Below are 125,000 nucleotides of genomic sequence, written 5' to 3'. Positions count from 1 at the left end.
GATCGTAATAGATCTCTCAATATCCTCTCACCAGGCGAAAACATGAAAATTAAAGGACAATTCACCCTAAAAGAATATTTGATTTAAGGAAGATGATACAAATTACACAAGCAAAACACTGAAAATTTCATCAAAATCGGATGTAAAATAAGAATCTTTACATTCTTGTAAGTTTCGCTTAATTTAAAAAATTAGTTATCTGCACGTCTTGGGTCCCGCAACAAAAAGGCTAGCGGTTGATCGTATGCTTGATTTTCACGATTGATTGTACACTGTACATGTGTAGTAAATGAAATCAATCTTACAAAAATGTTCTACGATCAATTGCCAAACTTTGTCTCTCTGGATCCTGGTCTGTATGCAAATAAGGGGACTAATAAATCACACACTATTTTCTTTTATATTGTTTTATTTAAAATATGAAAAATTCTAAATGTTCCCTCATTGTCTTGTGAGACAACGTTTAATTTCTCCCTGAACAAGTTAAATTACCATTGTTTATACTCATTATGGTTTAGTCAAATTTGTCATTACTGACAAATTTAACAGAATTGGAAAATTGTATGATTCAAACAATAAAAAAAAGAAATTGTAAGTGCAGGACATCATCTCCTCTTTCATTTGCATGTCACTGAGTTGTTAATATACCTGCTATGTAAGAGAAACATTATAATGGCATAAATTTCTTATTTTCCATTCGATTTTGATGAATTTGTTAGCTGATGGCCTTGTTCTTTAAGTTTCCTGTTTGCGCATGTTGAGAGAATATTGAGATTAATCACGATCATCATGATCATGGAACAGTCCCAATGTAACAAGACAAATTTGATCGCTTTGTAAATGCCAAACATCTCATGATGTCTAATACGCCGACCATGTGAAGATTCTTTAAATGGGAATTCGCTGTTATAAACTCTGGACATATATGACATCGGCCTATTATGCCCCGAAATTATCATAAGATTTCCAGCGTTTATTTTTGTTTCTATGATGATTCATTTCTGGAATTGGTACTGCTTTGATATATTAGCTAATATTAACAGCATACATTTTATATCAAATCTGGACCTGTCTAATGCCGACTAATGTCATGGTAAGGACGAACTTAGAATTGGTTAATGTCCAGCTTTTTGATCAAATTGATGTGATAGCTAAGGTTAGCCTTATTTTTGTCTAGCATTTTGCCTTGTCATTATGGGCAATTTGATAAGTGTTTAAGAATTTGGTTTAAATAAACAATGCAGATCTAAGCCTAGGCTAAGGCCTATATAAGGGTACAGTAAATTGAGGATGTTGATTCATTTGTGGCGACGTTCCGGGGGGGGGGTGGGGTCAGTCAAATGTATTGCTGTACACATGCGTGACGAAATTGTTTCCAAACACCCTCTAAACGAGTTTTTCTCCGTGTGCAAAAGAACCCCTAAACAAGTTTTGTTTGCGGGCTTCATTTACACGTTACAAGTTGTCGGCAGAATATGACCCCTACATACGTTTTGTTTACTTGCTAAAAATAGCCGCTTTTCCGTTCCCCAGGCCCGTTCCCAGGGTCGTTGCTTACAATAAACCAGTTCGTAGTTACTTCAGAGACAATTTTAGTAAGATGACCTTTCATTTCTTTCATTATGATAGGCAGATTTCAAAGCAAGATATTACGTAAGCTTGCCTTACATAGCAGGAGGAAAAAATTGAATAGACAAGGTGACTAGAATAGCACACAAATGAACACTCTATGAAGGTATTTGTTGCATTCCTTTTTGAATCATAGCATGTTGCACAATGTACTTGGCAAACTGTGAAATACCAGTCGTTCGTGGACGCATTGTTTTTTTTTGTGGATGTACATAAAAAACACATTTCAAAAGAATATGTGCATAATCAAGACTTCAAAGTTGGTGCTTATCTCATTAGATTTTAAACCACCATGTCACTTGAGTACAAATGACCTTCCTCTGATCATGCGCGGAAAGGAACTACGAACTGGCTTATTGGGAAGGATCTGAACAATTTTCAGAAATGAGAAAGAAAAGGTCAAGGGAAAGGCTTTAGGTAAAGCGTCCCCTAAACACGTTAGGCCAGTCTTAAAAAGAGTTGTGAAACATACCCTAAATACCTTTGACCACGCGATTGACCATTGGTCAGTCTTTCAAAGCTACTCCTTTTTTTAAATCGGTCTTCCGATACCATTAACGAGTGCACGCGCGACCGCGCTCAAAAAAAAAAAACCACCCCTTAAACGCGTTTTTAGGTCACGCATGTGTACAACCATACTTTTGACTGCCCCCCCCCCCCGCTAAGTCTACGCGCATGCGTACTCCTATTCCGAAGACGCAAGTCATGAATACTCATATTTGGGTCCGGAACTGTAGTGGGGAGAAATAGTTTTGAGCTCAGCGAACGCAGTTCCGAAATTGCACAGCGTTTTGTATGCCCATGTCATACCTAAAATTGCTCAAAAACGTGATTCCGTGTACAAAGTCATTACATTTTTTTCAACAAAAATTTAAGCAATATTCGCATATTTTGAGTGCACTTCTCCACCCATCGTGTGTAGAATGTTTACGTTGCGGTTTCGAACTTCGCGCAAAACATTTCTTCCCCACTGAGAGCGTTCCATAGCAATAAGGCCACTTTTCATGAAGTGGTTTTGAAAACCATATTCGACTGAGTCAAATGCAAAACAATCGTAAAAAATGGTTTCCTGAACCGATTTGTAGCAAACATGTTAAACTAGTTTCCAGTAATCTAGTTTGCGGTAAACTATTTTTTGTTTTTCTTACAGACACAATTACTTCTTAGGTTTCCATGTAGCCCTTCCCTTTTTTGGCTGCTATGCTTCAAGCATATATTTGCTTATGTAGTTTGCCTCTGCATTTTACTCATTATATATATTATTTATATATTGTATTCATGTCTTTCTCCAGCCACTACATATTAGATTGTGACTTGGTTATATACTTTATGCTATATTATGATTTATGTCACAAGCATTGTAAATTTGTTTTGTATAATTCCAATAAATGCAGAAAATAATGCAAAAAAAAAATAATAATTTAAGGGTGGTAATAAAGACGGTGTCTGGTTTTAAAAAGCTTAATAAAAACAATTCTGCTTGACTATTGATAAATTTCTCCAAAAATTCTAGGACTAAGGGATTAAAATGGAAAAGGATTTTTTTTTTACATTTGAAATATCGACTCTCAGACAGACCGCGCCATGTGCAGAGGGTACTTAAAAGAAGGGAATATACATGTATCAAATGAGGGTGTGGTGTTTTGTAACTAAGATACTGCCATTTGGAACAGTATAGCTCTTGTATAAAGCCTATGAGGATCACAAAACTATAGTCAACGCGTTAGTTAAAAATTGATCGACCCACATTTGCATTTGACATTTTGCATAATGGGACCACAAACTGCAATCATTCACATCTCAGGCAAACGTCTTTGCTTACATTTTTTTTTCTTCTGCAAATTTACTCAATATTGTATGAGCGGGAATAATAAAGGGAAAGTTCGAGTTCTCAATCAAAGCATCAGTTCACAAATTATACGATTGATAACATCTACTTGAACTTCAACCAATGTCAATATTTTAGCTGATGTCCAAATCAGAAAGAGGGTGACTATAGTATTTCTAACACGAATACCTGTTTAACCTTTTTCCAGCTTTTACGTGTTTTACCTCCTTCAGCCCTACATGTTCATCCCTCTAAGCCTTTGTTGAATCATGTGTAAACGGCTTGTATTTTTTTTATCTTGTTCACCATTTTATTCTTACTTTAAAAATATAGATTTGGAAATTTAAGGTATTTTTTCAAGGCTTTCCCATATTCTTTATCAGACTTAATAACCTGCCAACTTAAGTCGCGTTGCAATGAATACCCGCTGCATTTTTAGATGCATCTCTAAATGACATGGTAATTTTGATGACAATTAGTCAGGTTTGATCGCAGAAATAGGGCGATCCCACGCTTAAAAAAAAATCAGCCATTTTTGCAACATTTTCCAGCCTGTTGTCCAAATGAACGAAGAACTTAAGTTTGATTTGTAGTAATATTAAAGTACATGTACTACTGGGAAGACATGCAAACAACTGACAACCAACAATAGTAAGTTGTCCATAGGTGAATTAGAGGTTAAAATGATGCCTGTCGCACGGGACATATGCGCGTCCCGTACGACACACAACGTTTTCACCTATGATTAGCCCATGATCAATTCATTTGTGTGTTGGTCATTAGTTTTTCACATTAATACCCACTATAGCTTTATCATTGAAATAATAGAATATTTAACAAGCATTCGGCTTGTATAAGAAAACCCAAGATTTTTTGATCGCTTAAGTATAATTTAAAGAAGAAAAATAGATAGCATGCAAACTCAGCTTATCAAAAATCGCATTCTTTTCATCATTTCATTATTTTTTTCTACATATCTGGCATAATTTCAAATGCAGCGTAATCATGTGCAACGTTTAGAGGAAAAGGCACATTAAAGGGGAAGTTCACCCTGACAAATAGTTTTTTTATTAAAATAGCAGAAAGAAATAATAAAGAATATTGCCGAATGTTTGAGGAAAAAACATCAAAGAATTAAAAAGTTATTAGAATTTCATTTATTTGATTTGTGACGTAATATGCGAGCAGCATTCCTACATAACGAATGGTAAAAAAATAATGAAATCTCATTTTCTCATAAATTGAAAATGTTTTTTACTGTACCTTTTGTACATCAATGTACAAATCATTTCACACCCGATCATGAATAGAAAGCAAAATTAAGTCATCAGGAACCATACAAAATTTGAAATTCATTCATTTTATATTACTTAACATATGGGGCAGCTGCTCGTTTATGACGTCACAAATCCAAAACTTTGAATTCTATCAACTTTCTTAATCTTTAAAGGATTTTCCTCAAACCTTCGGCAATATCTTTTATTTTTTCTGCTATTTATACAACAAACTTTTCTTCAGGGTGAACTTCCCCTTTAAGCTTTTAACGTTGGAACATGTTTAGATATATCCGTTTTGTTAAAATCCTACTGTTCTTAATTCTTTTTAATTATTATTATTATTTTTTTTTATTTATTTATTTTTTTTTTGGGGGGGGGATTGGGTTTAAACCTGATATATATGGAATTTATTAATATATTATTCCCTGGTGGAGCCAGGGGAAAGGGCATATCTTGCTCGTGCCCCCCACCCTTCGGGGGCTAGAACATTTTTTTTTTAAATGTAAATATAACATTTTTAACCAGGTATGCCCCCTTCCTCCCTTGAAAGTGTGAACCCCTTTTTTTGCTTGTCATTTTTTTGCGGACGAAATGACCTTAACTCTTAGGTGGAAAACTTCTCTCAGTTTTGCTCGTCAAATTTTCATCGAGAAAATGTGCCCTCCCCGCCCCCCCCCCCCCCCCCTCTGGAAAATCCAGGATCCGAATTGTGAATTGTGAGAATGCATTATGTAAAGTCGCACAATATCTACCATTATTCTACAGTAACAAAGGCATTTGACGGTCTTTATCCGATGTCTTATATATTAAGAAATGTTATCAATTGTGTCTGGTTACACGAACTGGAGCTTTAAAGTTGAAAAGAAAAAAAGAAAAAATCTCAGTTTGGAGGAAGCATTTAAGACTTTTGGAATGAAAACCACATTCACGATTCGCTAAAAACTTCTTCAACTCATCTTGGTTAAGAAACGAAATGTAAGGATTTATTAACCATCATCATACTACAGAGTTGTATTTAGTGCATGAAATATGTAAGACATAGCACAGTTATTGACACTGTTAATATTAATGAATACATTTACATGAAAATAAAAAAAAGCAAATTCAGATGAATCTGATTTTTCATACATCAAAGTAATGAAACTGAGAAACCTTTTTAGATTTTATACATATGATGTTAATTGGATCTCATTTTTTTGTAAACAAATCGTATAAGTATCAAAAGTGCATGTACCATACAAACATCAGGTACTTTATAAATAAGACGTATGAGGATTTTTTTTCACATGACATGTAGTCAAGTGAACGATAAAAACTTATATCCTTAATTTTTTTGATTATTTCTTTTGTCAGAAACAAAAATGTTTATATACAACTCAAATATTATACCCCAAAGACTATCATACTGCCATATATTAGATCTAAATTTATTATTTCTCTTTGCATGCAGTGAATATCATATATATACATAATTTAATTTTTTAGAAATATATGGAAAAAGTAGAAGAAATGGGGGATTTAAATTAGGAGAATACATTTTAGACTTCAGGAATGAAAACACGGTGATTAGTCAAGAAGTTCTTCAACCCTTCTTAGAACAGAAACGACATTGAATACCATCATATTACAGTGTAGTATTAAGTACAAAAAAATATGTAAAGAAGATAGCTCAGTTATTCACACCATTAACATGAATACATAAATGAATTACAAAAAATCCTGTATTAAAGTAGGAAAACCTACACAACTTCTGTTATTATATACTATGTTAGTTGGAGCTCATTTTTTGAAAAATATTTTATGAATATCAAGAGTAACAAGTATCATAAAAACATCGCCTACATGCACTGTGAAAAATAAAGTGCTAATTTGGCACTTACAGTGCTTGTATAGTGACTGCACTACGAATGCTGAGTTTCTAGTTCAAATTTAAATGAGAAAATCAGCACTCGTAGTACAGTCACGATGCAAGGACTTTAAGTGCTAAAGTAGCATTTCGTTCTTTACAGTGTAATGTTAAAAAAAAAAAAAAACACATAAAATACATTCGATTAAATGATAAATACTGACATCTTTCACTTTTTATTACGTCTTTTGTCAGAAAAATAATATTTATATACAACGTAAGAATTTATACTAAAGATCATATTGCATCATACTATATTTTCCCTGCGTTAACTTTAAATGCGCTATTTCTCTTTGTCTATGATGTATGTACGTGCACACATAATTCAATTAATTGGAAATTTCAGGAAAATGAATTGATGTATTACCGATTTGTACGATACTGCTATATATATATATATATGTGTGTGTGTGTGTGTGTATATATACATATATATATATATACATACATACATACATATTTCTGCAGTTGACCTCAAATCAACTGACCTAAAGTCGTGTTCGTGAACTTAGTGCTTTCCGACCTCGGAGAGTATATACCCTAGCTTTTATATATATATATATATATATATATATATATATATATATATATATGTATATATATATGTGTGTGTGTCTATGTGTGTGTGTGTGTGTTATCATTGCATACATTTTGAAACAAACTTGTCATGTCAAGTGAATGAAGTTTGTTGATAAATTCAAATTCGATTTCAACACCTGGCTGATACATAAAACGGGTCTCAGTTCTGTCCCCGTGGGGCCACTTCCATTGACGAGTGGATACCATGCGCGACCATGGGGTCTCGAAAAGCACCCTAGACACGTATTTTCCATATTCTGAAAATGCACCCCTTAACACGTATGGCGTAGGAAACCTTACCCTTAACAAGTATTGGAAACAATACGATACTCTTGGCAAATATTCCCTGAAATGAACCCCTAAAAAAGTACAGGAATGTTTTATTGTTATATCACGGGTCCTAATTCTGTCGTCGGTTTTACCTTTGCACATCATTTGGTTTAGTACGACCCCACTTTCCACTTCTCGCGAAAATCTGACTCTAAACATGTAGTGTTGCATGGGACAAAAAGGACATTTCCTTTATCAAACATTTTAATTTTGTTTTAACATCCCCGCAAATTTGACCCTAAACACGTAACTTTCCAAACAATTATAGATACCCTTTTTTCATTATTTTTGCGTTTTTGACACCCTTTTCACGTTACTTACGTAACGTGCCTTATCTTGAAAAAGACATCCTTTTCACGTGATTTTTTTTTTGTTGCGCATGGTATCCACTTGTCAATGTAAGTGCCCCCGGGGTTCTGTTATGTGTAACGTAAGTAATCAAGTCCCTTGAACAACTAAAATTATTAAAGGGGTAAGAAATACATGAGCTTCTTACATTGTTTTCATAACGGACGTTCGGAAATGCACATTCATTTGCACTATGACATCACAAACGAGGTTCTATGACTCGATCGGTCCACTCCAAAACTAAATTCTATTGAACAACATTATATTTTTCTTGTAGCATGAGAAAATTGGTAATTTCTATTTAAAAATATGTATATAGTTTAAATGCGTCAAAGATACAATAATATTGGCGTCTCCTGCCATATTTATTCATGCTAAGGAAACGCTCATTTCTGGAATGCATATTTTACGTGCATATTTGCCTAAAAGACTGTGTTTCTTCAGCGAGTGGCAGGGAAATATCGTTCATTATCAACCATACCATCATAGGGGGCGATACTCGTATCAGTCGGAAAGGTAGATAAGTTTTAAAAGTCCTTGTAAGATGCCTTCCGCCCGGGCATTGGGGCGTGCGCCTGTAATCCAATCTATGTGGGGAAGTTAAAAATTGATGTGGAGGTTCAAGGTTCGGGCCCTGGTCACGTCTTTCGAATGGTGACGTTAAAGGTCGGTCCCAGACGTAAATAATCATATCTGACTGATACACGTCTGACGAAATTAAAATACACACACACACACGCCTTCCGTCTGGAGCACCCGTCACTATCGCCAGTTTTGTCCGTACAACTCGTTTTCCACCATTTCAGTTTTCTTGACCTGCGCATAGTTTGGAATTGACCCTGATGAAGCACTTCCGGGTTGCTCATGTGAGACATAGTGTCCATTTATTTGTCCACTTCCTGTTGCATCTTCTCTAATGCCAGCATAGTCTACTTCCTCTACTATCCCAGGAGACTCAAGCTCGCTCATGTAGTAAGTGTTTTTCTCCGCTTTCATGTCTGGTTCGCCGCTCAGGATAAGAGCCCCGCTAGCTTTCGCACGATTTGATTTCCTGGTGTCGTAAGAGAGAGATAATGCATGATGAAAAGTATGACATTGACTGCGCTAGTTGTTTTGTTTTCATAACTTATCCAGCCAGTCATAAAACCATGATGAATATTGGCTTCCATACAATTTAAATAGGTAAAAAATGTACATTTAACTTTCTGTGGTAAAGATTGACTTTGAGTCCTGCAACAGTATTTGAGTTTCGATAATGGAATTGTGAAGGCGTATAATAATTGTTATAATGATGGTAAATCACATATGGAATTGTGTACAACGATCTATATGAACTAAGAGTACTTTTGGAACATTTGTCCCTTTTGAATTAACAAATACAAATACATGGATTCATATGCAGAAATGTGATTTTTAAGTTCTTCTTCTTCGTTGTTCTTCCCCCGGTATTAGATGATCAGCGGCAATCCGCAGGTTGGTTGTTGAGTTGAAGTAATTCCTCTAAGCGAATATTGCAATATTGAACTTAACCTAGTTGAATGGAAAATCACTAAATCGTTCTTAGTATTTCAGTATTTCAGCAATATTGGATTATTATAATACATACAACTGACACATTATAATACATACAAATGTACATGTGCATATAATTTAGAGCATCTTTTTGAAATTAAAGTAACGTTAAAATTGAAATTGAAATTGGAAGTGTTACTAATATTGGAAATTAAAATGGAATCGGAATTAAAGTCAGTAATATCTGTGAAATAAATAAATACCATTTCAACAGCATCAACTTTCCATACATTTAGTGCGTTGTGATAACTTCTGTTGTAAGTACGTACAAGTAGAATATGTTAAGGTTACGTCATCTCTATAATTCATGAAAAATATTCCCATAAGATCATAACAGATGACATTTTTTTTTCAGAGATAAGGGGAATCTGATTGAATAAAAATAAGCGGGTTTTATTATCCAAGTTTCTTTACCTTTTCTTGGTTAACGCAACAGCCAATATCAGCAGGATGATGGCGATGACTGCTGCTGAAACACCTCCAACAATTGCACCTTGGGAACAAGAAGAAACACCAGAGAACATACGAGAGAGATACAGGTGATAACAATAAATTGTAATATCGAATTTATTGATACTGACATACATTTTTTTTGTATACCATCACTTCACAGGTTTAGACGAAAACAAAATTTGAGGAATTAGTTGAGCTTACACTCCCATTTACAACCTTTTTGGGTGCGGCGGGCTCCCACAAAAGCCCAGCATCTTTACATTTGCAACGTTACATTTAATAATAGCAGTTTTCGGAACTAAAGTGGCGACCCTGGGTGAATATACTGCTATCATTATTATCATTATTATTATCATTATCATTATCATTAATATTATTATTAACGGAAACTTTGTGATACAGCAAAGCAGAATAGAAGTCAAGATTGAGGGTAATACAATAATCTATCAAATCATCGAATGTACATGTACTTACCGATATTTGGCTGCGGGTCCTCATTAGATGGTTCGGTGGTGATTTCCCCTGTCAAAAGTGAATTAATCAAAGGGGAGAAGTTAACAAAAATTATGCGCTTTTACCATCGAATTGACGAATTAATGAGAGTAATGGTAGTATCTTACATTCACTCATATGTTCTTGAATCCTATAAAAAATAAAAATGTTATGTATATTAAAGAGACGATGGAATTAAAAATGACCTACCCACAATGCACAATAATAAGTCTTGAACCCTTTATATTTCCTTAATTGCTGAAATACGATTTAGCATGCTTGTTTGAGTCAAATCTCAAATATTATATTCGTATTTTAAAACCTCTTTTACTAAATCAATTTCAGTTTTACCCTTTTCAGTAGGTGCAGTAGAAGATTCTGGAGTTGAAGAAATCTTGTCAGTTTTTGGAGATGAAGCTGGATAATCTGTAAAGAAATATTGTTACAAAACTGATGAGCCCTTAATTGAAATGAATTCATAGGTCACTGAATAGGTGATTGAATTCATAGCACAACATAGACTAATCTCCATGACAAAATTCATTTTATATTTACCCTTTGAGGTAGGTGCAGTAGAGGAGTCTGGAAGTGAAGACATCTTGTCAGTCTCAGAAGACGTGGTCGGCGAATCGGTCTTGGGATCTGTAAAGTAGTGTTCTCATTATATTAATTCACGTGCACTTAATTGCCTTTCATCCAATATGCCTTATTTATTAAAGACTCTATCTAATTAAAAACGAGTTTGAAATGATTATCCATGCCTAATTCATTTTTAGAAGACGTGGTAAAAGAATTGGAATGGGATCGGTAAAGATGAATTGTTATGATTTTAATATACGCGTACTCATTTATCTTTTTTTTCCATACAATGTATTTTTTAAATGATCATATGAAAATATATCACAATTAAAAGTAATCGATCCTAGATCCATTTTATGTTTACCCTCTGCGGTAGGTGCAGTAGAGGCATCAGGAGGGGAAGAATCTCGTCAGTTTTAGAAGACGGGGTCGGCGGACTGGTCTTGGGATCTGTAAATTAGCAGCAGTCGTATTAGTAGTAGTTGTACTATTATTTTGATTCATGTGCAATCAATATATTACCAGATAAAATATACTTCTTAAAAGAATATTTCATATCACAACTAAACGTAGCCCTCATGTTAAGCGTTGCAGATAAAATGGGGGGATATTGGAATAGCGTATATTTTCACAGTTTCCTCCAATCTAACACACGATAAACTCAAAACCAATAGACAAATGCCTAAGAAAAATAATGTAAAGAATATATGAGACACCAAGTATCCAACCCCCTCTAGTCTAAACCCTTAATCACTCTATTTCATGCTTACCTTCCGAGGTGTAAGTTGTAACAGCTTCCATAGTTGAGGAAACTGTTGTTGAATCTGAAATTTGTGACGTCATATCTGCAACAAAACATATACATATAATTCCAAACGTATTGCAAAGTAAACTTCGGAATAAATTTAGTGATACTGAGATATTCATGCAACGTTTAAATGAATAAATAAATAAATAATAAATAAATAAATAATATTAGTTCTTGTCTAGCGCACAGCACAGTATGACCAACGGTTCTATACGCTTTTAAAGGACTTGTATATTAAGTTATGAAGTCAGATGGCAAGTCTTGCATGACGCAGTATTGGATTAATTGGGGTTCTTGGTATTAGTCATGGTTCCTTTTGCCACTGTAAATACACGAGAATCACAACACAGTCAACACCAAAGCCGCTATAACATAAAAAAAAACATTTCCAATACTTGATAAAATGGTAATAGTACACTAACGAATCGGGGGTGTTATGAACTTTTTACTAACACATTTGGGTTGTCTCACATCCAGAAGTCCGAAAGTAGAATCACAACAACTATTTCACAACAAATAACTAAACAATATTAATAATAAACAAATATATAAATGGTACCTTAGTGGATGAATGTGTATTTTTCTAATAGTAGCTGACTGTTTTGTCATGTTGTTGAAACTAAATAGGACCCCTTTCTGTTCAATAATTCGCATTTATCTCGACCGTAACATTCCGTCTTTACATTACATGAATTCGTCTAATGGTTGTGTATTGTGTAATGCTTAGCCGATTATTATACGCGGACATATTTATAAACTTACCATTAGAGGGTGAAGTAGTATAATCACCGAAAGTCGGTGAAGCCTCGTCTGTTTTAAGAGAAGTTGCCAAGGCATCGGTTGTGGTCTTAGTTGGTACCGCCATCACAACTGCAAGTGAGTGTGAAGATGTGGTTTCATATTCATTACATGTACGATGTATTTTAAAATTTGTGCATAAAAAAAGGTTTAAAAACAACAATACAAAGAAAACAAATAAAAACAAATGCGATGAAACGAAAAATGATATGCAATTACGTAGTCCTACGGTGGTTTAGAACCTTGTAGAGCAAATTGTCCAATGTGTTAATATTCGCATCAAATTGAAACATTCCTAACAGATTGCAGACGGACAATAACAATCGTAAAAGACGTTAGACACACACACGCAGTACTTAAAAATAGACACATCGCCCTCATGCGCGCGCACACTCACTTTACATAAATGTAAAATAAAGCAGTCGCAGCAAACTGTTATCACATGAGAAAGTTTACTGGTACATTAGTTTAAACCTGTCTTTGCAATATCTTGAAGTCGATAATTCTGATAGTCGCTAACACACAAAAGCATACGTGGGACAGTGTATTAATATTGCTTCGATAAATACCCGAAATTTAATGGAATTCTGTGCATATTTTGCTCATTTTCCATTTTCTCCCACAGCCATTTGGCCCTTTTTTAATTCATACATGCAAACTCTTGGACAGAAATTCAATTGGATTGTTTTCGAACCCATTTTGAGATAGTTACTTACCAAAACTGGTATTTATCTTTAAACATATACTTACGAGTGCAGGTGAAATTCGGACTACTCCACGTTCCATCTACCTGGCAGTAACTGACAGGAGAGGCATCGGGTACGTAGCCCGTGGAGCAAGTATAGACAGCTACCCCTCGATACGCGTAGGAGGAAACCGTCACGTTCGCTGCGTTTTGCACTTCGATAGTCGAATTTGGGCAAGTAACGGCTGAAAATGCAAGAAAGAAATCAATATAGATAATGGACCCCTCAGAAGAACAGCCGTTAGGCTGAAGAGGGCTATCCAGCCCATGTGTTGGAAAATGAATAAATAAAAAAAAAATGTGAAAAAATAGACATGAGCAAACAAACTTTTGTAATTCTACCCTTTACTTATCACCTTAGAAAGTTCATATTTTAAGTTTAGTTGAACATCCAAATTACTTTGACTTCCTCCCCGGGAGGTGCGTATGTTTACTATTCAGATAATGTAGACAGGATTCCAATATGAATAAATGCACACAGATCTTTTAAAAAAGATAATTTCAATATACCTGTGTATGCTACCGATGAATCATGTTTTTCTATTCACATCATTACTGCCATGTCTGTTTATTTCTGGATGATTTCCATTTAAATCATTGATGATATACAGAGTGAGTCAGAAAAAATGTCCCACTTTTGTAAAGTTGATTTTTTTAAAATATGAATATTTAATCATTAGTTTCATGATATGTCTTGATAGAGGTATCCTCCAAGTACATTCAGGTACCATTTTCATTTGATCCCGTGCACGCATGACTGAACATTGTAAATTTTCATTGTTAACCAACAAAAGACATAAGCAACATATTTGTTTTATGTGCACTTAATGATGATGATGAAGATCAAGATGATGACAATGAGGATGATGATGATGATGATGGTGGTAGTGAATGTGTTTTAAGGGGAAAGATTGTCGGGAATTGCCACTTAAACATTCAGCGATCTTGCTAAAAATCAATGCTTAATCAGAAAAGAGAAAATTATGAACCAGTTATTACCATGTGTGTTGTGTGTGTTGATGTGTGGGTGTGTGTGTGTGAGCATGCCAGTCTGTCTGTCTGACTGTCTAAAGCACTGTTTTATTCATCACCCAGTAACTTGGCGCAAGTGAGATCTGACAGTCTTCTAAAGATTGTCCGATGTTCAGTCATGCGTGCACGGGATCAAATGAAAATGGTACCTGAATGTACTTGGAGGATACCTCTATCAAGACATATCATGAAACTAATGATTAAATATTCATATTTTAAACAATTCAACTTTACAAAAGTGGGACATTTTTTTCTGATTCACTCTGTATTTCATACGTGTACCAAAGCTCCCATTAAACCTAGCGCTCATTGGGAAATAAACAATTAACACACATCACAAATTCGTACCAACCCTGTGACACGCTATCCTCCTCGTCATTCAGACCCCTAGATTCATCTTAAAACTTGTCCTCGCTATGTATCGTTAATCTGAACATTCTCTTAATTTTGTGTTAAATACCCCCTTTCAAACCTCGAAGTTAATACATTACTAGCCTCCCAATTACTCAAACGCACGCACCACATTGCTACATAGACCCTCAAACGCACATAACCTTATTCGCTTTACATTGTTTACATTGTTTACATGTACCATAGAGTTTACCTTCGGCTCCATGACATTTGCTCGGGCGACTATTGCTCCGCTGTAAATTCCACACCCTAATCGAATGACCAACTTCAACCCTGGGTTTAGCACTATGCCCTACCCCAATCTTAACCCGAAAACCTAATACCATGGTCACATTTGTTCTACGGCGAGTCGAAAACAGCCGTTTTAACATTTTTGTACCAGCTTAATATAGGTGGTTTGAATAAAAATGAATAAAACGGCTGTTTTCGACTCGCCGTACGACCACCGTAGAGCAAATGTGACCAAGGTATAACATAAAACCCCATCGCAATCCTTATCTTAACACACATCTAAGACAAAATTAAGCCCAGAGTCACAGGAGCAAATGTGTCACCTTACCTTCACACACCGGTCTTTCTGAATCCCATCTGCCATTGAGCATGCATGTAGCTAAGATGTCACCCTTTACCTCGTAACCAGGGTCACACTCGTAGTCCACGGTAGCTCCGTCTAGGAATGAGGTGGTATCCGATGGCGACCTGGATCCGTGGAGCGGCTCCCCAGGATCCCCACACTTTGGCAAACCTTCAAGAGGCAGTGCATATCAGGAGGGAAATTTCTTTTAAGGCTTAAGTCCTCCAACCACAAAATGTAAAAGAGAAAGTTCACCTTGATAATAAGTATATTGTAAAAAATAGCCGAACAAAAGCAAAAGATGTTGACGAAAGTATGAGAAAAATCCCTCATTGATTTGAAAGGTTTCTAAAATTTGATTATTTGATTTGTGATGCCCACAGAATTCTTAGATAGTGAATGATAAATAAATCAATTAAATATTATTTTGGAGGAACCCTACACTTACTCAAACGCGAAAACATCAGTCATCACTTTTTTTTTATTTTCGAGCCATTCAATGACAAAACAACCTTGGTCGAAAATCGGTGAATCAAAATAGCAGTGTCGTCTTACGTCGGCGTACATTATAAACAATTCACGCTTATCTTGGCTAAATGCTCTAGAGATGTCCCATTAGAGAAGGTAAGCCACCGTTAAACAGGACCCAATAACAATCGGGTATTCCGTGTTGGCTCTCGGTAGTTCCGGTTAGATACTTGCACTGGGATGTACGGAAACTGCACATTTCCGTACATCCCAGTGCAAGTAATCCGTATTTAATACGGGAATGGTAGAAATATATCAATTTACCCGGGGGGGGGGGGGGAGGGGGTGGTAAAGTAGGCATAATTTCGCAATTCTCCAAATGAATGAGCTGTGAATTTCAGTGACATGATAAAAATAAATTCCAAATTGTTACGTTTATGCTTTGGGTATTATATTAACCAGTACTTATAGGTACTCAAAATCGACAATAATCAGTGAACATAGTACCCATTTCCATTTCATTACAAAAAAATATCAATTTAAACATGCACAATATTCCGTACTAAATGAAAAGATTGCATAGACATGTATTTACCAAACTGGCAGAGCGAAGGTCTTAGGCTGATACAGTTTTCGTCGTTCCATTTGAGGTCGGTAGAATTCGAAAGCTCAATGCAATCTTCCTGATTATCGATGTTGTTAGGCTCACCACTGGCCCACTGGAATGTTAAAATCCTGGTGTCTGTGCAAAAAAAGAAATATATATATATACAGTGTGAGTCAGAAAAATTGTTACACTTTTTAAATTAAGTATTAAGAAAATATGGGATTCAGAGAGATTCTAGCATGTAAGGATAGAGTATTCCTTTGTTACTTGGTAAAACTTGTTTCAGTGTTGTTGTTTAATATGGTTAAGTGCACAACAGCCATAGTTTGAAAAAGAAGTGCAAAAACCCATTTGCGCCAAGTCAGTTGATAACATGTACCTGCTGAAACAGAGGCAAAAGCATTCACACAAACAATGAGCGTAAAGTTTGCATATGTTTATTAATCAAGAAAAATAAACAAGAGAACCAGTAAATTAATACATTATCCTAACTTAAAAGTTCCTTTTCAATGTCATTTCGGCCACAAGAAAGCTTCCCACCTTCAATCTTCCACATGGTTTCCATTTCTCTTGATACACTTCTGAGCTCGATGGAGCATTGCTGCCATGGCCCTGCGAAGTGTCTAAAACAAAATCAGTCGACAAATGAAGAAGAAGCATTTTATGTGATTGAAGTCAAAGTGTACAGCACCCCACCTGTAGATCTGGATGACTTGCAGCAGCGCATCATCAGAGCAACATGTGGAAGATTGAACATGTTGAAGGCGGGAAGCTTTATCCAAGTTGTGGCCAAAATGACAATGAAAAAGAACTTTTCAGTGAAGATGATTTATTGATTTACTGGTTTACTGGTTTTACTGGTTTATTTTTTCTTAATTAATAACCATACGCATAAACTTAACGCTTATTGTTTGTGTGAATGCTTTGGTCTCTGTTTCAGCGGGTACAGATAATCACCTGACTTGGCGCAAATGGGTTTTGACACAAACAATGCCTGTTGTGCACTCAACCATAACAACAACACTGAAACAAATTTACCAAGTGCCAAATGAATATGTACTCTATACATACATGGTAAAAATTTTCTCTGAATCCCACATTTTCTTGAAAAATACTTAATTTAAAAAATGGAACATTTTTCTGACTCGCACTGTATTTTTTTCTTCTCATTTTGGATATTCTAATCTTGTATACATACATTTTAACAAGTTCAACATTTGATAAACCCTATACGAAATGCTTCAGCGGCCACCATTTCTGACTAAGATAGGACAAAAGACGTGAATTATCCAGTATGACATCGAGTGGATTGATAAACATAATTCAAACAAAAAACAACACAAAGATGGGAGTAAGGCTTAAAAGCAAATGTTAACGAGGCAGTTAACGAATCGCCAGATGATCGATACAGGTTTCTGCCCCCTGTTACACCCACAAATGTAATAATCGCCCACAAATGTAATAACGCCCACAAATGTAATAACACTTTACCCACAAATGTAATAACGCCCACAAATGTAATAACACTTTACCCACAAATGTAATAACGCCCACAAATGTAATAACACTTTACCCACAAATGTAATAACGCCCACAAATGTAATAACACTTTACCCACAAATGTAATAATGCACTTTACCCACAAATGTAATAATGACTTTACCTACAAATGTAATAAATTTGAAGTGATTTTTGGCGAATTCGTTCTAAACTAATATCCTATAGTAATGCGTTCATATAGCACAAAAGTTCAAAGTCTTTTTTCCAGACCCGGTTAATGAAATATTACAGTACAAGTCCAAGTCTTTTTCCAGACCCGGTTTTTCAAAATTATAATATACGTCCAAAGTCTTTTTACCGGATCCGGTTGTTTCAAAATTATAATATACGTCCAAAGTCTTTTTTCCAGACCCGGTTAATTCAAAAATTATAATGCAAGTCCAAAGTCTTTTTTTTTCAGACCCGGTCGTTTCAAAAGTTATAATATACGTCGGTGAGGGGTAAAGACAACACTCTAAGCCAAGCATTTTAAGTGGGTTTAATTTTGAAGATTGGTCTCAGCTGTCAATTTTTTTTCAATATTTCTTTATCTTTTGAATAACCGGGTCCAGACGAAAGACTAAGCATAATACTCGTATTATTCCACAAGAATAAGAATTTGAGTCTTTTGTTTTTAGGATTGCTTAAATCATTTTTAAATCACCGGGTCTGGAATAAAGACAACGCTCTAAACGTGTGCTTTTCTACATGCATGGTCTTAATTTGGAGGATTGTTGGTTCTTAGATTCGTTGTTGGGGGTTGAGTTTTATTGATTTTTTATTCCTGAAATAATTATGTCTGGAGGAAAGTCGATCTTCGATAATCGGTCTTCATGTTGTTCCACAGTAATTAGATTATTGGATATTCGTTTTAGAATATTTGTAAAAACTATTTTATTTTTCAAATAGTAACCAAGTCTGGAGAAAGGATGTCTGCTTTACCCACGCGTTATTACAATGTCTTGTAGGGGTAGTAGTATTATTTTTAAAAAAGACATATTTTTACTGGGTGAAACTTTGGAAATTTGGTCTTAGATTCGAAGTTTTTCAGTTACTTTTTTTTAATAGCCGGGTCTGGAGGAAAGAGTACGTTTTAAACCTCGTGTTATTCCACGAGAATAAGAATATAAGGTCTTATGTTAGAAGATTTTTTTTTCGTAACTGTTTTAGGTCTGGAATAAAGACAACACTCTAAACCTCTTTTAAAACAGGTTCTTAGGTTGAAGGTTTGTTTGGTCTTAAACTTTGATTTTTTTTTATTCTTACTATTAGCGTTTTTAAGAAAAAAATGGTCGGGCTGAAAGACTACGCTATATATCCAGCATTAATAAGATTATGGGGTCTTTATACTGTTTTTAAACTGTTATTCATAATGTTTAAATAACAGGTAACCGTGTCTGGAGAAAAGACTACGCTTGATTCTCAATTTACTCTTAGTGCATATATTCACAATATACACCGTATAAGTTGAAACAACAACAAAGACATTTATTCCACCAGTTTTAATTATCTGGGTCTGGAGAAAAGACTAAGCTCGATTCCCATTTTTTTTCCACAGGAATATCATTATCGTATCTTAGTTTTGACTTATATTATAAATTTTGAAATAACTGGGTCAGGAAAAAGACTTTGCACTTATTAAAATTCTTGAAACAACCGGGTCTGGAAAAAAGACTTTGGGTTTATATTATAATTTTTTAAACAACCGGGTCTGGAAAAAAGACTTTCGATTTATATCACAATTTTTTAAACAACCGGGTCTGGAAAAAAAGACTTTGGACTTTTATTATATTTTTTTAAACAACCGGGTCTGGAAAAAAGACTTGGGATTTATATTATAATTTTTGAAACAACCGGGTCTGGAAAAAAGACTTTGGATTTATATCACAATTTTTTAAACAACCGGGTCTGGAAAAAAGACTTTGGATTTATATTATAATTTTTGAAACAACCGGGTCTGGAAGAAAGACTTTGGACTTGTTCTTTGATGTTTTATTAACCCGGTCTAAAAAAAAGACTTTGCACTTTTGTGCTATATGATTACTATAGGAATTTAGTTTAGAACGGATTCGCCAAAAATCCCTTAAAATTTATAACATTTGTGGGTAAAGTCATTATTACATTTGTGGGCGATCAAAAATTATTACATTTGTGGGTAAAGTGTTATTACATTTGTGGGCGTTATTACATTTGTGGGTAAAGTGTTATTACATTTGTGGGCGTTATTACATTTGTGGGTGCAACACCCCCCCCCCCACAAAAAAAAACAATTCGTATTTGTTGAATCTTTAATATTCAAGTTCACCTCACAAATTTGTGATTCAAATCGAAAGAGAGAGAAAAAAAACGCATAACGCTGAACATTTCAAAATCGGATGAAATTACGCACATTCCAATATGCACATGAGAGATCAATGATGTCCCTCACTCATTATTTCTCTTGTATTTCATTCCTTGAATTATACAATGTTGAGATTTTTTTTAAGTTCAAAATAAGGACCAAGTTGATTTAAACATAAACTGCTATGGTAATTCCATATGTTCATAGTTAGGGGGCTAGGAGAGTTTATTCAGCTGATCGGGTACATAAGGTTTGATGGTCCCAAGATGTTGGCATGATATCAGTGGTCAAGAAAATGTGGTGCTGCCGGGTCATTTCCTGTACGGAAAGCCCAGAAGACTTCATTTTTGTCGACCATCTTGGATTTTTCATGAAAATCAATTATCTTCATATTTTTGCACAAACATGGGAAAATGTTAAATAAAATACGTATTTTACATTGATTTAGACAGTAGAAATCGTTGCAAGGGTTTTCTGGACACAGGCGCGCCGGAACACTTTATTTTATGTTTTATTTTTTTTTGGGGGGGGATCCCGAAGGGGGCATAATATTTTTGACAGCGTGAAAAACCGAAGCGATCGAGCGGGAGAGGGTGCGGGACCCCCCACGGTAAGGATTTTGTGTAAAAATGGAGTAAAAAAGTTGCGTTTCGAAGATCTCAGCTAAAAAAAAATTAGTTGCTTGAGAATTAGACACAGAATTCATTACAAAAGACTGCTCATAATTTTTGAGAACCTATGAAATCTACGGGCAAAACAATCGCTTCAGAATGTGGTTTTCATGTCTGATCAATTAAATTACGTATAACACTTATATTGACTCAAAATACATGAAATGACATTTTTCATGCAATATCCTTTCAGAAACATTTATGTATGTACATTTACATACACAGACGAGTGCATTAAGCAGAAGATGCGTAACAACAGAAACAAAAAAATTCTAATGAATGTCTTTTCAAATTTAAAATGGCATACTGCTCTTACGTGGCAGACGTCAATAAGCCCTTAAATCCCCATTCTATGCAAATCATTTCTGACATCAGCATTAGTGATTATCAATGCATGGGCAATACGTTTCATATATTGTAACTTGAGGAAAAACATATATGAGTTGTCTAACAATTTAAAACTTTCCTGAAAATCATTAAAGTTTAAAACATTACTCGATTTATGTGTTTCCTTCTGCATGTTTTGTATGGCTGGGAAGCACTTTTGGATGACCCCTTCAAAATATTTTTTCTCTACATATTTTCTGGTGAAAATGTGACCATAACTAAGAAATTATGAATATCAAATTCCAGGAAATATTCATTTGTAAATAATCATTAATCAATAATCATTAATTTTACTTTTTCGGAAGAAGTAAAATTGGCGAGAAATTGGAAGATTGAGAGTAGGTCCTAGAGTAATATATGATGACGAGTTTTGTCACACGTGTATCAATCAGAAAATATTATATACGTCTGGGACCGACCTTTAACGTCACCATCCGAAAGACGTGACCAGGGCTCAAACCTCGAACCTCTGCATCAATTTGTAACTTCCCCAAAGCTTGGATTACAGGCGCACGCCACAACGCCCAGCTATGACATAGGTTCCATGTATTGCTCAAGTAAACCCCTATTCCACAGAGATCAAGACCACTGAAAGACCTTTGAAAGACCATGAACTTGGTTGATCTTTCAAAGGTCTCTCAATGAACCTACAAGGGTCTTTGAGGTCTTACACGAGTCCTGACCGATCTTTCAGTGGTCTTCATTTTCTCCAAAACTTTTTGAATCCGTGCATAATAGTCTTACAACGGTCTTACAGGAAAATGGTCTTTCAGTGGTCTCTCAGCAGTCTGTCGCTGAACTTTCAAAGGTCTTCTTTCCATGATCTTCCGGCAGTCTCTGAAGATTTTTGCGGAGATCACTGTAAGACTCATGAGAGACCATTGAAAGATCATTCAAAGATCACTGAAAGACCAGGCAAAGTGCATTAAAAGAATTCTGAAAGATCACTTGTTGTATAAAAGATCTCCGAAAAACAATTGAAAGATTTATAGGACTAGTCTAAGACCAATAAGACAAGAAATATCCATCATTCTTTCAGAGTTCTTTGAGGGGTCTTTCTGAGCCATTCAACAGAAATGAAAAATTTCAGTGATCTTGAAGACCGCTGTAAGACTTCACAAATTTTAAATCTTTCAGTGGTCTTTCAACGGTCTCCGTTCTGTGGAGATATCGGGTCCGGTTTGAGCGTTTCTGGGCGACCGTGCGTTTGTTAGCCGACACAGCCAGCATGCATTGGTTAACTACTTTCAATTTGCCATTCGGTTTTAGTCTGAAAGTATCAATTAAAAGGTTAAACATTATCACACTGTAATAAGATGGAAAAGGGGCTTATCAAAGGTATGTTTCACAGAGGGACATGTTCGCCCAAAGACACGAGGCTTATGTAATTGCCCCGTCAGGAGCGAAAATCTTTCATTTTTGACAATGAAAATGGCAATTTTTAGGAAGGAAAGTGCCTTCATCGTTTACTTTGGTCCTTAGATAATTCATCATTTTTCTTCTTTTAGGGGGGGGGCACATTAGTGGGGGGGGGGGGGAGCAAAATTTAAAATTTCGTTTTGTCTAAAAAAAAATATTTGGGGGGGGGGTAAGTGCCCCCCCCCCCCACTTCCGGCGCCGTTGTCTGGACAGTCCGTTTAATATATATTTTTTTCAATATAAGAATTTATGCCAAAATTCACATGTTTTTAGGCAAAAAAATGCATTTGCATTGACATCTTATTGCTTTATCAGTAATATCAACAATCAATGCAGAATATCAGCATTCAATACGAATGCTTCATATGCTTCAAGACAGGATAAATGTCTTAATTTGCTGAGATATAGGGAAAATACCTTACAATGTATTCCCCGATATTGGATAAAAAGCAACCTCTGTCACTAGTCACACAAGTGATACCGACTTCAATGCATTCGCTAGCTTGCCTTTAAGAGTACATAGACTCAATCGGTCTTGCGTCGCCTTTGTTGGTGTGACTAGTACAAAGCCTACCCTCTAAGGGGCTGCCCAAATCACCCAACCCCCTTTGTATAGAAGTGATGAGGCTCAGTGGATAAGTCTCCGGACTGTGAACGAAAAGGTCCGGGGTTCAAATCCCATCACAGCACTAGCGTCATTTGGCAAGGCGTTTATCTCCATTTGCCACTCTCGACCCAGGTGTAGTAAATGGGTACCCGGTAGGAAGGAATTCATTGAATGCTTGATGCGCCCGATCAGGGTAGCCGTGCTAAAACCGGGGTAATAGTGTGGAGCGCTTAGAAACATTTGTATTAAGCGCTATTAAAAAATTGCATATTATTATTATTGTATATTTTGCCCATGACTTGGAAAATTCGTCATTTTGGAGCCACATTGATGGAAAAGGTGTTTCTACTATGTAATGAAACCACTTTTATTTTTTGAAACCACTTAAAACAAAAGAGTACTTTCTTTTAACTGTCACATATTATGAAAAGTTTATAGGAAACCCTGTCTATTTGGAGCCCCCATTGAGGCTAAAGGGTGTTTCTACTAAAAAGCAACCGATTTTCATTGCCTTTATCCGCTTGGAGACAAGATAGTATCATTCTGGTAGGGCAAGGCCTACCCCCGCCAAGGGCTACTGCAATTACCCAATCATTTTCCGTATTTTACCTTGTTTATTAGATAATCTGCGAATGTGGAGCCCACGTTGGAGCACAAAGATGTCTCTCCTAAATAGCAAAACACTCTCCTTGTCTTAAAACAACTTGGACGCAATAAAGTTGTATTTTTTCTTGGGGGGAGGGTGGGAGTGTCATATTATCGCAATATCAGGGAATGCATTTGGAGGTATTTTCCCTATATATAAGCAAGTAAAAACATTAATACTGTCATAAGGCATATCAATGTTTTCGTTAAGATATTCTCTTTCGTGTTGAATGCTGATATTTTTCATCGATTGTTGATGTTAATGATAAAACAGAAAAATATCAATGCACATGCAAATTTTGCCTAAAAACATGGAAATTTTGGCATAAATTCTTACATTTTTTCAAAAAAATATTAACCGAGCTGTCCGGAAAACGCTTGCCATCGATTTCTACTGTCTAAATCAATGTGAAATGCGTATCTATTCAATATTTTTCCATTGATTATGCAGAAATGTGAAAATAATTGATTTTCATGAAAAATCCAAGATGGCCGACAAAAATGGGGCCTTCTGTGCCTTCCGTACAGGTTATGACCCAGCAGCAACACATTTTCTCGACCACTGAAATCATGCCAACATCTTTGGACCATCAAACCTTATATACCCGATCAGCTGAATAAACTCCCCCAGCCCCCGGACTATCAGGGAGGAATAAAAGTTTGATTCACATGGCAATGAGGAGAAAATGAGAATTTGTCACATTTCATGTTATTTTATGCAACAGAAATAGTGAGCGATTGTCTTCATCACTTTATGATGAGTCACAACCCTTTTCTTTAATGTTATTTGGCCGCATGTATTCTTAATTTTGGTCTGTCATTATGGGAATGCATTTCATATTTTAATGCATCCGTTAAAATCATTTTTGGGATAACATAGATAGTTTGATGGTAAACTTACTGTCTTCCCAGTACCACGATCTTGGATCCCCATCTTCATAGCCACCTATCCACCACTGCTTATCTCCGAAAGTGTTTATCGCCATCTCCGATATGAAATCTTGAGTGCTCCTGTCCAATATTTCAGCCAGGTACCCACCCTTATCTTCGCAGCTTTGAGCCGCATCTTCCCACGAAGATTGGTTGTCGAAAAAATGAAAGCAGTGTTTGCGGTACAGAACTTTGTGAACTTGTGGATCTGTTGAATTTCCAGAGCATTCAGAACTACCTATGGGAAGATTGGGATAATAGAAAAAATGGTATTCCAGAAAATTTTATTTATTTCAAGCTCAAAAGACATTCCGACTTTCGAGTACATTAGAAGACATTCCAGGGCCTACCTTAAGCATGATAAAACGAAAAATTGCGTGATACACAATTATGAATACTCACAAAAACATCATTTCTGTTTTGCATCCTCATGATATTTTTGGAAGGATAAATACCAAAACACTTCAAATGAACTTTTATCATGCGATGATACGAAATGTCAGGACACAAAAAGTCGTCAAACCAAACAAAAAATATTCCCGAGCACCTCAAATTCTAGCGATTGCTTGAAAAAAAAAATGCGAGTCCTTTATACCGACTAATAATGTTGTAAACTAAGCATATGAAGAAAGCAAAAACGACACCGCTTCATGATTATTAACGCAAGCTCCTGACTTAATAGCCTTATTATGCCGACAAACTAATGGCGAGATTAGTTATCTTGACAAGTTGTCTTACAAATATGTATATGTCGACATGGCGAGATATGTTATCTTGCGGACATTACGCAACGTATGAGTCTTTGTGACTGTTGCGTTGAAAAAAGAATATTAATAAAAGCATATGTAACTTGGGATTAATCCTGTATTTTGTTACAATTTTCGTATTATAGGTTTTCCCGGTAAATCTAAAAACTATCAAAATATATTTTGCCATTAACCACCGCCCTTTTACAAGTGAAAAAAAAATCATTTTGAATGACGATTCCTGTGAAAAAAGGGCAAATGACGCTTTTTAAAACGTGTAAAACCAAACTAAAACATGATAGGAATCACAAACGCTAATCACAAACACGAATTCAAATTCTACTCCGGAGGTGAATTCCAGTTGAGTTTTACTAGAATTACGATACGAATTTTGCTCGTGAAAGGCTTGCCCTTCAAAACAGCTTTTGAGGGAGGAGCTCATGTGACCTTTTAACATGTTTAAACGCTTACGTATAATACAATTGTCATGCACTCATCGTAGTTTATATTTGCGATGCAGTGCTTTGATTGACAAGCCATCAGGACATATACCTTTTTTCAACCGGGAATTCGAATTCAAATCACAATTTTCGAGTGAGCGTGAAAAAGGTCCGATTATTCTAAAGACAATTTGCAATCATCGTTACAATAATCATCAAAATGATTCCAAATTCACGCGTGAAAAGACCCCAGGTCTAGTCTTCCAAAATACGGTTCCTATATTATTGTACAGAGTGCAGTAATAAAGGAATCTATCTAGAGATGTGCTGATGACGACGATCGATGGTTTTGAGAAAACGTCTCCATTCGCAGATGTCGCTCTTACCATAGTAGCAAACTTGAATTATGCACACAAACCGCAGATCGAATGTCCGCGTTCTCGAGAAGTCAACATTTTCTCATGTCATGCACCTTGCCTTGCGTTGGTAGACAGATTTTTTTTGTTTTACGACGGGGCTAAAAGTCTCAACAAGCGTCTGTTTTGTCCGTTTCAATCGTTGGATGCAAAGTGCCTTGTGCTGCACCGTGTAGTTATACAATATGGCGCTTGTGTGATGTCTTAAATGGCTTCATGGCTTTGGAAAAGTTTTGCACGTCATACCACTGATGGGTTTCATATGATAATAGAGATCATGGGAAACTGACATATCTCGTGCGCAAGAGATTTGAGGAAACAGCAAAATATTACAATTAATGAGAACATTTAGAAGAAATTTAGAGGTGATCTGTCAACATGAAAGACTATCTGAAAAATATATTTCTAGTGAACCTGTGATATGACTCACTAAATTGGCAAATGTATCCCTTCCCAATGAAATTGGTGCAGGTTTCGTCATTCCAGTCGTTTTGGAAGTCTTTTTCCCGGATCTCAATGCATTGCTCATTGGCGCCTGGCTCTCCGTCATTCCAAAACAGTCGAGCTATGAATCTACCATCTAAAGATATTGCATTAATATAATATAGGAATGAAATATAATCTTATTCAAATTGATACAAAATACGGCAAAATAATTAATATTCTGCATCTAAAATTAAAACATGATAAGTCAGGAATTACAGCATCAACTTTTTCGCATTATTGAGATTATCCTCATCATGTCATGTGACCTTTGTTATCGTATTATCCGAAAATGATAAATATGCATACATCGTAGACAATGTTTGTAATGCAATGGGCCTGAAAAACCAACTGCTTAGGGAATTATAATAAAGGAAAAGACCGACTTGTTGCAAACGAATAAAACAAAACAAAACATGAAAATATTGGTGAAGGTAAAAAAATCGATTTAAGATTTAAAAAATATTAGACAGTTATTGATTTGTGACCTCATAAACAAGCAAATTTCATGTAATGTAGAATTTATAAATTCTATTTTTAATGGTTTTCTGATGAATTATTTTGTTTATTTTTTCATTCATATTTCAGCTGCTCGTACATTTCAACCGTTGCAAACGGAATAATTCAATTTCGACTATTTTGTTTTATTCTTTGATTGATTTTCTTCAAACTTTTGCCTAGATTCTTCAATCATATTCTGTTACTGTTATTACAAACTTGTTGTGAAGGTGATCTTCTCTTAAAATAATCTTTTCGCAAAGGAGATGAGGGTATCAATGTTTTCTCGACCTACATTTGCACAGTCAGTTACCCTGAGCTAAAATTTGGAGGGATTGCAGGAGAAAAGTTTTCTTATCCAATGACTCTTTGCTTTAAGATCATGTCTCTCCGCCATTTGATGACGCACTGCGACATCACAGACATGAAAGATGTCTGTTCATGGGGAAATGATCAACTCCTACCTGACTACAGCCGTTTGCAGTGGTTATGGCGGTTCATATGTCGAGGACAAGATTGTGAAGAAGTGGACGTGTGTGTCTACGGTGTGTCCTCATTTTCGGCAAGGGGTAGGTTGAAAGAATAAAAAAGACTCGTCTTACGCTCTCTCTAAATCCTACTCGACAGGGAATATTAGTCTTTTTTGTAAAGTTATCCTCAGGAAGAGACTCCTTTCATTCCCTTTAGCATGGTATAAAAAGAAATATCATTATGCAGTGTTGTTCAAACTTGTAACTCGATTTTATCAATAAAATGAATTCTAGTGAGGCAAACAAAAGATGTTATATAATTACCACTCCTCCACTTCCAGCTCCTCCCTGCCTTTCCACCGATCCAGCACTGTTCATTGAGACTCATTAAATTTGTTGTGAGAAAATGTTGTGTTTCATTATCCTTAACAAGAGCCAGGAAGCCTCCTTCAATTTCGCAGTTACTCTTTGCGTCAAACCATGATCTTCCATCAGAAGCTACTTCAAAGCATGCATTTCTCTCCGGAAAAGACATTTGACTATTACTGCAATTGACTTTGTAGAGAGGAGATGGGTGCAACAATACAAACGAAATATGTGTAATGACAATAATAAAGACAAACGTTGGAAACAAATGAATCTAACGCAGTAGGACAGATACCGGAATATTCAAGCACTACAGTGCGTCCCCCCAAAACCACACACTTTCGAAATAGCTGCCAAATAAAAAAAAGTGTAGCACTTCGGGGGAAAGACTTATAGATATGGAAAGCCAATAAAGTTAACTTTGCAATGACTAAAAAAAATGAAAACTATTCATGCTTGAGCAAGCACTGCCCACAGAAACAAAGGGCATGAAAATTTGAATGGGCCAGAATTAGCCTTCCTATTTCTTTCATTTTGTTTGTTTGGTACTTGCTAAGTTGAGGGTAATTTGGTGAATTAGGCAGCTTGTCAAAAGTCCATGCACCGTTCTATAGCGTTCTTACTGCATCCGGGTTTTCCCTTCGGCTTTCCCGCTCAACGTTCCCTTCTCTTCAAAGGAACGGCCGCCATCAAAGGCCCATTGATGCCACCGTTCTTTTGTTCGTCTTTCCTGCAAGTCTTAATTTCTGTCGAAAGACCGAAGAATCTATTCTAAATAGCTCCCTCTACGACCAAAAAATGCGCGCCTTCATATTGACTGTCGGATCGGAGAGTTCGAGTCTCTGTTCTGAACTGTGGTTCGCATCTATCATGTCTGTAATGGAAGTTCTGGTGCATTCATAAAAGCCACGGTAGCTTAATAAAAAATCACGCACGTTTCATAAATCGTTATTGATCTTTCGAATTTGCTGCAATAACCATGAAAACCTCTTTTTTTGCAATTGGAAGAGAGTCAATTCATGATATTTTAGGTGGGAAAATAAGATTCCACACATTTTCGTTTCGTAGGCCCAAGCCATTCGTAGGATTCAAGTCAATTTGTAATATTCATTATTACTCGCATCTGAAACAAGTGTCGGGAGCCCCCCTCCCCCCTTCCCAAAATAAAAAACAGAAGGAAATAGAATGATAAAATAAATATGACCGGAACAGCTTAACACTATTACGCGTAACTTGATCAAAGATTTATTAGAAAATGTTTTTGATAGTTTGTTCAATTTTTGGACGGGCAACCATTTCTCCGGGATAACATATTGTCTCTTAATTTTTTATCTCCTTGTTTTAAAGAAGCGGGACCAAAAAGCGAAAAGGAGAAGAAAACTAAGAAGTCATAGTGGAAAAAATCAAGGGGAAACAGAAATATGGAGAAAAACAGTTGAAATAGAAAAAAAAAACAGAAAATTTGAGAGGGGAAGAAATTTAGGATCGAGAATCAACGGGAGAGGGAGGACAAAATAATATGGAAATGGATAAAGACTGAAAATAAGGGGAAAGGAGTAGAGAGAGATGGTGGACGATGGGGAGGGGGGGGGGATAAAGGGGAAGGGAAAGAGTGAAAGGGGAACAGATGGGAAGACATGCAGTGGCCATGCTGAAACGGTTCTTTATTCTTTATTCATTCAGGTAACAAGAAGAGAATGAAGAAAAATGAAGCCTAAAAGCTCGGAGTTGAATTGGCCGCAACTTTAATTTGATTGCGAACCCCTTCTAGCAATATTTCATGAAAAATAAACAGAGCAAAATAAGTGAATAAAAAGGAAGGAAAATGGGTAAAAAGAAATTGAGAGAAAACAATAGAAATAACTACTAAGATTTAAGAAAAAAATAGAAAGAGAAAGGGAAAATCGTGTACCGAAAAAATATAGTTATCGAGTTGCTAACGTAGGAACCTAAAACACTTATACCACATCAGTAATTATAAGGATAGGAAAGAACGAAAGATAACAAAAGAAACATGATTATAGATATAGAAGCGGGCCTATTTGCGGCGACGGAAAAAATGGATTAAAGATTCAAAGATAAGGAAAGAAGAATTAATGCAAGGAAACATGACAAGGGGAAGGAATAAAGAAATGAGGAGGTGAAAAGATTAATAAGAAAGACAGGTGACAGAAATGAGGAGGGGTAATTGCAAAAAGGAAACCCTTTCTTCTGCAGATCGCTTCCCTAGCTCTGCCATTGCATGCCCATGAGTTCTTGTACCGGCTATGATACCGTTCCGCCCGATTGGCATGGCTGTGGGGAACCAACCCGTCGATTTCATTTCACTCGAAACAGAAGACCATGCCGTAGCCACCAGTACAGTTTTTACAGATAGCGTTTCGCCAATTGAAAAGGTGTTCTCCAGTTGAGCGATTCCATGACCCTCGACATCATTATGCGATTGTCTTAAAAACGACTGTCGTCGATTAATATTCATATTTTCTTGTTGTTTGACCAAATGCGTGCGCATCCCGATTTCTGCCTCTGCATCGAAATCAATATTCACAAGAGAGCAGAGTTGTGTTTTCGCAGAGGCCGGGATCAGGTGGGGGGGGGGGGGCGATTTTTTTTTCTCCAAAATTCATGACTTGCGTCTTTGGAATGAGAGTACGCAAGCGCGTGGACTGGACATTTAAAAATTGTGGTCGTCCATTTCGAAAATTGCATGCCGTGAATGAATTAGCATCCTCAAATTTCCGGTACCCTTCGATCACTTGGGGATTCAGGGGGAGGGGTTAGCCGCCCTTTGAGGCACGTTTGTAATGTAAAATGTCGCCCCCCGGGCCCCCTTGAAAGCAAAACCTCCCCCCCCCCCTGTCATGGATATCCGCCCCTGACCTCTAGACATTATGCTGTGTAGACTCAGTTCTTAGTTGAATTTACATTTACATAGGTCCCGCCCCCCCCCCCCCATTGGCAGAGCAAAAAAAAAGGGAAACAGAGGGAAAGGAAAAGAATTGAAAAGAGAGGAGAAAAAAGAAGGGGAAACATAGGAGGAAGGCGATTGAATAAGATGAGGGGAAGACTTGGAAAATAACTTAAATAATCATTACGCCACTGGGAATACAAATTCAAAGAAATAAACAAAAATCATTTTGAACGGCCGAACGGGGAAATATGGGTTAAAAAAATATTCACCCCCCCCCCCATTGGCGGAGGCTGGATCCACCCCTGATTTAGATTTACATTTTATTCACCTTATCGATCCCCTCTCGGGGTATGAGAGTACAACATATAAACATCATAATTATAGTAGACTAAAGTATAACTTCATATAAGTTATTCTTTAGTCTGATACTTGGTTTAACGTATAAACGTAATGTTCGGAATTGAAGATAAATACAAATTGTGGTAACGATCTGAAAATCAAGTTCGATCAGATTCAAATGAAATTTATAAATGAAAAATATTTGCCAAATAGCCCTGTGAAAGAAAATCGTAAAAGTGCTGAGAAATATGACGATAGAAGCACGGAATTCCATCAAATGTCCGGTAATTTTCGAGGCAATATTATAATACACTGTTCCACGTGGGCTTTTCTGATTTAGTGATCATCAGAATCATCGATATTGAGCGGCGATTTCATTATTCTACAAAGATAAGTGTATATTAATGTACTAGATCTAGATTTATGATGAATATTTCGTATCGAAATCGTCAAGTAATCATATTTGAAATTGCGTCTGATACTTTGTGCTATACATGGTCTATGCATGACCTCCCATAGTTATTGATATCGTCATCACCGCTGTTACTATCGCAATCATCTTCATTTCTCTATTATAAGTATTATCTTCGTTAACATTCCTATTATTTCATTACAATTTTATCTTCATAAATCGATGGGGTGGAAAAAGGAGGGAAAGACTTACCAAGGAGAAGCAGACCTACATGTAGAATGGGGGAGCAGTAAAAAGGGATGAGAATAATGAGAGATAGGAAGGATATAGAGAGGAAAAAGGAAGATAAAGAAAAAGATGCAAGAACACGAAAAGAGAGAATGAGGACAAGAAGAATATGAAAAAGAAGAATAACGAAGGAAAAGTAGTAGGAGACGTATAAGAAGGGCAGGTGGGCAGAATAACAAGAGAGGAGACGGAGAAAAGGGAGAGAAAGGAAAATGAAGGAGCAACAGAAAAGGATGAGGTGGAGAAAGAGAATGATGAAAGACGACAAAGTATATGAAGACGAAAGAAGGAGCAAGAGAAGTAGATGAAGAAGGGGGCGAAGGATGAGAACAAGAAAAATAATTAGGTGGAAAAGAAGAATAACGACGGAGAAACAGAAGAAATAGAAGGGGGTGGGAAGAAGAAGAGACTAATGCGCAAGAGCAGGGGAAAAGGATGATCAATAATTGAATCAAGAAATTTATGAGTCTTCTCATGTCATTTGAGAGCAATAACGTTCATTTCTTTCTATTAGTCTACAGTCAATAAACCAACCTTCCCTCTATTGAACTCAATTCAACTTTACATTCCACATTCTTTCTACTCTCAATCTTCACGGACAAGGGCAGCTCTTTATAAAGTCCACTCTTTTCATTCAACAACACCTTCATATTTCCATAGGTCAATTCAACATTTTCATTACACAATTTTAAATCAGTATACCATTTTTGTTAATCAATCGGCTTTATTTTCTCTTCAATCTTGTGAAATACGGAATATTACAGACATGTATTGCACCATTACAAAATCAACACAAGTTGAACATTTTGATTATGATCAAGAAATTGCAAAATAAGTGAATGAATAATAAATAATTAAACTGCACCACCAAGAAAGAATAACACCTGCTTTTTCATTAAAAATACCATCAATAGCAATGAAATTGAGATAACAGCAGCTTATCAACAGTGCAGTCGGTGATCATTGGATTTTTTCAGATGTCATGAATCAAGCACCATTTCTCAATGATGTTCTATTTTAGAAATAAGCTTTTGAGCACCAAACGAGCAGACCTAGATCGTGAAGTCTGTCCCGATAGATGGTTTACAGGGAAAAAATACGGATACCTTTTGGTTGGTCGCCAAATCGCTGGACAAAAAAAAAGAATGAAAAGTGCTAAATTTTCCAATAAAACACATTTGATTTCATACCTATCACATCACAATCATTTTAGGGCCCGAATACAGTAATAGGGAAAGGAAAGGTGACATGAACTTTTCTGACCGAGATTTACCAATATAATTATTAAATGAAAACTTTAAATCATAAAGAAGGAATATCAGCGGAAAAGCTGCAGTTTTTGAAAAAATAAGAATAAATTAAATAGGAGGCTTACAAGAAGCATAAATTTTGTTTGAATCTTATATCATCAAAAAGTATGTTTCTTGGTATTATCCATTGAATGTGTGACTTTCGTAACTTTCAGTATTTTCATTTATTATAATCATCAAGGCTACCACATTCACTACCACCGCCACCATAGATGGAATGTAATTATTATTTATATTCGATAGTACACTTACTGGCCTAAAAGCAAAATCAATAGGGTCATGATATAGTCTTCTCCATCAAGAGAATTGAACATTATTGACCTTTCATGATTGCTTGGCATCGATACTCATCGAAGTGTTCTTATTTTTTGCCCCAGGCCTATTATCATGAAAAAGCAAGATCACCCACCCGTATAGTAGAGAATCATTGACAATAGCACGCGCTCAGCGGGTTCACCACAGAAAACAATGGGATAGACACTCACAGACTTTAATTCCCCATATCGGCTGTCGTGATTATTGTCGTAATTTCAATAGATGAACCTACTTCAAAAGACCGTTGGCTCGCCCGATTGGGAATCTTTTGTAATAGTATAGTGTATGCAGTAACTACCGTCCCGACTTCTTTTGTGCTATTTAAAAGATTTTCACCATCATCGAGTAGCGATTAGCGTATAAAATCGCATAAATTATCTCACATAACGGATCTATATGCATGTTCATGAATACCAGCATCACCATAATCATTACCACTATCTTTCAAATATTTGTAAATATAAAATTGATACTGGAGAATGATTGGAAATCGATAGTGAATGAATGATGATGGTGACGATGATGATGATAATCATAACTTTGAAGTGATATTAACGGACATGATATTTCGAATAATAATATCAGTGATAATGTTGATGATTAAATATTAACAAATGAAGATGATTTGTATATTATGCGGCAATGAACCATCAGACGCGTTTTTCCTTTATCATGTTTGTTATAAAATGGTTGTCATAATCATGATCCTGAAATACATAGATTATATTTAGATTAAAAAGAGAGAGAATGGATGGCCATCTAATTTTGGAAAAGTTTTTTTAGGTTGTCAAGTCCGATGCAGTGTAAAAAATTATTGCATATCGAGATCGATGCTATTTTTATATCAACGACATCATCCCCCAGAGTCTATCAAGTTATGAGTTTGTGTGCATTTTTAGCAAAATTGACATTTGTAATACGAGACTATTCTAATTTTAGAGTGCTTGAACTGCATGCTATTCGTGCTACGTATGTTTTGAATTCATCGGCTATTTCGATTTCTGGATGTATGTTACCATGCAGTTAAAGCGGTGTACGCCTGAATTTGATTGTCATATTAACTTTATAATAACGTCGACATATAAAACAGAATTCATCAGGTTCTTTATCATTACACCAATGATATGAACTTATGCACATAATTTATGCCTACGTCTTTTGCTTGATAGAACACCCCCCCCCCCCCCTCCATTAGAGCGAGAACAATATTGTGCTCTCTCATTAATAGTGATTTCGATAAGGAGATCGGGAAACGCACGCCATTAATAGTAATTTACATTATTTGTATACCACTTACGAGTGAAGAACAAAATATGTATCTAAACGCTAAGGAAAAATTAGAGAGAAGGAATTTCACCAAAAATTAAATTAGTTGCACAGTTCACAGTAGGCTGTAAACAATAGAGAGGCTTCACATGCGGCGGGAAAAGCTATTTACCCCCCCCCCCAAAAAAAAGGTTTTAACTGGATTTGAATTTCTCTCTTGAATCTCCTTGTTTAATACTTCCTGGTAGATTTTTCCAGAGTTGGATCCACGGGGGGGGGAGGGGCCCGCCCCCTCCCTCTATTGGCGGAGCAAAACAGGGGGAAAGAAAGACAAAAAAAGAAAAGGGAAATGAGAGGAGGGAAAAAAAATAGGAGGAAAACTGTTGAATTAGTCATAATTTGCACTATTGTTCGGCTAAACAGCTTTACTAATAAATATAGGTTTCTTTTTTCGACTCGCCGTATGGCCGCCGTAGAGCAAATGTGACCGAGGCATTACCATTTCATATACGTTTATTGATATTTTTGCATATTTAAATATGCAAGCTATACAGAATGCAGCTATATATACGATTAAGAGGTGAAGTACAAAGTTGGAAGGGAAACTATAGGCCAAAGAGGCTTTCATATTACTAACTTTACATCGGTAAATCATGATTACCTTAGACCAGGGATTCTCAAATGGTGGCGCGCGCGCCACTTGTGGCGCACCGAGCCTTGTGGAGTGGCGCATGGGAGCCGGTATAAAAAAATATATAAATAAGGAAAAATTGGGGAGAAAAAATGTATCTACCAGTAACCTGGAAATAAGGATTTGGTAATCATTTTGATACAAAGAGAAAACAAAAACTCTAGACTTGACACTTTATTGCTAATTGATTCCTCAAATTTTGTCAAATTTAGCACTCGATAACCCCTTATTATGGAGGATCGATGGTGTTCTCCTTTTTATTTCTTCTACTGTATACAAAGTTTATGTGCCACACAAGTGATTTGAAACCCCCTTTTGTAGGATTTCTATTTCAACGGCGAGACATTTTGCATTTCCAGAGTGTACGTTTTGGTTAAGAGTTAAACATCAAATAATATGATATTCAAAGAACATCCTGATCATAAAATATTATGAATTTGGGACATAACAAGCAGAAACTTTTTTTCCGGAGCCGATTAAAATCCGAAATTGTAAAAGTAAAATACATGTATGCTCAGATTTATTGCCTGCCGTGATTGCATGCATGCACTCAACGGAGACCATTGATAGCCGACCACTGAAAGACTTAAAATTGGTGAGGTCTTACAGCGTGTTCAGAATTTCTGAAATTTGTCATCTCTGTGGAATGGCTCAGAAAGTCCTCTCAAAGAACTCTGAAAGACTGATGGATATTTCTTGTCTTACTGGTCGTATAGACTAGTCCTATAGAGATCTTTCAATGGTCTTTCAGAGATCTTTTATACAACAAGTGATCTTTCAGAATTCTTTCCATGGACTTTGCCTGGTCCTTCGGTCTTTCAATGATCTTTCAATGATCTCTCATGAGTCGTACAGTGATCGCCGCAAAAATCTTGAGATACTGTCGAAAGATTATTGAAAGACTATGAAGACCTTTGAGAGTTCATTGAACGACCGCTGAAAGACCGCTGAAAGACCATTTTCCTGTAAGACCGTTATAAGACTGATTTGAACCGTTTCAAAAGTTTTTGGAGCACATCAAGACCACGAAGATCACTGATAGATTGGTCAGGACTTGTGTAAGACCTCAAAGACCATTGTAGGTTCATTGAGAGACCTCTGAAAGATCAACCAGAATTTGTGGTCTTTCAAAGTTCTTTCAGCGGTCTTGTTCTCTGTGGAATGGGGGTTTAACACGAACTGAATGAATGATACCGCACGTGAGTTGTAGAGAGAGGGGCAGTTTGGGGCGTTATAGTGCAGTGCAACGCCTAATTTTCAGCCCTTGCAAAATCGGGGAACGTAACTTCAGCCACTGGCCTACAGATGGGGTGGGGATTGGGGCCCACAAGTGTTTCACGACCAAGAAAAAAAAAGGAGAAAAGGAAAGGGAAAGTGTGGAACACTGTATTTTTTTTTTTTTGCTTCAGCTGCCATACCAAGCCCCCTCTTTTTTTTATTTTACTCATTATGCCACTTGCTTCAGCCAGTAGATCTGGTGCAGAACAATCTGATCTAGTGGTATCATTGCTATGTTGTGAAAAAGTCACTGGTCATTTTTCTTTTAATATTAATATTGTGTTATTTGTTGGCATTTGTATTTCTTCTGTTGATATTAAAAAATGATTATAGACCTTCTGGGCAATTTAAAAGGCCTCATATTCCAAAACTTCTGGGGGCTTTGCCCCCTCGACCCCCACCAGGGGCCTCTGGACCCCCCCTTCGCTGATACACTGCTGGTCTGCGTAATTGATAGTGGAGCACTACAGATTCTCAACAAGAAATGTGGCGCTTCAAAAAAAGTAATTGAGAATGGCTGCCTTAGACACTGGGAATCTAATTTGCAATATTTGACGCACTCACATTGCAGATTAATTCCGATATTTGATAGGAAGAATAAATCAATGGCAATATACACGTATTGTACAAGTCAAACGTGAAGGTTAAAAAAAAAATAGGTGAAGAAAAAATTTAGGAAAATTCACAGGAAGAAATGAAGTTGGATGAAAAAAAAGGAACCATCAGAATTAAGTTGACAAAATTGAATATTGTAAGTAGAACAGGAAAATTGAAAGAAATAATTAAGCCCCCCCCAGCGGACTGGCTTGAAGGGGGATCACCATGCATAAAATCATGGTACTTGTGGAGGCCTCGGCCCCAGACCCCTTTGGTTCTGTGGCTCCTGGATGGTAATCAAGAACACTAGGTCACAGAACACTCTAGATCACAGGGGAAATTTATATAAGAGAATAAAGACTGATCCCATGTAAAAAGATAGTATAGATTTTCCTGTCCAATATCATGTCGGAGTCATATTAATGATATTTCATTTATTTGTCTTGCACGGCATCCGTATTATGTGTGAATATATAAGTTTCTAGAATTTAAATGTTTAAACAAATGCTGTGGCGTACCTAGGATTTTCCACAGGGGGGGGGGGGCAAAATCGCCAAAAAAGACCTCAACAGGATATAAAGGACATTTCACAGCAAAAACAAATTGACAAGTAAAAAGAAAAGGGGTCTTCAATTTCTCGCCGGGGGGGGGGGGTAGTCTGCCCCCCCGTAGGTACGCTAGTGAACATACGTATAGTAAGAGAAAAATTGATGTGCACTTTGGCTAAATTAAACATAGGCCTATGTTAAGCTCAAATCTGGATTTCAACGATGTCCTTAGTTTTCAGCCTTTTTTCCACAAAAAACGTTTGCATTTTATGTATTATTATTATTTTGTTTGTCTCAGTAGCGTTTCAATGTATTGATTTAAATGCCATCATTTTTGGACCCAGGTATGATTTATATTGCATGTTTTGCGAGGGTTATTGCATTCGTTTACAAAGATGTTAAGGACAATTCCATATTTTTCCTTTTCACCCGACAATGCTGACTGTGCGGGCTCAGTGTGATGAAAAAAAAAAGAATCTTACCGGCGCCTGAACACTTACTTTCAGAAATTCAATATCTTAACGGCATGTTCTTCAAAATAAAACAACATGCTCGTGCTAAAGGGCTAAATCTTAAATGTTCTATTAAAGAAATGAAATCTATATCTAATTGAACTTTGTCATATACTGAAACCCGAAACGAAAAATTATAAAAAAAAAATTGTGTCCCACTGGACTACGCACACCGATACAAAGACACAACGATATTCGGATCAGTGACTAGAGATCGGGCTTTTAATAGTTTGCATAAAACTCCGATATCGTGGACATAGAGGGCGCTCATGCAGAAACATCTTATCGGAAAGCCAACCGGGTGCAACCGTGAGTGTCAAAAGAAAAGATAAAAGTGCACGCTTCCGTTTTCGCTGCAAAAGGGCACGATGCCGTCTTGAATGGCAAGAGCACTGACCCGTAGGATAGAAAAATGGACAATGGAACGTTGAGCGGGTTCGCCGCAGAATATAAAGGTAAAAACGCACACACACCTTTGACAAGCCGCCTTAAAGATTAGCTGTGATCAGTTTATTGTTTGTGAAAATTTAATGCGTTATTACATTGAAATCTAATGCATGAGGGATCATCAATTGCAATTTTTAGTGCATCATTTTGTCCTTATAATGTGGATCTCAACAATGTGTTCATGAACAATCAGGAGAAGAGGGGTAAGATAGAACTGAAGTGGGTGAAGTACGTCAATGGGATCAGGGTCAACAGAACATTAAGAACATTATTGCATTGACGCCCAACGGCGACAATGCATTGTTCTTGTTCCATATTCCTATTCCGTAATCTTCTTCTTCTTCTTCTTCTTCTTCTTCCACCAAAATCCCATTTGTTTAACACATGGTTTTGTTAGCTCTACTCTGGCTCCGTCCTTCATCCAAATTCAACCAAATTTGGTAGACGTGTTGCCCAGCATCCCTAGTTGTGCCTCTCGTCTTCCATTTTCCAAAATCACTCATGCATGACCATCCAGGCGCCATTTTGTCAATTTCAAGTCCATTTGCATACCATTCTTCATTCTTTCATATCTCGGTTATCCTGCATGCTAAAGACTTCTAACAAATTGCTATAGATATTCCAAGAGTTGCTCCGTCATCTGCGACGTATAACTTGACCTTCAAAATGCCATCTTCATGCCTTAAATTCAAATCCGAAATAGCCTTCCTTCAAAAACTTCATATTTATTAAAATGTAAAGTCAAAAAATCGTAAAATGGCCATAATTTTCTTGTTTTTATTCGTTTCGAGCTCATATATTCAGGAGTTGATTACAGTACCGTATCATACATACTACTCAGTTTTCACGCATCACTGATTTTTCGTCATTGAAATAGCGCCCTCTAAAGTTTCAAAAACACTTACCTTTGAATGCTCCTCATTGCGTCATGCATGGCCAAACCCGTACCCTTTCTTGGATTTAGGGTCTTCAAGATATGCCCTTTCATGCCATTTAAAAAATATATACCTTACAACTGACGAAATATCTCAAAAATGCTCCCGAAAATCAGCAAAATACCCCAAAAGGCACTTTAATGCCAGCACAACTTCAACTTGCTCTTATTTCCTTATTATTGAAGCTTATTCTTTCTAACTTGGCAGATCTGAGTATTGACATATACTTCAACAGTTCGTTAATGTTTTGTAACAGAAACTAAGAAATTGCTGACGTCAGCTTCAAATTATTGTGCAAAACCTTCATTTTTAATGTCTTTCTTTATATGGCATTTACTTCCGGTCTATTGCCTGCGCACAAATAAAAGTGGTATCAATGTCACCGCATTGGAATACTCTTTCCAGTGATACCAAATACGACATAGGTTACAACAGAAAATTTCAAGATAAGTCAATCTGAACACATGGTATACTGCTCACTATGTACACATTATCAACAACAGAATTGTACACAGTGTCTATTGCATCGGTTTCGCGCAAAAACGAACTGAACGTACTATGGCACGCCATTTGTCCAATAAGGCGATAAACTCAGTTTATGCATGCACATCGTTCTGATATGTACTTAACACTGGGTTACGTTGATGAATTGTCAGCGAATTTGTATGCTTATTTCTATTACTCTCTCTGCGTCTTTCTCTCTCTCTCGTTCTTCAGCGGCCACTTGGTCTAAAAATGGACCAAATTTGTTTGACTCAAGAATGTAATCTGCAAAAATCCAATTTGATTAACATGTAATTTTTGTTAGTCCTCTCCTGCCTCCGTTTCTCATCCAAATTCATTCTGATTTGGTAGACATACTGTCCATAATTCGGGACCATAACCTTTAGAAATAGCGCCTTCTATTGAAAAGTCTTGAAATAGTTAAATTGCCATAACTTCCTTGTTTGAATTTTTTTGGTCTCATGTTTTCAGGGTTTGCCAATTGTATCATTTCACATACTCAAACTGTGTTTTACGCATCAGTGATCATTCCTTTAAGAAAAAGCGCCCTCTAATATTTTGAGAATGTATATCATCCAGAGTTTTCTCTTGATCTCCTCCTGTTTCTTGCCCTGTATTAAGTCAGAGGCGTCAATGCATGCACATCGTTCTGAAACGATTGCAGTTCTAGTTCTGCTCTGGACTTCACGCGAACGTGACAATAGCCCTCAGTCTCTCAACAATAGGTGAGGACGGAACAGAGGGAGGGGGCGAGGGCTGAATGTTCTGTTTACCCTTATTCCATCAACCTACTTCTCCCACTTAAGTCATATCTCACCCCTATTTTCCCGACTCCCATGAACCCATTGCTGAGATCTTCATGATAAAGATGATCTGTAATGAAAATCATAAGATCAGTATGCTCGAGCATACTGATCTTATGATCTTATGATTTTCATTACAGATCGAGCATACTGATCTTAAACAAATAAGAGTAATGCCGAAAATTTGTTAAACAAATTATAATTTCCTCCTCTAAAAAGCCTCTCAATCTATTGTCCACGGCGGACGGCATTTGAATATTAATGAGTCAGAAAGAAGAGGATCGAGGATATTTGAATTCCAGTTCATCGTGGCTTAGCCGTGAACCAGAATAGCCTGGTGGATGAGTCGCTGCCCGGAAACCAGTAGATGGCAGGTTCGAATCCCACTGGTTCCATTTTTTCTGACTTAGAATCTTCTGATTTTCATTACAGATCGAGCATACTGATCTTAAACAAATAGGAGTAATGCCGAAAATTTGTTAAACAAATTACAAGTCATTATGTTTCGCTTACGTAGTTTAGCGCGTTATAATGAATATTATCATTGATTTTTATTTCTATAATTATAATCATCAAGTCATAATCGCTTACTTGAACAATATGGTTCCACATTGGACCAAGAACTATTTAAAAGGCAGGTGCTGGTTAGGTCTGTGTCATTCGAGTAGTAGTTTGCATTGCAGGCATATTGGATTATATCGCCCGGTGAGTAGAATTGTTTCTGAGTCCCTTGTTCAATCAGCCCATTTGCCGGAATTTGAGGACTTGGGCACATGATAGCTACAATTGACACATGGGAAATAAGATACGTTATACCTAAATACATCAAAACCATTAACAAAAAAAATACTTTCCATAAGGCAATATCTTCTCAACAGTATAGTCCCGGAACATTCAACTCAATCGTAATATAATCATAATAAATCATACATTAAATACACAATTGATTGAATAAGTAATCGAGCGAAGAAATTAGAATGTAATATACACTATAAAATTTAAAAAGAGAATGCATCAATAAAGGGTGGTCATAAAATGCACCAAATGAAATTGTCTAGATCACCACCCTTGATCATAATTATAATAATATTCATAGTACAGCTACTTGCAAGTAACTGCACTATGAAAAACAAAGTAAAACACACGGAAAGAAATGCAAAGTCCACAAAAGCCCAACACAGAACAAGCAGACAAATTAACATAAGGCTACATAAGTTTACCTCAATCAAAACTCCTATTTTCGATATTTAATTCCCCAGCAATATTAAAAAAAATAAATATTAAAAAGTTTGAATTGTACACAGTTACAAAAATGAAAATGCTACATGTTCAAAGAGGAATAAAATGTCATATCTGGTTGTATTATGATTTAGTCAAATAAATCAATACTAGAAAATGTAAAACTTCATGAAATACCAATAAAATGGTGAGCTAGTAACTTGATCAGTTTTCACAGTGGCACACTTAAAGATACCGTTTGTGCCAATGAAAAAATAAAAAAACTCGTCAAAAATCTATAATCACTGTCTGCATCCAATAATTATTGATCTTTATGAAGCCCTGAATACCCCCTAAAAGTCACAAACTGTCAAAGAAGAAAACCATTTTGGTGGAAACAAATAATACAATTTTTTTATTGAACATCATTGCCCATTAATTTCTTTTAAATTTTCATGATTTTTATTTTCGAAAACACTCGTTTGAGTGTTTTGTTTATGTGCGGACGTTAATGTTCTAGCAGCGATTTATTTGTGAACATGCGCGAAGAAATAAATATATTTACTTTCAACCCCGCATTTTTCATTATCATTAATATTTTATCAGGCATTAAAAAGTAGTGGCTTGCAAAGAAATTAAACATGGCAACATAGAAAAAACATACTAAATATTCATATTTAGAGTAAAATCCGAGTTGCCTTGGAACGGAAAATGTTAGTAAAATAGGGTAGTTTATAATGTAGCCGTATTCATATTATTTATTCGCTCTTATAGGAGCATATCTTAATGATGACATCTCATACACTTATTCGTAAAGGTAAGAGTATATGGATCGAAGTGGAGGATAAAAGTACCCTTCCATGTAATGTACTTTCAAATAGAGCAGGTTTCTCACGCTGTTCTAATGTAATACAAAGACCATTAGTCAGGACTATGGACCTAGTGGGCCGAGAGAGCCCAATAGCCTTGCCTTCTTCAGAATATGAAATGAAAATTGTTACCTGTGCAATTAGGTTCGTCACCCAGCCATTCCCCATCTTCTGTGCAAACCCAAACAATTGCATCAGCATCACCATCCAATGTAAATCCATCATTGCACGTCCATGTTATGTAAGAATTTACTGGGAATGAGTCTCCACCGGTTAGGTCGGGGCTTGAGGTACAGTTGGTACAGGTAGCGTTTGGCGAAAGGCATTCTGAATTTACACCAGCTACGATGAAACATTAAGTAAGGATGTAAGCATGGTTATAATTGAAAACAAAAAAACGTTTCCAAGTAAGACTTGAGTTAGCAAAAACTATTCATCACTACCATGAGTTATTACCAAATATGCATGTAGTTCTAAAAATATAAATTATAGACATTGCCATGTTGATTATTGTGAACATAAAACGATAAAAAAATATATCAATAGCGAAAAAGGTTAAACACATTAAAGTTAGTACTTAATATAATAATAAAGTTAGATTTAAAAACTAATAGTTTAATTGCTCTTTTTTGACGCAACACTAATTATTATTGATGTTTATTACAGGTTTTGTAAAATATTACTATTCTTCTTTTTAATCATCGTTATTATTATATTTTTCATTATCATCACTTTTTTTATTTAAACAAGTGCACACCTAGTTGCCAAAAGTGCGTATAGCATTTCCATTTACACGTTTTATTTGAATGTAGGATAATATAGCATTGTCGATTAAATTCCTTGCTTACGGGCATAGGTGCCGCGGCCGGAGATCGAACCCCAGACTTTCTACGTATAGCCAGACACCGTAGAACAGTCGGCCACGGCACCTTCATTTTTTTTTTTTTTTTTTTTTTTTTTTAAACAAGTACACACCTAGTTACAAATAATGCGTGAAGCATTTCCATTTATTTGAATGCAGGATAAAAGAGCACAGGTGTCGTAGCCGGGGATCGAACCCCGGACTTTCCATGTATAGCCAGGCGCCTTAGACCACTCGGCCACGGCACCCCGGATGTATTGATGTATTATCGATATTATCGTTTAAGATGAAAACAATTGTATTAATTATTATCATCGTTATAAAAAAAGTATCAAGATTATTATATTCATACTATTATCATTAACATTAACATTTGTTTAGTTGATATTATAATTTTTTTTAAAAAACAAGTACACACCTAGTTACAAATAATGCGTGAAGCATTTCCATTTATTTGAATGCAGGATAAAAGAGCACAGGTGTCGTAGCCGGGGATCGAACCCCGGACTTTCCATGTATAGCCAGGCGCCTTAGACCACTCGGCCACGGCACCCCGGATGTATTGATGTATTATCGATATTATCGTTTAAGATGAAAACAATAGTATTAATTATTATCATCGTTATAAAAAAATATTAAGATAATTATCATTAATACTATTATCATTAACATTAACATTTGTTTAGTTGATATTATAATTGATATCTGTATTATTATTATTATTATTTATTCAATATCAGTATCAATTCTGTCATGGATTTTTAAAGATTATGTCTATTCAATTACAGTGATAAAAATTAGAATTTTATACCTACCGAAGGTAAGTGCGCCGGCAACAATCACAAGGAGGAGTTCCATGCCTCTATCCATATTTCCGTCCTACTAATGACCTTGGGAGCTGGCATTATCCAATATATGAGCTGGTCATCAAGGAAAAAAACTGGATCTGTTATTAGTCTCATAAAAAGTATTAATAGCATCATACACTTACAAATTATTAAATACTAAAGGACTTTGCTCTTCGCGCAACCTTTTCAAAACATCAGTACCACGCAATCTTCTGGTCTCGATCATCGTCTTAATACATGACCAAAGAGGAAGAGGGAGAGAGATAAATAGAAAAGAATGTGTGTTTGTGTGTATATATATAGAGAGAGAGGGGGGAGAGAAAGGGAGAGAGAAAAGCAGGGGCAGCGAACCTGGGGTGCCAGGAAGCACCGTGCCCCGACTTTTTGAAGCACTGAAAAAGTGTCCATTTTATGCAATAAAACTGTCCCCCACTAACCTGTACTGTGCCCCTTACACCTGAAAATGACCCGTTGTGTGTGCAAGCAAATGACCCCATGCCTTCTCGTTAGTGCCCTTTCTCGTATCAGTGCCCTTTTTTACTAAAGTAAAATGCCCCTGACCGATATGTTCGGTACCCCTTCAACCTGAGAAGGACCCGTTTTATGCGTTGACGAGTGCCCCTTTGAAACAAGACAACAGTATTCCCATTTTTGTTACTATTCTTTTGAAGTGGGAAAATGTAACCCCCGTCACACTAGAGGAGGAATGATCCGGAATGCCGTCGGAATGAAAATTCTTGGTACATTCCTGGATATTCGAAGCGCATTCTAAAAATTTTGACTGCATTCTGAGTGCATTCCAGACATTTGGGTCCATTCTTATGACCGGCCCGAATGTTTTTCTCATGTTCAAAACTTTCGAAGTGCATTCGACATGGAGAAATATCAAACGACATTCTTAGTGCATTCTAATTGCATTCCTAAATATTTTTACGACATTCTAAGAGCATTCGAGGCATTCCGATCGCATTCATGAGAGAATCGAATCGCATAAAAGCACGGCTAGCTGTTGCTGCAACGTCAGTCAGCACTGAGGAGCATTGAATTCATCGAACGACATTTTTAGAAATTTAGATCAATTCGAAATTCCCTCCCGAATGGCTCGAATTTTGAAAAATTTTCATTCCGGCTGGTTCTGCTTGATTCCTGCTGATTCCGAATAAGTGTGACGGGGGTAGAATGATCCTATGGGCCTTCAGTTTTATGAAACATGTGAGTGGGGTAGATAAAAAGTTGCGTACTTAAAACAAATAATAAAATCACAACCACAAAAGAAGAGAAGGTTGAATTATGTAATTTTTTTCTAAAAATTGTATCAAAATCTATCACAAAAAATTGAATTTCGTTATAAAAGTGTCAACAGTTTTCCTCGCTCGCAGCTTCTTATAGATTTTACGTGATACGACATATCGAGCCACCTTAGGGGGGGGGGGCTCATTACACATCTGTAGAAAAGTTATTCTTTCTTTGTTATGAAATAGTTCCTGTTTCGAAAGAAGATATGTTTTTTTATCTGCCCCCTTCCACTTTGAACGTCGCTTCGCCGCCCCTGAAGAGAGGAAGAAAAAAAGATCAGATGCTCTATATTTACCAATTTACTCATTTAAAATAGGTCGAGGAATTTGTAAACACGAAATAAAAGATGAATAATTCACTGGTCCAATGGTTAATCACCCTGAACTTGCTTTACAAGTACTAACTTTGAATAAATTAAAACTTTATACAATGTTTGCGCAGCTTTTTATGTGCGAGCGAAGATAGGCGGATTTGTTTGTTGTGTACAATAAAATTCTATTTTGACACAAGGAAACAGGCATATCTAATTATTTGTTGAATTCGATTTATCCTGACATACACATGGCCGATGGACTAGTACAATAAATACGTAGTCTTTTTTATTATATCGTTCAAAGATTACATAAACTTAGAAAAAAAAACTAACGCAAATGTTCGTTCACAGTTTAAGCAAGCCATCACAACAAGCAAACATCAAATGTTATGATCTTGTCCTTGCTATTTCTATAACTGTTTTAACAATCGTTGTTTGCATAATCAGGTCTATCTAACAACTTTAAACAGAACGCACACAATATGTGTTTAAGTGATTGGTTAACTTTGGTTTGACTTTTAACAAATCTGAGCTAGAAGGTCACACTTGTCACCTGTGTCTGTGATATGTTAGAAAAATGAAGCCCAGAAAAAAAGAACGCGTTCGAAAATAATCATTTAGTGCTTCAAACATTGAAACATAAAGTGACCGGAAACACCATCTTAATTCTACCCCATACACTTATGTGTACTATTTCGGCGTCTATAAGATGCCTATTTCCAAAATCGGGGTTAGCCTTGTAGTTTTAGCTTTTCATTCTCAATTATGGATGTTTTCAGGTTTTATTAGTTCTAATACATGCACTTGAACACATGTTTCATCTTTGTTTGAATTTTTTTTTTAAATCGACTGCTTACAAAGTTAAACAATAAGTTTAATACAAGTCGTGAAACGATCGAAGAAAACCATCAGTCTAAAACATCGACTATGATAATTAAAATTCCTTAAAATAATATATGTATGTGCATCTGTTTTATTTATGTTTTTATAAAGAATCAGATCAAATTACAATATTCATAGTTATTCAGTTATTCAAACCACATTTCCAAGGTAAAAGGTAAGAACAAACGGGGGGGGGGGGGGCAGAAAATAGGATTACAACAAATCTGTTTTTAGCAGTACCTATGTAAACTTTTTAAGCCAGGGTTTATATACATAAATTATCTTAGCTATACAGCAAATCAAATCGGTCGTATGAAGGATCGTCGATGTTACACTCTGCACACTACAGCATGTATAAAAGATCAGACTTAATACTCAATAACCAGATACATGCTTTAATAAGGACTATAAGGATGGCATTTAAAGTATAATGAACAGACTACATATCAACAATGAGCTATTAAAAGTAGAATTGATATTCAAAAGGCCAGGAATGACTCTGAAGTCTGAACGTACTTATATAAACATGTACATGTATATATAAGTATATATATATACACACACACACACCCTCACACACACACATATATATATATATGTATATATATATATATATATATATATATATATGTGTGTGTGTGTGTGTGTGTATATACATATACGTATGCGTTAATGTACATACATACACATATGCATATAGTGTCCTAATTCATGTGGAAATTAGTTTTTAACTTTCTATTTTGCATAATACAGAGGCAACTAATTTTTTTTTTTTTGGGGGGGGATTAAATCGTATTCCGTTTCCTTGTGTTTTGGACAAAAAGTTTAAATTTTGTTATAGATCGTGTGTTATTTAGAAATTTACACACATATATATAAAACATTTTAATAATAGGAACAGATAAGATATAAATCAATCAGTGCATGTACCCAATATTTTATCAAAGTTAGACAAGTTGTAACTTGTGTTATGTTTTTCACGTATTTATACACTCAGCAAATATTGCCATAGTGGCGTTGTTACGATACTGCAACAAATAACAATGAAATTTTGTTTTAGATTTGATTTCCCTTTTTTCATTACCATGATTACAGGAAATAGATCACGTACTTAAACAAAAGAAACCAAACATTGATATTGCATTTATCTCTTAAAGTATCAGATGTATACTCAAAGATTATGATATAAATCCAATAAAATCTATGTCGGTTGGCGAAGATGCCTTAACTGAAAGTTCACAATGATGGCGATGATGAAACAGATGTTGAAACACGATAAATAACATTAGTCACTGTAACAGTTTGACATGTCCGTGAAGATGATGTTTATAATGATTACGGTCAATTTCAGCATTCTTTGGATTGAAAAACGTTCATTAAAACAGGTTGATGATTTCGATGAGAACTGAGAATTCCCCTCTCAAAGTAACTGCTTCATTAATGGCATGCACATAATGTAATTCCACAGAATATAAATGTTGTATCCTAGTCGGAAATAAACTACATGTTTGCTCTGACACAAAGTATGGTGTGAAACTCTGAGTTCTAATCTGATGTGATGATCTCCTTGAAGAAACTGCCAGCTTATATATGAATTATTTACTTTTCTTGAAGCTTTTAGTATTGTGTACAAAAAGAACATTCTGCCAATTTCTAGAGCAGTCTAATTTTTGCCATTAGCAGTCTATTGTCTTTGGACATTCCAAAAATAACAAAGATTGCTCAAAGATTACAATTATTCTATATAACAGCGTAATTTTTCCACATTCGCAAAATATGTTAATTATTGTTTTTCTCCTTTTATTGCAAAGGGTGCAATTTGGAGAATCCCTCCTCTTGATCTTAAAAAGTCATTCAATAATACTCCAAAAAAATTACAGATTGAATTTTTTCCTCATTCAAAATCAAGGGAAAGATTAAATCTATCACTCCAATATTCCTGACTCTTCTCCGGTGTAACATTTACATTTATAATATAAGCATCATAAACTAGGCAATTTCTTTAAAGATAACATTTTAGTAATGAGCATGTTATGAACATCCACAATTTCAAGAATATGTTTGACTAAAAAAATGAATTTGATTATATTCTGTATAGAAATATCAAAGTTTAAGATCAATTCTTCAAATAATTTGTGTTTAGGGAAATGTGGATTAAGTAGATCAAATACCATACAAATCATTTCATTTTTCCAAACTTCAAAATAAAAATACCGTTTAGAATTTGAAGAAATGTTTCTATTGAACCACAAAGACTGAACCCCAATTGAACCGCAATTCTGAATATTTACATTGCAGAATGTATATTATGGCATGTTGTCTGTATCTATACCAAGTGCGCAATTAATCGGCTTATGTCGAAAGGTGGGTGCTGTCGCGTTAGGGTGCGTCAACGCGAACGCGAAGATTCGTCCAAAGCCCCCCCCCCCCCCCCGGTTTGGCCGAAAGGGTGCGTCGGGAGCGCCACGTCGCGTCGCATTCACTGGAACGTAAAAGTGTAAAATATAGTAAGGTAGGGTCTGAAGAGTTAAACGTTGTGAATGCTGACCCGACATCAATTTTGGCCTTGCCCTTCCAGGACACATCTGCCGTAAGTTTTATAATTTGGGGGACACCAAATATCTCCAGGTATACGAATGTTTTCCTTTGTAATAAATACTTATCTGCAAAGTATAAAGTTGAAGGTAAGTTACTTTTTTTATTTGAAAGAACCTTGAAATCAGTCATAATTTTTACATGTATCAATATTACACCATAAAACATTTCCACCGAAAAATCCTCATGCAGCATGCCGTCATTGTTTTTTTTTTACCTTAACCCTTCGCATGCGGGCCCGCGAAACCGGATACCTCTCCCTGCGGCGGAGCCGTTTTTGTACATTGCTGGTATTTGGATTTGTGGCGGTGTTTTCCTAATCTATTGCTAATTGCGCCAAACTGAAGTATTTTCAGGAATTTTAGTAAATGCAAAGACGAAAGATCAGACATTTTTCTTTCTAGAACTAAAGGTCTCGCTTCTCAAATCAACAGAATAGTTAAGAAATTTACGAGGAAAAGGTCGTGTTATTTTGTCAAATCTCCATTTTTTCCCAAGTCAATAGGCACTGTGTACAAAAATGCGTAAGGGCAATCAGCACGCGCGGACAAGTCGGGTTCGATCGATAACGCTTTGTTGTCTGCTCAGTGCTTTTGTCACGCTACTCATGAATGGTCTCTTTACCACCTTGCATTCATTTGCAAAGTGTATAATTACGACGATAATCCGTTTTGGGTGAAATCACATCATACCAAATACCTTTATTTTCCCGAATGAATAAAAAAGGATGAATATATTTCCTTGCAAGTACGATGATGATGCTGCGCAACGAAAGTCCGAAACTATATTGTGATTTTTGGCTTCTGGGCTTCAAGACGGTGGCCTCAATGTTTCATTAAAAATCGCCCTTGGTTTCTTCTTTTCATAAATTACAGTTTGTAATAAAAAATAATTTTGTTCCTGAAGATTGCATATGTATACCAGTGTTCGATTTGTTTTCCTGTTGCAATTTCAAAGAGCGGAGGGGGTAAATGTGACTCAAATCTGAAATCATAACTCCCAGCGCTCTCCTCGTCCATGTCGTCTCGTTCTACGTTTCATTTTTCTATCTCCCTTTTCCCTCCAAAATAACAATGCTACCGATTACTGTTCGCCACAATGGGAGAAAGTAAATTAATATTATCTATTAAAATTGTAGCATAAACTTGTAGTTCATCGTTAGTTTTAGCGTTTGAACTTATTATGTTTTTGTCGAATTTTCAGTGAAAAAAATTTCACATGGGAGAGAAAGAGAGAATGAGGTGAAGAGCTTCCAAAACCTAACATTGACAAATTCATTCTATAAATTGACGTGAATTACAAATTGAGGTGGGGGACTAGTATTTTATATATTTCTTTATAAGTAAATATTTATGCAATAGCAAAGGTGCACATTATGGTTTACATTATACCTTTTTGGTCTATTTCCTCTTTTTTCCCTTCCATCCTTTTTGTCGTTTTATCATTCTCCTATACATATATCTCGATTTGCATTTTCTATTCTTTTTTTAATCTCACTTGCATCTTCTTCCATCCCTATGGGTATAATCACCCAGGGGAAATTATATTTTTTTGTGAAGAAAGCACTGTCATGCTCAAGAAAATGTTCTTGGCATGTCTGAAGCGCCTGCATGTTTTAAATAACTTAGAATGTTTGTGCCATATGATGATTTATGTTCCTATGCAAATTTCACATATCACTCGTCTTTTTTGTTTGTTCAGCTTTCTTATAAATATTTGTATTTATTTATTCATTATTATTAAACACACCATTTCGTCCGAACCGGGGGGGGGGGGGGGCTTTAGACGAATCTTCGCGTTCGCGTTGACGCACCCTAACGCGACAGCACCCACCCTTTCGAAAAAAGACCAAATAATCTGCTTTTTGCGAATTGCCTAAAGAGGCACTTCGGAGAGCAAAGTTTCCGAAGAATGGATATGTTCTTATGAATTATTTTTTTTTCAATTATAGTTCTACATGTATATCCTTTCAAACAGATTTGTGGTTATCATCCAGTAAACTATGCATGTACATCTTGACCTTTACTCTCTGTTTTATATAGTTTACTCTCTGTTTTATATAAGATAATCATTGAAAAATGATATTTATAGCCATGATTTGAAATATTTTTGCTTATACATGTATGACTTCACTTTATCAGTTTATTTCTGTTATCTTCGGTCTAGAAATTCCTTTTCATATGACGTTTCGTAATGACTCCCTCTTAAAGGAGCATTCTGGGCAGAAAAAATAAAAGAGAGAGAGAGAGAGTAAAAGTCATTGGGGAAACAATTTGAATATGTCATCAAAGTGAGCTAACAGAAAGAAGTTGTCCAAATAGTTGCTAGCAATATTTGAGAGCATAGTCATTGTCTCCAGGCTTCATTAGCGGTGCATTGTCGTATATGTATGTTTATATATATATATATATATATATATATATATGATGAAATGTATACATATATATATATAAATATATATGTATATGTATATATATATATATATGTATATACATATATATGTATATATATATATATATATATATATATATATATATATATATATATATATATATATATATATATATATGTATATATATTCATATTTCTTTTTTGCGGTTACTGAAAATTAAAAATCACAATTTTGTTACTCTTTATTTTATTGTGCTGCCTGAAAAAAATATCAATTTTGCAATTTATTCGTTACATTTTAGTCTAAGAAATAAATCCGACTAATCAATCAATCTAAGAGAAACCAAGTGGCATTATCGCATGAATCACAGCAATTACCAACATTGGCACCATCATCACCAGCGCCACTATTACAGTCACTCACAACACTCGAATTAGATCCACATACCGCCATCAACACCGTCAAAATAATATTTTCTACATACATAGCCATGAGATTTATTAGGCCTACCTCCAGATATCCTACGCCCAGGCACCTGCAGATCCTATTTTGTTATTTTCGTTTTTTTGTTATTATCAGAAGAGACAAGAATTGATATACCGGTGGCGTCTAGGACATTTGTCAGCACCATATCCCTCAACTTCTTCTAAGCGAGCAAGATTTATGCACATTCAATGAACCTAGATTGAATTCCATGTACAGACTAAAGATATTCCAATATTTTGAGCCAGTAGCCCCTTTACACCAATTCACATTTCATGTAGCATGCATGGGCCTGCATGCGTATCAAAATCTCAATGTCTGCAAACAAGATTAGCTTGTTCAAGGGTTATTGTTATGTAATATCAGATAGGTCTATCCAGAAACTTCGATTTTTTTTATCGAAAGATGGAAACTTCGAGGGATTTCCCCAAATGTATGTCGATGACCTGATATACATTTTTATTCTGACCCTAAGAAGATGCTTTAATTTTCATATGTATTTTTATTATTTTTTTGCAGCTTTGGCGATTGCTGACGACAGCCTAGTTTGCAACGGAAAAGGTAATGTACCTGGGAAAACACCAACTCTATCACAAAAAAAAATTGCAGTTATGAAAGACCGATTGACTTTTTTCTGCAGTGCGTAGCACTGGTTCACCAAGATGACCTTCAGAGCTATTTTTCTTTTTGTTTCGACAAGAATTTATATGAACGTACATTGTTAGCAATAACATTTAGATATGACGACGGACCTTGAAAGAACTAATTTATGTATTCATACACACATAAACTATTCTATATGTTTGCATATGTGTATACTTACTTAAACATGCTAATATAAATACATTTAGATGGGATATATAAAACATATCTACAACGCAGTTTCTAGGTTGAAATCATCCACAGGAAACAATCTTAGGCCGTATTTTACATGTTACAAGAACATTCATACATAATTGTAGTTTGGTTTGAATAATTGTGAAAATGCTAGGATTCATAAATTTCAAGTTCTGTCGTGTTTATACATTTGGTTTTTCTTCATAAATTTTTCAACATGTGGTTATAGAATATTATCATTTATGGAATAGGCTTAATAGCATATGTTCTAGTCTCACCCCTTACAATGAAAAAATAATGTGATACAACGATTCATAAACTTAAAAAAGACCTTTGTAGATCTTGTTGGTAATTTACGTAAAATGTATACCTAACAACAGAACTGCAAATATTAGCCTGCCCTTTGAACAGTTAACCTCCGCGTAATTGCTACTATTAAAACCAATTTGTAAAGATATAAACTTTAAATCGAGTGTTATGAGAACAATGATCACTGACCACTGACGGAGAGTGCACAATGGCAATCTGTTCTATTAGTGGGTATAAATGGAATGGCTGGGGGTAGGAGTCACGTTTAATTACTACGCTCTAAAAATATTGGATAAAACTGCTTCATGCGGGTAATTATGTGTCCACAAAACATTGGGCATTTCTCTTGGACAGTTTTCAATTCATTAATTTTGTTGACAATTTTTCCCACGGTAAAATAATTGCTGCTTATTTTGGTTTTTATATTCAATAAATGACAACATACTTCCCGCATTGGGGAAAATACTGCCCCAATAGGTTGGACACATAATCACCCTCATGTTGGTAATTTCTTTTTAACTTAATATTTGTTAAACTGTATATTCACACCATTGATTTGTTTCCTAATGAAAGCAACAAGGAAATAGTTTTGTATATAAGGACAATTCGTATTCCATTTATTTTCAATGACGCAATTTCCGTGTTCAATAAAATGTTTCAATTTAACGATGTGGCGATGACAGTGATTATTTATAATTGATGAATTAAACAAAAATATAAATCCGAATCGTTTCGAATAATGCAATTTGCGCAACAACAATGCTTTATGGCATGTTCAATAACGCACCAACACCATGCTGGAGGAATGTTATTATCGCATTCATTCGAAGTTCCGAAGGTTCGTTAGTCCGGAAATGAAGTGAGGTTCGTAATTCCGAAGGTTCGTTAGTCCGGAAATGAAGTGAGGTTCGTAATTCCGAAGGTTCGTTAATCCGAAAAAGAAATGAGGTTCGTAATTCCGAAGGTTCGTTAGTCCGAAAACTAAATGATTAACTAACATTTCGTTTTCGGACTCACGAGCCTTCGGAACAACGAACCTTACTTCGTTTACGGATTATCGAACCTCCGGAATAACGAACCCTATTATGTTTTCGGATTAACAAACATCGAGGTATAAGGATTTTACGTGTTCCGGAATTACGAACCTTCAGAATTACGAATTACTTTTTAAGAACAAATGCCTTAGTTATACCTTGGTACGAGATGTCAAAATGCAAGTTAATAGCCTAGATATACCGCAATCACCTTTAGTAGAATACCACAAGTTTCCTGAAGTAAATGAAACTCACAAGTGGAGAATCAATTGATACCATCCACAAACATTGTGACCTGGCAAATATGTGTTTAAGACGTATGATTGATCAATGTATACATCTTAACATGGGTATGACCATACATCCGTTGAGGCAACAGACATTTTGGATAACCTACAATGATGATAAAACAGGTTTTGCTTATTTTACATAATAATTGTCAAAAAAAGCAAGCGCAAAAAATGATTTTTTTTTGGCGTAAGCGAACTTTATAGAAAGAGTATCGTTTCAAACATTGCGCTTGCCTTTGTGTCAAAATGAAAATACGCGCAATCTTTATTCATAGTCAAATTGGACACATGCATGACTGCGAAGAGGAATTGAAATGCAAGAATAAAGAAAGTCGTACATGTATTTCAACTCATTTTTTCTTTTGAAAAATAACCATGATATCACAACGAGAACCTATCATCAATAGCAAAACTACAATTTTCATTTGAAAATATAACTGACTTCAAAACGCTTCCATGTTATTTTCTCCAATGGTTTAAAAACCGGGAAAATATGCTCTTGAGATTACTTATTCTTATCATTCCAAGCTGCACGAATCACTGAATATCATTGTATGTTATGCATAATCAAATAAATCAAATCAAATTGGATCAAATAAAAGAAAATCAACTCCATTACCGAGTTGTTCTTCACACTATATCAGAATCTCTTTATGTTCGGGTAATTCCCATAGTAACTCAGCAAAGCAGCATTCCGCTGCATGGGCGCCAGGCTGGTATTATAATCAATTACTTAATTATGAAACTATTCAGTCTCATGGCTTCGCTGACCGTACTAGTCGACAAAATCAAGCCGTAAAAGATGGCCTACCGACATAGTCATTTTTCCTTACATATAGTAGAACAATTACATTATATCAAGGAAAGAGTTCGTGAAAGCAAACTTCGCCACTACCATGACTATCGGTTACATCACTGTATTGATGCCGAATTACCATCAGCTTTCCCCAAAATATTCACAATTGAGAGGTATAAAATTAGGAATGCTCTTTTTGTTTAATTGGGAGGTTCCAACGTAAAGTATGGTGGTGATTCAATATCTTCAAATTTCCCGTCGACATTTTCTCGACTGCTATCGTCCTTTTTTGTCTGTAGGGACATCCCTGCAAGAGGGACATCTGTTCTAATATTTAAGACTCCGTGTGCTCTTATTGGGTCAGTATCATCAGAAGGGTTCAGGCAGAAATAATATGGATTCGGGTGAGCTGCTGACTCAGATGAAGCACTGGCTTTCCTTTTGATTTTGTCATTGACTTGTTGGATCAGGTCTCCTGCCATTACTGAAGGTTGATAAAGATCGTTGAACAATAAGGTAGCATCATCAACCTTATCATATGTCGACATTCTTTCTTCCCCATTTTGTTTGATAACGTTCGATGTAGGTGTATTTGCGATGTGAGTTTTACTTGACCTACCACACTCAACAAAATCGCTTCCGGATGGGCGATAAAGATCATTGAAAATCATGTTTTTGTCATCCACTTCGTTGTAGGTTGTATCAGTGTTGATGTTTGCCATTGCATCAGCCTCTGATGAATTGCTTTTGGGAGCAGCATCTATTCTTGGACGAGGAGATTGTTGCTTTGTAGATTGGTCAACATCCTTGTTTGAGTTGATTTCCGTGTAATCAAGTTCCTCATACTCGTTCTCCCCGAGACTCCCTTGCTTGCGTAGGACACCCATGTCGATTGATGGCCTAGGGGTTTCCAGGGTTTCATACACATTACTGTTCGTGTCTACAGAGCTACGGTGTGATTCCAAAGCAGATCGAAGTTGGTCAAACTCACCGCCCTCCCTTCCACCCACATCCCCCGAAGACAGATCATTTCCACTCCCCTGGTTGCAATCCCTGCCATGTGACAAACTCATGTAAGGTAGCTGTTGGGTACTCCGTAAGGAAGCATACCCTTCGTCATCGACAGGTACAAGAAGCGTAGTACTGTTAGCAGTATTCGAGCGCCCTCTCGGGTCAGTTGATTCTGTATCTGCCCTCGGACGTCCTGTAACACCATCTCCAAGTGCCATGTATCGTGATTCGTGTGTTTCAATTGTTTCCATGCTACCCACGTTCAGAGTAGTGTACGCATCGTTGCTAATTCCGATCGTGACGTCTGTATTCGGGTTAAAGGCCACCTTATACTCATTGCCAATGGAATCATAGACAGGCGCATCAAGGGATCGTGTCTTAGACGAGTTCTTCACATGTCTCCTCCTAGAACCATTAAACAAAATAATCAAAGATAGATTTTACCAGTACTCTCATGAAAGAAAAGATATCGATGCTATCTCAAACATACCTTGCAATTTCGTAATACTGCCACTCTTATCCAGCTGATAATCGTCACCTATGCCTTTCCGTTTGTCCGAACGCACATATATATCTTACTAATATCCAGCCTTAACCCTACCAAACTATTTCAATATATGCATTGACTGTCTTGCATATACAGACCTAAGCATTGGACGTTATGATCTTTATGAAATTTACATAATAAAATGATAATTGATATTTATACAACCCTTTACAAAAATAGGTTTATAAAAGCTATTACATGAATAGAAAAACGAAATTGCATTAAAATATGTATTAATAAATAAACGATTTTACAAAGTAAAATATATTCAAATTAACAATAATAGTAATCAAATAATTAATTAATGCAATCTTACCTCCAAATAACCATAGATATGACAATTGCAATCACAATGATGAATGCAGTAAGACCTATTCCGATAGGCATCATCATATCTATAAATTAAAGAAAACGAGAAAACAATCTCTGTTATAGTTAGGACAATTCTACTCAAACTATTGTATATAACCTTTCCTTGAAAATTAATGGAAATGATAAGAAGCTTCGTCTCTGTATTTATCAGGTATTCTAAGAAAAAAGTAATAACTTAAAATGCCAAGCATATTTAGCAATGTTAAGTCTATAACGCCTTTTCAGCTGTGCACTATGCGCATTTCTAGTCTGAAATGTGAAAAGTTGCACTTATAATGATGCTGAATTAATAATCTATTGAATTACCATTTCTTAAAAAAACGAACTTGTCACAAAGAGCCATGAGCTTGTTTGGAAGAAGGATTTAAAAATAAAGGTTTTTCATTGGAAATGACACTCTGCAGGGAGGATAAAGTATGTTCACATCGAAAGAAAGGAAACTGTTTGTCAACTTTCACTAAATGCGAGGTTTCAAATGCAACAAAGAGGGGTTTCACACACTCTCATTTTGCGTCATTTGAATGCTTAAATGCGATGTCTAAATCACGAATTGTATTGAAGTTATATAGAATCATCTTCCGTTCACACGGCTCAAGAGGATTCGGCAATGCTGCACCTTTACGTGTCGCACCGATAAGAAGAGGTGTGGCTGGTTTTAGGTACCTGCCAATCACGCGTGCATCGCTAAAATTTGCCAACAGAGCAGATTGACTTTTCCGCGGAAGTGTTTGAAAGGTCACCATGAGCTCCATCCCAAGAATTACGTTTTGGAGGTTAATGCATACACACGGCTCTTTCGCTCCGTCATTCTTGAATAGCGTTACTGGAATACACCTCGGTACCATCAATCGAATTGCGCATTTCAGATTACGCTATTTTGCAATCACACGCTCAAACTGCGTCATTCGAGTGACGCACTCGAATGATCATTCGAATAAGGCCAAATGCGAGTGTGTGAATAACCTCATAGATATGCAATCATGATCTGAAAGGTGTGATCGGAATACGAGCCGCATTCTTAATAAGAACAAGGGAATGACGAACTGGATGGAGTTTTAACAGAGAATGTTTGATATTGTGAAACTTACCCATGTCAAGGACAGCGGAGTAAACAGGTGGGTGTGCCGTACTGGCAAGCGGCGATGTATTCCCTGGAATGAAAAGTGACAATAAAACTGGTCAAATCTCCATAATGAACATTTTCGTCAAAATCAAAGACGATTAAAATGCAAACATAGCATGGAAAATAATATTTTGTTAACTATTTAATGCCCCAACTTGGTCCTTGATTTAACGTGATGGTTACTAACAATGTAAAATCCTTTCGATTGCTATTTATGCAATTTCTTGTTGATTGCCGTACGTGGATTTTTTTTTCCGGGGAGTGGGGGAGGGGGCCGAATTTCCTTGAAATTACGCTTTCGCATTAAAATTGAAGGATTCCCCGCAGACGTTGCTATATTGTGTTGTTATTTTCATTAAAAATGCGGGGTTTTCACAACTTCTGGGAGAACCCCACCCCCGCTGTGTACGTATGTCCAGGTAATGTATTATACCCAATTTAGCAAACGAGTGAGGGGGTGCACAAATGGGGGAAGTACCTTCAGTTGAGACTACAGGGAGCACTGTTGTAGACTGGACGCGAAACTCTGATTGATTTCTTAGATAAGACGTCGATGATATTAGCGAACCGGTAGTCAGTCGAGTCGTACCGTCATCAGGGGCTTGTGTGGTTGCATCTGTGGTAGGTGTGGTAGTTGTTGGAGGCACTGTGACTTCTGGCAAGACAAAATAAAATGAGAAAATGTCTCATAATTCTGATATAGGCCCTGACTATCGTATTCCTGCCACATAAAATGTTAAAACTTGTGTGTGTGAGGGTGTGTGCGTGTGCGTACTTTGGTTAGATAACATTGACCTGTAATGACATCTGTATTTAAGCCTGCATATGTTTTTTTATACTTGCAATTACTTATACACCTATTTTTTGTTTTAATATCATTTAAGCTAATCCAATTCCACGGAGACATGTAGGACAATTTGATTAATATTACGTTATTATTTCCCTTTGTCTTTTACAACCTTACATAATATTTAAAACTTCTTTTATTTTCACTTCGAGCATTTATTAGCAATTGAGGGATCATGTATTTTGAATTTCGGCATACCATTGCACTGAAAATCCGGCCGACTCCAAGTTGAGTTTGCTTGACAGTGCGATATCGGGTTTCCTGAGGGGACCAGTCCCTGGTTGCATGTATAAAGAGTAGTTCCTCGGAAAGAATATGAACGGATCGCCTGCATTGCGTTGTGCACGGCGTGGGGATTATTTCCACAAGATGTTGCTGCAGTTGGGGAAGAGACATATGTAGTTTAATTAAGTGATGGAGGGGTATGAGAAAAAGAGAGACTCCGTGAAAGGCGGGGGCGGTTGAGGGGGTAGAGTGGGAGGGTGTATAGAAGCAAAGGGACAAAACTTGTATGCCTTAGGGCTGTTTATCTGTTCAAATGCACATTCACTAATAGAATCTGTGACACATTCTGCGATACATTTAGTTATTTTATATGTTTAAATTTGAATACACTCTCCTTTATCAAAAGGCACATGCATGCAGTGCAAAGGTTGACAATGATTATCACTGCAAAGCATTTCCCTTCGCGAAGAGTTTGATACAAATCACTTTTCAGGAACCAAAAAAAAAATGACTTGACCGTGCGGTGCTCCAGTAGGCCTGTGTTCAGTAACTGAAGTTACTTTGTTTAAAGATAAATTCCAGTTTTGGTAACGATCTCAAAATGACTTTCTACATAATGTAATATAATGACCACCCAAGTGTCTGTATGAATTACAATATATGTGCCAAATGATTCTGGAAGAAATTGTGTAATTGCTGAGAAATAAGCAAAATAAGTGCGGATTCGGTCACTTCCGTCGGGTCTTCATTCCAGCAATAATAATACACTGTCCCACGTGTGCCTATCTGTGTTGGTGATCTTCAGTGTGAACATTTTTCAACGTAGATTTCAAGATTTCACAAAGTTCAGTTTATGTTACTGTACCAGATCTAGATCCTCGATGATATACTGACAATTAAGCCTGGTGTTACAGACTTTCTCATGAAATCAGTATTTACTGCAACTACTGGCATCTCTCTTTAAGGTCCGACAACGGCAAGCGTACATAGAATTTTCATATAACTAAAATGTGTAATTGGCTGGATTGATAGCAATATTGAAATAGGATCAATCTTGAATCTCAGTGGTGTAATGCATTTCCTTAGTTCTGTGTTTCACAGCCAAGGATCGACCGTAGACATTGAATCTGCACGCTCTTACCTGTACATGATGGTTTGGCGTTATCCCATTCCCCATTTGGCTGGCAGGTGATCTCAGAGTTTCCGAGTAAATCGTATCCAGGATCGCAGTAGAAGCGCATGACAGCGCCATCCAGGTAGGTAGACCTGTCTCCGGGGCTTCTTGTTCCATGTGCTGGAGCTCCAGGATCTCCACAAGCAGCAATTCCTGTGTTAAGGTAAGAATGGCAAGAAATGGGTGGGGATGCTGCGTGAACATGATGAATCTAGAGCTCGATGAAAAGGTCCGATCGAAAAAGATGGATACCGATACACGTGCTATCTCACTAAGACCCATTGGCCTGTAACCATAACAAAATAAATGACAAAATCATCTACATGTTTTACAGTACACCGTGTAATCTGTTTTGTGTAATAGTCCACCCAATAATTTCCAATAACATACCAATTTGGCACATAGCCTGTCGTTTCGAATTGCAATTAGCATCATTCCAGTCGTGTTCCATATCACTGTTAACCTCAACGCACTTATGTGAAGGGTTGTTCGGTTGATTACTGTCCCATGACATGAAAGTAGCCCGTGTATCTGGAAAAAGAAAAAAAAACGCACCCTTGAAGATGTTTGCTGAAATAATATTTTTTAGACAGCCATATGTTTCTTAAATGTGCAATGATACAGTGGTCATGCGTATAATATGAAGATTTTTATTTCAAAAGATAAATCCACTTTTGACATTTTTTCTGTAAATATATTTTTTCACCATTTTCCCTTATCCACGGCTGTTTTATTTTGATATTTATGATAGTTCTATGGTCTTAGTTTACATGTAATTGAATCATGTTTTTTAAATTTCGAGCATTTGTTATAATTTTTTAAGAATTTACTAAAAATTATATTTTTTATTAAATTGCTGCTCTTTAAACAAAACCTTAGTGGAATGTCAGTTTTTTTGGCAAATTCGAGCATGCCTAATATTGGAAATTGAACACGAAACACGTAAATATTACTAGCAGAATACATTTCACGTCTTTTCTTACGTTTCTTGATTAGAAAATACAAACAGAAAAAATAATGTATATTTTTCATCTTATCTAAAAACGGTGACTTTTTATATCTAATTATGAAATGAGCTAAATGAAAAACAAGAAATAAAAATAGTAAAATTGTGTCATTTTGATCAAAATTGACACTGATGGTGTGACCTTGTTTCCCCAACATGTACCTAAATATAAATGCATTACTTCATGAAAAAAGCGAAATCCATCTTACATAACCACATAGTAATTTTACCTCCTTTTGGAATAGAACAATAAAATAAAACTGTTTTGCATTTAGCTTCTTTTGGAATACAATTCAAGTGTGCAATTATTTTTTTTACAAATCTTCTACCCACAAAAAATCAAATGCCTACGGTGCATTAGATTCCCACGTCTAAGATACATAGGCCTATATCAAGAAATCGATTTTTGTAAAAAATGGATTTAACTCTTTTGGGAATCAAGCTCTTCATATACATAGAGCATAACAATGAAAGAAATTTACCCAATTATGATGAGGTGTTGAAAATTGCCGAAATTATTATAACATATCACTTTTTATTGATAATCTTAAATAACGCTGTCAGTTTCTTCTTTTATACATATATGTATAAACATTAAGCCAGAGTAAAAAAAAGTTACCTCAGATATTGATGACTAAATTACTTACTATCCACCCAAAACCATGCTCTATCAGTCGCAGAAACATCATCGTACCCTCCTATCCACCAGTCACCTACAGCTCCCTCTACGTTCGCCGCTTCGTTGGCCAAAACGTATTGCAGGCTCTCATCAGTGACTTTTACCAAGGAGCCTCCTTCTGAGCTACAAGAAGTCTTCGCAGCAGACCAAGTTGCTTTAGAATTGCTAAACCAGTAGCATTTCCGACGTTCATCGAGTAAACGAGCAGCATGCTCAGAACTTCTCCCGGTACAACTCCCATCTGAAATGCAATACGCTTACTGTTAATGACTTGATGTAAAAAAAAGTAAGCCTAATCTTCATCAGGTCTATAATAAATGGTCACTTTTGATTCACAATAAGTTTTTTGAAATGCCATCATTACTTTGAAAGAAATATCTTGGAACTGTTTCATTAAATTTGGTCATGAGATTACAGCGCAAGTACTATGATTGCATTAATACGCTACTGCGCTTAAAAGTTCATATCTTATTATAACCCCGGCTGTAGTCCAGTTATCATTTAGGCGCTAAAGGATTCAAAAAAAATCCTACCGGGTACTCATTCACCTCACCTGGGTAGAGTGCAGCAAAATATTGGTAAAGTTCTTGCGGAGGAAAACACGGCATGACAGGATTCGAACACATGTCCCCTTGGATGAAAGGCGAGAGTCTTAACCACTAGACCACGACGCCCAAATAGGGTCAACGAACTTTAATTATGACGTGAGTATTTTTTTTTTCAATATGATCATAACTTTTATTTATGAAGAATCACCATACGTTTGTAAATTAAGACTGTTAGCACACTAAATAACTACTCAGTATATTCACGCAACAATAATTCCATACCAAGTATCAAAATAGTTTCTTTTCCTTTTCAATACAATGAAGCCTCTTTACACAAGCGCAGTACTATTCTAACTTGATGACAAAGTGAGATCATCCCTTGAATAGCATACATTCAACTGTTCAACAATGGGAGACCACACTCTTAGGGGGTGTTGCAGGAAAATATTGCAATCAATTGCAAATATTCTGTTACATTTTACAGTTGATTGATAGCTTTTAACTTTAGCAAATCGGATTACACTCCTTGTTTCACGGAGCAGAATAGCAATCAATCGCAAATTTGCAATTAATTGCACGGCATATCCTTGATTTCGGGAATGAAAATAGACTTGCAATTGACCACAAGTTTCTTGCAACGACCTTGGTCAGGTCGCTTCCTCTGCAATAGCCATAGCTTACCGTATTGACAGATGAAACGACGACTACTGCTACACGGAGTATCCACCCACTGATAGCTTGCCGAAGAACTCAAAGAAATACAATTGGTTCCAGAAACTTCACTAGGACGATCATCGGCCCAGAATAAGCGATAGATGCTCGAATCACCTAAAGGGTACAAATTAGATCAATTAGAGCTTTTTTTAGTGTTGGTTCTTACTATAAGCAACAAATAAAAATGAAAATAAAGAGTAGACCTTGATTCGGGAGTTTCTTATAGTCATATCTTAACTTGAATAGGATCTGCAAAACTAACCTGATATAGCTGATTCCATTAGCTTCTGCCTTCCTTTTACATGTACGTGTTGAAGTGTATTACAATTCCCCCTTCTGTATTTTTTATATTATCGAACACATACATCTCCAATCAATTGTGAAATCTAAACCCACTTTTGTGCAATTATTTTTTTATAAATGTTTTGGAAGATAGAAATGAAAAGATATTCTTTTCTCATACACCTTTCTGACATTTTCCCCTTTTATTACCCACCGGTGCCAACGTTGGACCACTTCCAATTTCGACCCTCCTTGAGACCTATCCAGAGGTAGGTTGATAAATCGATACCATACGCCTTTGGCTGATTAAGAAGTCGCCGAACGTCCTCTTGCATTGTTTGCGTTTTAATCAAAGCCAGCTCACCTGAATCAGTTGAATAAAACATGATATTAATTTGGACTGGAAAACATTTTATTTTTAGTTGGCAACAGAAAAATGGCATCTAATTTTTTACAGAATATGGATTTGGCATTGCACTGCATGTGAATAAAGAAAATTCCTTGCTGTTAACATGTCGTTTTATCGTTATCTAATGAATATTTCATACAAGAGAGGCAGTGTTTCTGGTACAGTTCCAAGACATCCCTTTCCACTTCTGGGGGGGGGGGGTGTCACTCTCCACATGGACTGCCACGTATCCGTGTCCGACAACCTCCGAAATGCACCCGAGATGGCGTACATTAACTAAATTTCCAACCCTAAGTGGTGTAACCCTTAAAAGAAAGGCCATCCTAAGTGGCGTAAACAGGAAAATGCCCTTATTCGATACCCTAAGTAGCGTAAACATCAAAATTGATTTATTTGATTCCATTCTGATGACTGATGCAGGGGATGTTACAAGATTTTCCAAAAGGGGGTACATTTTTACGAGAATAGATTAGGCAAGGAAAAAGAAGGGTATTTACTTTCAAGGGGGGGGGCACACTTCTCATTTAATGTCATTTTAAAATTTACAATAAGTATACATTCATTTTTTTCGAAGTAATTGAAAGTAAGGCCAACATGATATTCTCAAGAAGACCTGTCTTAGTAACTTTGAATGCCATCTTTTAGCCTAAATAAATGAATGCAAGTGAAAAAAGGTTGCTTGCCTTGACTGACTTACGCATCACCAATAGTAACATTCGTTTTAAAAATTGTATTAATACTTTAAAAAATCCATATCAGTTAAACTGTTGAAAAATGCATACATTAATTGAACCTTATATTCTTGTTTTTATTAATAATGAAACAAATAATAATATAGGAATCAAATAAAATAGACAAACAGAAACCAAAACACAGCACTACCAACATAATACATTTTCCCTAAGTTATACATGCACAGGTACTCTTCATTCAAGTAAACTTGTATCTACAATGTAGCTAGGACGGTACAGGGGTAATTCTCATAAGCGCTGCGCTGGCCTACGTGCGCGAGGATTATTTTGAATCCTTTCAAATCACGCCCTTCATCATGTTCATGGTGTTAATGGCTTAAGTCTGTTCCACGGTCTCCTCAAATTTACCCAAACTTGCATCCCTAAATGGCGTAGATCTCCTTAAATTTGCAACCCGAAATGGTGTAATCTTCAGAACCAAATTAGCAACCCTACATGGCGTGAAGAGTGAGAGGAAATGCTACCTTAGTAGGCAATTTATCAGCGAAAAGTTGTGAAATGCAACTCTTTTGCCAAAGACGTCGACCGACGCCTGAGAGCCTGAAACGGGACACTTTTTGAAGCAAGTTCTGGATGCGGGTGCGTAGCAGGCAATGTGGAGAGTGACCTCCCGGGAGCTGGCTTGGGTACACTCTTGAACAAATTATTTCCTGATAGAAATGATACGTCGATTAGTTTCATCTACATGCCTTTTGTGTTTCTCTGTTTATTCATGTATATATGTATCTATTTCTTTAAATATATCCAGCCGAATAGATGTCTAGGTACAGTGTACTTCAACGGGATCTTAACTTAATAGACACATTGAATTGGTGCATCATTACAATTTGTAATGAGAGAAGAGTAGGTTCGTTAAATTTCGGGGGATGCTTACTTTCATGTGCAACTTCACAACTGCTTCGTCCATATAACAAGCATGTATTGACGCTTTTTGACCAAGGCTGGGTCAAGTACAGGGAATATAAACCAATCGTCCCAACCGCAAATTAATTTACCTTGGAAAGAACCGCCTCGATCTCGACAAGTATTCTTGGCATCGTTCGATGTCATGGTTTCTTGTGAGAGCCAGTCATTTACCAAGTTGTCTCCTATGATGCAGCTATGTCGAGATGTCATGACCATGGCATTGTCAGTGCCTATAAGGGCTCCGAGATTTCCTGCGTTACACACTGTCGCTGAAACTTTCAAAGAAATCACACATCTGAATTTACTCATTTACTCACAAACCTAAAGAGATATGTTGACGATTATTGCTGGCTTTAACTCTTTCCAAATATTGAAAAAACGGGTTTACCTTGATAGTAAGTCGATGAAGTTGAAGACAACGGTTTCCTTTATTTGTAATATAGCTGTTGCTATTACCATTACTAATTCGAACAACAACAACAATCGGCGCTGCAACAAATTACGACTAATAATGCATTCACATATTCTACATCTTATCCTTCTACAAGTACTAATTATAATAATGATAATTATACTGCAACCGGTACCGTTACTTCAACTACTATTTACTGCTTTTTATATATTTTAATACATTGCTCCTAAACATGGTTCGTTAATTTGACGATTAATTTTTATTTCTGCGACCCCTGTGATTGATCATGCAAAACGGTGGATGCCGTAAAAATGAAGTTAATCCTTAAAACAGCTGTTTTTAAAGAGAAAATAAATATTCTTAAAAGTTTGATTTCACATTTTTCAACGAATGATGGACGTACATGTATGAAGTTAAAAAATGTTATAGACAACCCAGGTAGAAAGCTCATGTGGCACCCAGATGGGAAAAATATGGAACGCCGGATGTGGGTTTTCCCATTGGTCCCATATGGGGACCATATGAATTTTGACATATGGGGTTTTTGCTAGCCTGCCCCTATGGGACCCATATGGGATTAGCATGGGCATACCATTCATAGTTAAGGTACGTAAGAACCCATATGGCGCCCACATGGATTAACATGGGCTTGCCATTCTGGGTAGGATAAGTTCAAGCAAATATGGGACCCATATGGGAATAACATGGGCTTGAATTTCTGGGTAGGATATGTTCAAGCAAATATGGGACCCATATGGGATTAACACGGGCATGCCATCCTGGGTAGGATATGTTCAAGCAAATATGGGACCGATATGGGATTAACATGGGCTTGAAATTCTGGGTAGGATATGTTCAAGCAAACATGGGACCCATATGGGATTAACATGGGCTTGGCATTAGTGGTTAGAATATGTTCCAACAAATATGGGACCCATATGGGATTAACGTGGGCTTGAAATTCTTGGTAGGATATGTTCAAGCAAATATGGGACCCATATGGGATTAACATGGACATCGCATCGCCATTCTGATTTGGATGTGTTCAAGCAAATATGGTACCCATATGATAAACTTCCCAGATATAAATATCTGGGCCCCATAGGGATAAAATTTGGGTTATCTGGGACCCATATGGACCATATAGAAACCGTATGGGCTAGTCGGTAGGTCCACATGGGGCCCAGATATATGGGGCTCATCTGGATTATATCTGAGCCCATATGTACGAGATGAATATCATCTGGGCTGGAGATGGGCATTTCCAAGTGAGACCCAGATGGGCAAAAATATATGGGACACATCTAGGATGTATCTGGGTCATATCACTGGATCGATCTGGACTGCACTCATGAATATTCATTACAACAATAAATGACCAAAATTTTAGCTAATACAGCTACATCAATTAATATGTTTATGTTTATGCAAGGATTCCACCATGAAGTTTCAGAAAAGTATGTTATTTATTACCATAGAATTAAAAATCGAAACATTTAATTTCAGGAGAAAATTTTCAAGGTTAAATATTGAAAATTGTTATTAACCATAGCCTGTCAAGTATAGCAAACTCGCTCTATATATAGAAGTCAATAACAAGATTCAGTGGTTAGGTGTAGGATAGGATTAGGATTTAGGGTTAGGACGTAGGAATATAGAAGTCAATAACAAGATTCAGTGGTTAGGTGTAGGATAGGATTAGGATTTAGGGTTAGGACGTATGAATATAGGATATGATAAAATGATAAGGATGAGAGTATTGGGTTGTCACCTTAATGACAAAAAATTAATATATTTTTTTAATTGATTAAAACATACATGGGGCACACATGTATTGCCCATATGGGACCCATGTGTCAAAGAATATGAGACCCTTGTGGGCCCCAAATAGACCCCATATGTTGCCCATGTGAATAAACCCATATTGTACCCAGTTAAGAAATTGGGGATATGGGTCCCATCTGTCTTATATGGGGTTACCCATATGGGCCCCATATGCTTCTTGGGTGCAGATGGCTTAGGGCCCCAGATGGTTTGCCCCTATGGGGCCGACGTTTCGGAAAATATGGGATCCACGTGGGCCCCATATGGGCTTGCTACCTGGGAAGCAACCTCTACGTATGTCGAGTAATAAAGATTCCACAAAATGCCGTTTGGAAAGGAATACTAGGAAGTCATTATGCTTTTGCGGTACATGTATACATCAGAAACTCATTTTACACAGCTTTCCATAAAAAAGCGGATATAGTCCATCCTGTACCGTTGAGGAAATGCAATCTATCGTATGACATAAGGGGAGTTGCTAGCATGTGACGTCACCAATGAGCCCCGTATTCTTGGATATAATTGTATCAAGCCTTCAGCAATATTTTTTCTTAATATTTTTGTTTCTGTTTTAAAGTCAATAAGCCACCTCATTGCTAGGGCGAACTTCCCTTTTAATATAAGCCTTCTTACTTTGACACGTCGGAGCCGCATGCCCCCAAGAATGGTCATTCCCGCACGTATTGTCAGTACTCCCCATCAGCTGGTATCCAGTCTTGCAAGAGTACTGAACGGTATCACCAGGTCTGTATCGGGCCACACCCGCCGGGTTCACTTCACCATATGCAGGAACAGGAGGGTCCGGACAGGTGGTTATCGATTCTAATGGAATATAAAACATACCACAATGCATTTTGACGTCGTTCAGGTTTTGGGTTACACCAATAAAACAAAAAAGGAGTAGTTTAGTATCTTTTTTTAGAGAAGGAAATCTTCCTTCATAATTGATTTTAATCGATTTTTATGATGTATAGAGGTGTACCAAAGGCTGATCGAGTTTCACTTGTTTTTGTATTTATTTAAATTTGATTAAGATGTCTTCATTTATTACATTTCCTAATTTATGCACTTCTTATCACTCATCTTAATCTAATTAATCGCCTCTTCAATAACGATGTAGTGGTATATTCCGTTCTCCCTTTCGTTATTTTCATGTTTTCGGATTGTTTAAGATTCTGTTCTTGGAGTAAATTTCCACGTTTTGTCGCATTTGGGCTTTAGATAATCTGGGAAAAGTACAGTGTATGAATGAGGGTAATGAAAATTAATGAGGATAATGATGACACCAATAAACAACGATAATAATTGTAATTATAGGTCAAATATTATTGATAATAATGATGATAATAATTATAAAATACAGAGATAATGAGAGCAAATAATGATATATTTCACAATGCTAATGATAGAATTTATGAAAGCAATAAATAAAGTAATGAATCAACAGGATAAACTTTTACCCCCCCCCCCTCTCTCTATCTCCCACACACACACACACCTACAACAAACTAACTCACTCTATTATTTACCTGCGCAGTTAGGTGTCGGCTCTCCACTCCATTGGCTATCCGCACCGCAAATCCACACTATGACGTCAGAAGGTCCCTCCATGGCGTAGTTCTCTTCACACCCCCACACCAAGTAAGTTCCAATAGGAAACACAGACGTCTCTGCAGCTGTAGAAGCAGTACAATGTGGACACACCCAATCCGGAGAGCTGCATTCTGCACGCGCATATGCTGTGTAATATGAAAAGAAAAAATAAAATTCCAGATGGCATCATCATTTGTTGGAGGAAATGTGTGTGTGTGGGGGGGGGTGGACATCGTGTACCAAGGTATAGAGTAGGATAAAGAAACATATACTACTACGAATAATGACTTATATTTCTGTGTTTGTTTGATTTTGGTTTCTAGTTTTGCTTCTTTTTTTATGATTGCCCTTTTTTTTTTTGGGGGGGGGGGTGTATATTGAATGGCGAAAATAGCCGAGCAAAATTTGCGAATTGTATCGTAGGGGTAACATGTTTTTTGGTCATAAGGGGTTGCAAGATTATTGCATTATAAACCTAAAAAAATTCCGTTGCCAATCAACACACTCAAAGGCAGGAATAGATTTCAATATACAGAAATGAATTATTTATCTAATTAAAAAAAAATAAACCGCTTGTGTTAATCCAAAGTTAATCTTCAAAATCACAGATCTTTTTTCAAATAGCAAACATCATATAAAAATGCATCATAACAAAAATATTTTGATAAGTTTGCATGAACATTTGTCTTTTTAAGTCCCTATACAAATAAAAAGAAAAGAGTAAGATAAAAAAAATGTCCGTGATTATATGCGAAGCATGAATACAATGAAAAATACAAACACGTTAATAGAAAGTAATCGCAGTAAGTGATTTCACATAACTTGCGTTTCAGTGTCACGATTTTGGTTATTCTATCCGGTTTCGTGTGATTGATAATGTCCCTGAACGGTATTACTCATCTCCGTATATTGATATTGCTAAGTAAAACGATCAATATTGATTTCCTAAATATTTACATAATGGCGACAAACCTGGTTACTAGACCATTGCATTTATCATATTGTGTAAATAAAAAAATCCAAGCTAGTTACGCCCCACCCCTTCTGTGCTTATCTCGCTTATCTGGGCCAAATAAGATCAATAAAAATAATTTTATTTCAGAAAAATAACCATCTAATAAACATAATAAAGCTTTATGCATGATATATATATATATGTATATATATATATATGTATATATATATATATATATGTATGTATATATTGTAAAGAAATGGATGAAGTGAACAATGGTAGGCGTAGCTTAAATCAAGGTTCCCCAGAGCTCTCTACCCTTTGGAAAAAATGGTGATGCCGAAAACATGTCTCTGCCGGGAATCGAACCCGGGCCCCAAGCTTTGAACGCCGATGCCTTAACCACTAGACCACAGAGACGGGTTATTGGTTAGGGCGAGCCAGATCCGATTGACCGTCAGATATATATATATATACATTTATATATATATATATATGTGTGTATATATATATATACATATATATATATATATATATATATATATATATATATATATATATATATATATATATATATATATATATATATATATATATAATTTTTAACTGTGTGCCGACTTAAATGATTTATTTATGCTTATCGCTGATTCGAAGAATGACATTCTAATAAACTGAAAGCTAAAGTTCATTCAGTCAGTGTGTTACAATACCACTAGTTTGGGCTTTATTGTAGAAGTGAAATTAATATCCTAAATTTTAAGAGAAATTTAAAGTATATTTCCAATGCCTTATCAAGCCAATAACTATCCATGGTGAGACCATGGTGAGGCCAAGGAAATCACTTAATCCCTCCCCCATCCACTGTAATGGCTGATCTGCGTAACAACTAAATTATTTCTGTACACTGAAAAATCATGTCGCAGAAATACCATCTAAAGGGTCAATGTAAAAAACTTTTAAAAAAATATAAAAAAAGAGTTTGAAATTGCATGTGTACATCACAGTTTGATATTAAAAAATCGATGACGTTACAGTTTTTTTTTTCATTTACGATATGATATCAATACAAAAACTGTCCAATCATCTTTTAATGATAAAAGCAGCTTACGATTTTACTCAAATTTACAAAGGCGTCACTATCGTATTAAACGTAAAATAATATGATAAAGAGATTCTTGTCAACATATGAAAAATGGCAGAACTTAGGGAGTTTGACTTTAAAAAGGTGTATATTCTTTTATCGATCTTACCAGTCATACATGTAGCGACTATGTACAATACGAGTGACATCAAGGTGGCCATGACGACGAACAGCCGGTTTCCAGGTTAAGAGATGAGATACGATCCCACCTCTGGTTGATTATTTGAAGCCCTGTCGAATCGTCTGACAATGATGCGGCTTTTATTTTCCGAGTTTGTGAACGCAATTTTTATTGAATTATCCGCATTGCTCTTAGGTATATGAAGAGTATGTGATCCCGTTATCGCTTATTAAACAGTTAATAACTTTTTAAAGCGAAAACGATACACTTTTCAAACAAATTCCTGTCCGAATTCATTGTTTGCTATTCCATCGTGATTATCATCAGAAGCCCAGAGATATGTGTGTTTTTAAATGAATTGATGTTCAAAATACAGCGATCCTTCTTCTGGATGATAGTTTTCAGACTAACCAAGCTTTTAGTATTGTTTCCATCGACTTCGAAGCAACATTCCTAAAAGCAACTGAGCATGTCCATTTATAACAATATTGCGTTATGAATAGTAAATGTGGTTGAAAGGGAATGTATATGAACAAATTGCGGAAATTACTGAAACATGGAACCAAGGCCCACCAAGAACCATGGCAACTGAAAAATATAGAACTGTGGTCATCATCAGGATGAGAGAAAAATTATGTATCGTGCACGCGATTTGTTTAATAAAGGTTTTAGCGAAGGTCGGATGAGTTTGATTAACGAAACGACTTTTTTTTTACTGTCGCCACGCATCGATGGTTGTTCATAATTGTCAGGAATATATTGCAATATTCCTGATATTGGGGATACAAGTTTATTCTGTTCCGGCTACTTGGACTTGCAAACAATTACCATAGTTGTACCTATATACAAATAAATGTCATGATTGTGTTGGAAATAAAAAGTTTGTTCTGTTCCGGCCCCTTGAACGTGTAAACAGTTATGATAATCATAAATGTCATAAATGAATACCCAATCAGTTTGTACATGTAAGTACTGTTTGCACATTGTTGGGGAGACATAACAAACATGGATAACAATTATTTATATTGGCTTCATGCAGGCTGCGTCTATTTAAAAATTATGCAGTTGAAGTTCCTCTTTGGACTTATCTTTCTTCTCTGATTAGTTTTTAAACCGTTGCCAAAACAAAAAATTGTGGTCTCTATTCAAAACCTGTAGAATTTGAAGTAGTAGTATACACTTCAACTTAATCTCAACTGCTTGAGGTAACATGTTGTGCTTTATAATCTACCACATGCAAATTGCAATCGGTGAGATTGAAACGAGGAGGAAAAATATGCCTAATTCCTGAACATTGTGTAGACAATTTCATAAATAAGTCGTGCACCAGGGACATACGACATTTTGTGATAAATTAATTTGGTTGCAAATTTAGACGGGAACGCTACTAGTTACAAAACATGCCAATGACGAAAAGGGACAATTTAAACGTTTTTTTTTTTCCTTCTTGTTTTGCCTTGTTTTAACACAGATACGGAGCAGAAATTCTGGAGAAGGTTTCAGCATCACATCCCTTCATGTCCACACATAATGTAAAAAAAGGCAAGGCGGGAACCGAAATCACATCATCATCCAGACGCGGATCGAGGTTGGGATGGGGGTGCACAGAGTAATGCTTGTAACTTTTTTTCTGGTACGAAATATCCTTAATTTGTGGCTAAAAATCATTTTTTTTTTTGGCTTGTCAAATTTTTTTTCGGGTACGAAATATCCTTAATTTGTGGTTGAAATCCTTTTTTTTTTTTTTGGGGGGGGGGCTTGTCAAAATTTTCCTCCGAAAAATCCCCCCCCCATTTGGGAAATCCTGGATCCGCCCCTGCCATCATTACCATCATCATGCATCATCAGTGAAAGTACAGGCCACCAGGTTGGTGTAATATCACAATCACTTGATCTCTGTTTTGATAAACGATGTGAAACTCATGTACTTATCATTAGTCACCTCATTTTTTTACTTAAAGCCTGTGTATAGCTTTGGTAAATCGAATATCATCTAATATGACAGTCTTATTGAAGCGTAGAGACCGTTAGATATTTTTCAACTGCACTTTTCTAAGAAAATTTCAAATATTCAAATCTTGGATATATAGCGCCCTCTCTCGGCGATGCTTGTTTAAAAACAAATGGGCATTCACGCACTTATTTTATAAATTTAGTGATTAGATATCCAAAAGTTACAAAGAACATATCTTGAAAGTTTCAGCCCATTCCATGATTTGGAATTATTGAATGACAAAAACACACAGATATTTTAATTTGATCGGGTGACCCAATCAAGTTAAATTTCCATGTAAAATCGCAAAATTTATCCTGTAAAACACATTTTCATTTCATATCCTCCCATCATAACTGTTATAGGGCATATCCATTCATATTAGCTAGCAATAAATTGGAATAGTGATAGGTGCATTTTGGTGGATTTACCAAAACTATACACAAGCTTTAATATACGTTTGTTGTCAATTTATTCTAATATTACAGAGGAAATATTACACTCTTGATACATGTGGTAAAAAGGTGGTAACAACAATTCTGACAAAAGATTGTTTCTACAGAGCAATTGTCCTTTACTTTTACAACGGATACAAAATTCTGTGAAGAAATGATATAAAATTATTTACATTTTGAGTATTTGTTTTAAATGTTAAAAATATGTGATACCGAAAAAAATATATACAATAAACTATATAATACCATAATGATCATACTTTTCATAACAAACTCAATTAAAATAGTTTGTTTTCAACACGTTACAATACTGTATATACCAACGTTCATAACTACCGTCGCAAATGAATGCTATAAAAACATGAACAAGATAACACTTTAAACTTACATTGCTTCGTATTTAAAATCAGATCATGTTTACAATAAAACTTATACATGTTTTGTGCAAAATTAATTATGAGGTAATGCGCGTTATGGTAATACTGTAGGGTCTTAATTACTCTCCCTAGATTTAAGGAATAATACACCCCTCCCTCTTTATCATCTACACAGTTAGATAACAAAGTCGCAAGGTTTGATGTAATTGAGCTTTATGTTTTCGACATCTCTCCCAGAAAATTACTCTTGATAATTTGAAATGAATTCCAGATCGTAGTAATCGCTGAAAACGAGTTGCAAACCGTTACTCTTGCAGAAATAATTTATGTTCCATTTTTTGTGTGTTCTCTTCTCTGAAGGGAGGTAAATCTAATAAAACATATGTTTCTACAATTCTACTTAAAAATAGACAAGGCAATCCGGGATATATTTTTTGGTAAAGCTCCAATGGCAGCAATTTAAATCATGCTCCCTGAAATAATTTGCTGCAATAAAAACGCGTGTGGTGAAAATATTTCAGATCATTTCAAGTCAGTCATTTGGCAATCTATATCCATTTCGTTCAAATGTGAAATGCGTCGTTGAAAGCGAAACTCCGGCGACAATAGCTCCGCGTGTTATTTCGTCTAAGATATATGGTTAGGGTTATGATTGCAATGCGGTTTTTTTGTAGGGTTTATGGTTAGGTTTAGGACAGGATATAGCGTTAAATCCAGGGTTGAAATAGGTGTGTGGAATTTAAAACGTAGCAAATGTCGCCAGAGCAAATGTCATGCAATTCGTTGAAAGTGTATGCCTATGCCCACATACTTTGAATAAATAGCAAAGAAATACACCGACAAAACAATTATACAACGCTGTTTACTATATATATGAACCTTACGGTAATTGGTTAAACAGTATTAACAAGGGATAAGCAACAAGGTTTAATTTTCAAATCCAATCTTCAAGAAATGAAACAAAAAAGAAAGAAATTGTTTAAATTGTTTAAATTGTTAAACATATACTGTAAGGTTCATTTAGTAAACAGCGTTGTATAAAATCTTAAACAGCGTTTTAACTTCGCAGGTATAATCATCATCCTACAATCATCAAAGAAAAAACAACATAACAGCATATTTTGGGAAATTGAATTAAAATTTTCTCTGTAAACATGTTTAACTTACTGTGAAAGATGAATTAAGAGTATTCTGATTCTTAAAGGACAAGTCCACCTCAACAAAAACTTGATTTGAATAGAAAGAGAAAAATTTAACAAGCATAACATTGAAAATTTCATCAAAATCGGATGTAAGATAAGAAAGTTATGGCATTTTAAAGTTTCGCTTATTTTCAACAAAATAGTTATATGAACGAACCAGTTTCATCCAAATGAGAGAGTTGATGACATCACTCACTCACTATTTCTTTTGTATTTTATTATATGAAATATTTTCATTTTCTCGTCATTGTCATGTGAAATGAAGTTTCATTCCTCCCTGAACACGTGGAATTCCATTATTTTAACATTCTGTGCTTCAGGCAAGAAGGTCCTAATCATCAAATTCGTAAAAATTGAAATATTGTATAATTCAAACAATAAAAAACAAAAGAAATAGTGAGTGAGTGACATCATCAACTCTCTCATTTGGATGTAACTGGCTCGTTCATATAACTATTTTGTTGAAAATAAGCGAAACTTTGAAATGTCATAACTTTCTTATTTTACGTCCGATTTTGATGAAATTTTCAGCATTGTGCTTGTCTGATTTTTTCTATTGATTCAAATCATTATTTTTCTGAGGTGGACTTGACCTTTAACTAAGATAGTAGTTAATCAGAAGAAGAAATAATCTATTCTTTCGTCTGGCTACTTGGCGCAGTCACTTTTCCATTCTGTTAAAAAAATCTTTTAATGAAATCCATTATTTAATCTGAAAAAATAACTGATCTGTAAATATCCTATTTAATAAATGTTCAAGGGCAGATTACGCCTAATTTGATGACCTTGGTGCCTTCTTCGAATGAACCATGACATCTCTGAATCAAGATATTGAAACATTCGAATGCGTTTTTTCGATTCATCGCATTTCTCATTTCAAACAACTGTCAAAAGATGAATGAATACATCCAAGATGGAAGCTAAATATCCAAAGGGTTCAGAGCAAGTTTCTAGGTACCATGATGTAATCTGATTGGAGGGTTCTTGAATGACGTGGATAGATTAGGCCTGCTGCTATCCCAGTCCTTTTGAAATGAAATCCACTCTTAAATGGAGAAAACATGTTCCCTTCCAGGCAATCTGGGACCCATTTCATAAAACGAAATAGTCAATGACCTTCACTTGAAACTGTTATTAGCTACATAAATCCTTGCTTCTGATTGGTTTAGGTCAGATCAGTCAGTGGAAATCACTGAAAATGTGTTGCATGAAACACACCCCTGGAGTTTATTGCTGACCACAACTACGGAAATCCAAAGAAGGGATCAGCGGTGAGGTAGAAGCAATCCATCGGTGAGCTTTCCGGTGTAAAATCTCTTTCGTGACCCTCGAATCCAGCAGGTCCAGCTTTCATACATACAACCGTTGTATCCGGTACACTTCCGACGCATCTGTGGTTTTGTTTTTAAAAGGAAGAATGAAAAGTCTTTCATAAATACCTCAGTATCGATTTGATAATTGTAGTCAAGTATTCACTTTACACTTTCAAAAGTAAGGAAACTGAGAGAATGGGAATCGGGGAGAAATAAAGAAGGGGGCAGCAGCGTAATGAGAAAAAAACAAAAGAGGGCCAAAGTTGGCCTGTAGAGACCCTTTCTTAAAAGCGCCAAGAAAATGAAATGAGCCGGTACTCTTTTTTACCATTTTGAAATAAAAAAAATGATTTTGTGAAAGAGTTTGATATAATACTTGAAAAAATTGCATTATGACATTGATCGTAGAACTTTTTTGGGTGACATGGGTCGAAGACGCGATTGTACGCCAGTGGCGAAGACGGGATTAGGCAGTAAGGGAAGACTAATCTCAAAACGAAATAAATTAAAACAACCGGAATTTGAACCCCCTAAAACCCAGAAAGTTAGAAGTGGGAGGTGACATAACTGCCAGAGAGGAAAGAAGATCAAGCTAATTATTAGCAAATATGAAATAGATGGAGAAGAGAATAAAAATCAGGTACCAAATAACATGAAAGAGAAGATAAAAATAATACTAATTATAGTGTGTTCTTTTCCCAAGGTAATGTTTGTGTACGTCACCAAAAATAAATAAAACCGATAAACACAAAACGACCACTAAACCAGAAAATGATAACAGTAATTTCCATCGTTGTATTATGAACAATAAAAACACGCATTATCTATGTGATCATTGTGATTGTATCCGCCCATTGACCATGATAACCTTTTCCGGTATTTTGATGATTCATACAGTGGATCTGCTGCATGTATACATTGTATAGGATAACAATTAAGCGTTTGTGTCCCATTTTTGAAATAATACTGCACTGCATTTGTTAAATGGTTGTAGACATCAGATCCCATTTTTTCATGCAACTTGTATCTCAGTCTCCTTGATATACTTGTTCGTTTAAAAACCTCCATAATCATGTCGTCTTGGATAACCGGTTGTGTTTTTTAATCCTATGAATAGTTGTTTGGACACCACTTCATAATCATAGCTTGTATATTTCGTTTTGTCTACTTTATTTACCATATCACCTATATTTAATAGATAACACTGATATTAAGTCATCACTTTGCCCAATTACTTTTTTTTTTGGGGGGGGGGAGGATAAGTGGGTAAGGTTTTTTTGTTATTATGGTTGTTATTTTGTCTTTTTGTGTAACTAACTTGTGATCTGCAATCACCTAATAATCATTTGTAAATTTTGTGATTTATTTCAATTTGTTATAATTAAAACATAATTAAAAAAATAATAAATTATTGCAAAAAAAGCAACTAAAATTGAACGAAAGTGAATCATTTAAAGATCGGCTAATGATAACCTTTGCATGGGTTTATTCATATCTACCTACTTTTGTTGATTCGCAGCAATATTCAGCTACCCCTCCCCCCCCCCTCATACACACACACACGCACGCTGGGAGTAGTCTGTTGTGCAAACTCTTCACTCGAGTTATGGGTCTGAATTGCATCCTGCTGATGGCCCTTATTCTTTCGCCGCCAGTAAAAAAAATAGTTCCAAAGTTGTGATATATCTTTCAAATTTGGAAAAGGAAAGTTTAGTAGGTACCTTCCCTAGAATCAGTGATAGATTGTCATGATTGTTAGTCATAATTATTCATTTTTGTCAATCAGCGATATCAAATTTAAAAATTTAGATTGGGTTGGCTCGAATGAATATCTTTTGTCTGCCAGTTGTTATTAGGCCCGTGAAACCTATAGCCTTCTATTACCTGCAATAGTCATCTCGTCCATCTTCATCTTCGTCTTTCATATACCAAGTATTGGAATAGCCTGGGTCAAACCATTCTTCGGAGGGGTTGGGAGATGTGTATGCTAATAGGTCATCTTCCATCGAACCAGCCAGTAGACAGGACATGAACGGTTTCCCATCAGTTCTTACTATTCTATGGAAAAAAGAAAAAAAATAATGCAAATTTCAGGGCATGCAGATGTCGAATAATGCTAGCCGTAATGAATCTGGAATTATTGATACTAGAAATAATGATGACATTGATGATGGTGATGATTATAATGCAAAGGATAATAGGTTAAAAGGTATCAATAATAAAATGGAATAATGTATTTTTCTGTTTGAAAACCATTTTTATATTCGTAATGGTAAATTGGTGTACGAATTTATCATATCAATTTTTTGTTAATGACTGAATGAGAGAAAAATATTTTTGATTCGAAATGTTGAAGCCCAAAAAACTAAAGAAGTAAAATATGACAATGTATTTCGTCTGTCGAAGCCTTTGACTGGAGTGATGTAACATGTAAAACTGCAGAAATTACTTAATGAAATTAGTTGCAACAGGTTTCAATTACCAGCATGACTATAAAGTCCATAAAAGAAAAACAATAATAGTAGTAGTCATAATACAGGTAACGAAATCATTTTATTTTTTTTCAGTTTATATTGCTAAAAGGCCTCTGACCAAAAAGTTGGCAAGATTTTTGTTTTGCCTATGTATTTAGGGTTTGTTATCTATAACACGTTATTGCAGAATTTTCATGTTCTGTTTCTGTAAAGTAAATTCATTTTCCAATGTGAAACAGAGGAAAACGTCTGAACTTAGGAAACGCTTTCAACTTATTATTAACTGCATAAAATACTATCAGAAAGTTTCGAAGATAAGAGATGATGCTGTATAGATGATTTATTAAACGACGGTATCCTTTGTTTATAATGACATGAACTTTCGTTGCCAAATACCTGCAAAAATCATTGGCCGCTCCTTGTCCCTGTACGTCGACCCAACCCCTGAAGAATGACGTCATTCCCCGATCTTCTATGACGTAGGACCGCTCTAAAACTGTCCTGTTACCTCTCCATTGTGGACAGATTGAGGGCGTAGTATCGTTTACTGATGGTGTAGTGGCATTTGACATAGATGCATTATGTTGCTTGGCCAGTATTGTAATATTAGTTTCTTTTGGAAGAGAAAAGAAAAGAAAACTCAGAGAAGGTGCGTCTTGAAAACAAAATAATAAAGTAACAAAAATCACATTTCCAATTACGTTTGATTTTGGGCATTTAGATACAAGCGGCAATTGCCGATAAAACGAAATTGATAAAATTAATATACTGAAATGATAGAAACGGCTTGTATAAATACACTCGCTCGCTAAATCATCAGGTATCGCATCTCCTTAACACACACTGAAATCTGCAAAATTACACACAACTCCGTCGTCACATTGTTTTCGTACCTGATGCCGTGGTGTAATTTATCATCATTGTGACGTTGTGTGACGTGTCATTCATGAAGTACGGTGTAGGTTGGGATGTTACGTTATAAACCATTGTGACGTTTTGTGTTTGAGTCGTAGTGACGTTGTACATCATTGTGGCATTGTATACCATTGTCTCATTAGTCACTACCGTTACATTTGAAGTCGATGACTGATTTAGCGTGCCATTGCTTTCAGATGGTGATGACGTTGGCATCCCTGATTCAAAAGCAAAAATAAAAAAAATATATTCTGGATGTGAGGGTTTTTTTTCAAAAGGCCTAAGGAACAGCTCCATATAATTTATAAAGTGGATTCCAATGGCTTACATTATGTAAGTGCATGTCAGACCAACTCTAAAAAAACTGATTTTAAAGAAAAAAGATTTTGCAAAAAGCAATAACTGAATCATTTTGTAAATTCACGAAATAAGAATTTTTCTCCAAAGTAACTCAACAGGTTTGTTTAAAAGGACAACATTGTGTTTTATTTAAGGAAATGTGTAAGGTTCCATACACCAAATACCAATTTCCTGTAAGATTACGCAATCTGGTAAGATTACAGGTTTTCTTGAGACTATGCTGCAGGATTTTTTTTATTTCATTATAAATTTTCTAACAGGGTACAGAAAAAGTAAAAAAGTAAAAAGTAAGCTGTTTTGGTCAAATAGCTTTAACATTATTTGTTTTATTATCTCAATCGACATTATTTTTCATACAATCATACAAATTGATTATGTGTATAAAAATAACGTTTATATTGCAAATATTACCAGACGATCTTCAGTTCCATTTATATTAATTCAAAAATACAAACAAAATCAACTAGATTGCTACTTTTTCTCTCTCTCCGGTTTGAAAGTAAAAGTTGAAAAATAATTCGTACCGAATAGTTGAACGGAAATCGTTTTCTCTTGATTTTTGAACCAACATATATACTCGCCAACCCATGAAGAATTCAGTGATGTTATCGTCAACATAGAAGTGAAGGTACCAACATTGGTGGTGTATACATCCTTGATGGTGTTTTCTATTCCTATTGATGACACAATACACGGAAAGGAAAAGAAGAAGAAAGGGCCAATTATTGTCGCAAATATTATCTCAATCCGTTTATTTGATTTAGCGCTTATGTAATTTATAATTATTGACAAATGTATACAATGCGTCCCAGTAAAAAAGAAACCCGTTTTCAGAGACCAATTCTACAATCCTTATTATTCTTTTCTGGGACGCACTGTATATAGAGAGGGGGAGATAGGGGGGGGGGTATAATTAGAGAAAGTTGTATACTTGTATAAAGCAAAGTGTGTAACTGAAACGCGGTTTAAGGGAGTAACGAAGTTTAAGGAACATAAGAAAATAGAGAGACTGAGAACAGTAAATAGACACACGTAGTGGAGAGAGTCAGAATCCTGAATGTGTGCATGTGTGTGTGTGTCTGTTTGCATGTGAATGGGGGTGTGTGTATGAACGTATGAGTGTATGTTCAAGAAAAAGTTATGGAAGGCAACAAACTGGAAAAGGTGAGGAAGATTGAGAACAAAAAATTATCAGTATGTCTAAGAGCAGAGACCGTATACCTGTAGTCCAGTATATCTTAAGATGCATGTCAAGTCAATTTCAATAAAATTGTAATAATGGCAAGCTACATGTATAGAATGAAAAGAGCAAGCCCGATCCATTTATTTTTTTTTAATTGGAAGAGTGCAGAGCCATCATTCATTTGGGGAAAGTAAAATTTTACTCAATATTTGTTAATTTATAATATCATTGTTTATATACATGTAAGTCCATATTTTTGTTGGTTTGTTTAATCGACATGATGTAATCAATTATTACAATGATGATAATAATGGCGGTAATGATAGTTTAATAAACAATCGATGTGTAATCATAAACAAGTAACATCAATAAGGAACGTACCGTCTTCAGTGATTTCTCTGCCGTTAGGATCGTGCCACTGAGGTCGAGAGCAGTTCTCACAGCTGGCCGAGCAGAAAGCGGTGATATTTGAACCCTCGTCTCTGATCACGTGACCCTTTCCGGCAACAACAGGCCACAGTGAGATCTCAACTTCTGTTATCAGGCGGTGATTATTAGAATATAATGGGATATTATTATTCATTATTTACATTAACGTTATTTGCGCTACTATTACTTTTACAATTACTACTACCGAAAATGTCACTTTAAAAGGCAAGTTCACAAAAACAAAAAGTTGATTTGAATAAAAATGAGAAAAATCCAACAAGCATAACACTGAAAATGTCATCAAAATCGGATGTTAAATTAATAAATTTATGACATTTTAAAGTTTCGCTTAATTTCAGAAAACAGCTATATTCCCATTCTAGGCAGTATGCAAAATAGGCTACTGATTATGTCCCCCCACTCACCTAATATTTCTATTGTCAATTTACATAAAACTACCGCACTTATATGCACGGGTAGCCCTGTTGGTCGGCCCCCAGCTCCCTTGATCGACCACTGAACAGTAAGTTGAAAACGATGGTGCGGTAAAGGAGTGTATTTAATCGATTTAATCCTTGCTTTATTTTCGTCAATGAGGAAAAAATGAAGAAGGATAACGTACATCAATAATGCATCGTAAAATATATCCTATAACATGATGCATTTCGAAAAAAAAATGAGTAATCAAGTTAACAAATCACACATTAATTTTTCAAAGGGATGAGATAGAAAGACAACATATTGCAGGGGGTAGTGAAGCTCATTTACACACCATTACTATAACAAGTTGCATTGTCGTCGAATATTGACGGGAAATTACTGCAGTTGAGGTATCCCATTTCACTGAAAACCTCCGCTGTCGGGTCGGCGTTGCACGAGTCTACGACACGCTGACAAAGTTCACGACAAGGTAGCAAATGTCCTAAAAAAGTAACAGAACAGTTATTATTATTTTAATCACCCGAGTGCAATGATTAAAAAAATCAATAAATATGGTGAAGAAAATAAGAGCACCTTTTCCTGAGGATAGGCACTGAATGAATAAGAAATGAGGGATGGATGAATTGAAAATTAAAACCAATTGTTTTGTAGTAACGCACTTGCAAAATGCTTTGATATTTCATTTTATATGTTTTTGTTATTTATTTATCATTTACATGGTACACGTGGTTCACATGGTAAGGTATCGAGACAATTTATTTTCGCATCTTAAAGAAAATTGCAATGTGGAAGAATAAAAAACATGATTTTCTTGGATGACTTGGAATATTCTAAGTATAAAGTAAGTTAAGTACCACTTTCTGCAAACTCTTCTGAAGAGCTAATTTGCAAAAGTGTTAGATCGATTTTTTTTTTATAAAATTCATTTATTTTTCTCAATGTATAGATTTTGATGGTACAAAAAAAAGTTCAAATTCCCTTTAAGAAAGCATACATAATAAAATCACTTTTTTTCAAAATGGGTTAGATCCATTTTAATCCATTTCAACCTTGGGTTTGGGTCTCATCTATCAATGAAAGTAAAAGTTTTGACAGAATCTTACACTTGATTGAGCACTGTCCATTTTTGTAAAGCTCGCAGAAATCTGTTTGCGCAGAAATGCTTGTTTTCATGCAGTGTCAAGGGGAAAGGGCGAAATCAAACTTACCCTGCAATACATTTTCCCAACATTTCCCTTGCACTTTTAGTCAATTAAGATAAAACAAATACATTCAAGCATTTTTAAACAAATTTGCCACCCAAATTGAAATTTCAACACTTAGTAAGCACAACTTTTACCCTTTTTGTGTCAGCTGGATCTGATGACATAATTGAATCGGAACAAAAGTTTACATCAGACATCTCCAGCACTTTTTCACCAAGTTTTTTTTTATTTAAAGTGGGTTGACATTTAATTTTTCATTTAATACTTGTTTTTCCACACTTTTCCCAAGCTTGACAATGATTAACAAAATGAAATCAAGCCTAATTCACTTTGTGTAAATCACAGCTCAGTGTAAATCAAATATCGTCTTGATGGCCTTGGTGTGTGGGGGAGTGGGTCGGGGCGCAATGCACTCTTCGGAGTGTATTGGGCAAGGAAACAAGTTAAAAGAGGTCAAACATATCTTCAAATCAACTTTACTTGCTAAATTCTACGTGTTCTTCGTGATAAAGGTTTACTTTTATTCGCATAGCTAATTCCAAGTTCTGCGCAAATCATTTTTCATTAACTTTTCAAAAGTAAGTGGTGCTCACTCAAGCGGAAATATTTTCAATAGTTATATCGTCATTTGCTTAAATAGATCCGTTAAAATGTGGAAAAATCTTAAGGATATTACAAATGTATAATTTTACAGGATTTTTTCAAAGTGTAAACTTTTTTTGATACGCACTGTAGATCCACTTTTATAGACTAATGCAATTGTTACATGATAGAGTTGTTTATCATGTCAATCTCGTTTTGCCTACTTGCAATAATTATGGGAGAACAAAACAAACGATGATATTCCTAGAATGGTCTAAAATGGATTTCAACCCTTTTGCAAACAAACTCTTTGAATATTAATACTAATGCCAATTATAATGAAAATAAAAATAGTGAAAAGGAAAACAACATACTAATAACTGGTAGCGCTTTGTAATGTCGATTTAAAAAGAAGAGAATCTCATAGGAAAAAAATATGAATTGCGAAAGACAGGGAACAATGAACATCAAGCTGGAAACCCATTGCTTTTTGTTATTGCTGTTGATTTTGTACTTGTTTTGCTATTTTAATTTACCTGGTCCATGCGGTCCCATCTTGACACAGGGCGGTGCATAAACCGTGCACAAGAATTGTCTCATAAAATCGGCACACTTGGTATCCATGGTTCTCAGTATCTTCTCAACTGGTGCAATGAGGCCAGCAGCAGCGGCCTGGGAGGGGAAGGCCGTTCCGCTCGAATACTGAACGTGGCGGTAATGCACGTTACTGCACAGGCTACGAAACGTTGAAAATGTAATCTCTTCACAGTGAGCTGTAGTTAGATAGAGAGGAAAGGTTTTCAGATAAAATTTCTAAATCATAAAGTAGATAAAAAGAACAAAATGACTGAGTTAAATACTTACGAATTACTTTCTACATTCCTTAGATTGAGATGTACCGATCCAGAGTAGGATTGAAGTTTTCAATCTAATAGATTTATAATTCTTTTTGTTTTTACGATTTGGATTTTTACGATTTTTTGGATTGGTCTCCGACAACAATTAATGAGATTGACATTCAATCTACGGAATTTTGAGAGTAAGAAAATAATAATCTATTATTGATATATAAAAGAGGGGGAAATGACTAGGAAAAAGACGGGGCATATTTTGCCTCCACAAAATAATATGACAAACAAACAGATGAATGAAAAAGAGAAGAAAGAGATCGTAGAATTTTAAGAAAATAGATATCAATAATTGATATTTTGTAAAGCTCTCTCAACAAATTAACATTTAAAAAGGGCACCTTATCATGTTACTGAGGAAATGTATACAGTATATGCAAATAGTTTAAGGAATTATAAAGAAATAATTGATTAATCATTTGGGAAACATTGCAGGCGGTCTTGCATTTGAGCCTCGTGTTATGTCCAATTTTACTGTTGATAAATATATATATTTCTTAATACTTACTCCCTTAAAAATTGTAATGACATCAACATGTTACTAAGCGCATATTAAGGGCAAAGCGATATACCAATACACTGCCCCTCCCATCCCATGACAAATCGTTGAGAAAATGCGATATCTTACTTTTTCACAGAAATGCAATGGTACATGGGTTTAATTTAAAAAAAAAACGTACTTGAAATCAAACATGTCAAAAGGCTGGGATGTTTAATGCGACGTCACCTGTGGTTTACGGGCTGTGATTTCAAACGTAACTTTTTGTTGTTATAATTCAATGATAGAATAATAATAGGATCGTCTGCGTGCTTATATTTTAAACAATCCTTGCATGGTTCTTTTGCTTTCAACGGTGGATCGATGAAGGGAGGCCAGGGGGTTTTGACACGCAACTTTCAGCCCCCCCCCCCCCAAGTAAAGAAGATGAAACTAGAATTGTTAAGAAGATAAAATGCTTTTGAGAATTTTAATCGGTCGAGTTACCACACTAGTTTTGAATAAAAAAAAACACGAAAGTTGGCAAAATATAAGCAACCGTCCCAGAGACGGTTTTCTTTTGTCACATCTCTTGATTATAGGTTTGAATCGGTTTGATGTTATGTACGTTATGAAAATAGCACGAAGTAAAAAGATCAAAAACTGTAATAACAATACTTAAACAAAACGGATTGATCACTCTATTCGGTGCCTTTAGTATAGGTTTTCCCGTCCAATTTCGCACTTAGTGCATGCAAAAGTAAAGACAGGTCATTCAATTTTGCACAAAGTGCATGAGAAAGTATATATAGGTCATTCAATTTATTAGATAGGGCAGCCAAACTTACCAGTCGGCATTCATAATCGCTTTAGATCAACCAAATCTGCCACTCGGCATACGAATTTGTACATAGTGCAACCAAGTTCGCCCGTGAAACCCCTCGAGCTATGTTAGAGCATTCAATTTCGCCATTGTGCATCCAATTATACAATTTGTGCATGCAATTTAGCACACGTAATATTTTCTATTTGTTTTATAACTTATGTTAATATTTTGTTCCATTTTATGAGCTCACTATGTCCAAATTAAATCACCGAAAAAAATGTATCGGATGACTAAAGGCATATAAATTAACAGAGGGAAAATTTCCTGACATTTCCTTATAGGCCTATGTCTTTTTTATCTTTGTATTTTTTGGGGGGGTTCTTAATATTTTCTTGTCATTTGCACCATATCTTCGATATATGCATTGACTAGAGACATAATCATAGCATGTAGATAATATCGTGATTTTCTTCTTTCATATTTATGTTTATTTGATGTTTTTTTAATTTGCATCTATTTTCATATGACTTTAATCATTTAAAGCAATTATGTTTTCATCAAAACTAAGACATCAATGGATTTCTTCCCTTTTATACTTCTTTTTGATCCTTCTATATTCTTTAAAAGACATAATAACTAAATACATATACTTCATATATGACAAAATAACTTCGTAAATAAGCCACTGCTTCTATGTAATTTACCTTTTTTTTACAAGCATCTGTAAAGAATAATAATTGTCCACTTTTATAAATGGCCACTGGGGGCACACATACTGCAGGTTGGGAAAAACGAGCGAAGAATGTTTAAATATGTATTACAAGTCATGTAAATACAGTGCTAAATTGAATACACTAGTTATGAACATGGATACCCAATAGAGAAATTGAACGCTACAACTTCAGTCACGTGACCTCCGGTGTTAACTTGAGTGCACTATGGCGAATCTGAATGATGTTTTTACACTTTAGTTTGCTGTATAGCCAAACTGAATGCCCATTATGAATTTTTGGCGGCCCTATAGCGATTTTGAATGACTAGTTTGAATTTTTGGTTGCTCTTTAGCGAAATTGAGCGGGAAAACCTATAACAATATCATTGTTTTGTTTTTCTTCCAGGTCCGAAATAGGTAGTCATTATCCCTGCAGACTGCTTTTGCCTCAATGCTTAGAAACTGCTTAAACCTGCTCTTGCCCAAGGCACAATATTAAATATATGCACCTCTGTACGTGAATAAATCTAGTACAGAGAGAAAACAAAACAAAATTAATCGCACCAAGAGAGAAATCGTTCTAGTTTTCGGAATTCCGGTATTAGAGACAGATAACCTCAAAAGATGTCCGTATCTCATACCATTAGCCTAGTTTACAGTCTCGGTTGACATGGTTGATTTATCTTAGCGGAGTAACAAGCTTAATACTCGAGACAAGAAAATCAAACTACTCTGCGTATGGCTACTTAAATCATTAGAATGCTGTTATCAGACACAGATACCCTTGATTGACTTCCGCGTCTTTTCAATTAGCCTAGTTTTCAGTTTGCATGTAATTTGTATTCAAAACAACTGCACTGTAAATCTCAAAGATTTAAAATAAATTCAAAACGGGTGTGAAAAGGGTACGACCCTATCATCGGATACTTTTTTACCCCAGTCCAACGGATTCCAATCTATTTATATACATGAACGTGAATTACCACCTTATGCCCGTGGTAGGAATATCTTCAATCTGTATTTGAAATCCAAATGGTTTATTTGGAAAATCAAAATAGTTTACATGTATGAACATTAATATGCTTTTAATTGAAATCCTGCTTTAGGTTTGAGTCACGATGTGACGTCGACTGTCCACTATTTCAAGCAGCTATGAATGTATTAAAGTCATGGAAATAGACACGTAAGCAGCGCCCCATATCTAGAAATACAATATTCAGAGGCACACAAGAAAACTGCAAGTAATATGGGAATTGATAACGGTATAAAAGATAAATATTCAGTATATTTCCAATGGTATGAATATATAGCGTAAGGAAAATGGATGTTGATTCTTACGGTGAATGTAGGGTTCCATGCGGGCATCCTGATAAGCACCCGTGTCAGTTTCATTGAAGGCTCGGATCAAGACAGTGTACGCATCATCAGAGTTCAAATGAAGTTGTATCTGGTCTTGACCATAAACCGTCCTCTCACCGCCGTCATCACCGCGGTCGTTGTAGTACACGACCTCGAAGCCGTCGACTTCGGGAGTCAGGCTGGGTTTCGGTTCCCTGATTAGCACCCAGCCGTCGTTCGATGCGGATCGCTCCAGGGTGAAAATAACAGAAGGAACGCGGGACTCTCCCGGCGTGGGTCTGACGGCAATGGTGGTTGTGTTAGTGGCTGGGGTGGTTGCATTGGTAATATGGGAGGTAGTGTTTGGCATTGTCATATTAGATGTAACATTTGCCATGCTAATAAGAGTGGTGGGTGTTGGAGGTCTGGTGGTGGTACTTTCTTGCTCTCGATAATTGCTGAGATCTAAAAAAGAGCGAAAAGTACACAAATAAATTAAAACAATTATATTTGTCTTCCACCTCAATGGAGGAGCCGTGGTGTAGTGGTTCTGACTCTCCCATTGTAAACAGAGAGTCGTGTGTTCGAATCCCACTGCGGTCTTGCCTTCTATTTGCTGGGCATTAATCCACACTTTGCCACTCTTGACCCAAGTTCTAAACGGATACCCGGTAGGTTGCGAAATATATTGCATGTTTGATTTTGCCAGCGCCATAATGTGGCTGCGTCGAATGCAAGGAATGCTCCCCAGGAAGTGGAAATTGTGCACTTTTTGTGCTTGACTGAAATGAATCCAATGACCGGGGTAATAGTATGATGTAACGCGCTTTGAGCTATTCTGGGAAAAGCGCTTTATAAAACAAAAGGCTATTATTATTATTATTATCATTATTATTATTATTATTACTATAGAGTATATGCTCAGCGATGTCTTGAGTTTTTCTGTCAATATGTTTTTTTTCGTGGGATCATAGTCATTTAATAAATCGTAAGGACATTGTAAGATCTCTGCATGGTATTTGCACGGAATTATCACGGGCTTTGCACGACTAAAAACCCCAACTAGTTGTATGGTAAGCGAAAGTAGGGTTGCACTTTGTTTTAGGAAGAGAGAGAGAGGCGGATACAGAGCGAAAAAAAACAAAGGATGGTTCTATGAAAAAAATTGACCTCCACCTACCGTTCAGACATCGCCTCTCCTGTCTTTTGGAAGGGTAGTTCCTGCATTGCAAGACTTCCTCTGACCGGAATCCCAAACGCTTCAACTGTCCTTTGCACTTCTGGTTGATGATCTTCCTGCAGGCGTCCCTGCATGGGGGCATCCTCTCCCCCGTCTCATGGTCACACGGTGGATGATAGGCACCGCAGATCAGAGCAAGAAGGTCCCGGGAGCACCCGGTATCAACTAGAGGCATCATGTGATTTACTGCATCCGCGATCCCGCTCTGAGGGACAAACAAACCGAATATGTCACTCATGGAGATGTTGCGGAAGCCGAGTCTCCTGCATGCATCCACCTCGCTTTGCTGGCAGAGCTTCCTATCCTCTGACGGGTAAGGACCCCCTGCAGAGGTCACTTGAAATACCTGAAAGAAAACTGGATATGTAAAACACAAACATTATGCACAGTGGCGTAACTACGGGGGGGGGGCATGGGGGCACGTGCCCCCCCCCCAATTGGCTGACCCCCCCAAAAAAAACGGGGAAAAGGAGAAAAAAGAGGGAGAAAGGAAGAGGAACGTAGTGGGGAAGAAGAAATTATTATTCATTATAATGATATATTACATTATAATCATGTTATGTTATATTACATAGGAAACATTTTTATCATAACTTTATGAAACATAATTTGCTCAGGGCCTATTTTGTCATTGTTCCTGGTGCTCGCATTGTCTGTTTAGAGAGATGTATAAACCTGTTGTACGAAAACTCCCGTTTCAAGTCAATATACACCAAATATATTATTGTTTTATGTAGTGACATATGCTTCTTTTTTTAATTACTACTTGAAATGATTGTCCCATGTTAAGGACTTTTCCTTAAAAAATTTCCTGTTCGTGATAACGTTCACATCAGTGAATTGGTGAGATAAGTCTGCTCTCCGTGAATTCCTAAAATCAGTCCTTAAAATGTCCCTTTTCTGATCTGAATATCAAAAATTTTCAGCTCGCGCTACGTGCTCGCATCATTTGGTTAGTGAAATACGTATGGTCTTAGTGAATTCCTACAAGCAAGCCTTAGAATGCCCCGCTTCAGGTCTGAATTATCTAAATTTTCAGCTCGCGCTTCGCGCTCGTAATATTTCATTAGTGAGATGCGCATGGTAATCATGATTACAATGACTACACAAAGTGCTTCATGTGTTCAGATGTAATTCTAACAAAATCAGCAAGCGCTTGGCACTCGCATTAGATGACTATGGGGAGATATGTATACTATTAAGGGATTTCTAAAATATAGTCCTTAAGATCTCCCTGTTTGGGGTCAATACAAAAATTTCGGCTCGCGCTTCGCGCTCGCATTGTTTAGCGAGACAGGTACGTATCATGATTACAAAATCGATTATAATGTCCCTTTTTAGGTCTGAATATCAAAAATTTTCAGCTCGCGCTTCGCGCTCGCATTATTTGATTGCTGAGATGCGTATTTTTATTTATGATTACAATGACTACAAGTGCTTCCTTAAAATGTCTCTATTAGGTCAGTATACCTGACAATTGAGCGCGCTTCGCGCGCTCACTAAGTGACTCAAAATTTTTGCTGGTGCCCCCCCAATGCCGTGACCCACGGTACGCCACTGATTATGCATATATTTACCTGGACTCTTTGAATTTGATATTTGTATACATATATATATATTTTTTTTTTTTGGGGGGGGAGGGATTAGTCCTAAATAGTTCTCACTCATCGGAGATGGACAGTAAGAATTTTATTTCTGAAATATAATTCAATTCAATTTATTGACGTTCTCAATTAAAAAAAAATGTTTTTTTTTATCACATTCATAAGAATAAAAGACCAACAAGAAAAAGAATAAAACCTTTAACACGTTGACCAAACATTTAAAACAAACAGAGTAAATATTGCCAAACTAATAAAAATAAATGAGAACTAATACATTAAACGCGTACATTCAGAATCACATAACTATACAAGAAACTGAAGAATGCAAACCTAAAATTCTTAATATATTATAACGTTTAGAAGAATTTGGTGGTCGGAAAATATACCTTAGAGTTTTTGAAATAAAAAAATAAAAGCAATTATCATTATTATTTACACGTTTCTTTTTCCTGGGTAACACCGTCAGGAAACCAATCACTTTTTTTCTTTGAGGGCCAAGCAAAAAAAAATAAAATAAAAAAAGAACAAAATATAGATTTAATAGTTACAAACAAGAACAACCAGTTTGCAGGGTACACGCATGTTTATACGCACATGCAAACAGAAACGTATATGTGTGTGTAGAGCAATAATTGTTCACATAAACATATGTATTGTGCATTCATATATACCAGTGATTGTAATAAACTGCAACAAAGAAATTCAATGAATATGACGTCAGGTAACTGTCTTGTATTTCCCAAATGTCCTTTTTTTGACAAAATCATTGTAAGGAGGATTTATCATGATGATTTCCATAGGAACGTAGGTTTTTAATATTCACTTACAGATAAATGCCAGTTGTGGCAACGATCTCAAAATGACTTTTTACAGAATCTAATAAAATGACCACCAAGTGTATATTTGTATGAATAAAAATATGAGATATGTGACATATGTAGGATTCTGAAAGAAATTGTAAAATTGCTGTGAAATAAGCAAAATAAGAGCGGATCCAGGTACTTCCGTCAGGTCTTTATTACTAATAATAGCAATAATGATACACTGTCCCACGTGTGGCTATCCGTGTTGGCGATCTTCAGTGTGATCGGTCTTCAGCTTAGATTTTATGATTTCACAGAGTTCAGTTTATGTAATTGTACCATATTTAGATTCACGATGATATAGTAATACTTAATTTTGGTTTTACAGACTTTCCACGAAATCAGTGTTTAAGGCGCTGTCACACCTTGGCGTTTTAGACAGCGTATGCCCGACGTATCAAAATTTCTCTAAAACGTCGGCATACGCTGAACTTTTTTTTTTTCAACTCTGGGCGTATACTTAGCGTATTCATAACGAGTTAGACGTATACATAACGTATTAGTAACTTATATCGAACGCTTCGTTAACTTATAAGTAACGTATTCCAACGAATGCTTAGCGTATTGCTGGCGTTCACAACTTATGCCCTACGATAGCCTAACTTACGCATAGCGCGCGGCAGCGTATCGCTGACGAACACGTGTCGTAGCCTATAAAAAGGCTGCCGCTCGACTATTCAAATCATAACCGCACGATACATCACCGTATCAACACCACCGCCATGTCGAAGAAAACTCCTGTGAACCCCACCTTTATATACCAATTCCTATAAACGTTGTCAATACGCCATTATACGGTAGCTGTAAGTTATAAACACTTTCAGTAAGTTTTGTGGTCGTCCGAGCACGTCTTCATACGTCAATATACGTTGGAGTTAAGTTACACATACGTTCAAAGCACGTTACTCATAGGTTAGAAGTAAGTTTTAGGGTACGCTGGACATTATCTCGACGTACATCGACTTATGAGTAACTTACGAGTAACGTGTGTCAACGTGTATCAACGATCGCGTAACTTGCCTACAACTTATGACCCGCGTATGCGGGACGTATGAGCCATACGCTGGCATATGTCGAAAAATTTTGTGCTTGCACAAAATTTTTCGACGACCTCGCCGTATGACGACGTATACCAGCGTTTTTTAGCGTACTCTTAACGTATGCAAAACTTACCCGTAACGTATTCGACGTACGCCAGCGTATTCGCCAAATTCCTCATACGTCGGGCATACGCTGTCTAAAACGCCAAGGTGTGACAGCGCCTTTACTGAAACTACTTTCGTTTAGCTCTAATTTCTGATCTTAATTAATAGCGTATAAGAAAAATATATTTCTTGTTAAAAACATGCATCGAAATTTGTTTCCTTGGTCACCATAAAAATATGTTCTTCGTAGGTTGGAATAGTCACACCTTAACGTATGTTCAATGAACTACCATATATGTATATATATATATATATATATATATATTATCCGTATATATGGGGCGGGCTTGGTTTGCTGATAAATTCGATGGCCTGAAAGGGGAAGAATATATACAACCCAAAGATGGTCGTTGACACCTGGTTTCGAAACTTTGTCAGTGTAAGATTAGTGAAAACATAAAGGGATCAAACACTACATTGCTATGATTGCCAAGACAAACAGTATTTGTGTTTACATAAACGTTGGACGCCTGAGTAAAGCTTTCAACGTAAATGCACTTTTTGAAAGTGGAAAGCTTCAATACATGCATTAATTTATTGTTAACGTGTCACTCATGCACTTTTCCCCCACTATCGCTGAAGTTTCGATCTACCGAGTGCTACAGTGGCATTAAAGTGGTGTATTTCAATTTCAATACCTCCTGTTTAAATATTTACAGTCTAAGAAAGAGATCTCCAAAAATATTAGCTAATCTTAGTCATATAAACTGCACACAGATAGCATAGGAAACATAATTTAAACACAACGAAGTCTTGGTAGACGAGTTGCAGTTGCTGCTGCTCATCTAACAAATCAAATCCAAATAACTTCTTGTTGTGCCCCTTCTAACAAACAGGTAATTGTTATGTTAGGTATGTTAAAGCCAACCATCAAGTTTTGGCCAATTTGATGACTAAAATATTCGACATTCTTAAAATGAGGTGAATCAAATATGGTGTATTTTTATAACAGAGTTCACCTACCAGACCAGTATTAACAAAAATGAACATGCCTTAAAGTTTTTTTTTTATTAATGGTAGGATCTGTAACGACTAAACGTGGTTTCTAAATTATTCTTAAAAATGATTGCATAAGCTGCTTTTGACCAAAGTATTTCTTCTAATCAAAAAGGATTTACGGGTAATAACGAGATATTATAATACAACCCCACAAATTACGATTTTTTTTAGATTGCGTGCCAAATCATTTCAATTGAAAAGTAATCACCATCAAATTAAATAAGATCAATGAGACCCCACGACTAATTAGACTGCGAGTAACGGAACTATCTTAAGGCATTGTTTCCGAAACAGAAATGCCATCTGTCAACATCAACATGATCAACAAGAAGTTGATGATTTATTTCACACGGGTTGACATTTCATAGTGAAATTATATGGCTTAGGTTTGCTGACATTTGCCTGGATAAATTATTTAGCATAGTTTAGCAAAAATTGTACAATCTACCATGCCTATGACATTATGACATTATACGTAACTGCTATTGCCAGGTCTATCTTTTTAATAAATACCATTTCAACTCCCCTTCCAAAACTACCCCCCCCCTGGTGCTGCGCGCTTCAGGCAAAATATAATCCTTTTGCATGTTTTGGAAAAAATAACTCCGTCGGGGAAATGAAATGCTTAATTCAAACTCTAGGTAGGCAATATTAGTATAATGCTTATTATTGTTTAGATGGTACACGTATTGAAATAATGAGATTGAAACTGCATGACTCCCCCCCCAAAAAAAAAATTTATAATAATAATAATAATAATGATAACAATAATTTAAAAAATAATAATAATAATAAAAATAATAATACTTACCAGATGCCCAAATTAAAGATGAGACAATATAATCGCTGGTTTGTTTATGCTTTGTCATCCTTACGTTGTGCTATGCATCCGACTTCCAGAAGACGTCGATCCCGAATAAAACCAGAGACGATTACAATTTTCCGATTTGTAAGGTAAATGGAAGAAGCTAATCGATGTACCAACAAAATGAATTTGATATAAAGTCAATATTGTTGACTATGAAACCAAATGAACGAAATTTTTCGTCATATATTTTGATGGATATTACACTTCCACATCACTTGTATGGTTGATATCATATAGATAGTAGCCTTGTTGAGGTGCCAAAATAAACGTCTATTGGCAAGAGAGGATGGATTGAACTCGGTGTATTATTGATTAAATCTGCTTTCGATTACTTTCGAACTCTGGTTGAGGCCAGATCGGATGGGAACCCACACTTTGTATCGGTTGGTTGAGTGGTAGGGATATTTACTATTGCCTGGTAGGAAAACAATTGTAGGTTGTATTCGGAGGTCAAAAGCAACGAGGACAAGGACTTCCTACTGGTCTCACTCCACTAATACCGGACGGAATCGAGTCCTGGTGATGTATTAGGGGTGATCATGGACAGTGGAAATTGAAATTTCGACCGGAATCTATATTGCATTATATTTGTACAGTTCACACACATCGGGAATCACAATCTAAGAGAGAGAGAGAAAAAAATCAAAAGTAGATTTCAGAAGTAGGATCGCCACAATAAGTAGGAAGAATACCACACTGCACAAACACAGAGACTATTCTACATTTTCAGACACATCGTAAAAAAAGGAAAATGTATGTCCACAAATCCTAACAAGAGACCATTTTCCTCTCTTTCTCTCTCTTTAGATTATCATTTCAGACATCAAATTTCAAATTTCTCTTTATGCCGTGCGTGAACGCTCTATATCCACTGTTATTTTGAGTGAACTTGACTCTGTTCGATGCTTTGTCCCCGCAAAAGTCAATTCTTATTGTGATTTACGAAAATAAGTTTGTCTGAAAACCACGCTAGGCACTCAACGGCGTGGGTAGGAATCATGCTAATGAAAAAGAGCAACATTTATATTGGGGGAGCAGCATGCAATGCCATGTGTACGTACATCTATAGGGTGCCCTGTCCGAGAACTGAGAAAAGTATTAGATTATTTGTTTTTTTATTCGAGCACCCTTTTTTGTTTCGAAAGTCATGCTAGTGTATTCCTTGAATAGGAATGCCTTTGTGCAGATATTTCAAAATATTATATTTCAGGAATTGAAAATAGTGAGCGGCGGTATAATGCAACATATTAAGCAAATACTGCGAGTTTGGAGAAAATTAGAATCCCCAAAGTTCCGAAAATTTGAACAATTAAGAGCGATGTAAAGTGTTTGCTTGTAAGGTAATAAAACTAGTTTTCCATCCCCAAATTGCATTGTATTATTTTGATATTCAGTTGTTTTATTACAAATGACGTTTATGATTCTATTTTCTGTAAAGAATATTAGTATATAAAGAAATAATAAGGTCTTCAAAAGAGAGAATAGTCGTCGAAGAATTCAAATCCAAAATGTGTACATTCAACACGCCTAGATAATGGACTCAAACTATAAACACTGAACATGTTAAATCTGTATAACTTTCCATTGATCATGTTGATTCTAGATTAGAGGAATCTGACAGCATGTACTTTCCATATCTGCTTAATATGTAGGCCGTGTTGTGATTATAAATACCCCTTTCTCGATTTTCCCATTTATTTCATTGCCACGCAAGTATTTTCCGCAAGGTGAATTATTAGTACGAGGTTATGCAAGTTCGTGTACTTTTTTTTCAAAAAGGTCATGGAAATCGTACTCTGTTTTTTTCTTCAAAATTCAAAATCTCAGGAAATGTTTAGTTTTTAGCCACAAATTACGCTGACCTGAACCATACCCCTATTAAAAGATGTAAATATGATCAAAATCGAACAAAGATTAACATAGTAATTGGATTTTATCGATTTGAATTACATTGGTGAAACAGTTCTAGGTATTTTTTCATAGACATTTAGTTATCAAATTGAGGATATCACATCCCATCCTTTTTTTTAAGTTTTATTATACGAAATTAGATTTATTCATTTTTTATCCTCCAATCCTCCAAGCACTTAAAGAAAATAATTGGCAACTGATTTAGTGCATTGGACATTCATTGCTGCAACTTATTTCATTATGAGGGAGACATATGAAAAAGACTGTTTGTGATTTGTACCCTTTGTATTTATATAATATATATATATATATATTAATGCCTTCATTTAAAAAAAAATAATGAAAATATCCCTTACAACAAAAATAATGGTTTTCTGTTAAGTCAGTCATTTTTTCTAATTCTTGAATGACAAATTTGATTAAACATAACTTGAAATAATGAGATACAGAATGAAAGTTCAGAGAGAAAATCATCAGCTCGATCATTGCACATTTACCAGGAGAAGCATAATAATGCATCATGAAAATATCATAAATCATTGAATGTTTTTGCTTGCATCCTTCGTATAATATTCATGAAGAATTTAGTAGGTTTTTCGTGTCTGTTTTTTTTCCTTTTCTGTTCGAATCACATGATTTGTTTATGCTCGGTGAAGCAAGGGATCCAGATAATAGAGAAATGGGTAATTGATATTCATTTATCATGTTTGTCGTATAAAAAAATAAACATCCGCCTATATACTTATATTTCATATGAAAATATGTCCTTGTTTGTAATTTGCTGGTGACAATGTGTATTATTTTCGTTTTGAATGTGGAAAAGAATGAAATGGAAATGAAAAGAGGAGATAAGCAATATCAATGATTACAGCTTTAAGCACAAAATACATATATTGTAGGTAATGGCAATGAAGATATATCTAGTTACGAAAATACTTAAGAAATAACGGAATTTATAAAGCAACTATCGTGACTATTCTATACAAAAGAGCAACTACTGCGATATTTTTTCATTCATTCATTTTATTTTTATTTATTTATTCATTCATTATATTTATTGTTTATTTATTTATTTTATTTATCATTTATTTATTATTTTATTTATTTATTTTCATTATTATTTTTTTTTTTTGGGGGGGGGCTAATTTGACAAGAAATGAAAATTGGGTATATTACTAATCATTGTATCTACCGCCACCGCTATATCTATGCATAAAATCGTAAAAAAAAACTGCCATCAGAATTTAGGATTACCAATTTATGAAGTCGAAATTTCAATATGGTGTTGATGGCAGTTTAATGACATGAGAAGAGACCTTGGATTTCTTCAGTGGAGTTAGCGTTTAAAAATCTATACTCAGTCGATGTGGAAGAGGTTCATCGTGGTGAAGGATTGAGTAGAAGAAATAACCAGTTGTCTCACGATGTAGCAAACGTAGTAGGAAAGCGACGTTTCGTCTGCAAGCTGCTAGACTTCGTCAGGCAATGAGCAAAGACGCTGCTGTGCACGGGTTATATAGCGTCGGGAGCTATTGTCTGGCTCCACTCGGGCGTGAGCCGCGCTGTGATTGGCCGGAGCCGCTGGCCAATCAGGGTCCGCGCTGGTGCTTGGTGCCCGCTGGGGTGTGCACCGCGCGCTGTGATTGGCCGATGCAGCCGGCCAATCAGCGTCCGCGCTGGTGTCAGGCACCCGCTGGTGCGGGCGCCGCGCGTTGTGAACCGTAGATGCAGTATGCCGTCGGATGGTAGGTAACCATTCATCAGGGATCTCAATGCCGCTGTCCCTGTTGATATTGCTCGGGTGCAAACGGATCTGGATCGCTTCCTTAATGCGCCGCGTATACCAATGCTTATCATTAGCGATGCAGCTGACCTCATCCCAGTTAGGTGGATGATCAGAGTCCCAAGCATGTTCTGCAACAGCAGAGCTTTCGGTGCGCCTAAGCCGAACATCACGGCGATGTTCCTTCATGCGTTCCCCCACAGGTCTACCAGTCTCACCGATGTAGACTTTGTCGCAGGTCGAGCAAGGGATCTTATAAACAACCCCATCGCGTCTGTCGGGGATCGGGCGGTCTTTCGGACGGACCAGCTGGCTGCGGATGCTGTCGGACTTAAATATAACTCGGATGCCATGCTTCTCCAAGCGCCGGCGGAGAAGATGCGCGATACCATCAACAAACAGGATTACTATAGCGGATTTAAATTGCGTAAGCTGTTCGGACGGGGCGCTCTTCTTCTTAGCGACGCGGTTAACGAAGGAGCGCGGGTAACCGTTAGAAATAAGAGCCGAGGTGATGTGTTGCTTCTCTGTAGCTGTGCAATGGGGCTTAGTAACGATGCGTGAAGCTCTGTCGTAAAGACACTTCACTACCCCGCGCTTAACGGACTTCGGGTGATGCGAATCATAAGCAATGTACTGATCGGTGTGCGTGGGTTTTCTGTATACGGTGGTGTACAGTCGGCCGCTGGTGTCACGGTGCACCAAAGTGTCTAGAAAGGCAATGCGCTCGTTGCACTCCATCTCCATGGTAAAACGGATGGAGGGCTGCTGCGAATTCATGTGGCTCAAAAGGTCATCGGCGGCGGATCTATGCGTGATGATAAACGTGTCATCTACGTATCGCTTCCAAACTCTAGGGGCGCAGTCGGGCGGGCAACTACTCAGCGCACGTTCCTCAAAAGCTTCCATGAACAGGTTAGCGATCACCGCGGAAACAGGGCTGCCCATGGCTGCTCCTTCTTGCTGTTCGTAGAAATTGCCGGCAAACATGAAATACGTAGATTGCAAAACAAAACTCAAAAGCTCAGTTACCTGGGCCGGAGATAACTGTGTGCGCTCGGGTAGGCTCTCATCACGTTCGAGCCTGCTAAGTGCGACCTTGCATGCGGCGTCGATGGGTACATTGGTAAACACTGATACCACATCAAATGAAACCATGACCTCATGTCCCTGTATGGTTTCGCTGCGCAGGAAATCAACAAACGACGCGGAGTTATGGACAGCATGCCCATTGGAACCGACTAAGGGAGCAAGAATATCAGCGAGATACTTAGACGTGTTGTAAGCAAACGAACTCACACATGACACAATCGGACAAAGCTGAATGTCAGCTTTGTGGATCTTAGGCAGTCCATAGATCCTGGGCGGTTGCTTCTGCGACGGTTTTAGCTTACGGTAGGTAGAATCATCGATGTCACCATTCTTGTGAAAGCCTCGAAGAATAGTGGAAAGCTTGCGGGAGAGGCGATCGGTCGGGTCCTTCCCGATAGCGTGATAGGGGCCGGATTCGATTAACTCGGACATCTTGGCGCGGTAGACATCGGTGTCCAGAATAACACTGGCGCGGCCTTTGTCTGCTGGCAAAATCATAATAGACTCGTCTTCCTTGAGCGATTTCAAGGCTTTGCGCATGCCGGGAGTAATGTTCGATTTAGGCGGTTCGGCGGAGGAGAGGATAGCATTTATCTCTCTTCTTACGGAGCCGATGGTTTCGGCATCAAGCGAACGGATGGAGGATTCCCCCTTCGCAACAATCTCGGTAGCGGGAACACGCTCCGGGGCTACTGAAAAGTTAAGTCCCTTGGCGAGCAGTGCACTCTCATCAGAAGTCAGTTTGCGTTTAGACAAATTGACGACCCGAGAGCTAGAATCGGCACATACGGAAACATCCTTACCCTCTGAACTAATCTTGAGATACTTATCCTTTTGTCGGGACTTGCACTTCTCAAATTCGTGGCGGTAGATATCGTCGAAAAGCTCGAGAGCATTGTTGAAGTGCTCTTCGGCGAGCGCGGAACGGACAAGGGTATACTCAGTCGTTTAAGATTAAGAAGAAATCTCAAGAGAAGAGGGGTATTTGCAAAAGGGAAGATCTTTCATGCAAATAAAAAAAGATAATGCAAACGGTAAAAATTTAAATAATCCTCGCACATAACTGTTATCAACCTGATGCAATGTTGATGAATCTTAAGTAAACTTCGGAACACTTCTTAAATTCCGAGAAAAACAAATATCATTAATAGAGATTTTTAGGAGCAGTGAACGAGAACGACGTAGCAGTTGTCTGATCATTCGAGTCAACGTCGTCATCTGCCCTTTTTCACTACAGATGCGAATACTTCAGATTTCACTCGACTTGTACGTGTACGTACGTCCACGTGAAACAGCGCGATAACCAGCGGGTCATGACACGCTGCCCGACCCGAAAGATCAGGTGTACCATCGCCTGGCGACCCGGTCGGGTGATGCAAAGGTGCAACTTGTGCACACTTGCCCTTTCACTTGCCTTTATTCTTTTTTTACGCGAGTTAGGATTTATATCGATATATATTTTGGATATCAGAAAGCAATTTCAAATATGATGGACATATTGCATCGTAAACTTGCATTAAGTTTGTGAAAAGTCACTGAAAACTGTGTTTTAAAAAGGAAAGGTTCATCTTCATGCCGGGCTTGAACGGCTAAAATGACGTCACTAACGTGTACGTCCACTACGCCCACCACTACGTCCACCACTTTGCGGAGAACCGCAAAATGGATGTGGCGAGGTTTTCGATTCTGATAGTGGGCGTGTGTGAGGATCTGAGGCATATGGAACACCAAAAAATGACGTCATCAGTCGTCTATGTCGACGTGCATTTCTAAAAGAAAATGACCAGGAGAGAACGATGACCATTTTCATAAAATGAACTATTATGGTGAATTCGCCCTCCAATGGTAATTACCATCGTAACATGACCCAGAGTCCAATCAAAATCAAGGATTCCATAGAAGTTGCCTTTTAATGCCAAAGCTACCGTAATGATAACCTTTATGCAACGGGCCCTAGTGTTCATTTTTGAACTAAATTAATACTGTCAATTATTGCAACTTACGTGTCCTTAGAAGAAACGTCACGATCAAATCTGGTGACACTTTTGTTAGTTTCCATCTTAAGATTATAACGAACAGCCTGGATATGCTCAATGGGATCCAACAAAATTGTCACCATATTTGATCGTGAAGTATTTTTTTAAACGGTTAATAATGTTAATAGTATGATATCGTCTACCTTTTAATATGTCCGTGTTGAATCCTTTGATCGGGACAGTATAGTATTATTTAGAAACACAGAGTATGAAGCGCTAAATCATCAATTTTATTAATATCATTATTTTGATTATTATTATTATTTTTGCTATTATTATCATTATTATTTATCATTATTACTATTATTATTATCATCATCATTATCATCATCATTATCATGTGTTATTATTAAAAAGGCTTTGTTAATAGATTTATTATTTGAAGAGGGAGCAACTCTTGTGAAATCGTAGATGTTTATGATTTTCTGTAAGTTGCCATATCGTATAAATGATCATATTGCAGCAAAGAGTGTTTTTCAAATTATATGGATACTAGTGGAATGATAATTATTTCAAATAGCCAGCCCGATGAAAAGTGAATAATCTTACTAACATTATTATGTTTATAAGGATAGGTCACACTTTCAACATGGCAAAATCAAACAAAAAGAATTGAATTAAAAAAAAAATCGTAACACTTCATGTTGGCGCTCTTAACTTTGGGTAATGTGCCAGCATTGAGATTTTGTTTTGCAATTACAAACCTATTTACCAAGAATGCTTGTCGCTTTTTCATTCATTTAAATGCATGATAAAATAGCAATAGCTATTGAATGCGGCGTAGGTGCCGTGGCCGGAGATCGGACCTCGGACTTTCCATGTACAGCCAGACGCCTTAGACCACTCGGCCACGGCACCTCAATAATATCATCTTTATATTAGAGTGCGCCATCTAGTGCTGCATGAAATCACCATGTTACAATAGGGTAGCACTAGTCAGTGTAACAGGTGTTGACATTGTACTATAGTATGACGTCTTCTTTGTGGCCTTTTTCTACCAAGGCTGGAAGCCGAATGGCATTCGGGAGACAATCCTATTGCACTGATGTATGGGGCACAGTTACAATAGTTGGCCCACTCGCTCCCGAAGGAAGGGGGGGGGGTGATTGTTTTGTTCTTCTCCAGTTTTATTGTAATGGGACCAAGTAAGGATGTAACCAATAGCTGATAAAGCGTTACGATAGTCTATATCAGATATGGTTCTAGAAGATATCAAAACGAACCCATGCCTTCCTAAACGATATTTATATACTCTCGTCAAATAAAAAAGTTTGCGGTAATGTCCTTTCAAATGGATGAAATACATTCCAAAATACCTGGAAAGATAACACATAGAATAGTGTACATATTAAGCGAGTGTTCAATATGTTTTAACAATGGAAAAAATATGTGTCATTTGTATTCGGGATACGTGTGAAATATGAAATACCTTACTGTTCCCCAAATCTCTACAATTTATTCAAATCATGCGAGCGTCTGAGTCATAATCGTAAACGTGAACTGCTGCATTTCTTCGTGTTTATTTTTACGATGAAAGTCCAATTTGAACAAATGATATTAATGTAGCATAACTTCTATGAATACTAGTTTCGCTTTGGAGCTCTTTCCATTCAATAAATTCTTTGCAGAATGATCTAAATCTTATTGTCTCTCTCGGGATCGGTATTTCTAAGGGATTGTAGTTAGTCTGAACCGGGAAGTTTTGTGTTTAAATCTAATTCAATCTAATCTTCAAGTCGGGAATTAAATATTGGGTTCCTTGAGCTGCTGCAATAGAACACACATAAACAATGAGTTCGTCATTCGCTATAGGTAAGTGTAGTTTACAATTTGTTTTCTAGTGATAATAATCCCTTCATTTGTTCCATTTATACTATTGCAAGGTGCATTGGGAGTGTTCATTCAGAATACTCTATCACTGCCTGTTGAGACATTAATCTAGCCACACGAATTTTTGTCGCATTAATGCGACTATTGGGGAAAACTGAAGTAGTTATTTTTTTTCATACAGCTAGTATTTTTACTGAAATACGAGTAGATTTACCCAGAATGGATATGTGCAATATTAAAGAGGAATTCTGACTACTAAATACATAGACTATCGCATCAAAATTTATTTATAGGCTGGCCGTACAGATCCTACTGAACTGTATATTTTGGGGCAAATAATTGTTAAATAAATAACATTGGATTTATAGAGCTCATGTATCCACCAATTACACCAGCTAAGATAGTCTACAAAATTTGGTGTGCAGAGCTTTATGAGGAATAACTGAATACTGGTACCCATTTACCTCAGCTGGGTTGAATGCAGCACAATGTAGGTAAATTTCTTGCTGAAAGAAATGACACGCCATGGCTGGGAATCGAACCCATGTCCCTCAGAGTAAAAGACGAGAGTCATAACCACTAGACCACGACGTCCCCAATCACCACGACGCCATATTATTATCTTTGAATGTTTAATGTTGACAGCTATTCGTCTGACAGTAATGCTCAGCTGTTTGTCTGCCAGCTTATCGGAAACAACATCCGATGTGTCCATTACCGTTGGTGGTACAGCCAGGATACCATGTCCGTTCGATGAGGGCGCTGTACGAAACATCTCCTGGTACTACCATGATGCATCTGGACACCGAAGGATTTTAAGTCTTGCTAAGTATGTTGAAGTAATACATGAACCCTATACATACAGAGCTGGCTTGGATAAGGACAACTCAACATTAATTCTTCAGGTATCTATGGGGTCAAGTACTTTATAATGATTTCCGTCGAAACAATTATTTCAAGGATACATGAGGGTAATGCACTGTTGACCAAGATACTCCTCCTTTTTTAATGAAATGACGATTTTTCGAAAGTATTCCACATGAAACTAGATTTACACTTATGGAATATAGTCAAACAATCAATGGTATAGGACTCCGTGCCGTGAGTCTGTGCATACTTTTATTTAGGTGATTGTGACAATAATGGTAGTCACCAGGCGATTATAACTTTACACCTGGCAAACACATTCAATACTTGGCATTGCCTCAGAAAACACCTTTCCTCATCAAAAAATATAAAGACATCAAATAGTGTATAGGTATTACAATATGAAAAAATGTTGGAGCAGCGGTGTTTATATGATTTTACCAAATTCTTTTGAAATTTCATGGTATCAGGAACGATGTAACGTTTCTTTTTTGTGGAATTTCGAAGACGTTTATGCTTAATCTTTAGTTCATGTGTATATGCACAAACAAGCTGCCCCCCTCCCCGATTCAAAATTAATACAGACTATAGTTTGTACTATTTTTACTAGTGGGTTTGATTGGTCTAGACTGTAAGACGGTCGCATATATATTTCTTTCGCCTTTTAGGAAGTGACCATCGATGATGAAGGAACATATCGTTGCAATGTTGACAGACTAGGACAGCCGACGCTATTGAATATCACTACTACATTGAGTGTCTTTGGTAGGTATAAGTATGATACGAACATACAAACCACGTACAGCAAGATGCGTTTTTGCATGTAGCAATTTACATGACAGTCTACAGTCATGTGACTGATCCTCATACATTAGTACTGTTATGATAGTCCCCAAGCCGAACATAGAGAGAACAGCAATAGGGTTCCTAATGAATCATAGACATTCAATTTTTAGTGGAAAAAATGTTTGTAAACATTATGCCAGAATTATGTAAACACATGATTGTCAGCTGATATTTTCAATAATAATATATTATATAGGGTATTTATATTGCGCACATATCCACCCTGTTAGGTGCTCAAGGCGCTCCTATATTACCTGGCTAAGCTAGGCGTTCATAGCGCACACGGTTTTTAAAGGAATTACTTCGTACCGGTACCCATTTACCTCACCTGGGTTGAGTGCAGCACACTGTGGATCAGTTTCTTGCTGAAGGAAATTACGCCATGGCTGGGATTCGAACCAACGACCCTGTGTTTGAAAGTCCGAAGACTAATCCACTGGGCCACAACGCTCCATTTATATCATAAATGAACGAATGTTGTCGGCAGGACGCTTACATATCGAGTAAAGTGTATTTTCGATGGACAGATATGAGACCATGTTGGTTGTTTCTCTCAATACTTTTTTTATATTATAAAAAAGCAAACAAACTGACTGATCGGAGACCGAAGACAAGCGACAGGAGTAAGATTCACAAAAATATGAAAATCTCGTTCCCACGCAGTTTTATCATTGATTATCGTACCGTTACACCAATGAAATTGACTGCAAAACGACCCATGGGCCGTCATTGAATTTAACGTCAGAGAGATACCTGGTCCTGTGTCGATTTTTTGTTAATACTATTGGCCTTGAACATGTTGATGCTCAGAAGAAACACAAAAATGCCTTATTTCTTGTTTTCTCATTGTTGTAAACCTAACTCAGTCTTATCTCCAGGAACTCCTCCGGTGATTCGGCAGTGTCTCCAAGAACAGCCAAACAGTTCACCCTGCACACTTACTAGTGAGGGACCTACCAACCTTACCTGTCAGTTAGCCAATGTATACCCGATAACCGATCTCTCGCTTGGCTGGTACCAAGATGGTCGTGGTCCGTTGGAGGCTGCCTTTTTGATGTCTGAAACCAAAGAGGATGGTAGTATTGACCTGGAAACCAATGTTGACGCGTTCGAGACAGGGGAATGGTTGTGCAAGGCATCGTATCTCTCTGCATATGGTATCGAACAAACTTCAGCCTCTATTTCACTCACCATACTAGAAACGAGTGATACAGGTCAGTCAGTGTATCCGATTCACCATTTTAAACTTCACCATGTTTTTTTTCCATTTAGAAGCCTACGTACATGTACTTCATGCATTTCATAACATTAAGTGATACATTCGCAATCGAATTCACATTTATTTCAAGTCTGTTTTGAAGTTATCTCTGTGCATGGTCTACCTAAGCAAGTGAGATCAAGTTGTAAATATTCAACATGTAATTTTAAAATGGCCTTCCAAAAAGTAAAACCAATAAAAATCAGTAGAAAAAAGTATCTTTTTTACATGAAAGCAATATATCTGTAAATGACCTTGTTCGCCAGCATCAAAATGTAATTTCACTTTCAATGATATAACTTACTTATCATTGTTCCATTCCGTAGGTTCCCTGATTGATCCTGTGAAGATCGTGGTACCTATAGTCGTAGTGCTGGCTGTGATCGTAGTGATTGTAATCATTGCAATCGTGAGGAGAAGAAGGAATCGAAGACTTGAAGGTACCTTACAACTCGTTGTGTTCACTTGACTGTATCTTTTCTTTTATTCCACTTTACGGCTTCAAATTTTCACAGTATGAAGAAGAATATTGGACCTCTAGGGAGAACAGAGCCATTATATCAATAGCTCTGAATAGAGTGATCCATCCGTATATTTTTATGTGCATGTTTACATATTTATATTTAGTATCATATCTTTTGCAATGTATTTTATTGTGATTCTTATACGGTAAATAAAACCAAACCAAACCAATTGTTCTTTTAGATACTTATTTTTATTAATGTGGGGTTTTTTGAGACAAAATAACTATTTTGGCTATGTACAGAGAACTTAACCTGGCGACTTATTGGTGTGGTTTGGGGGTGGTAGGTCACAGTTATTATGAGTAGGGAATTTTCACTCAGCTATAGACAGAGGATTCAAGAATTTCACAATCAATTTCACTGTGCCATCATTTAAGTAGAATGATGATGGCGCCAGGGATAACTCATAACAATCCTTCAATTTTGTTGGAATGATACAGTATGAACTAATGTGCGTATTTATCATATGACCCATAGGAAACCGATGTTTTAACTTTTTTTTTTAATACAGCTAATGGACAGTACGGAGAGATAAAACCAACTGAAAAGGTAGAGCTTGGTGACAAAGTTTACGGTAGGACAATTGGCCTTATTTATTATTTTTTTTTTCTTTTTTCAATAATACCTTGTCGTAAATATACATGGTTTAGATGGTTTATTCATTCTAAAGTGATTACTTCGGCCAACACGACATTGCAAATGTCGATCTGTCTTAGGAAGAGCACATTAAATTTTGCTGGCATCTGACTTTGTGGATGTATTAAGTGCTGTATAAAAAGCGGTATATTATAAGTATCATTAGTATTCAAATGAACACTTAAATATGTCAGCTATAATTCTTAAATTGGAAACAATTTTCAGTTTATTTGGTTGTAAGAAAAAGTATTTTGATCAATTAGGATTTTAACAATGAGCATTTTGCAAAAATGAGAATACTATCTTTGCGCTGTAGATTTTTTTCTTCAAAATATTGTTAAAGTAGTCGACGAGGGATGTTAACATACATGACACTATGAAAGGGGTGTTGAATACAATATGCATTATTCTTTCGAAATGATAAGGAAAACAATAACTTTAAAGACTTAGCATAAAGAACACTGTAATGTTTCGGCTTTCTTTTGGCACTGAATCTGAATTCAGGTAGCATCGATGATGAAATACTGGCCAGCATCGCCGAGGAAGTGACGGACGAAAGCGACCTGTCGAAGCTTGGTCGACATCTTGGGATTCGACAGTTCAAGTTGAATCAAATCCTCAAGGAGAACGAGCAGGCCAAAGACGTCTTCCCCGCCACATCCATGCTGTTCACCTGGAAGGAGAAGACACCCGCAGCCAAGCAAGTCCCCAAGATGGTGAAGGCTCTGGAACAGTCGGATATGGAGAACCTGATAAAGGAATACTTTCCGAACGAAGGTGAGAAGTAAAAATAGGCGACTCCAAGATTTAATGGTTTTAACTTACCACTTACAGTTTGATACACACATTTTGTTATGTACTCCTATATTTCTTTGGTTCAATTTATATGATTCAGGTAAAGTCGAAATAAAATAATTTTTCCTAACTTGAACAGCAAATTAGAGATAACGTCACTCTATTTTAGGAGCAAGTCTGGGGACGTCGCATTCATGGCAATGGTATTTTGAGCTCCCATTTTGAAAAGAGAATTTAATTTTTAGACTCGAAATGCGATTGGTTTAGACCAGTAAATACATTTCCTGATTCTTAAGAGCACCAAGAATTAATGTATAATGATAACGCATATAAACTTTTTATCGCTCAAAACGAAATTTTTAATTGGTCCCAGATTATGATGAATTTAACCAGTTCTTCTAGTCTTGGCTGAAAACCTCGGTGATGCGGAACATGCTTGATTATTTCTCTGCCTTCTCCCGTTAATTCATTCCTGTTCCCACCCCTAATTCAGATGGGTCAAAAACTATTACCATCGAATCCATGATTGCAATAATATACATTGTCCACCATTAATTGTCCCCAACGTATCATTAATTGCCCTTAACTTTCAGCTGGAGTTACAGATAAGAGATTGTTTGAGCTAGCCGACAACATCCATGATGCAGAGGCCATCGAACAGCTTGGCATCAACTTTGGCTTCAGGCAGTTCAAGGTTAACCAGTACCTCAACATGAACAAAGACCGTGGTGACCGTTCAGGGACTTTGGCAATGCTCCTGGAATGGAGGAAGAAGACACCTAGGACAGCCCAGATACGGGATCTAGTAGACGCCCTCAAGAACGCTGGTGCTGATGGTTCATTTAACAACAATTGAGGTAGTAGTCCTAACTGGACCTTTTTTTTAAAAAAAGAGTGATAATCTGAAAGATAACTATAGTAACAATACAAACAATGAAACGATTAGTGCAAATAGATAGAAAACTGCGTGCAATCCAGTCATCCTATATAATAAAGATGTTTTGCAAAAATAAATAAATGTAATACAGATGTTAATGCAAAAAACACATATTCCAGTTTGAATAAAGTGTTGGGCTAAACAATAATTTTCATGATCATTTCGGAAATTCGAAACACTGGAATTGACATTCACAATCGTCATCGATTTGAGAAGATAAAATCGCTGTATTCAAACACACCTTTCATGTTATTCTTTCCTTTTTTTTAATCAGACTACTGAATGCCCACCTTTATCTGGTGTAAGGCATGGTTGCCCCTCGGTGACTTCTTTCAACTGCGAAATATCTACCAAGAAAGGACAGCGCATCATTTCGTACAGATATTGCAAAGTGGAAGGCTGGGAAGTCTTTGTAAAATATCAAGCGGCTTGATGACATTGTAAATGTGACCTGTCAGTGGGGGTTCCTATGCTCCAGTACTGTGTACTGTAAATTATATTTGAATTAAACAACCGACATCGACTGTAAACTACGGCATGAATAATGAAAATTCAAGAACGAATAGGCGTGTTTCAACCCCCCCCCCCCCTTGAACGATATTTGTGTATTTGTTTTCAAAGAACCGTTTTATTTAGGATCACATTGCTTTCGAGGTATAATCGAGAAATTACATTAATAGAATTGATGCATACTGTATAAAGAACCATAAACTGGTTGAACCTTGTGTGAGTCAAGATCATCGTGGATGTTGATTATTGCTCTTTCAATCTTGTCAATCCAACCAAAAAGAAAAGAAAAACGTTATTAAACGAATAGATTATTATGGCTTAATATTGAGTACCTGAAAAAAAATAATCACGTCAAATTATTATGGAGAATTATTACTGAGTAACTAAAGAATTGCCAAATGACTGAAAATGATCTTTTAAATTTGCAAAATCTTACAAAACAAATGTGTTTAAAATATTTCACATTCGGAACTGAAATATTTCATTGACCGTTTGGTAATCATGATAAATAACAGTATGAAGTAAAAGTTTTTAAGTTTTATTAAGACACATTGTTGTATTTCTAAACATACATGGTTCCTTTGTGACAGTATCATGCACAGATTGGATGATTTGATATTAAAAAATGAGAGGCAATCACGCTAAACGTCACATAAAATGAAACTACAAAGTAGTCTCGACAATGCCAACAATGTTGGGAGGATGGTGCGACATTATATGATAACCTTATGTTTGCTTGTGAAAAGGAAATTAACTTTACATTCGCAAGACAATACCACTTGGGAACAAGAGTGACTCTTGAGTGACGTTCTAGTCTCTCTTACGTTTCACTAGTTCCTTTCAGGTCAAGTCCACCCCAGCTAAACGTTGATTTGAATAAATAGAGAAAAATCAAACTAGCAAAACACTGAAATTTCCATCAAAATCGGATTTAAAATAAGTTATGGCATTTTATAGTTTCGCATATTTTTCACAAAACAGTGATACCTGTATGCACAACTCAGTGACATGCAAATGAGTCAGGAGATGATGTCCATCACTCACTTTTTTTATTGTTTGAATTATAAATATTTCCTTCTTGACAGATATGACCATAGGGACTTGACTAAATCATATAGTATTAAACAATACTAATATGACATGTTCAGGGAGGTATTGATCACTGTTTCACTTGACAATGAGGAGAAAATTAGAATATTTTATATTTCATATAATAAAATACAAAGGAAATAGTGAATGGATGACGTCCTCAGTTTCCTCATTTGCATGCCAACCAGGATGTGCATATAACTGTTTTGTTAATTTAAGAGAAACTTTTGAACGTCATAACTTGCTTATTTACATCCGATTTTGATGATATTTCAAATTTCAAATCCCCCTCCCTTTTCTAAAGAATCTAGAAGTCCAAAAACAACAATAGTTCAATACACCTTTGGATAATTGGGATGGTAATAATATTAACACAATTTCCATTATTGAACAATTTTGAGGTTAATCTATTTCATTCTTCTTCTCCATCTCCCCCTCTCTATTTATTTTTATTTTTTTCTGATATATTCTTTCTCTTCTCTAGCTCTTTTTCTCTCTATGTGGAATGTTCACTATATCTTTAGTAATGCAATTATTGCCCTTATGTCATAATTCACATGTTTTTGTTACAATGCTGGATATAAATATAATGTATCACAAATGTTTATAGTCAGTCATAAGTGTTCTCTTTATTTCAGTAAACACATACCGAAATGTTATATCTGGAGGTAAATATCTATTGCCCTATTTATTTTTTAAGTGCTTTAAAAAAAAACATAATCAAACTTACATTTCAATTCTAACAAGAATTAGGTCTACTAAAGTTCCATGTAATAATAGAAATCGATCACAATTACCCACAATTACAATCAATACTTAATAATATTGAATAAATTAGGACAAGAAGAGGTGTGTTTTGACGGGAGATTTGAAGGATTCAAGAGAGATGCATTGACGAATATGTAGCAGTGGCGCAACAGACGGGGGGGGGGGGGGCATGGGGGCAACCTGCTCCCCCCTCCGACGGATTTCGCCGGGAAAAATGAAGAGAAAAGGGAGATGGAAAGAAAGGGAAACGGAAAGGATGAAAAGGAAAAATGGAAAAAATGAAAATTCTATCACATGATTAGAATTTAATTTCAATAGGCAATTTTTTTCCATCTCGCTTTGCTCGCTGGAGACTTTTTACAGCTTTTCTCACATTGCTATGTTTTCCCCCTTCAAAATACTTGGTTCATTACGCAACTGTGTTCGCTCCTATTCTTTCTTACCTTGTTAACTTAAGTTTAGAGCAGTCGCATGTCCCGTCCTCTCTGAAATGCGCTCATGTTACACCACTGTTAAAGAAACCCTCTCTTGATCCCGATTCTCTCCAAAATTACCGACCAGTTTCTAACTTACCCTTCCTCTTCAAAGTCCTTGAAAGGGTTGCTTTCTCTCGTCTTGCTGAATACTTTCACGACAATAATCTGTTCGATCCATTTCAATCTGCCTACAGACCCCACCACAGTGTGGAAACCCTTCTTGTGAGCACCTCAAATCATATCCTCCAAGAGATGGACCGAGGGCGTGTGACTGCTTAACTCTTACTCGATCTATCCTTCGCTTCGACACAGTCAACCATACTATTATGCTGAATAATTTAAGTTCGTTTGGTGTCAGAGGTGAAGCATTCAAGTGGTTTGAATCCTATCTGTGATGAAAGTACATCTAAATTGATAAATTAGCGCACCAAAATTTGCGCAGAAGTGATTTAGCACTTTTTGTATATATACTTTCACTATTGCACTACCTGATTAACATATTTGTATCTAGCACTCCCTTAGTCAATGTGTACACTTACATAGCACCATAGTCAGTGCATTTGATTTTTGGACATTGGGTTGTGTGAGGGACCAGGATTTTGCCCTTCAAAATCACAAACATCCTGGCTCAGAAGACATTCAATTTACTTGAGAAAGCAAGCAAAGAGGTTAGTTGATGTTTTATTTGATATATTTTTAATTATGGTCTAAGCATAAAGTGAGATTTTAGAGATCTTTTTCTTGGTTCATAATGACAAATGATAATATGTATGTAGTATGTATAATGTATGTACAAACTATAGCAGGCTCATCGATCCCATTCATAATCAAATAAGACTCCATAGTTGTTACATGCAACAACATTTTGTACTACATTGATTATATGATATATAAAGAATGATTGTTGATTTGTACTTTTATTCTTATAATTGTGAGAACGAAGCTGAATTGTGTTTGTAGTTTGAAACCTTTAATGAGTAAACGATCATATATGTATAGTGGAGAGAATTTGGAATCTAGTTTATATTAGACTATTTAGGTCTTCCAAAGATTGATGTTGCACTATTGATATTTAAGATGCTTTGCTTTGCTGGTATTTATGATTCCTTCTCTTTATCATTGACTCCACAGTTTTCACGGATTAAAGATATCAATCAGATTAAAGGAACGAATTGGTTTGAAAGAAGGATTAAAAGTACCAATTGGATTCAATAGATTAATACGACCAACATGATTTGATTGAACGGATTTGATATCAGATTGACCAACGATTAAAACAACGAAATCCTGTAGAGGCGTTTGTTATTACGCTTGTCTTTTGTTTGTCGACCTCACTACAGCCACACTATCTTTCTTCCCATTCACAGATTGTATGTATAAATGGCTGTTAATCAGCTGTTTCACCTATGACCCATGGCGTACCGCAGGGTTCTGTGGGCGGACCGACCCTTTTCTCAATTTACATGATTGGATTGCGGCAAGTGATGCTCCGTCACGGAATTGACTACCATATTTACGCTGACGACATTCAACTTATTTTTTCTTTTGACTCAACTCAGCAAGCAGCTGATAATGCTATTCATCGTCTTCAATTATGTATGATTGATGTTCACGACTGGATGCAAACCCATTCCTTGAAACTAAACTTTGATAAGTGTGAATTTCTTTTGTTTGGCTCTAAAGTGCAGCTCAACAAAATTGATATCAATTCCTTTTCATTTTTTGGCCACACAATTAATTTGTCTCAAACTTGCCGTAATCTTGGAGTAAATTTTGATTCACACATGACGATGTCTTCCCAAATTTCAAATATCTGCAAATCAGTTCGGTATCATCTTTGCAATCTAGGATTTATCCGGAAGTACATGCCGTGATTTCCTCCCGCCTTGATTTTTGTAATGCCCTTTTGATTAATTTACCGCAGGCTCAGTTACATAAGCTCCAGAAGCTTCAGAATGCAGCCGCTCGCATTGTCACTTTGTCAAGTAAACGCTCACATATCACCCCCATCTTATGTTCGCTGCACTGGCTCCCTATAAAAAACCGGATTATCTTTAAGATTTTGTTACTTGCCTTTCATAGTATTCGTGGATCAGCACCACAATACAGTCTTTCATTTACCAATCACTACAGACCAGGCAGATCTTGCGCTCATCCACCTCTGGCTTACTTGACATTCCGAAAGTTTCAAAAACTTGAGGGGAAAGATCATTTCCTTTTGCATGCCCCACTTTGTGGAATAGCCTTGCTGAAGACATAAAATATGTACCTCTGTCGAAACTTTCAAAAATATTCTAAAAACTTTGCTATTTAACTCTTAGCTCTTTATGCGCCTTGAGCACTCTACATAGTCATTATTATTATAAATGTGTTGTGTAAAAGCTACATTCTGTATATACATGCGAATGATTAATAATAGCGGCAATCTGCGAGGTTGAAATGGCTTTGATATCAAGAAAATCCGGGGGCTCCGCCCCGGACCCCAACCGTAAAGCACTCTCGTATATGAGTGTGGAAGGTTTGGGCCATGGCCCCCAAATTTCTAAAACCAAGAAAAAAAGGGAGGAAAGAAAAGTAAAGGAAAAGTGTAGGATATGATTTTATTTTCTGAACATAATGTAAAACAAAATAGATTCTCATGAAAAGGTGATTTTTCTTCTCGCTCGCTTTGCTCCCTCGGGACCTAAGTTGAGCAGCTTTTTAGCACATGCACCATACTGCGCCCCCCCCCCTATTTTTACTCTTTACTCTACTGCCGCAAATAATCTTGTTCACAGTGGTGTACAAACCACATAACAAAAGGAATGGAAAGAAAAAAAAGTTATCATTATGCTCTGGATAGAATGTCAAAATCTATCACAAATTGGATTTTGGTATTATATATGTCAAATTTTGGACTCGGTCGCTCGCAACTTTTATTTTTAAAGATACATTCTGCCCGATGCGCTATCTGGCCCTCTCAAAATCGTCGCCTCATTACACCATTACGCTTGTTCGTGCCATGATATGACCGGGAAATTTTTGGCACTTGCCCCCCCCCCCCCCCCGGCCACCGACCCCTTTTACGCCGCTGATATGTAGAGGGAGATTATTCCAGACAATTGGAGCACTAACTTCAAAAGCACGTCGACCATACCGAGTACATGTACGAGGAGGAGAAAGGGACAAGCGTGTAGAAGATCGGAGATTATGAGATGTTGAAGCTTTATAAGAGATTTGATTTTGGAGATAAAAGGGGGCAAGGTCATTTCTTATTTTCTAAACAAAAAGAAGAATTTTGAATTGTATTCGTTTTTCAATGGGTAGCCAATGGATGAAATTGAGAATAGGAAAGATATGTTCCCGCACTTATGTCCTAAAGCCAAGCGTGCAGCACTGTTTTGGATACGCTGGCATTGCTGAAGAGGAAGTAAATGTGGTGTTGGCAAACCGGGGAAAAAAGGCCGTTGCAATAATCTAAGTAGGACATTATGACAGAGGGAATTACCAAAAGTAAATTAATTCAAATATTTACACTATATGTAAGAGAATACATGTTCTTGTTATTATTTAAATAGTTTCTTAAGCATGAAATAGGCTAAACGATCATTGGCTTTAGCTTTGCAATATATTATTACCAAATCCGAAGGCGAAGTGCTCGTCCCGTTTATTTTTACATTTGAATTAAAAAAAAATCCAGATAGAGGCACTGTAGACACGAAACGATTCCAAACTTAGTTACACGTACTACGGTTTAATAAACCAGGCCTGTTCACTTGTATTTGATTTGCATCTTTTAATATAATGGTACATTAATCACCCACTAAGAGACTTCACTGTGCCATCTGCAGCCATATTGCTCTGCCCCTAGAAGAAATACGAGGATCAGCAACTTTTTTTTTTGGGGGGGAGGGCTGCAAAATCGGAATATATGGAAAATTCTCACGCGCGTAACACATGATTTAAGAATAGAGGAAAAACACTTCCAAGCGCTATTCAAGGCAAAGAGCAGCAAAGAGATTTATTCTCGAAACTTTGTGATTCAAAACAACTGTTTCCAGAATCTGGACAAATGACATATTTCCTATGTTTCGTCAATTCCGAGACGTAGGCCGAAACTATTGTTCTTGTTCACATTTTTTTCGGGACAGATCTCCCAGCTGTAATCACAATTTCATGGGCATTTTTCCGCTCTAATGTTAGAGGAGCATGAGAGAGAGAGAGGGGGGGGGGGGGGGGTAAGGGTTCTGGAGATGTTTTTCCAGATCACCGAATATGCTTTAGAAAAGCGTACATTGTAATCAAATTGGGAGATTTTTGTATTCTTCCCCATTTCTGTCTTCGATAAAGAAATTTGCACGCTCGATCTGTCCTTTATCTTTCATTTGCACTTGGTTATAGGCGATTTTATGCCAGATATACTTGTTTTTCCCCACACAGGTTTTGTTTAGCGTGTGTGTGTGTTAAGGGAACAATGTCATGCTCCAGTATAATGTATTATTTCTATTTGTACCAGCCATTCAATTTTTCACAGGGGCACTTTTGAATGCAATATCGGCGATGCAGAAACTTGAAACATCATTGTAAGGATGAATCATCATTGTAATGATGATTGCTATTGTAAATCGTGACTTTGATCAGCGTTCGTGATTCTAGTCATGTTATGGTTTGGTTTCATTCGAGCTAAATATTTTTCACTGTAATAAAATTTCAAATGACCCTTTTTCGTGTGAAACGGCGAAAGGACATGTTTTAAGTGCCAGTTTTTAGTGTAAATAGTACCAATTTGATACGGATCAGCGACAAATCATCATGTCACATATTACCAGAGTGTATTTTTAACTAACATCTCCATGAAACCATCCATCCTTTCACACGGTAAAAAATTACGAATATTTAGCAGGTGTGAAACCAAATTAGAACATGATTAGAATCAGGAACTTTAATCACAGTCACGATTACATTAGCATTCATCATTTCAATGATGATTCAAGATTCTCGTGTGAAAGGGCCCTAAAAATATACAAATAGAACCATGCGCTAGCTAATAAAGAAACGTGCACAATCAGTACCAATCTGAATGATGATGTTCAAAAAAATTATTTCAGACAGGACATGTTGAAACTTAAGCAAGTCACACGGAAAAAAAGATCCAAATTGTTATGCTTTATACATTGATGTCCCTTTTGAAATCTGAAGTCTATATTTCTTGAATGCTTGGATATTAAGTGCTGGTAGCTGAGCTCAAATTATGATACTTATAACATGTACAATAAATTATTGGCCGAGTATAGAATGAATGTATAGCCATGCATGTATAGGATAAAATGTGCCTTGTTATTTTTTTTTCTCGTCTTGAGAGAGATAACGCTCTGTATTTAACTTATTTTCATCATTGTGATGCTTTGGGAATTTAGAAAAATATATACCGCTTTCAGATTCATTTATTTCACACCTCTTTAGAATACACAAAAATACATAAACGCAAATAAAATCCTTATAGAGCAGAACAAATATTGACAAGTATAAAGTATAAGTAGTCATAAACAGATAGTAAAACACAGTAAACAAAAATGATTTCCGCTGAACGGCGGATGTGGGGCCGTGTGGGGAACGACAGAAAGCCATTGGCCTATCGACGTCTATCCTCTGATTACTGTACAACAGGAAAAGGCTTACACAGTTTACAAAGAAAGAGAAAACAAACAAGCAAACAAACATAATGCAAGAAAGGGAAAAACAAAGGAATTAAAATCCGAATTAGCGAGGGGGGGGGGCAGGCAAAGGAGGGGACACCCAAGTGTCAATTATTTAATATAGTATTGTAATAGGTCATTGTGGCGTATATACACATAGATGTACTGATACAGATGTATAGATACATATACCCAACTAATATAGCATTTAGAATTTCATTTAATTATTTTATATTTTATAATTAATATGATTCTTAAAAGAAAATAGGGAAAAAATGATTTTTTTTTCACCAAAAAGCTGTATGACATAAGATGACATTTGATTGTGTATTTTTGATTAGGTAGCTGTGAATCTCTGTAGGCCAATCATGGGTATGCTTACTTGACCGAAATGCTAATACCACCCAAATTGGTGTGACCTTCTAACGCATATATACAATTCTACGAAAAACTCTCCTATAATCATCAATATATAATAAGAATAATACGAGGTTGTCATGTGAATAGAGAAAAAGGCAAAGTCTAAAAATCATGTTTGAGAACAACAGTCATTCTGCCTTTAATGCAAACAAAGCTAACCCGTCTGCCCTCTGCCATGTCTGCGGTATTATTAATCATGCTTGATAGGGCGTCGTCAGATTATTATTTGTGTAGTGTGACGGTTGCCATCGAGTCTGTATAATCATCAGAAAAAACGAATGGGGATTTCCAAATGTTTGTAGACTCTTTCATAATTCATAATTTCTTACTTAAAGTTCCTACCATGGAGCAAAAGATGACTTGAAAACCAAAGGCCCAAATATATAATATGAGCTTTTATCAATGGACCGGGTCTGATCTCTGCCATAGAGAATTGAGTTTGATACAAAGACTCAAAGATGGTTGGCACAGAGTAAACATGGTAAATGGATATTAATGTGTGTCTAAATCAAATCATGTTTGTTTGTTGTTACTCGACGTACTTTGGAAGAAGAGCACATCACCAGTACACCTACTTCATTCAGCGTACACAATTGTAATCGAACCACAACGAAGGACCGGGATATACCTCACTCTTCGGCATTTCAACCAGAAAATTATGACAAGTATCACAAGTAAGTACAATTCAGAAGGATATTGCATTTGCATTTGCCTATGCGCCATTGACACTTTTAATGTATCATTACTGATCAATTCACACGGCTCTGTGTACTTGGTGTATGTGTTAATATCGAGAGGTGTTGTTTGCATGCGCGTTCGTTTCGTGGTTTGTTGGTTCTGTAAGCTGTATCATGGAGGTTGATTTGTGTTCTTGGCTGGGGGAATGATCATGGCCGTAAGCATTTTTTCCCCCGGGTGTTGTGCAATTTTTTTTCGATGAAACCCAGCGAGGGAACAAAGCAACCGACCTTGCGGTCGCTTTGGAATTTTCTGAAGTGAAATTGAACGATTTTGTGCACACTTCGCTGCAGTGCGTTGCTCCGTTGATAAAGTGAATAAACAACATCGCAATGGGTAGGAGCAGTGCACAATTGATTTCCGCTGTCCATCAGTCATGTCAGTGATGGCGTGTTTAACGACCTGCATGATGGGCGTCAGCTGACAGCGCTCTGTAAATTAAAAGGCTTAGCGGTGACGGTCTTTGGCCGAAAGGAGTGAATTCGTTGAATCTCCATTTGTGATCGGCCCATGGAACATGAGCGTACATTTCATTGAGAATATTTTTTTTCATTTTTGAAGTAATTCAGCCGCAAATCAGAGGGACATTTTAATTATTTATTTATTTTATTTATTTATTTATTTATTTATTATTATTACTATTTTTGTTTTTTTTTTGGGGGGGGCGCTCTATACGACACTCAATGTTACCATTCATTACACATGCCACTCCCCCACCTGAAATGTGGAGATATATCCCCTACCCCGTGATCGATACCCATGAATGAGTCTCTTTTTATGGGAATCGCTATCGTTACGAAGATATTCATTTTTAATATTATTATGTTCACTATGATGATGATGATGATAATAATTATAATTATATGGCCTATTACTGCTCCTACCACTACTGAAATTATTATCACATCTGTCATGTGACTCATGATTCATTGTCTTGAAATGTTTGCCCTCATTTTTTTTTTTGGGGGGGGGATGATGACACATAGGCCATATACTCCATCTGAAATATTTGGGAGATATATACTCCCACCCCCAGGATTGACACTCATGGCTTCTGGTTGGTAAGGGATGAATGATTACATGAAAAAACATTGTGTCTGCTCCTTGCATCTGTAGAGGACTTGTGGTGATGATTTTTTATGTCATTTATATTCAAATTTATCATTCGCTAATAAATAACATGAACCACAGTTACTAATCAATATATGATAGTTTAATTCGTATTAAGTTATTTTCTTCAACTTTCTTGTTATATGGAAATGTATTGAAAGCAAGTGCAAAAATTTACTTCACATATTCTCTCATAGAATAGGTAATATGATTAGATCCTTCATAATAACTATTGTCTCTTTTTTATAAGAATTGTTTTGATAGGTAATTTAAAAACAATGATTGAATGAATAAGAAAATTACGTTTTTGGTCAATTATTAAAGGTCAAGTCCACCTCAGAAAAATGTTGATTTGAATGCTGAAAATTTCATCAAATCGGATGTAAAATAAGAAAGTTATGACATTTCAAATTTTCACTTATTTTCAACAAAATATTTACATGAACGAGCAAGCTACATCCAAATGAGAGAGTCGATGGTGTCACTCACTCACTCACTATTTCTTTTGTTTTTTATCGTTTGAATTATACAATATTTCAATTTTTACGAATTTGATGATTAGGACCTCCTTGCCTGAAGTACAAAATGTTGAAATAATGGAATTCCACGTGTTCAGGGTGGAATGAAACTTCCTTTCACATGACAATGACGAGAAAATAAAAATATTTCATATTTCATATATAAAATAAAAAAGAAATAGTGAGTGAGTGATGTCATCAGTTCCTCATTTGTATACCGACCGAGATAAGCAAATAACTGTTTTGTGAAATGAAGCGAAACTTTAAAATGTCAAAACTTTCTTATTTTACATCCGATTTTGATGAAATTTTAAGTGTTATGCTTGTTGGATTTGTCTCTTTTAATTCAAATCAAGTTTTGGTTGGGGTAAAGCTGTCCTTTAATGAAGGGAAAAATGCTTATCCGTATATGTCAAATGTTATCGCAGAACCTATTTTTATCATGATATTTGCATAAACTTCTCCGCATGAAGGATAGTCAATGCTGACTAACCTCTTTAGGGGAATCATTTTTTTTCAATATGAAATTATAGTTACCATAATGATTGGTGTCATTATTCTACACCTTTTGATATTGACCTCATTGCGACGCCCACTTAACGGCTGATGCCAGTGCCTTGAATGACTTGGTTATCTGCAGCTGGCGTATCTCTGACAATTCTGGTTACATGTATTCCTGTATCCTCTGAGGGAGGGCGCTACATATTGTGAATTCATATGCATAAGGTCTATCGTCATTTTCTCCGTTGTTGTTTTATACCATTTCCAGCGATTTTCATAGTATTATCGGCCTGTGCATCGATCACCGTCGCTAAACCCACACAAGAACTGTCTGCAACAGTCGGCGGCGAGACTAATATAACATGTCTCTTCGAGGATGGCACTTTACGTAATATATATTGGTACTTTAACACTGCGCAGTCATGGCAGAGGATCCTCACACTCGCAAAGGGAGACTTGACAGTGGCACCACCATATATAGGTCGTGCAACTTTGCAGAATGACAATAACACACTATCTCTCAAAGGCATAACCGTCGATGATGAGGGGACCTATCGATGCGATGTGGACCGACAAGGACAACCGGCGGTTCTTCACATCTATTCTGATCTGAATATTTACAGTAAGGTTCTTTGCTTTATTTTACTTTCAAATATCTTTAAGGTGTATTGTCTATATTAAAAGCAACACATGAATAAGTGCACATCTTCCTTTTTGTTGGATGTAAACACGCACGACTTCATCCAACATGTCCAAAGATCTACCACACTGAGGCAAGAGATTTAACAGGTCTACATTTTTAAACGTCATACTTGAAATGGCCCTTCATGACAGTTGACAATGAAATGTAATTTTGAGGATAATCCGAATGTGGATTGTCACTGATTCAAAGGAACATTTTTAAATAATATCAGTATTAAAGAATTGAGCCATCGTTCTATATTATACGTAAAGACAATTGCAATGATAATAACAGCGATAAATGTTTTTTGTATTAGGAATGGAAGGGGACATTACATTTGCAATTGCAAAAATGATGCTGTTAGCTAGAGTTGCAATCGGTTGTTTATCCATATAGGTTTACTATCGTCATCAAAATCATAGCGTTAAGCTATTTGTTGTATCAATGTGGAATTAATATTTGATCAAGTGCCTCTTTATTATGTTTAATTTAGCACTTCGCCCTAGTACCCTTCCAGTTGTTTCTCCCTGCGCCATGATTGGTGAATCCACGCTCTGTACAGCTCAAGCCAATGACACATTCTCTCTAACCTGCACACTCTTCAATGTGTATCCTGTAAAGGAAGCAGTCCTTACCTGGTACCAAGATGGCAAATCAGTATCATCCTCTTATGGTGAAACCTTCAACAGTGACGTAATCACCAATCTGAGTCTGCGCATTGAGGTCACCCAATCAAGGAACTTAACCTGCAACGCCTCATTTGTGTCTGCTGAAGGAAGGCAGCACACGGCAGTGTCAGTTGAAGCATGGATC

General features: G+C 36.3%; 5 protein-coding genes across 6 annotated transcripts in view; 2 read left to right on the top strand and 3 right to left on the bottom strand.

The window, feature by feature from the left end:
• Positions 1-7,907: 7,907 nt before the first annotated feature.
• LOC121419507 (sushi, von Willebrand factor type A, EGF and pentraxin domain-containing protein 1-like) lies at positions 7,908-53,564 on the bottom strand. 2 transcript variants are annotated; one of them, XM_041613960.1, is made up of 17 exons: positions 53,336-53,564; positions 45,315-45,419; positions 43,770-43,979; positions 42,142-42,330; positions 28,353-28,583; positions 27,008-27,157; positions 24,947-25,213; positions 16,425-16,571; positions 15,347-15,532; positions 13,350-13,529; positions 12,564-12,671; positions 11,764-11,838; positions 10,970-11,056; positions 10,766-10,840; positions 10,397-10,444; positions 9,884-9,962; positions 7,908-8,948 (listed from the first exon to the last, which is right to left on the bottom strand). In XM_041613960.1, exons 2-17 carry the CDS (start codon positions 45,367-45,369, stop codon positions 8,660-8,662), a joined length of 2,376 nt encoding a protein of 791 aa, XP_041469894.1. In that variant the 5' UTR covers positions 45,370-45,419; positions 53,336-53,564; the 3' UTR covers positions 7,908-8,659. The 2 variants fall into 2 exon arrangements, with proteins under 2 accessions (XP_041469894.1, XP_041469895.1); XM_041613961.1 differs by lacking the exon at positions 10,970-11,056.
• Positions 53,565-77,914: 24,350 nt separating this feature from the next.
• On the bottom strand, positions 77,915-97,478 carry LOC121419799. The gene is made up of 11 exons (XM_041614260.1): positions 97,129-97,478; positions 91,587-92,003; positions 90,407-90,871; positions 86,681-86,917; positions 84,689-84,838; positions 83,869-84,021; positions 82,829-82,978; positions 81,923-82,162; positions 81,426-81,642; positions 80,440-80,613; positions 77,915-78,633 (listed from the first exon to the last, which is right to left on the bottom strand). Exons 1-11 carry the CDS (start codon positions 97,184-97,186, stop codon positions 78,486-78,488), a joined length of 2,409 nt encoding a protein of 802 aa, XP_041470194.1. The 5' UTR covers positions 97,187-97,478; the 3' UTR covers positions 77,915-78,485.
• Positions 97,479-100,515: 3,037 nt separating this feature from the next.
• LOC121420559 lies at positions 100,516-103,690 on the bottom strand. Its single transcript, XM_041615222.1, has 3 exons — positions 103,580-103,690; positions 100,737-102,910; positions 100,516-100,700 (listed from the first exon to the last, which is right to left on the bottom strand). Exons 1-3 carry the CDS (start codon positions 103,688-103,690, stop codon positions 100,565-100,567), a joined length of 2,421 nt encoding a protein of 806 aa, XP_041471156.1. The 3' UTR covers positions 100,516-100,564.
• A 1,988-nt stretch (positions 103,691-105,678) lies between these two features.
• Positions 105,679-113,129, top strand: LOC121420698. The gene is made up of 9 exons (XM_041615358.1): positions 105,679-105,819; positions 106,483-106,742; positions 107,373-107,469; positions 108,417-108,764; positions 109,135-109,248; positions 109,844-109,906; positions 110,473-110,745; positions 111,357-111,620; positions 111,975-113,129. The coding sequence occupies exons 1-8, from the start codon at positions 105,798-105,800 to the stop codon at positions 111,617-111,619; spliced, it is 1,440 nt and encodes a 479-aa protein (XP_041471292.1). The 5' UTR covers positions 105,679-105,797; the 3' UTR covers position 111,620; positions 111,975-113,129.
• A 7,771-nt stretch (positions 113,130-120,900) lies between these two features.
• LOC121419506 overlaps positions 120,901-125,000 on the top strand; it is a 50,995-nt gene continuing 46,895 nt past the window's right edge. The window contains exons 1-3 of the mRNA XM_041613959.1: positions 120,901-121,312; positions 123,774-124,127; positions 124,681-125,000. Coding sequence (XP_041469893.1) covers positions 121,297-121,312; positions 123,774-124,127; positions 124,681-125,000 — 690 coding nt within the window. The 5' untranslated portion in view covers positions 120,901-121,296. The remainder of the gene's footprint in view (positions 121,313-123,773; positions 124,128-124,680) is intronic.

This window comes from Lytechinus variegatus, chromosome 8 (assembly GCF_018143015.1).
Source record: "Lytechinus variegatus isolate NC3 chromosome 8, Lvar_3.0, whole genome shotgun sequence".
Lineage (NCBI taxonomy): Eukaryota > Metazoa > Echinodermata > Echinoidea > Temnopleuroida > Toxopneustidae > Lytechinus > Lytechinus variegatus.
Note: the sequence above shows the minus strand (reverse complement) of the source record. Positions and strands in the feature narration are given on the sequence as shown.

Coding starts and splice junctions, on each gene's coding strand:
- LOC121419507 (XM_041613960.1), bottom strand. CDS start 45,369: ATGGATAGAGGCATGGAACTCCTCCTTGTGATTGTTGCCGGCGCACTT. Junction 9,963..10,396: donor GGACCCGCAGCCAAATATCG/GTAAGTACATGT, acceptor CTTGTTCCCAAG/GTGCAATTGTTGGAGGTGTT. Junction 8,949..9,883: donor GTTGCGTTAACCAAGAAAAG/GTAAAGAAACTT, acceptor TTACGACACCAG/GAAATCAAATCGTGCGAAAG.
- LOC121419799 (XM_041614260.1), bottom strand. CDS start 97,186: ATGACAAAGCATAAACAAACCAGCGATTATATTGTCTCATCTTTAATT. Junction 90,872..91,586: donor GGAGAGGCGATGTCTGAACG/GTAGGTGGAGGT, acceptor GCTCTTTTTTAG/ATCTCAGCAATTATCGAGAG. Junction 80,614..81,425: donor GCGGCCAATGATTTTTGCAG/GTATTTGGCAAC, acceptor TTTTTTCCATAG/AATAGTAAGAACTGATGGGA.
- LOC121420559 (XM_041615222.1), bottom strand. CDS start 103,690: ATGCCTCAGATCCTCACACACGCCCACTATCAGAATCGAAAACCTCGC. Junction 102,911..103,579: donor TGGGCGTAGTGGACGTACAC/GTTAGTGACGTC, acceptor TAAACGACTGAG/TATACCCTTGTCCGTTCCGC. Junction 100,701..100,736: donor CCGGCTGCATCGGCCAATCA/CAGCGCGCGGTG, acceptor GGCACCAAGCAC/CAGCGCGGACCCTGATTGGC.
- LOC121420698 (XM_041615358.1), top strand. CDS start 105,798: ATGAGTTCGTCATTCGCTATAG. Junction 109,249..109,843: donor AAGGAATCGAAGACTTGAAG/GTACCTTACAAC, acceptor TTTTTAATACAG/CTAATGGACAGTACGGAGAG. Junction 109,907..110,472: donor GCTTGGTGACAAAGTTTACG/GTAGGACAATTG, acceptor ATCTGAATTCAG/GTAGCATCGATGATGAAATA.